General features: G+C 39.3%; 4 protein-coding genes across 16 annotated transcripts; 1 reads left to right on the forward strand and 3 right to left on the reverse strand.

The window, feature by feature from the left end:
• The first annotated feature begins 10,001 nt into the window (after positions 1-10,001).
• Positions 10,002-46,173, forward strand: abi3bpa (ABI family, member 3 (NESH) binding protein a). 11 transcript variants are annotated; one of them, XM_011489329.3, is made up of 21 exons: positions 10,010-10,282; positions 20,033-20,212; positions 20,289-20,357; positions 20,462-20,594; positions 22,739-22,929; positions 23,998-24,041; positions 24,383-24,431; positions 25,597-25,662; positions 25,825-25,902; positions 27,808-27,930; positions 30,796-30,864; positions 36,224-36,286; positions 36,914-37,036; positions 37,200-37,289; positions 37,376-37,588; positions 41,359-41,464; positions 42,007-42,086; positions 43,706-43,735; positions 43,811-43,969; positions 45,207-45,329; positions 45,408-46,173. In XM_011489329.3, exons 1-21 carry the CDS (start codon positions 10,207-10,209, stop codon positions 45,521-45,523), a joined length of 2,181 nt encoding a protein of 726 aa, XP_011487631.1. In that variant the 5' UTR covers positions 10,010-10,206; the 3' UTR covers positions 45,524-46,173. The 11 variants fall into 11 exon arrangements, with proteins under 11 accessions (XP_011487636.1, XP_011487631.1, XP_011487632.1 ...); XM_011489330.3 differs by having other exon boundaries at positions 27,877-27,930; XM_011489331.3 differs by lacking the exon at positions 30,796-30,864.
• Positions 46,174-48,583: 2,410 nt separating this feature from the next.
• tfg (trafficking from ER to golgi regulator) lies at positions 48,584-72,923 on the reverse strand. Of its 3 annotated transcripts, none has more exons than XM_020712911.3 (8): positions 72,726-72,923; positions 68,677-68,890; positions 68,493-68,576; positions 65,556-65,702; positions 62,291-62,455; positions 62,063-62,209; positions 49,801-49,887; positions 48,584-49,701 (listed from the first exon to the last, which is right to left on the reverse strand). In XM_020712911.3, the coding sequence occupies exons 2-8, from the start codon at positions 68,858-68,860 to the stop codon at positions 49,280-49,282; spliced, it is 1,236 nt and encodes a 411-aa protein (XP_020568570.2). In that variant the 5' UTR covers positions 68,861-68,890; positions 72,726-72,923; the 3' UTR covers positions 48,584-49,279. The 3 variants fall into 3 exon arrangements, with proteins under 3 accessions (XP_020568570.2, XP_023806514.1, XP_023806513.1); XM_023950746.2 differs by having other exon boundaries at positions 48,584-49,698; positions 72,726-72,922; XM_023950745.2 differs by having other exon boundaries at positions 72,704-72,842.
• Positions 72,924-74,621: 1,698 nt separating this feature from the next.
• On the reverse strand, positions 74,622-77,761 carry jagn1a (jagunal homolog 1a). Its single transcript, XM_004081467.4, has 3 exons — positions 77,652-77,761; positions 75,845-75,939; positions 74,622-75,746 (listed from the first exon to the last, which is right to left on the reverse strand). The coding sequence occupies exons 2-3, from the start codon at positions 75,925-75,927 to the stop codon at positions 75,284-75,286; spliced, it is 546 nt and encodes a 181-aa protein (XP_004081515.1). The 5' UTR covers positions 75,928-75,939; positions 77,652-77,761; the 3' UTR covers positions 74,622-75,283.
• Positions 77,762-78,469: 708 nt separating this feature from the next.
• On the reverse strand, positions 78,470-99,319 carry col8a1a (collagen, type VIII, alpha 1a). Its single transcript, XM_004081468.4, has 3 exons — positions 99,176-99,319; positions 82,115-82,418; positions 78,470-81,938 (listed from the first exon to the last, which is right to left on the reverse strand). Exons 2-3 carry the CDS (start codon positions 82,407-82,409, stop codon positions 80,011-80,013), a joined length of 2,223 nt encoding a protein of 740 aa, XP_004081516.1. The 5' UTR covers positions 82,410-82,418; positions 99,176-99,319; the 3' UTR covers positions 78,470-80,010.
• Between the last annotated feature and the right edge of the window lie 26,448 nt (positions 99,320-125,767).

Raw genomic sequence — 125,767 nt, forward strand, 5'->3', positions numbered from 1 at the left:
TGCCATATGTCAAAGTGTCCTTGGGCAAAACACTTAACCCCACATTCGTCCTGGTGTTTAAGCCTTGAGCTATCCTATGACCCCACCCTTACATTGATGTGTTATCCCTACCATGAAAAAGGTGGATAAAGGTGAAGAGGATTTCATGTAATCCATTAACACCAGTGAAGATCACAAATCATTAAATAAAAAAGGTTCAGCGCACTGTCTAGTGGGGTCTAGATCAGTGTTTTTCAGCCAGTGTGCCGCGCCACACTAGTGTGCCGTGGGAGATGGTCAGGTGTGCCGTGGGAAATTGCCCTCATTAAATTATCTAAAAACATTTTCCATCTCCACGATATCAGCTCTTTGTTCATCCAAACAGGCCCTGATAAAACACTGAGCAGTTTGGAATATGAAAAAATTTGTGTTTATTTGATTTTAATAAAGACATTTTGATAAGAATGACGGTACCGCGATTTGGCCCTAGCTTCAGACGTTTTCGGAAAAGTCCTGGCCCTTTAACTGTCTCCACCAATCATTCTTGGAGGCTTAATCACACGTCATCAGTCTGACCAAGAAGTGGTTAAAGTCTTCACTTCCCTTTTCTGACTCTGCTCATAAAGTCGCTCAGTTCTGACAAAGATACCAGCTAAAGCTGGCCTTTAGCGGTCTAGCTTTCCTCGGGATCCGGTGTCAGACCGTGGAACGAGTGAACAAAACCATGAAGCTCAGAGACGCTTGTCTGTCTGCGTTCGGCGGATTTTTGCACTACATCTCCCATGAAGCAATGGGTTAAAGTGACAGCGTCTTGGCGCACAATGAGTCTCTCCCCTTAACATCTTGAAACAACAACGAACACACATCAAACAGTTTTTTAATCTTCCAACTCAACTTTTATTACATCTTTTAGAAAAAAAACAGCTGCAACTTCCAGCTTTTTCTGCCACAATTATCACATAAATGCATGTGAATTTGCAGAGGGGCTGTAGATCAATACAGACTACGAGTTTCTCCTTTTTTTTTCAATTTTTGGATGCTGGTGTGCCGCAGAATTTTTGTCAAGGATAAGTATGCCGTGGCTCAAGAAAGGTTGAAAAAAACTGATCTAGATGACCCAACTCCCAATGTTAAAGTGCCTAGGATAGCACTCTGCCAGTCTTCAATGGTTATTAAATATCTAAGTTTCTGCTAGGGATGGGCACATGAAGCTTTGTGAAGCATTGAAGCCTTTCAATGCATTCAAGTAACATGGCAGTGAGCATTCGGATGTCATCGTTTTCAGCTCCAATATTAACCCTTGTGCTATCTTAGATGACCCCACCTCCCTACCATGACAAATGTGGATAAAGGTGGAAAGATTTCATGTAATCCATGGACACCAGTGAAGATCACAAATCATTGAAGAAAAAAGGTTCAGAGCACTGTCTAGTGGGTCTAGATGACCCAACTCCCAATGTTAAAGTGCCTAGGATAGCACAAGGGTTACATGAAGCAAGCCTCGATACAGTCATCACAGAATGCCCCCCCCTTCACACGCACACTACCTGGCACATGCCTCAAAACCTCGGCATAGAACGTCACACACTAGTTTGAGGGTCCTTCACCATCGGTTCTTGACATTTGGAGTTAATGGACTATAAAGACTATTGTCAATACACAATGCACTCAGATTTACATTGGGGACATTGGTTTTAAGACTCCTTAAAGTTTAAATTTTGTACTTGATTAGTTGAATGGACAGAGGTCCTTCGTTAATTTGGGTTACGTTTGAAAAATAACTTGCAGCAGATGAGCCAACTCTGTGGCCCTGTTAAAAAGTGTCTGTCCTGATACTGGAAGGTTTGAGTTCAAATCCCCTGTCTCATCGAACCAAATACTCTACAAATGAATCTCAGGTCCTTCCTGTTTGATAGTAAGCAGTAAGGGGGTCAAATTGGAGGATTAAATCACTTTATAGTTCCCTGGGTATGGCGGTATCTGCAGATCACCACTCACTAAGGAAATGGGTCAAATGCGGAAACGTAACTTTAAACTTTAAGCAGTTTTTTACAATTATTAAGGCTGTAAAACTCATCACTACACACTTTATACACTTTTTTCAGACATACCTGAGACATTTTTTACACTTGTCCAGTTTTATAGAATGAAACCAAGGATCTGTTAGTGACTGAAGATTTATGTCAATTTTACAAGAGACATAGCATGAAGGAAACTGATTAATAATGACTTGCAACCAATCAGGATGCCAACACATGTTGTTAAAAAAAAATGCACGCAAAATGAATTAGGAAAAGTAAGAGCTGTGAATATTTGTTTGAGTGCTACGTCCTTTACTAAGTGGCAAAAAAGTGGTGCATGTTGGCAGCACCGGCTGATGATATGGTGAAAAGATGTAAAATGATGCAAAGGGAGGACAGGACTGTGATGACAATACCAGAGAAAAGGACAGCGTGGCCAACCATGTCTGCAGTTCTTCCCTCACAAAGCCAGACTCAAGGAGAGTGGAGCCGTCATAGGATCGCAGCTGGAAAATTGGAATCGAGGACACTAGAGGAAGAGGGAATGATGGCACAGGAGTTGATGACAACCTTAAACCCTCCAAATGTGTTTGAAAATGTTCTAGCAAGCATTTCTGACTTTAATGCAAACCCCCTTCCCCCCGTTCCCTGGAAAGTTTGGATTCGAAAAAACCAAAGCAAAAAAAACACCACCAGGTACAACAAAGGGTTCAGTTTTTTGCCTAAGGACACTTTGACACATACGCCACTCCACCGTTGCACCATATTAGCCAAACAACCACGACACAAGGCCCTGGTCTGGTTATTAAAACTGTCATCGGTCTTGTTGACCTACAAAATGTTTATGTAAACACTCAAGGTTCTAAAAGGAGTGGAGGCAGGCAACTTTAGCAGACAAAGATGAGGAGCAACAAGAGTGGACAGCCTGTGAAGACTGGGAAGCCACATGGAGATGGTTTGTAGTGCTCATTCAGGAGACACTGTGAGGGTTGGAGGATGCTGATGTTAGAGCAGTCAGGTAGGAGGCCTAGAGACAGAACAGACAAGACGTTTGCTGATGTGGTGAAGGAACATTGTTGAAGAAGAAGGTGCACAGTGGGGTTAAATGGAGACTGATCATGTTCTTCTGAAGCAGCAACAAAAGATGAAGAGGGGAAAGATTTCCATGTCCATACACTCATAGTGAATCATTTGATCTTCCTTTGTATTTAGTGGCTAAAAGTGTTTACAGACCCATGTGTTTTTAACATGTTATGGTGGCATATTTCTGATGATGGAGGACATGTATTAAGAATAATTTCTTTATTGAAATCGTGAATTAGGAGCAGATGGCCCATGACTAAATACATTTCTAATAAACCTCTGCTGCTCTGCAGAAAATATGTTCTACATAACAGCACAGGTTATTTGATTTAGTCTAAAAATGGCATTATCGTAATCAAAAGACAACTGGGAACGCTTTTATTATATATCAAAAGATGATTGGAAAGGGACTTTAAGGCAGCTCTGTCATGCTGATGTCTTCAAAGCACTAATTCTTGTGCACAGAGGCAAACAGGAAATCAACCCCTTATTTGCTATGATAAATTACAGACTGGAGAATAAAGTGGCTGCTTCTCACCACCTATGTGCTCAACCCCCATGCATTTCTTCATGACAAAGCGTTCAGTTTTTTGCCAAAATAACAAATTACTCTCAGATGTCTTGTTCATAGACACAAACAGTAAACAGGCTGCTCCCCTGAGCGAGCTGACTGTTAACCAGCTTCGTCATCCATAATCAAATTCACAGACAACATCATTATAGTCCTTTTATGAGGAGATGAAAGATCATTCAGGGATGAGGTGAATTTCAGACAGAAACAAGCCCCAGACTCTCCTCTCCTCGTAAAAGGCAGCATGTGTGAAAGAGGGGCTACTGGCACTCTTCACCTCAGAGAATCTCTCTTGGGGGAACGTTATCTTAATAAATGTCAAAAATTACAACAAAGACTGTACTCTGGTCTGTCATTTGGCAACGGCAGAGAGAATCCACTGAGGCAACATTTGTAAAAAGGAAAAGCAGAAATGCTCCCATCATAAACAGTTTGTTAGAAAAAATGAGAGAAAATAACTTCTAAGTAGCTCCAACGCCTGGTGTCTTTTTGTCAAAAATTCCTTCAGTTGTGATGAAAAGTGGCCTGCTTTTACAGGGATAAAAGTTTAAGCTCTCATCAGGAAAAAGGCTATCAGTTGCCATTTCAAAGTCATTTTTCTGGTTCACACACTAATTCCCATCCTGATAAGAAAAATAAAACAAGCTTAAGGTCAAGACAGAACATAGACAGTGCTGGAGGAGTGAAATCAAAAGAGATTTAGTTTTTTTCTGTGTTGGCCTGTCCAGCAGCTGAGCAAACAGACAGAGGCTGAGAAACTCTTGTGTTGCACAGATCTTCCTTTTCACAATTGGGGTTCTAATATAAACTTTTTGGGAAAACCAGACATGTGTGTGTTAAAGTCCCACTCCGATCATCTTGAATCTGTTGTCAAAGTGTTTCGAGAGGTAATTTAGTTATGAATATGCTGTTTTTATCCAAAATTAAATAACTTGTGTCATTTCCTAGGACAAAGTTTCTGCAGGGCAACAGGAGTTTATTAGAAATTTGCCTCCAACTTGTGGGGCAGGACTGTTGGCGAGTAGCAAGCCTTCCCCCCTTCCCCTTCCCCCTACCGTGGCTGAGAGTTCTGTATTTACACCTATATGGATCTAGTTGTCTACAAGTGGATGCGTCAGAATGGAGCGAAAGAGGGGGCTTGTGGCCCACCCATTCTATTTTCTTCATCACACACAGGCTCTTTCAAAAACAGAAATTTTTCGTCTAATCCTAATTCCCAACTATTTGAATAAAGAAAAACTCAGAAATGCAATTTTGAGCTTAATTTTCTTTAAAAATGTCCTCCAGCATAAAAATAAATTCCACAAGAACATATTAACCCTTGTGCTATACAAGGCACTTTGACATTGGGAGTTGGGTCATCTAGACCCACTAAACAGTGCGCTGAGCCTTTTTTCTTCAATGATTTGTGATCTTCACTGGTGTCCATGGATTACATGAAATCTTTCCACCTTTATCCACCTTTGTCATGGTAGGGAGAACACGTCAATGCAAGGGTGGGGTCATCTAAGACAGCACAAGGGTTAAAAACGCTTAAAATAAAATACAACTTTCCTCAGAAAGGGTCTTTACACCCCTTTTTTAATTTGGACCTTCATTTTTTCTTTTTAAATTTTCCTCACACGAGACTTTTTTTTACTTAGTTATGAACTGTATGGAAAAGAGACACAGCATGAGAAATAGAGAAATAGGGAAAAGGACAGAAACACTTAAATTGTTGGTTGTAAAGAGAGAGAACATCAAAATAGACCAAGAAAACGGTGCTGCAAACCCACCTAACTAATCAATAAGTCATCAATAACCTTTTTCAAAAGGGCTACTTTTTGTTTGCTTAAAAATTGAGTTAGCTTGATAAATGAGAGGTCAACAAATGTGGTTCAGACTTACAGCTAAAATATGCTCAGGGAAATGAGAGACAAAGGTTTTGGAAACACCAAGCTGGAACAAAGAGGAAGAACAAAAGCCACAAAAAGCTTGGAATGTAGAGTATTTTTCCTAGATGAAATAACTGGGACACATTCTGGTCAATATAAAATAAGGAAACACTTCAAAACCCTCTTTTTTCACCATGTTTCCACACCAGCAGCTCATGAGCGTGAAGTTTTCCAACAGAACTGAAGAAGAATCTTGGATGACAGGTTCAAAAACCAACAAAAGAAGTACCCTGGCCTTCGATTTAAGGCTTTGGATCGTGTTTCCCCTCATCTCAGGGAAGCTGTGGCAACGTCAACAAATAATTCCAGTCCGCCAAGCGGTCAAAGTCGTCGCACCCCAGCCTTTTCATCACATTACACGTGTGCAGTCCATGATTCATCTGGGCTTAATGAGTTCAGGCATATTGCAGACTGCAGCAGTCTGCTCTGGCTTACTCAGGACCCTCCTTTGACAAGCAGTACTATTTCCTGTCTCGTGTGATGACATGTGGGTTACTGCTTTGAAGGGTGGAGACACACGCAGACATGTGAAGGCCGCACACACACACTTTATGTCCTTCTGGTCTGAATCTTATTAAAAAGACCTTAAAAAAACCCAGTTTCCTTGCAAAACAAACAGACGAAGAAAAACAAAATTTGCTGCTTTTTCATGGAGTTATTTCAGTCTCAATAATCAGAAATGGTTGACGGTGAATTTGACTTCAAAGACATCATCACGTGCAGCATGATGCCAGACACATGGCAACAAGTCTTTTTTTTGTCAGTCTGTATTTCATCTTTGCAACATGTGATTTAGTTATTCTTTAATTTGGACAACTACTGCATTTTCTGCACTAGAGTGCACGATGCATTACAAGGAGCATTAAGCGAGATAAAAGAACCAGAGATACGCCCGTCAGTCACTGAGACTTTACTTACTGGATTCACAGTAACCCTAGAACATGTTTGTAACATGCTACATCTTCATAACTTTAACCCTTGTGCTATCCCAGGCACTTTAGCATTGGGAGTTGGGTCATCTAGACCCACTAGACAGTGCTCTGAACCTTTTTTCTTCAATGATTTGTGATCTTCACTGATGTCCATGGATTACATGAAATCTTTCCACCTTTATCCACCTTTTTCATGGTAGGGAGAACATGTCAATGTAAGGGTGGGGTCATCTAAGATAGCACAAGGGTTAAAAGTGTTAGCTAGGTTAGCGCATTCACAAATCCCGCAACTCACAACCTTGTTTGCAAACGTAAAAAAGCAGACTGATACTGCTAAAGCAAACGTTACTGTGACTAGTCCAGGCTAACTCCACACCTTGTGAGAAACACGTAAAAATAACATAGTCAGACACTGCTACTAGTTAGCTACGTTGGCATATTCACCTTAACACCAAACCTAGTTTAACATAGAAACGTTGACTCAAAATGTCTCGGACAATTCACTGCTCATTAACATGATCTGGTTCCAACATGGCGACGTCCATATTATGGAAAAATGGAAACTTAATTGGCTTCATTTTGCGGGAGCCGTAAAGAAGGCATTTTCTATGGGTGACATTACAAGCGATCAGTCCAGTTCTCCTTGACAGTCAATGGTTGTAACCTGTAATCATCAGTAAGCAGTGGGTCTGAGTCAACCGTCAAATCGGAATTCATTTCCTACCCCTACGGCTTTTCTCTATCCCGACATTTATCCTTCCAAGCGGGGAGATATGAAAAAAAAAGTGTCTTCAATTGTGCATGATACTAGCACTCAATGACGTCATCAGTAGTCATTGAGTCAAAAAGTCATCACTTATAGTTAAATGTAAAGAGCACACCCACACAAAGAAAATAATTTCTCCTCCACGCCACAAGTGCAACATGGATTACCCTATCGGCAGAGGGATACCCAGCCCCAATTAGTACAGCTAGAGGGAGGGGTCACCTAGTCCAGTTCTCATATAAAGTACACCTTTGCTTGACCAAATCTGACAACGAAAAACACATGTGAGGATGTTGCAAATCATGTATTAGTTTCAAAATGCCAAATATGTGTTGTTTATTTCAGAGAGCCAAGAAATGTTGCATTTCTTTGGTCTTTGGATTTTCCAAGTCAAACAGTTGTCTTAACAGTGATGATGAGAAACAATTTGGGTTGGACTCATGCCAGTTGTTATATGGAAGTTTTTCTAAGGTATCTTTTTGCGTGATCAAGTGAAAAGCTTTTGAAACTGTTCTGTAAATGAGCAAAGCAGACATGAAGCTCTCCAAACTTAGCCTAAAACAAGTATCATCAAATAAAAACTTCAAACCAATGTTTCATTCAAACTTCAAACTCAGAACTCCTGCTCGGGACCCCTATTTAAGTTGTGCCTGCTCTAGTATTCATCACCATTTTTTTCCCCACTATGGTAAAGTACTTTGTCTCACGATAATCTAGTACTGCATGAAATTATCCCTAGTTCTTCGTCCTACCCTCTCCTACTTTCTCACGTCTACGTCCTTGTCTACGATCTACCACCATTTGTGCAGACCTGGGTCCACACCTCAACTCACTGTCTGGTTTCGCCTGAGGACTCGACCTCCAGCCACGCCACGACTTCTCACCATGCAGCCGCTAATATCACACCACAGGACAAGCATAACTGGTTCGCTCCACCTGTGGACTGCCCATCACAACAGGACAAGGAATACGCCACTGACCGTCTTGGACTGCATCTTGCACTTGGACTCGTTTTTTTCCCGTCATCTCAAGACGCCATCACATTTTCCTCCTCTAGCCATAGAACACATCTCCTGAATACCAGTTTCCTCCTGGACAATAAACGGACTATAATGCATTCAAGTGTCCATGATCTTTCCGGGTTGCTAGCATCTCGGTCTGTTTTCTTTTCACCGCAAACATGATATATCATACAATAAATGCTTTACTTTACCCTCAACTTTATCTTTAAATGAAACTTTGATGAACCAAAGAATTTATAAACTTCTTTTGAGTTGCACCACAGGTAGAATCAAAGCTATTAAACAGTAGAAATTTGATAATACACAAACAAAACACTGTAGAGTATACACCATGTGGTCAAAATCCCTCATTTTCCATTTTGTTTCATCAAAGTTTCATTTGAAGAAAAAGTTGAGGGTAAAGTAAAGCATTTATTGTACGATATATCATGTTAGGGGAGAAAATAAAACAGACCGAGATGCTAGCAACCCGGAAAGATCACGGACACTTGAATGCATTATAGTCCGTTTATTGTCCAGGAGGAAACTGGTATTCAGGAGATGTGTTCTGTAGCTAGAAGAGGAAAATGTGATGGCGTCTTGGGATGACAAAGAATTTATAAACTTATTTTGAGTTGCACCACAGGTAGAATCAAAGCTATTAAACAGTAGAAATTTGATACTGCACAAACAAAACACTGTAGAGTATACACCATGTGGTCAAATCCTTCATTTTCCAGTAGAATTAAAAAACTAAGGGAAAATGTTTAGTCTGGTGAGGGAGCTCGTTCCATAGTCTTAAACCAACAGCAGAAAATGTGTAGTCATCCCTGAGTCTGCGGAGGGTCCTCAGCATAAAGCAGGAGTTCTTTCCCAAACTTGAGGATTGGGAAAGGGTGTGATGATGGGGAAGATCAGATAGATAATATGGGACAAGGCTGGCCAAACAATGATTTCAAAACAGAATCTTGAAACAAAGTCTAAATATATGGAGAACTAATGAAGAAAAGATAAAGCTGGAGCAGTGGACTTTGTGTGTGTGTGTGGATATTCTGCTGTACCAGCTGAAGTCGACAGACGGATACCTGATTCACTGCAATATAGAGTCAGCTATAGTTGTAGTGAAGAAGTAGAATGCCTTTTTTATGCAAAAGCAAAACAAACCTACTGTGCATCAATCCAAATGGTATTTTCTTACATGAAATGATTTTATAATGGTACAGGCTGATTGGGTTAACAACTTGCCTCAGACAGATCAATGTGGTTGGATCATTGGTAAATAATTTGATTAATTGATTAGGTTGATTAAGCGTTGCATCCCCACTAGATTGGTAAATACAGACTTCTGATCATCAGGAGGAAGAAAGCTAAGCCCTCATTTACAGTCAGGAAGTTATGTGACATTAAATCCTTGATTTACACCTCTGGCTTCCTATTTCATTATTCTATTTTTATATTAAAACTATGAACACAAAATGAGTGATCAAAGGTTTCTTAACTTCATATTGAAACAATTCCCTAAAGAAATCACAGTTATGGAAGGTTCCTAGGAAAGTTCTAGTAAAATGGAAAAGGAGAAGAAAGCCTGAACGGAGGGTTGCTTAGGAGGTAATGTGTAGACTTTTAGACAAAGAGTGTGTGAGTGAAAAAGAAACAGTTGGAAAATGGAAGAGAGTGAGTGAGCCTCTCTCTCTTTGTCTCCTCCCTCCATTGTGGAGGTCTAGATTGTGCTGGAGAAGACTGCAGCATCCACAAGTTCAGTCCAGAGAGAAGACCCAACAACTCAGAGGAGCATCTAGACAGATTTCAGCTTCTGCTGCACTTGTTTCTCCAACAGAAACAGCTTCTGCACCTAACCCCTTTTCTAGATTTCAATTATTTAAGACTGCAGAAAATCATTGCACCTTAGAGTAAAGAAGATGCAGCTCCAGCTTCTGGTCCTCCTGACTTTCGTGGTGGGAATAGCGTTGTCTGGTCCCTTAACTTCATATGGAGGTAGGTACATTTCACTTCTTACCGCTCTGGGTGACATGACATGAATTTGGTTTTGATGATGAAGCTCATGAGTGCTCGCCTCACGGGCGTCCAACAATTGTCCAAGACCAGTGCCAGAGGGTTTTATTGGACTGGGTTTTCCCTGGTTTCAGCTTTTCTTCAGCCACTTGCATGCTGGGACTTTTGTTTTTTGTTTTTTTTTAACCAAACTAAGAGTTCACAAAAAGCCAAAAATTATTTTAGGCTTTACAGTTGTTTATACATGTTGATTATTTTACACATAATTGTGGTATGTTTTCAGTACAACAAATGTAATGTTATGACATCTTCTTTGACAATTAGGCAAAATATGACAGTAAATATTGCAAAATATTGTTTCATATCCAATGTTCCTCCCAACATCTATCAATCACATGTCATAGTATCTTAATTAAAACTATGTGTGCTATTTCTTTAACAAGAACTTTGGTTTGTTCGTGTTTCCCTGAAATAAAGTGAAGAGGCTGTGAAATAATCCAGCTGCTGCTCAATGGTTTGAGTGAAAACTTTCCCCCTAAGAGGGTCAGGGGGTCAGTCTTGTAAGACAGCCTGTTAGGACAGCTTTCCTGGAACTATTCCCACCAGATGAGTTACAGTTTGATGCTTTGGTATGTCGCCTCAGCTCAAACATTTCTCACTTTCCTCTCACAGCTCACAAACATGGATTCACATCTTTCGCTCTTTTATTTAAAATGCCCAAAATGTTTGAAAGACTATTAAAGTATTTCCTTAAAAGAGCTTGCAAAATGCCCCAAAATTAGGCTCATATTTAATCTGTGCAACCATAAAGCATGGTGTTGTCACCCTATCACCCTGATAAAGCATTTGTTTCTGTTTTTAAAGAAATGAATGCTAAAGTTTGGCAGAGTATTTTATAAAATTGCAGTGTTTGGAAAAAAAACTGTGATAAAAAGTTTTAATTTGGTGTTTGAATGTTAAATTTTGTGAATTTAATAAACAAATGACATTTTTTGTTTATCTGTACATTTTTTGTACAGATAAACGTGTCTGATTGCTCATAAGTTATACCTCTTATGAAACAAGAAAATAAAAATCACCTTGACAACAATGCTTGACCTCCACATCACATGAGTTATAAACATAATTTAAGTTGCTTTTTGATAAATAAAAGACAAATTCAGCTGCAGAAGAAATGTGTTTTTTTTGGTTGTTTTTTTTGTTTTACCAAAGATACGTTTTCAGGACTGTAAAATTGAAAGCAGAATTATGGAACTTTGGCAGTCAATAATGTAAATAACAGATACTGAGCGAAGGGGATGAAGGACATGGTGGAACAGTGGAAAAAAGGAAACAGCTGCTGTTTGCAATCAAATCTGACAGTGGTATAGAGATCTTCATGGAAGAAAAGTAGGAGAATATCACCAGAAATAGCTGTTAGAATGTTAATAGTGTGTTGTTCCAGTTAAGGATGCAACTAAAGACACTTAAGCTGATATTTTACTCATTAAATTAGCCTAAAGTGGGTTATTTTAGCACAGAAAAAAAAACATTATTTAGTTGGCAGCTCAGAAAGTTTATTGCACTATTATCTTTGCTTTATAGCTACAGTTAGTACAATTAAAATAAACACTGTAAGCTAGTTTATTTTAAAACCAAAGTTGTCTCCTAATTCCTTCAGTGCTCACTATTCAGTGCACCATGGCTTTTCAACATTTTTGGGGGGTGTTCGCATTTACAATTTCAAAATCCAATGCCCTGGAAATTTCCCAGAAGTCTCTGCAAAAATCAGTGTGCATGGATGCCCACTAGATTGGCGAATATAGACCACAATGCATTGTGTTTGAAAGATTTTTGTGAAAACAATGTATTTCAATTTCTTTTTTTTTTAGAATCCCTCTACATCATAACACAGTGGATTCATAACTAATCTGTGTTAAATGTTCATATTTATTCGATTTTTATTTTGGGAAATCTGTGATGTCATATTTGCTGCTTGAAAAAATTGTAGTGAACATGTGTCTGACTTACATTAGTATCTAGGGCACTACATAGATTTTTAGAAATTAGGGAGTATGACGGGAATTTGGAGAGCCCTAGTGGGCATTGATGCTCATTAGATTGGAAATGATAGACCACAGTGCATTGTGTTTGAACAATTTGTCATTGAAAAAGACAAACTTTTTTTTAAAATAAATCCTCTAAGTTTTCTTCCTACACAGTGCACTAAGTCCCAGCGCTGTCCCGGTCTGGGTGGGCACTGTGTGCGATGCTCCTACGGCCGAGCTGGCTCCTGGTATGAAGAGATTCCCAAATATTGTTTCCTCACAGCAGAGCTACGCCATAAATTTCTTTTAGTAGTTACTTTTACCAGTATTCATTGTGTGTGGGGTCATGGGTCGTATGTTTTAACGGAGGGGATTGGGAAGGGTGAAGGGTGGGTTGGGTGTTTAATGTAATATTGTGGTTTTGTTTTTGTTTGTTCTAAATGTTAAAGAGCTTCGAGTTGCGCAATGTATGAGAAGTGCTTTTTTTAAATAAATAAAGTTTGATTTGATTTGAGTAGTGAAGGAATTCTGACACAGCCTTAGTTTAAAAAAAAGCTAGCTCACAGTGTTTATTCCAGTATTTTAAAATTGCTAACTGCAAATATAAAACTTGCATAAACTAACAAATTGTTTAGCTTGCAGGCTTATCAATAGATAGTGTACCCAACTGGATTAGCATGATTATTTCCTTTCTCTAGTCCAGTCCTTTTGTCTCACAAACCATTTTTTGTATTTGTGCATATTTCAAGGACTTCTATCATAACATGTAAGAGTTTCAGTTTTAGCCTATTAATGTACAAGCAGGCTTTTCTCCCACTGCCTATGTTGGCAGAAGACTTTGATAGTCTTTTGCACTTCATTGTTTTAAATGATCACTTTTCTATTAAGTGGTGCCACACATCTGTGTCTGTTTTCACAGTCAGGGAGGCCAAGACTTTTTCCTTGTGTTCAGGATAGAGGCCAGAATGTCAGACGTCAAAACACTTTAACTACTGTGAGTCTTTAAACTCAACAGCAGAGTAAGAAAGTGTGCATCTTACTAGTTTTAAAAGAGTAGGAACGTTTAAATGGTTTCAGAATACACACCTCAGTGCAACCCTTTTCATGTTAACACATGGAGACAGACAAGACTAACGGAAATCTATGCCAGTTGTTCAAAATGTTCCTCTGTGTGGACCACACTTTTGATTCTTAAGATTGGCTTCAAAACTCAGACTGCAGGACTGCAGCGAAGCTGAAAACATCAACTGACCGTTCAACCGTATTTCTGTTGTTTGGAGCTTCATCTATTCATGATGACGACTGAAAGTAGCTGCATGAAGGAATCCTGCCTGCTGATGTTTCTTTTTTCCAGCCCACTGGACTACGTTCTCCTGGACCAGAACGGCATGTCAGGGTGACTACAGCGAGGTCTGTTTAATAAAGGAGACGTTTCTTGCCAATTTGGCAACTTTACTGGCTGACTCCAGGGCCCGGATGAGCAATGCTCCCACACGTGTTTCTCTAAAGACAAGCTGCTTTGTGATGTGGAAATGTGTGCACCTCATGAATTCTTCAGAGCACACGTACACATGCTTGGTTTATTTATTTTTTTTGGCTCTTATTTGACAGATCTTTTTCTCCATAGTTTGAGAATTTTTAAATGTTGTTCACCTTTTGGCATATCTCTTCAGGGGTTGCCACAGTGATTTAGCTTTCACTGATTCTCTCAGGTGATTTGGCAGAGATTTCTATGCCGGATGTCCTTCCTGACACAACCCTGTATTTTATCTGGCCTGGGGACCAGCACAGGTGGACCCAGACATATTAGGTCCCCTTGAAGCTACTGTATATATATAGTGGTGTGAAGGGGTTTTGCCAGGGACCAACACTGGATAAAGCTCATCGTGGCCCTTGGGAAACCAACCCTGAGTTCCCATGAGCCAGTCCTACACGCAGCCATCAAGCTGCTCATTTTGGGAATTTTAAAAATATGTGGTTGAATTGATTCATTTGATTTGAGCTTAAATGCTTTCTTACTTTGTTGATATTTTCTGCATCTGGACATGAAGATTTAAGGTGTGTTTAGACTGGACACATTTGGTCTGCTTAAAGTGAACTAGAGTTTGTTTCAGCCAATTATCCGAAACAAAATTTCCGTCTGAAAACATTCAAACAAGCGGACCGGGAACCGCTCTTGGACCCATCTTTTGAGGTGGTCATGGTTTGTTTCCAATCGTACTGAGCTTCGATTCACTCTGAGATTCCTCAGTCTAAATGCAATCTGTTCCCGGAGCGGAGCAACTGAACCAAAATAGCCATCGTAACCATCATAAACAGAGTAGGAATGTAGCAACAGACGAGCTGCGGACAAATGTAAAGCAACGATTGTTGTGTGATCAAACAGAAAAATGGGTCAAATTGTTTATTTATAATAACGTTTATTTTAACACAGACGAAAACACTTCTTACCTGCTTTTCTGTGACTTGATACGCAGCATACACCTAACTGGTGTTGCTATGATGTCATCCTAAAAGCTACCTTGTAGTTCCTTAAGAGAATTCTCTTAAAAAATGCAATTAAACAACAACAGTGAGACACAGCAACTCATTAAAATGTGATCGGATGAATGCAGGCTCATTAACCCTTGTGCTATCTTAGATGACCCCACCCTTGCATTGACGTGTTCTCCCTACCATGACAAAAGTGGATAAAGGTGGAAAGATTTCATGTAATCCATGGACACCAGTGAGGTTCACAAATCATTAAAGAAAAAAGGTTCAGAGCACTGACTAGTGCAGGGGTGGGCAATTCCAGGTCTCGAGGGCCGGTGTGTCTGCATGATTTCCAGATAGTCTTGCCCTACTCATGGCTGATTACCTGGTTCAGGTGTGTCCAGCCAATTAGAACATGCCAGAGCAGGGTATGCTGGAAAACATGCAGGAATGCGGCCCTCAGTGCCCACCTCTGGTCTAGTGGGTCTAGATGACCCAACTCCCAAAGGTAAAGTGCCTAGGATAGCACAAGGGTTACAACAACTTTTAACATGACACACATTGGTTTTCACCCTTTTTTCCTGACAATCACTATGCCATAAACACTTATCAGCATACCTTCATATCCGATGTATCTTCATCACTGCAGTTGCAAACATCCTCTGAGTTAAAGAATACACAGCACGTCTCTTAGCCAGTAACCGCCTCGCAGCATGCCTCAGCCGTAAGAAAAAAGTTTATCTAGACGTTTAAAATTGGTTATCAACATGTAAAATTTAAAAAATGTAATTATCCTGATAAGAATAGTAAAGTCTGTCTTCCTCTTGTTGTTTTGACCCGCCCTTGTAATTCCTGGCCAATGACTGCAGAGATCTTCAGTCACGTGGTTTTGTTTTCAAGCTTAGGTCCAAAACAGAATGGTCTGCTTGATGCCAGACTGAATACATACCAAACGCAAGGTTCAGGACTCAATCCAGAACAAATTAAACTGACTCGATCCGGAACAAAGATTTTTTCCAATCTGAATACACACGAAAATAAAACTAAAGCCATGAAAAACATTGAATGGCCCAGAGGCACTACCCGCCCTTGCCACGCCTCTTTCAGCTGCCCTCACTGCTGCTCAATATGTCTTACCCTCCCCTATTCTTCATATAAAATTTCTTACTAGGTGTACCAGTGCAATAAGATTTCTTTGAATCTAAGGAGAAAATTAATATATTTAATGACACAAATTACTCAACTGTAGCTAGATCTATATATCTTCGTCAAAGCTTTCATTCAAATTATTAAGGAAATAACAAAACACAAGTTGTTTTTCATCCCTAAACATAGGTTTGAAGATGATTAGATGTGTCTATGTGATGTTGCGTGTCAGTTAATATCTTTTATGCTGTTTTTGATTGATTACCTGGACTCTGGGTTCACTTCTCAAAGTTATTGATTTATTTTGGAAATGCTGATAAAGTCCAAACAGCTGCTTGGTCATGGATGAGCCAGATGGCAGGACTGCTCACTGGTGTCACATGGTAGGGCTAGAGTTTACTTGTACTTGAAATAAAAAACGGTGAAGCCGGATTTTTTTCTTTAATGACTAAAACACTTTCCTTCCTCTTGAGATTTTTTCAGCAATATTTATGGGAGATGTGAAACAAATGCAGTTATCATAAGAATCACATCCCCGGGAACACGTGAGAGTGTTTTTCAAATCTAGGGCTTCCCCTTTTGTCAGTGTCTGCCTTGGCATCCAGTAGTTTCTGGCAGAGCTGTTCATGCAAAGTACCACTGTTTTAGTTGGAGCTGAAACATGAGCTGAGGACACTTTTTAAATAAAAATAAATTATTTGAGACTCTTCAATCTGTTTTTAAGGCCAACCACAGCACAGAGACTGCCTTGCTGAGAGTAATGAATGATCTTTTAATGGCTGCAGACTCAAGAAAACTATCGATTTTAGTTCTTTTAGATCTCAGTGCAGCATTTGATACAGTTGACCACTCAATTTTATTACAACGTCTAAAATCTTGGGTTGGTTTTTCTGGAACAGTTCTTAACTGGTTTTATTCTTATTTATCGGACAGGTTTTTTAATGTTTTCATCGGCAATTCTTGCTCATCTAAGGTGAAAATGACATGTGGCGTTCCCCAGGGTTCAGTACTGGGACCTCTGTTATTTTCAATTTACAGGCTACCACTGGGGGAGATAATACGCCTACATAACCTTAATTTTCATTTTTATGCCGATGATACTCAACTTTACCTATCCTTTAAACCTGGTGACCATGGTTTTTTAAAGAATCTCAAATATTGCATTGCTGATATTAAAACCTGGATGGCCCAAAATTTTCTGCAGTTGAATATGGACAAAACTGATGTAATTATTTTTGGCTCAGTTGAGGCCCGAAATGGTGTGGCTCAGAAATTGGAGTCCTTGTCTAACAATGTTTCTTCAAGCTGCAGAAATCTGGGAGTAATATTTGATACCAATTTGAATTTGGAGACCCATTTTAAATCGGTGGTCAAATCTTGTTTCTGGCAAATACATAGGTTATACAGGATAAGCCCTCTCCAATCAAAAAATGTCTTGAGATGGGGATTCATGCTTTTATTTTTTCCTTTCTGGACTATTGTAACACACTCTACACATGCCTTTCACTGCAGAGTGTGTATCAACTCCAGTTAGTCCAAAATGCTGCCGCCAGACTCCTAACCAAAACCAGAATGAGAGACCATATCACTCCAGTTTTAGCGTCTTTGAACTGGCACCCAGTACGTTTTAGAATAGATTTTAAGATTTCAATGATTGTATTTAAAGCACTCTGTGGTCTGGCCCCTAAATATATAGCAGATCTCCTCATTCCTTATGTATCTGGTCGCAATCTTAGATCTTCGGCAAAAGGCCTTCTAACAATCCCACAATCTAGATTGAAGACCAGGGGAGACAGGGCCTTTGCTGTAAGAGCCTCAACACTCTGGAACAGTCTCCCTGAAGAGATCAGGCTCCCTGAGCCCCTACCAGTATTTAAATCTCTTTAAAAAACCCACCTCAATAGGAGAGCTTTTTATGATTTTACTGGTTCTTACATTTAAACTCTGCTCTGACACCCCCCTCTGTTGCTGCACGCGCGCTCCTCTCCTCTTCTTTTTTCCGCTCCGCTCCGTCCTGTGTGTGCGTGTGTGTTGGGGACTGCACGTGCCTGTGTGAGAAGACGGAGGGAGGAGTGTGCGTTCATATTGTGTGTGTTTAGAGGAAGGAGAACCGTAGTAAAGACAAAGTTTCTAGCAACACTGCTGCTAGCTTCTCTTGTAGCAATAACATGCTCCCTCCACAGCTCACTGTGACATTACTTTCTGTTAGGTAGTTAGCTGCTCAGCCCAGTAGAAATTTCCGAATAAAAGCACTTCAATTGCTGCTTTACTTCCGTTGTGAGTTAATGTGTTGTGAGGTAAGTTAATGTGTTGTGTTGTGACCCTTCTGGGCCATGAGTTAATGTGTTGTGTTGTGAGTTAATGTGTTGTGTTGTGAGTTAATGTGTTGTGTTGTGAGTTATTGTGTTGTGTTGTGAGTTAATGTGTTGTGTTGTGAGTTAATGTGTTGTGTTGTGAGTTATTGTGTTGTGTTGTGAGTTAATGTGTTGTGTTGTGAGTTAATGTGTTGTGTTGTGAGTTATTGTGTTGTGTTGTGAGTTAATGTGTTGTGTTGTGAGTTATTGTGTTGTGTTGTGAGTTATTGTGTTGTGTTGTGAGTTAATGTGTTGTGTTGTGAGTTAATGTGTTGTGTTGTGAGTTAATGTGTTGTGTTGTGAGTTATTGTGTTGTGAGTTAATGTGTTGTGTTGTGAGTTAATGTGTTGTGAGCTATTGTGTTGTGTTGTGAATTAATGTGTTGTGTTGTGAGTTAATGTGTTGTGTTGTGAGTTAATGTGTTGTGTTGTGAGTTAATGTGTTGTGTTGTGAGCTATTGTGTTGTGTTGTGAGTTAATGTGTTGTGTTGTGAGTTAATGTGTTGTGAGCTATTGTGTTGTGTTGTGAGTTATTGTGTTGTGTGTTAAGTTAATGTGTTGTGTGTAAAGTTAATGTGTTGTGTGTAAAGTTAGTGTGTTGTGTATAAAGTTAATGTGTTGTGTGTAAAGTTAATGTGTTGTGTGTAAAGTTAGTGTGTTGTGTATAAAGTTAATGTGTTGTGTTGTGACCCTTCTGGGCCACCGTAGACATGTGCAGCACTCATCCCTTTAACTTAAACTTAGTCCCACTCATCTCGGTTATTTGAGGTGCCATAAAGGTTGTAAACTGACACAATGTTGGCGCCACGTTAGCAGAAAACATCAAAGCTCACATGCAGAGTAGTCTAGATCTATTCGAAGAAGTGGACTTGGATTTTTATCTCTACCAGCCTCCCACATTCTAGAGCGCCATCTGTCCTGCAGAACCCTTTCTAGAGCAGCAGCTGCCCCAAAACCGCACTCACTCCAGAACTGCCACTCATTAATGCATAAAGGAACATCAACATTATGATTAGTCATTTAACATCTAAATGTAAATATATTGTAAGAAATAAAATGTACATAACGATTATTTATCAGTAAATAAACCTTTGAACAGCCGGAAAGACTTGCTGAGAAGAAACCCATTGATGAACTGTTTACACTATAACCAATGCTAAAAAATGCATTAATACAAAATAAATGGAGCCAAATTCACAAATGTGTACTCAATAAGTCAGTTAAATGTTTACATGGTTTCTCAGTTGGTGTTTATTTAATATGACAATGAAAAATTCTGTTATGATCAACTATTTTACGAATGGAAATGGCATGTGCTTGTGTAGCGCTGTACTACCTTCATAGACGGCCCAAAGGGGTTTACAGTGAGAGTCCTATTCATCCATGTGCACACACATTCACACAGTGATGGCAGCTCCACTGCCAAACACTGGCAACAACCTGTAACCACCTGGACTAATGTGTGGTTCAGTGTTTTGCCCAATGGCACTTTGGCATATGGGCCGGCAGGGGGATAGCTGAACCTGGGATCTTCTGATCAGAGGCTGACCTCTATACCTTTTCACCACGGCCGCCCCTACCATAACAAGTTTAAATGTGTGCAATTAAAACAAGTTTTTTATCCTCTACTCTTTCAAACATTTTTATTCTCCATATAAAGATGGAAATCGCCAAATGTATAACAAAAATGATGAAAACTGAAGCTGTGTGTACTTTCTCCTGTCTCCTCAGTCCGGCGTCAGAACATCAAAGTCCGCATCAGCGCCACAGGAGACACTATTGTGATGAAATTTTTGCATCCCAGTGCTGACACCAAACTTGAGGGCTACATCTTGGGTTACGGCAGAAGCATGTTCCACAAGCAGTTTATCCAGCTGCCTGACAATGGACAACCTTATGAGACTGAGTTTGGTAAGATCAGTAACTTATGTGTACTTCCAAAGTCAAGCAGCGATTTACAATCATCTGCTTGTTGATTGGCTTGTAGATGCAGAGCCAAAGTACCTCATCGCTGTTCAGCCAATCCCTGCCAATGAAGTGAAAAAGACATGCACAGGTATATTTGTAAAAATGTTTTGTACTATGTTAATGCGGCAGAAGTCCTTCTTTGGCTTTGGACATTAGTCAATTTAATATCAAAGCAAAATTCTATGTTTGCAGGTAAAGTGCAGATGGAGAAGCCACTGCACTTGGTCATTGGATCAGTGACTCCAAACTCAGTTCTTCTGTCGTGGGGGATGCTGCTGAAAACCCCCTATGAGGGCAACATTATGAATGACTGTCTAGAAGATGGGTGAGCTGGAAATGTATCTGTCAACAACTTGATGTGCAGCAGAGATGGCTCTGATGGTGGGGCCATGGATCCCATGGATCCCCCTGGTTAAGGGTTGAATCCTGTCATTTAACCTGCATCGACACCAGCAGCTTTGATCTTCACAAGACTTAGAGAGTTCCTTTCATTTGAAAAGTGTGAAAGCTCACCTGAGCTCTGGTGTGGAGCAAAGAAGCCATGGTCTCAGTCTCAATTAACTTACAAGTGAACCCTGGTGCAGTTCACTTCAGTGTTGAACGCTTCATAGATGATCCAGAGAGGGGCAACTGCATAAGTGAAGCAAGGAGAATAAACAGAAAAAGTTATGTTTACTGCAAGTTGAAAAAACTCAGTACAAACCTAAAGACCTAACCTAACACTTAAATCATGGAAATGTTTTCAAACAGTTAATCCCACAGAGTGTGGAGATGAAGGTGTGTTAATAAATAGGCCGAGGACAAGCAACATCAGCGGTATTTTTCTCTGAAGGTGTACTTAACCGAAAAAAAAAGAGTAAAATTTAATAGCACAAACCAAAATCACGGGACTTTTCCAATGTACAAGCAACTTAGGTAGCATTAAAGCAGCATTACAGCAAAAACAAACAAACAACAACAACAAAAAAAGAGAAAATAAGACTTTGGCCCAATCCGAATTCTTCCCCTACCCATCCGGCTTCTCACCATCCCTCCAATTGTATGGAGCTGAATGGATGACCAATCATTGGCATTTAATCTGTTGAGAAGTTATTGTTACTTTTTGAAATATTGTAATCATATTTTAATTAATAACCTATAGGTCGACTAAAGGTTTCCATAGAGAGGTTTTAGCCAAAAGTGACCACCAGTTGAAATGAGATATGGCTTAGAAACAACAGGTGCTACCTAAAGTCTTTCACACATGTTTGTTGTAGTCCATTTAAAAGTTTCACTTAGCCCTGTGAAGCCCACTACATCGGATAATTGACAGAAAATTCAAATCCACAAATACAAAACATTGCAAATTATTATTTGTATGAGATGTGATCAGTTAAAACACGAGGGATTTGTTAGGTTTTTGTTCACAACAATGTTAGCTTAAGATGCAAAATTGTGTTCAGGAAATAGCAAAAACACCTCATGTCCCAAATTGGATCCACACATTTTCAACATGGTGTAACTGTATTTTTAAGAATTACTTATCAACACATTTAGCATTTCAATTTCAATACAGACATCAGTCATAAAAAATGTATAACAATAGATGTGTTAGTCTCACCATAATGTTTGGAAAATTAGCAAAACTTTTTCCCGCCAAGTGTTTTTGAGATTTCATGAGGGCAGCCATTTTGAAATGAAGGTAGTGAAAAACCCCTCCACTGCCTCTAGTGGAATGATGATGAGCTGCAGGGCAGAAAACATGAACCAAGTTTCAAACAATGCGTTTATTAGAAAAGGTTTGATCATTATAATGAGATAGGGGTTTCAGAAATGTGTGTATAAGATATGATATGAATGGAAATATTGGGTTAACTCTGAACTAAGGTAAAGCTAAAATGAGAGAGAGTCTTTTGATAAATGTCTTGCCAAAATTGCTGTATTTTAAATTATCTGGAGACCTTTGAGATACGTTTGTAAATGGCAGGGTAATATAAGAGTTATACGAATCCAGTCTTGGTGGAACAAATGTAAAGAGTACTATGTAAACATATCAGCAAGTTCCCTTCCCTTCAGGGTAATAATTGGGATCATAGATTTATAGCAATGCAAGTGTGAGACTGAAACCTGCAAATTTATTCTTCAGCCCTTGCTTTTCTCTGAGTCTGGCTGTAACAGTAAGTCTGGAAACAGCTGAAGGATTAGGTCACTGTGTCTGGATCCAATGCATCCACGCGTGTGTCTGCTGTGCATATACAGTCAAAGACTCCCCGGAGGCTCTCAGCTTACTGTCAGAACCACCCAAACCACAAACAGGTTCAATGAAAAATCCAACCAAGGGAAGGAAAAAACCCAGATTTTAATCACTATGAAATTCGAAATGGATTAGACAGCTTAAATCCAGATACGTTTCACATCTGGTAATTTCAGTGAAGCTGTCGCCGTTGCTCTCAGGATATACTTCCTTTGTTTTGCTCTGTTTGGGTTCAGGCACTATGTGGTTCGTTATCGTGAGAGGAACAGGAAGTGGAACTATCAGACGTGCCACACCAGTGACACGGTCATTGATAATCTGAAGCCAAACACGGTCTATGAGTTTGGCGTGCAGCCCAACTCCAAAGATGGCAGCGGGGTTTGGAGCAAGTCGGTCACTCACAACATCAGTGGCCTAAGCTTACAGGGTACGTTTGATTCTTCTGCATCAGGAGTCTAAGCCTTGTAATGGGTAGTTGTTTTGTCTTTCATCTACAGTATATGCTCATTTCTTATGCGTTGCTGTAATAGAGGAGGAATAGACGGATATTTGTTAATCATTCAGATTTGTGTCAAAATATAAAAATTTTTGACAACCAAAAAGGGGCAGATCTTCAACATTTTATATGGGGGCAGTAGCACAAATGACAACAGCAAAGTGGTAGGCCATTGTAAATGCAAGGATCAAAAGTACATATGAGAACAGTTTTATTAATAATCAAATGTACTGGGATTTGTTTTTCGGCCTAAATGCTTTTTGTCAGAATGTAGTAATTTTCTGTCTTCAATTCCTTTGTTTTTAGGTAAATAATAATCTTTGTTAGAGTATAAACATGTATGTGTAATATGTGGTGAGATGGGGAGATTAATACATTTTAACTTCTTTTTGTTAAAATGCCTTCTTTGAGCACTTTATTGTGTTATGTTTTTTTGCTGTGACTAACTATTTTACTCTTTAAAAATCAAATCAAAACTGAATTGAATCGATTCAAATCGAATCGAATCTAATCGAATCAAATTGAATCGAATAGGATCAAATCAAATCAAATTGGGTATGAAAATACTGATTTTCTGTGCAGATTTTGCTTAAGGCCAGGGTACTGACAGCCGAGATGGGCCGTTATACAAAATATTGGGGCGTAGCAAATCACAATGCTCAGAGATGTGTATTGATGTGTTTTTAACCTTTGTCATTGATGATGCTGATATTGACTTAAAAAATTGTGGTGTAATTCTTTTGCTGGGGGGGAGCTGCCCCCCTATAGCCTCCTCCCCTGCAACCAAACCAGTGATTCTGAATACTATCTAATGCTTTTTAATCAGTACTTTATTATTTGTTTGCAGAGAACGTAACCTGAAAAAACACATTTTAACTATTCGAACATAACGACAACAACGACAAAAAAGATATAGACCAATACTAATCTTGAAGACACAAATCCATGTTTTTTGGGGGGGTTTATCCTTTCAATGATGATTTTCTCTGATGATTACAGAAAGGGTTGTCACAAGGACCATACAGAGAACCATCAACTCTAAGGTATGTAGGTGATCATTCAAAACTTTATTTATAGGGATTTGTTTTACAAAAATGGTTTGGTCAGTGGATTGTAATCTTGAAAGCTGTGTGTTTATTTTTTAAAACAAACTGAGGAATGGAAAGAGCATCAGAGCAGCCAAACATACTCCGAACAAGAGAGCACTATAGAAACTGTCATCATAGAAATAGTTGGGAAAAAGTGGCTCATTTTCTATCACATGACTGGAAACAGTTTTGTCAAACATCCCTTTGAAGGAAAACCTTTTTTAAAGCAGAGGAGAGATTCACAGGATTGTGTTAGAATATTTACTTTTTCCTGTCTTTTTGTTTATGTTTTTCAGAAACCCTTGACCACTAGTTCAAACTCTGTTCCATTTTCTACACAACATGGTGAGTCCCTGAATGCACATGTCTATTTATAATTTGCCAAAAAAAATCAGAGGCTGATTTTTGCTTTATAAAGAGACATTTACGTCTAACTGACTTATGCAGTCCTTCTCAAGCACAACAGTTTTTAAACTGTTAGATCTAATTAATTTTATTACAGAAATAAGTGTCTTGTAGCAGCTGTTTTAGAAATTAGATTATTATTTCATCCATAAAAGACATGGCCAGAGAAAACAATTTGAAGTCAGTCAGCACAAGCAGAACTCAAACTATTTTTGAGGAAATTCAAGGGTTTTAAATGCGCCTTAAGGTAAAAGAAATATAGTAAGGGTTAATTAGCTCTGATCTCATTTTAGTTACCGGTAGTTTAATTTATTCATCTTTGCTGAGATGCACCACAAATGGCAATATGTGTTTTTTTTTGTCTCTGCTGGCATTACACTACCTACTACCTTTACTAAACCTTTTCCTATTTTGAAGAAAGTCTAATATCTCTTTATGTTTCCTTTATGTATCCCAACAAGAAAAAGACAATAGCTCATTCATTTTTATCATAATAGCAACTGTAACATGAATGCAAGTCAGGGTCTTGTTTTTTAAAGGGTGAAGTCAGACTTTGTGGCTCCTGCTGGGTTGTGGTTAGTGACCTGGATGGCTCTGTAAGTGTTGAAGGTTGCAGTCCCCTGCACTAGACAGTCTTGTGCAGAGTTTATGATGCTGCAGAGGGATTTTCTGATTGGTTGCAGAATTAATACCATCATCTGCAGCACCAGGTGTTTGCAAAATTAATACGGTTTTGCTAATAACAAAACAAGTAATACCATAGCAATGGATTTATGTTTCCTTAGTAATTCAACCTCGTTGATCAATATCTTGCAAATGATTTAATCAATATTCCTAAAATCAAAGTGGGAAAACAAATTTAACATACAAAGTTCAGCAGACTTAGCAGATGGTTATGAAATTCTTAAATAGTGATTTTTAACTTCCATAAAACACTTCCAAATATATGACATGATCTGTATGTGTGTACAGGGTTTAGGTTTAGGTATAATGTGCAAAAAACACTCTCACACACACTTGAATGTTGTGGAATTTAACAAAAATCCTTGTCATTTTCCCCTGCTGACACATTAATTTGATTTTAATATTTTCCTTTCCTTCTCAGTTTCACAAAACAGAAGCCGGAGTGGACAGCCTGTTTCTCCGAACATAGCTTCTTATACAACTCTTGGTAAAGTCTCTCCTGACTAAAAACCACAAAACTCTGGACTTTATTTCTACCTTTTCTTTTCAACATTATTGTCCTAAAGAAATCATTTTTCTCCTTCACCAGCTGGACAGAAAATGATAACCCTTTTCCAGGTCTACTAACGATGAATACTATGTTTCTCAGCTCCTGCCACAACTACTAAACAGGAAATTCTGCAGACCCCTGGACTCAGAGTGCCTGCGGCCACCAAACAGCTCTTCGGTAAAGAGAAAATCATGGTTGTTTAAAAAATTATACATGGAAAAGAAAATGGCAATTAAAAAGCTGTAATTCTTTTCTCATTTTTATGTTGCATGAACTATCACCATGCTGTGAGGGGTCAGTGTAGCTAAAACACAACCCCAGCTGGAAGTGATGCAGGTTCAGTTGCTGTTGCTTTTTAAGACAAACTTCAAAAAGGTTTAAATAAAGTCATGGTTTGAATTTTAAATAACACATTTACTTAAGATTGAAGGAGGCATTGCCATTTGTAAGTCAAGTTTTATTGAGCTTTAATTTATATCTACAGGTGTTTACACCAGAATTGACTGGGATAAATAATATTGTTGTGTTTTTATAAACCAAACACTACTCCCCACTTACGAATGAAAACCATTTTTAAAATTATTCCCAGTTTGCAATTCTTTCGCATAGCTCCTAGTTGCCCTACAGTCAATGCCTCCTAGCTGGCAGCATCGACTGTATGTGAGAACTGGACAGACTGAGTGTGACGTCATCCATAAAAAATGGTTTGCTTCAGGCTCCAACCAAATTAAGTCAATTCAGTCACAATTTTTTTTGCAACACGGATGTCGCCATGTTGAATAAAGAATTAAGAAGCAGTGGCTGCTACTGGTTTGTCAGAGAGGGGAAACTCATTTTCGGCCCACATCATAAAATTGTGTATTTATTTAAAAATAAAAAATCAAGCAACTTTGCCAAGCAAATATCAAAGAAATAGGTTGCAGCAGTTTTTGTTTCGACTGAACTTGAGAAATCTGCGATGGGACTGAACGCGAATAGCTTCAGTGATTCCTGAAGTGCAAAATCGCTGTCAGTCAAAAGGAGATGCAGTCTTTCGACAGACCCTCCAATCATCACGCAGAAGCTCGGAGTCCGGGCCAGCCCACTCCCCATTCACCCCCAGAGACGCTGAGCGTCCGTGGGCGGGATAATCACAGTGTTTATCAAATGACCGTCTAGTTTCGAAGCGCTGAAAAAAAACGTTCAAAGCAGCCCTATTGAAGTCAATGGACGCTGGGCTTCAATAGGGAAATGCACTTTGACGCTGCGGGACTGTATGAGAAGGAAGTCGAGTCAGCCGACCTGCTATATGTAACTGATTCTGAACGAACTCCTCTTTGAGATGAACGTTTTCTAACACATTTTTAGTCAATAAAATGTTAATACAATAGTACATATTTGACCATTAATTTTGTGACATTATGAGGGAAGCCGAGCTTCCCTTGCAGTTTTAAAGAAATCGCCACTGGTAAGAAGTGATTGGTCCGAGTTAGTCTTAGTCGATGTTTCTACGGCAACCATTCTCACCAATCAGGACTGAGCTTGTTGGAAGTCTGCGCCCCTACCACTTGAAAGTAAGCTTGGGAAAATCTGTCAATCAAAAGTTTTAAATGTGAGACCACGTATATTGAGGCGTCTGATTATAACTTGAATAACTTGCAATAAAGAAAAAATATTATCAAAAAAATTAGGATTTTCAAGGACATGTTAAAAAAAGCTAACAGAGCAAGAATGGTTATTCTGACAAGTACAATGACTGAGTAATAGCTTTTTAAATCTCTAGAGGCTCTATGGCGGAATTACTGTTTGGAAGGCCAGAAGGGAGGGGGGTCACTAAGTCCAGTTCTCATATATAGTCAATGGCTGGGGCATGTGTCCCATTACCTATTCAATGCTGTTCTTTCAAGCATCCGCAGTCTTTGTTTCTGTCCTGCCAATAAATACAATCAATTGTTGTGGCCTGTTGCCCCAAACATGGCAGCCTGGCTGACTTTCTTTTTCATCTGTCTCACTTTGAATGCAGTGTGTTATCCTTTGTTCCATCCAGGTTGCCCTTTCAGGCTGCTAAACAAACCCTCTCTAACTTCCTGTTTACTCATGTAGCCACAGATGTCGTGAGGTCACCCATCTCTGAAGTTCCTCGTTCTCCCACTAGCTCTTCTGTTTCTACAGCAGGAAGGAACAGCACACTGTCTCTCTCCAAGACTCCTCGTCTCACTAATCAAGGTGTCCGAAAATTATCTTCCTCCAAGACAGCCATCTTTTCTCAGTCTTCCACACTCGGTGGTAAAGCTTCCACCCACCCCTCCTCTAGCAGCTTCCTTGAGACATCTTCAACAGACTTTTTCTCCATCCCTTGCTGATTCTGACTTCCCTCTCCTCATACATAACACACACTCTCTCCTCAGTCAGCCACATGTGCCTCGAGTGCATTTTACACAAACATCATGAGCTGCAAAGGCCTAGATGCAGTTAGATTTTTATTTGATTTGATTTACAATCCCTCTTGTTGGCCTGTTGGGTAATCTGGCTACGGCAACTGGCCGGGGGACAGAAACTTTACAAACCAGCCATGCCAAGCCAAGAGGGTTGTGGATAATACAGCTGCCACATTCTCTGATAAACACGTGTATGTTCTAAAGAGAAAACAGCACGAAGTCTTTACAGACAAGAAAAACATACTTCACTCAGACCATAGTATCCCAACATAGTCTGTTTAAAAGCAATTTCATACTTTTATATGAGTATTAATCTCTATGTTATTGCAAAGTGATCTTTTTTTGCTACCATCATATTTTTCCCTTATTGAACACAAGCAGTTTTTGAGTTCAGATCTATTTTGATCAGAGTGAAACCTCACAAGATACGTTGACATTGCCCTCGGTATTGCGCGTTCAAGCGGCCGCTTCCAATGAAAAGTCTATGTAAATGACTTCTGTGTTCAAAACTCTAGTGTTCACGCATCACTACATAAGTTTCTAGGGCCGTCTTCGAGTGCTACGTACAAAACACATGGCCATTGAACACATGTTGTAAGTTAAACCAGGTCGAACGTTGACCAACTGGGGACTCGGATTTGGTGGTGATGAATGGATGATGACCCTTTTCATTCATGGAAGTGCCAACCGTTGGTAAATTGATCATGCAGGAGAAATTAATAATTGCAGTTTGTGCCTGGCAAGAATCGACCTAGTCTCATTTATCGAAATAGAGTTGTGAAAGAAAAAGCCTGAAGCGAGATTCACGAGATTTGCACCCAACCTCTTCCCAATGTAGGTGGAGGACGTGCACTAGTAAAGAGTAGAAAAAGAAGCCTTCCCTGCTTGTCTAGTGTGAACACCATGGAAAAAAATGAGTGTTTTGAAAACGTGTCACAGTATCAGTATCAGTCACTGCCTTTTAAGCCAATATGAAGCTGCTGTTGTCTTCTCCATGAGAAACCACTGGTGGTGAGGGGCAATTTGTGGACGGACATAGAAAATGTTGAGGCTGTCAGTTGTTGCAGCTTCAAGTACAATTTTTTCACCTTATTGTTTGTTACAAATCCCTGTAAAGTGTTTGTGTATATCTCCAATCAAACGTCCACACTGTTCAGCCATGACCCTGGTTTTCACAATCCCAGATGTGCATGCAGATTTACTTTTTGGCCAATGAGAACCCTTCCTGTTTAAAAAGAACAACGTTGAGGCAAATCCAGCTTTATAGTGTCTTTTTTTATGAAGCTGTCCTTTGTTAAGTAAGGCAAGTAAGCAAAATCTTCACAGCTGCATTGGTGGGAAAAATAAACTGCATCCACTCCTGGTGGGCAGAACAATTTATTTGATAACTGTTCTTGACTTGGTTCTCTTTCTCAGCAAAAAACAAACTTCATGACCACATTGATAAATCAGAAAATATGCTGTTACTTAATCAAAGCAGCACAGTGGACACATTTATGCTACAGTATGTATATTCAGGCATTTGACGTGCATTTGTGAACGCCTATAGTGTTCACATTGTACAAGCAGGGACGGGCTTCTTTATCTTTTTCTCTTTTTTTACTGTTTACTAGCGCATGTCCACCACCTACAGTTGGAAGAGGCTCGATGTAAGATGTCGAGGTGGTGCAAATCTAGCGATTTGGGCACGAAAAAGGAAATGTTCCTTGCTAACTTCCTTGCAATGGCGGATATGGATGACCATCGTGCCAGCAGAGTGGCCTTGGTTTATCTTTGGTTGGAACACAAATGCAGACGTCGTCAGGCGTGTTGCTGTGTCTGGGTTCACCAGATAAACCAAATACATACCATATCACTACCAAACCTGGGTCCTTGATTGGTCAAAGTTTAACCTGTTTTAACTTTCAATGCATGATCAATTCAATTCGATTGCATTTTATCTGTATAGCCCAAATTTACAACAACAGTCGTCTCAATGGGCTTCATATCGGTAATTGTAAAGTAAACATACAATCAAAAGGATCATAGATGCATAGAATTCAATAGGAGAATACTAAACTTGAACTAAACAGACTAAACTAAACTGGGCATCCCTGCCCTTAGACCCTCCTTCGCGGTGAGAAAATCTCCTAAAAAAAAACGGAATCCGGAAAAAACAAAGAAACCTCAGGGGTCTCCACGTTAAGGAGGGATCCTCCTCCAGGACGGACAGACGATACACCAGAACTCATGGAGAAGAATTAATGTATCTAACTCTACAACTAGATATCTAAAGTCCAGCAGACTGGACTTTTAAATATTACCATGTGTTTTGTACTTAGAGCATAAAAACGGTCGTAAAACTTGTGTAGCTATGTGTGAGTGTGAGAGTTTTGAACACGAATATCTGAAATACATAGATTTCTCAGTGGAAGTGGCTACTTGAAGGTGCATTTCGGTGTGATGGTAGCTTTAGGAAATTCCACAGAGTAAATGCTCAAAGTATCAGGGCTACAACGTGCCGTTTCCAGCAGCTTGACACATTTATTGTAAAATGAAAACATTTAAGCAAGAACTTTGGCACAAATTCACCATAGGTCTTCTCTTCATCAGAGTAAAGTCATAGACCTCTTTATTTCTAATGTCACTTACACTGAACTTCTTCTTCCTCCAGCCATCAATGGGATTTTTCTGAGGGGCAATGCTCCCTCTAAAGCGGTGGTGCGATCTGAAGCAAAACCCGGTAAAGACTGACCAAGTTAACTTGAAAACTTCTCATCTTGTCAATCATGGCTGCTCTGATCTGTGCTTTTGCTGTAGTCCTCTCATGTCTGATACATCAAATCATCATCATTTATACTTGACTGAGACTGAAGCGGCATATTATTGCAACTCTGGGGTACAGCATTTGGTTTTGTTTGGCCCATAGCATATACAGATCTGGAACCACTTGGCTTCAACCAGTGCTGAGGAGTCAGAGATCTGACTAGCCTCCCAGTTTGGCCCAGTCTGTTACTTTATTTCCATTCCTGCAGGCAGGTTTAGTCTATTGGAATAATTAAAACCATTTCAACTACCAGTGCTGCAAGGCATGCATTACTGCTGACGCCCAGCTGGACTCCTTTTTTACTTGGAGTTGTGAAGAGTGATTGTGCTTCAGTCCCATGTCACAGCTGGTGTATGTTATTGCTGGAAACTTGGAGAGTTTCAGAGGTCTTCAAGGAGTCGCAAGGTTCACTGGAAGCAACTCTACAGGAAAGAAAAGCTTTTTTTTTGCTTTCCATTCTGCACGTCCAAGCTGAAAAATACTTTTTTTATCCAGAGTCTGGGCCACGCTGGTCAAAATGCATGTTACAGTCGCAAAATATGAACACATTTCAATGACTTTTAAGGCTTAAGTTGAAACGGTTTCATGCAATACCACATTGTTATGCTTGGGCAATTGAAAAAAACGTGACCACACGTACATTTTGTTTGGTTGTTCATTTGCAAAGCTTGTCTCCTCTTTACGATTGAGTGGGACAGACTTCACAGTGAGACTGTGCTTTCCTAAATGAGAACAGTAACAGTTATTATGACTGGTGACGCCCAGACATCTGGTTTTTATTGTCTATTTTCATCTTAAAATGAATCAAATCAATCTAAGACAAAAGCTAGTGCACACTCTTAAAAGTCTTTGTGAAGTCGTAGTGGGTTTTAGTGTTGAGCAAATTCAGTTTTAGACAAACGGCAAGTGTGTTTTTAAACTATAGATATTTATACCTAAAAATAAAACAAACAGAAATAATGACGGCAATATGTAGCACTTTAAAACTAAATAGCTTCCAGATTAATTTTTAACTGCGCAGAATAAATAAGTCTCTGGCTATGTCTGAATTCCTATGCTACTCACTACATAACACAATATATAGTGTGTTTGCCATTTTGTAGTGCTGTCCGAATCTACAATTCCAAAATCGAGGAAATGGAAATTTCCAAAAGGTCCCTGTGAAAAGCCAGTGTACATTGATGCTCACTAGATTGGCGAATAAAGACTACAATGCAATGCAACAATTTTTGCCAAAATTTTTTATTTAAATGTATTTTTTTAATAAATCATCAATGTTTTCATCTTCAGAACACAGGGGATTCATAATGGTCATCGCAAAACGCTCATATCAATAAGATTTTCACTTTGTAAAATTGGTGGTGTCATATTTCCTGTAATATATAGTATTTTGGTAGTTAGGGATCAGTGAGGGAAATCAGACATAGCCTCTGACATGAATAAATTAACTTTTTACTTTTGTATACAAATTTCTCATTTAAAATTTTCCTGCTGTTCTGATGTGAATTGGTTGGCTTGTTTCAGGTTCCTGTTCTGCTGCATGATCTAGTGTTTATCTAACTTTAGCTGTCAAACAGACAACCCCTCCCCACATTCACTTTTAGAATTTTTGGCTAAGGAGCCAAACTATCACACTCCCACTACCATTCTTAACAATTAACATGGGGCTTTCCTGCTCAATTGGTGGACTGCGTGACGAATGGTGCTGGGTAACCAAGGCCAAATTATTTTAGTCTGGTTTGGTTTCTAGATGGGAAACTGTTAAAGTATCAGGGTTTGTTTAGTGTTTGAATCCCATTCATTCCTGCATAGTTATTTTCATGCCAAAAATCTGATTTCCCCCATAGTATTTGTTTTTGTTTGTCCCACAATGTTTAAAGACCCAATCCAATGGAAATTGTTTTGGGTGTTTTTTTACATGTTCTTTTGGAATATTTTTGATGATGTAGGACATACATGTATAAAAAACCAAGCTCAAAAATGCTTTTATGAGCATTTCTTTATTCAGATAATTATGAATGATGAAAAAATGCCTTTTGAAAGAGAGCTTATCAAAGTCAAAGTCAAAGTCAAAGTCAACTTTATTGTCAATTCTTCACATGTGCATCACATACAATGAATCGAAAATCCGTTTCTTACTCTCTCGTGTCTGTTAAGGGAAGAAAAATAAAAACAAAGTATACGTTTAAAATAAAATAAATAAGTAAAAAGAAGGAAAAAGATACAATTTACAATATACAACAAAGGCAATTTGCTATAAAAGTGCGAGTGCACTTAAGGCAGTGTCTCAAGGCAGCGGGGGGGGGGGGGGGGGGGGTCGTTTGAGCACTGTTCATGGGGGGATATGGGTGGTGGGTAGGTGGAGAGGGGAGAGGGTGTTTAGCATCCTGATGGCCTGGTGTGTGAAACTGTTTCTGAGTCTAGTGGTCCGGGAGCAGAGGCTCCTGTACCTCCTCCCTGAGGGCAGAAGGCTGAACAGGTTGTGTGCAGGGTGGTGTGCATCCTTGATTATTGTTAGTGTTTTGTGGGTGAGGCGGGTGGTGTATAAGTCCTGCAGGGAGAGGAGTGGTGTTCCAATGATTCTCCTGGCTGTGTTGACTATGCGCTGCAGGGCTTTCCTGTTGCTGTGTGTACAGCTGCCCCCCCACGTAGCTTATCTACGACTTTGAAAATACGCTGGGCGTGCCACAATCTCCCAACCATTTTGATGCGTCAGCTGGTAGACGACCAGATTTGACTCAAAACTGAAGAATTGAATAGCTCCAACAGTGCTCACCATTAACGTTAGGTTGGAGTTGTGAGATTGTGTAAACAGAGAGCTCTCAGCAGTGGAGAGGGGAAGTGGGGGCGGGATTTCTCTACGCCAACTGTCCCAACCACAACTCACCAACTCAGAGGCAAATTTCTACTGAACTATTGCAGAAACCAGAGAATGACACAGGTTTTTTTTTTTTCTTGGTTAAAAATGGCATGATCTTAAATAAAAGATCACTGGGAATGCTTTTACAATTGATCAAAAGGTGATCAGAATGGGTCTTTAATATACTTGGACATCATAAAGATTTAATGATCATCTTCTTGGTATAATAATAAAACAATTCCATAAACCTTTTCCTGACTGGTCAGCAGCAAATGCATCTGTAAAATCATTAAATGGAAGTATCCCTGTGAACATTGCTGAATGTTCCAGAGCAGCAAAGTGACTAACATCTGCTTTTAGAAGTGCCTGCACACCTGGTAAATTGCACAACTCAGTTGAAACTCAGCCTCTTCGGTCCTGTGGAAGCATTAAACTGGCTCCTGTGATTGGCCTCTTTTTTTTCCTTGGTTTGCTTTAGTGAAGAACCAGCAAATGTTAAATTTATGTGAAATTTGCTGACCCGGGGGTGTTAAATTTTTACTCCTTGATTGCAGTTTACATGGTACTTGAAAAAGTCTGTTTCTTTTCCTAAAATGTAAAAAAGATAGAAAAAAACGTCCTTACAAAGGTTGAACAAAGTCAAGTTTTAAAGCAAAAATCCAACATCCAGGAACTTTTTTGATTTATTTACCATTTCAGTGTTGCTCCATTCTCTCCAGGTGGCAACCATAGCTGTCATTGTTGTTCTTTAAAATCTCGTTTTCTTTTTTGCACGTCTGTGTCTTCCATTCCTTGTGTCTTTACAAGTGAGCACATGATTTCCATTAGTTGGCAGTTATATCTCGGATTGTAGTTTCTCTGGGATCATCAGGGATTCTTGCAAACATCCTTGACATTTTCACCAGCTTTGTCTCGGTGAGAAATGCCAGATACGCCTGATTAATGCCGAAAAGAAGCAGGTCAGCCCAGAAAAGTGGAAGCAGGTCCAAGAGAAATGAGCAATGGCCTCAGAACATCCACAAATATTCAATCTTGTCTCTCGAATGACCTTTAATTAGCCTTCAAGATATGAAATGACAAACTGAATTGAGAGGGAAGCCTTGGCAACAAACCTAAACTCTGAAATATTTTTCACTTAGCAACTTGGATCTGAAAACAAGCAGAGGAAACTTCATGTTCCAACGGGCCATCTCCAATTCTTTTTCTGCTGATTTAGAATAATATAGCAATGCATCACAGCTAACCAGTTTGACTGAGATGACTGAAGGTCAATTTATTACTTTGCTGCTTCAATATTATTTTAACTTTTTAGTGAGGAGCACTGACTGTTTATTTCTCTGTAGTTCCATAAGACCCAATCAGATGAAATTTTAGCATTTTTCTCATGGTGGAGGACATGCATAAAGAAAACAAGCTTAAAACTTCATTTCTGAGTATTTCTTTATTCAAATCATGAATCAGGCACGGATGAAAAAATTGTGTTATAAAAAGAGCATATGCCTTACGTAGAAAACACATTGGGTGGGCCACAAGCTCTTGCTCCGCCCCATTCTGATGCATCCACTTCAATCAGTCAATAAATACTTTAGTGTCCCGTGAGGGTAATTTGTCTTGGGCTTGTAGAAAACGTCTAGACAAATAGATCCATGTCCGTCTTTGTTTTTCTCGTCTGAGCTGGAATCTCTCGTCTCCAAACTGTACGGCTGCATAGCTCTGATATTGCTCGCCATTTTTGTTGCACTGGTAATGCTAGTTTAGTGGTGTGAGGGGCTGTAAGCTAGCGGGAGAGAGCGTAAACAGAGAGCTCTCAGCAACAGAGAGGGGAAGTGGGGGCGGGGTTTGTTAGCACACAACTCAAAGGTGAATTTCTAATGAATTGCTGCTGCTCTGCAGAAACTACGTCCTAGAAAACGACACAGGTAACTAGATTTTAGCTAAAAACCTCCTAATCATAATTAAAAGACCAGTGAGAATGCTTTTACAATAGATCAAAATATGACCAGAGTGGGACTTTAAATTCTGGTTTCTTCAACACTAAAGCATTCCTGCTTTTCTTTGGGTTTAGGATGGATTCGTCAAACATGTTGGATTTGTTTTCAGATTTCCACAAAGCAACCTTGACAAGACTCACATCACCTTTGCTTGCATTTTTCATTGCTTTTCATCAGCAAATATCATTTTGTCAACCATTCATCCTTTTAAATGTCTATATATATGTATACATATACATATGTATATATGTGTGTTTGTGTGTGTGGGAGGATGTATGTGTATTTCAGGTTTTCTCATTTTGTTGTCATCATGCTTTTTTCTTATTTTCAGCTTTGTATCTGTGTTCCAGTGCTGGCCAATTCTTACAGTTTTGTTTATTAATTTAACCTGAAAGAAACTCTCATTTCCCATGACTTCCTGCAGCCCTGCGTCCTTCTGTCCCCGGCAACAAGAGACCTAACCTGGTGGGGAAACTGTCCGACAGCGGTGAGGTTAACTGCAGTGGACGTACACAGACTACTGTGGTGCTTCATTCCAACTGCACTTGTTTGACAGTCAGAAAAAAAAAGGCTATAAGCTTAAAGGTAGTTTGCAGTCCCCCACCCAAGAGAAAACAAAGAGATAACTCATCACCCAAATTCCCACCCTATCTTTATGTACTGATATGTCTTCAGGAGTTCAAAAGACTCAATTAAAAATTCAAAGATTTTTTTTCTTGCAAGAAAAATAATCTTATCTATAACATTTTTAAATAGCCAAATAGTCCTAATTTGAGAGAACACGTCTTAGAGACCATAATTTTTTTCTTCAAGTTAGTATTCTTGGTAAGACAATTTTTTACCGTGTTGGCAGATTTTTTTGCTTATTTTTGGGAAATGTGCCAGTGGGGTTTGAATTTAAACACAGAGTCTGACTTTGACCAAACAGTTGCAGTTGTGAGCAAGAAGCAGCTGCTGCAACACACCTGAGTTTCTCTTCTCTCCACACTGAAGAGCTCCGAAGATCATTTTCACCGAGCTCTGTTTCTTCTGTCAGCAGTCAAGAAAAGATGAGAAAGTTGGATTACAGCTGTGTGTGACTGTGAGTCAGAGAATAACTGATCTCTCTGTGCAGATAAACCAATGGACCTGAAACGGGGAGAGAAAGAGTCCTTCCTGAAGCCCATCTCTTGGGACAGAACCAAACCAAAGCAGGAGGACAGGCAGCAGACGACCACAGTGGTGCCAGCAGTAAACAGTACGAGTACATTTATCACATTTTTGTGATGTTTATAGAGCCACAGCAGAGTGAGGGCTGGTCAGAGCAGGTGCTCTGAAAAATCAGCCAAAACTGTAAAAATAAGATAACAAAGTAAACTGCCCGAAACGTGCAGCTGAATTCTTCCAGCTGTCTTCTCCAGGCAGCCGTGTTGACACCAACCAAAACACCTCCATCTTCAGGCCCCTGCCTGCATCAGACGTGGACATCATGGGCAGGAAGCGATTTGTAGGTAGGACTTCCTCAGCGACGTTCCTGCACCTCTGAGAGTCTGATCTTCAAATGAAACAGTCCAGGTCTTTGTGTGATTTTCCAAAGCTCCTCATGTGATATACAAGACGGATAAGAAGCCGGATGAGCCGTGCTCCATCACCTCGTCCTTGTCCTACTTCCCTGACAACGATGAAGGTGGTGATCAGAACGTGACGGGGCCTCCCAGAGCGCCACCTTCCAACCTCACAGTGGTGACTGTGGAGGGCTGCCCGTCCTTCGTCATTCTTGACTGGGAGAAATCCGACAACGAAACCAGAGGTAAGGGACAGTGTCTGTGTTCAAAAATGTGTGTCCAGTCTCCCAGATGAAGGAACTGAATCAACTGCTTTGATATTTTGACATGTTAGTTTTAAGTCAACTAATATAAAATCTCCTACATGAAAAAAAATCCCTTTTTGTCATTAAACCATAAAATGTTTCAAATATACAGTCAATGCTGAAAGAAGGTTTTTGTGACCTTTATATCATTAAAAATTTGCAGCATTTTCTTGAAAAATTCCCTTAAAATGTGAAGTTCATCTTGTTCTCACCAAAACCAAAAACTCAAAATTTAAAAATTTGCTAGAGGAAAATTTGCATTTTGGCCATTGAATGTAGGTCGTAGTCACAACCCCCCTTATGGGTGGATACGGGCTGTCTGTGGCTGAAAAATGGTTTAACCTGTCGGGGCATGCACTGCTTGGTGAGCCTGTAGAGCTGTAGTTTTCTACTGGCATGTTGCAAGCGACAGGTCATAGAAAAAAGATACAACATGTAAGGGTTAGCAAGGTAGGTGAGACACAGGTGTTTCATATGGGCATACGTGCGTCTACCTGTAGAGAATTGCAGAGTTTGCGCACGATCAGTAAGTATTCACACCTTACTGATGACTGGAGTGCAGCATAAGGGCACTGCATGACAGCATCCCCCATACATCATAAGTGTGTATAACTAAGATTATCCTTATAAATACGTCACAATACACTTACCACGTGTACCACAATGGTAACTCCCCTTTTCATGACCTGCAGTCACCTTGAAGACCCACTCGAATGAAAATGGTGTTTTTAACAAGTTCTTTTTCTTTTTCATTGGAGGACTTATAATTTGAGATTAAAATAGTGATGGGATGATGGGAAATGAGGGAAGGCTTACTCTGTGCCAACATTCAAACATTCAAAGGTGAATTTTGATATGAACTCCTGCCGCTCTGCAAAATCTATGTTCTAGAAAACGACACACATTTTTAGATTATGGCAAAATCATAATTAAAAGACCACCAAGATTCAGCCACACCTGTTTATAACCCTCCAAAGCCCTGGACAACCCAAAAAACCCGTAGGGCCCGTGTTGGTCAATGGTGGTTGACCTGTATGGAACAACTACAGCATTGAGATTTTAGTTCCAATGAATAAAATCCAAAATGTTCATTCAATTTGCATCTTTCAATACCAAAGATGGTATTATGTCTCCAGGCATTGTAGGACTTTTAAGTTACTTTAGTGATTGAATTGGTATCAAATACATTAGTACATTTATTGTATAGAGGTGAGACTGATGTGAAACTATAGTGGTATAAATGTATGGAATCACTTAACGAAAACAAACCCTGTATGTTCAGTAGTTAGTAGGGCTGCACGGTATGAGGCAAACTCGTGATATGCGGCATTAGAGATTAAAATTGCGATAACGATATAATTTGCGGTACATAAACAAATAGCAAAATAACCATTCCCATTTCATTGCAACAGATTAAAAATTCTACTCCAAATGACATTCGTCGACATAGGTGACAAACATCTAACATAATAGGGCTCCATCAGATTGGTCAAATGCATAAAGGGATTTATTTGATTCGTTAAATGGTTCAAGCTGCCATTCGATTTTTTTTAACACATTTAAGGTTTGCGATTTATTGCGATATTTGCCGTCTTTTGCGATGTGCATAGTGCAGCGCTGAATTTTGCGATAACGATAAATTTGCGGTATATTGTGCAGGCCTAGTAGTTAGGTATAATGATTTGAATTGTGACAATCAGTCAAACTTTGAACAAAATCCTGATTTGTACCCACGTTCTGTAGGGATACACTATTATCTTCAGGTGGATAATCTTTAGTTATATCTATAAAGACGAATATTGGATTCAAATCAGAAAGTGAATTGGGACTTTTAATCAGCTGTGTGTTCTTTCTCTAAAGTCTATCCTGTGCTAAGTGCTCTAGATCCTTTCCTTCCTAATATCCTTCTAGATTTAACCAAAAGTAGCCTTGGTATACTTTTTCTTTTTTTACAGCCAGCTAAAAACATTGAAAACAACCAAATACGTTTGGAATATTATCCATTATGATATTTATCATTTCACTCGATTATTTGAAGACAAAATCCATCGTCCTCTCTTTCCTCAAAAACACTTTATCAAACTGTCATGTAGATTATTGCACTTCAGTTCCGTCAAGAAGTCCTTTTCTTTTGCCATCAAGGCCAGTGCTGAGAGCAGAGTCTGTCCAGTTGTGTTTCTGCGTAGGTTTAAATTCAGTTTAGAGCCCAAAATGTCCGCTCAACAGACGCAGTGGACGTGGGGGTGGTCAGTGCCAGACATACAAATCTGTACGGCTGCTTCACGATTCACTCAGATTTTTCTGATGAAAGAAATCAAGGAGATCAGTGGGAGATTTTCCTGCAAGATCCTCCATGGAGTGCATTACAGTCAGCTCTGTTTTTAACCGAGATGGATCAAAAAGTGCTCCGTGTCTCTGTGTCAAATTGGGCAAAGCCGCGTGTGACTTCCTGAAACTTCTGTCCAATCAGAAGGTCAGAATACTGTGACGTTGCCTAAGCCTGCTAGAAGGCCATGTTGACGCCAACTCAAAATCTGATTGGTTGAAAGAAATGAATGATCAACACTGATTTCTCATTAGGAGGCCTTCACAACTCATGGTGAAGGCCCTTACCCTGCTTGGCAACAGAGGACAGCTGAAATGCGATTGGTTAAATAGTCCAACGTGAAAATACGTCTGTCTGGAAGCAGCATAGCCATCATAAACACAATAAAAGAGAATGGACAGACCATTTGGAATGATTTAATGATTATGCATGGAAAAAATATAACTAACACATGACCACTGATGTATATATGATAATATATTATCTTTGGCACACTAAAGACTGATTTTTTAATGAAATGTAATTTTCGCAGCTCATTTTCCTACCTGAAAGTAAGAGAACTGGATCTCTGAGGCACCGTTTTTCTCTCCTCGGCAGCGTGTCTGCGTTTTGTCTGTGAAAACAAACAACATCTGAACTTTTGCAAAGATGGATGTGCATATCGTGCATTTTGTTACCCGGTTGGCAGAGCTGGCAGCACAGGCTCTTTCTGGAAGGGCCTGTTCCTCATTTTGTGTCGTCACAATATGAGGACCCTCTCGTTTTAGTGGATTGGGAGGAACTGGTGGTCAGAGCGCAGGTTTTTAGAGGAATGCTCAGAAATGCAGGAATGGTTCAAAATCCCATTTTGGAGTTTCTTTTCGTGAGAAATGAACATTAAAATACACTTAAAAGCTCAAAAAGTTGATTTTGTGATGTAGGCTTTTGAAATCAGAGCTTATAAAGTGGATCTTTAAATTTAATTCAGTAGTAGACAGTCCGCCTTACAATCCGGTGCGCTTTAAGTATGAATTCTGGTTGTGCTTACTGACTATTAAAATGTTTGACTTTGGTAAACTACAAAACTGTGCCGCTTAAGAATTTTCTGGTGCATTATGGGTACTGTAGTCAGAGTCTGTTGGAGTAAAACGTACTGTGCTTCAGATGTTTGTGAATATGTTGAATAAAGTTTGACCTATTTGACTGTCTTGTTTCACTAAATGCGCCGCACACTCCGATAAATAACATACTTTTTAAAATAAAAAACCTTTTATGTCTATACAACTATTGGAAATAATTTTATCCAGAAAAATATCTTAAATACTTTTTTACCTGCTGTATGTAGTATTTATTTAGACATTTTTGAAGTTCCCGGCTTCACTGAGATGTTTCTGTCTGGTTTCAGAGTATGAAGTTGTATCTACTACAACCGGACCAAATGGAAAGGAAGTGTCCATACTGACGACAAACCAGACCCACACAGCTGTGGAGAATCTCTCACCAGCAACCAAGTATGCATCCCAGACATTGTGGCAGAACACATTAACCTAACACCCAGCAACGCAGACCTCCTTAATCAATGTAGACAAAGGTGAAAGATGGAGCAGAGCTGTTGGAAACATTTACAAAAAGGGAGACTGGCGACTTGTGACAGTCCAGAAAATAAACCTCATCAGTTTTTCACACAGAAAACCTCCAGAAGAGATGGAGCTAAAGATGCAGAAGTTTTCTGAGGCTGTAATTAGATCCCAGCAGCTGGAGTCATGAGACTCACCACAGCCCTCTCCTGGGCCGGGTTTGCTGCACTGGATTCTGCTGGAACATTTGAACGCAGCACGTGGAATAACAATCAACTCTGCTGTGTGCATGCGTGTGTAAACGTTAGCCCTTACACAACAGTCAGGGGCCGTCCAGATTCAAGGTTTTCACACTCTAGAGATTAAGGCACTTCAGATAAGAATCTTATCAATGTTTGTTCTTTGTTTTTTTGCAATTAATTATGTACTTGAACATATTTGGTAAATGTTTACACTTACTTCTTTTGCTGTTTTAGTTATGAATTCAAAGTTACACCAAAGAATGAGCTTGGAAGTGGGCCCTCAAGTGATCCTGTCACATTCAGCACTGAGTCAGGCAAGTTTTCCAAAACATATGATCTAATCCTGGATGTCCTCGCTCCTAAAAAGGGGAAGGAAAGACGACTTCGTTATGGGTCGATGTTGTTTTACAGTCTTGCAAATGACAGTCAACACCTTTTTTTAAATTAATGTTTTCTGTAAAAATGTGAATTATTTGGATAATTTCAGACTAAAGAAAGAAAGAACTCATTTGAACATGCTTTTTATTGTTTTCAGACTGAAATGTGAGACTTAAATGTGTGTAATATGAAGATATGGATTCCATGGAAAACAAAACCTAAGGTTTCTCATGGACAATGTGGCTAGAGGCTGTAGAAAAAGTGTACGGTATCTAACAGAGTACAAGTCATCGTGTTTTGCATAGGGGTGCAACTTATACTCAGGTGCAACCTATTTGTGCAACAAACTCTAGAGGGCACTATAGGTGTCTGTTTCAGTATTTGCTACTGCGAGCAACGCGGAAGAAGAAGCACCGCTCAGGCTTATGCTGGGATCACACCAAACGCAAGTGTCCAGTTTCAATGTAATGCCAAGACGCAATCTGAGGTCCTGTGGCGCAATTTGAGCGTTGGATGCAATGCATTGATCTGTCAGCCGCACGATTTGTGCGATTTATGTACAAAAATTCTTAACTTTGGCGTAGAAGATGCATCGCATCAACCAATTGGGTACTCAACTGTGGGCACATGATGTTTTAAAAGACGCGATCAGTGGGTGGAGTCTGAAACCAACATGGGGGAGAAGCTGTTCATTCTTGTATTGAACTTTATGGTATTTTTCTTGTTTGCGTCGAAACAATAACAAAAAGATCACCTAGTTTTATTTGCATTTTTATATTTTCCTCCTTGGGCTAATGTGGGACAGCGCGTCGACTGGGTCACAGAGAGACGGATGTACTGCTGAAAGCAGCCGTCATTCAGGCGAAGCTCCTGCAATGGACGGTGAACATCACCGACCCGGGAGAGTCTCTGAATGATGAAATGAACCCAGACATGGAGACGTGATGACCGATGCTTTTGTAGAGCTTTGTAAAAATAAATTAACCTGATCTCTCAACATCATCCGTGTCTTCCAATGCATTGTAATGAGATGTACACAGACAGACACCGCTCCATGTAGCCATCAGGCTAAAAAAATTTGGCAGTAGCTCCTACCACAGTGAACACATTTTTAAACAAGCGTCCAGCAGCAAATTTGATGCACATCAAAAGAGAGGCATGTGATGCAAATTTTACACACGAATTGCGCTTGGTGTAAATGAGCTCAGCAGAATTGCTTCAAAGTGACACTGAGGATGAAAAATTCAACAGATTCAAGTGGTTTAAAGAGTTGACTTGTTAGCATGATCTTTATGGTTCTCTGAATAATTGTTCATATGTTGAGCCATCATACTAGAGTGCTCTGATGTTTCAAGAAGCTAAATAAGCATCAGTGTGTTACGGCATTGAAGTGTGCAAATATCACAATTTGCCTTTTAAGATACTTAGACTTGTCCCCTTTTTAAAAAAAATGTAACCTCTTCACGTAAAATTGAAATTCCCACTTGTAGTGTGAAAAGTATTATCAATAGAAGTCGAATAATTTGTGTTCATTTCAATGTATTTCTATTTGCAGCGGATCCCCGTGTGAGCGAGTATGCTTCAGGTAAACTATATCTCTCAACGGAAGAATTCAGCTTTTCTAAACTTTGCATCTCAAACAAAGGTTTTGTGTTAACAGGCAAAGACGCTATCTGGACTCAGTTTCCATTTAAGGCTGATGAATATTCTGAGTGCAACGGGAAGCAGTTTGTGAAGCGGACTTGGTACCGAAAGTTTGTGGGCATCCAGCTTTGCAACTCCTTGAGATACAAAATCTACCTGAGCGACTCGCTAATGGGTATTTACTCATCACCTGACTGAATTTGGACATTTTTGAAGATATATGCGTACTACTTATTACTACATGCTTCATATCTTAAGTGGTTAATCTAAATTGTCCCTAGGTGTGAATGTGAGTGTGCATGGGCGTGTGATTGTGGCCCTGTGACAGACTGGCGACCTGTCCAGAATGTCCCCTGCCTTCGCTGATGACAAGAGGCCAGGATAGGCTCCAGCAACCCTGTGACCCCGAAAGGGACAAAACAGTTTAGAAGATGAATGAACGAATGAATATGCGTACTACCACACAATAATGTTAAGAAACGTCATAAGAAAACCTACTCTGAAGAGTGAATTAATTTGTGATCAAAATCTGTCAAATATCTTATAGTTATTAGTTGGAAGTCTGAGATCTATTAGTTTTGCTTAACACTTTAACACCGGAGCTGCCGTCTTTGACATCTAAATAAAACATGCTGTTTGACATATAGTAAATCTTCGACCGTTTACGCGATCAACGTAAATCCGCTGATTCTGATACAGAGAAAAGTTCACAATGGAAGTGCAGGAAGGGGCTTCCTCTGTAGATCGCACGTCCGCAATCTACAGTTGGAAGAGTCTTGGTGCAAATTGTCGAAGCAGTGCAAATCTTTCTCCAGGTTTTTACTGTCACAGCTCTACTCTGATGTATGAAAGACTTGATCTCATATAATTCTAGCTGGGAACAAACTGCAATATTCAATTTCTCCTCCAACATCATTTCGCAAACAGTTGGCACTTCCGTGAATCAAAGAGAACACCATCCATATGTCACTAGCAAATCCAAGTCCCCTATTGGTCAAAGTCTGATGTGCTTTAACTTTCCACCTGCGTTCAATGGCCGCGTGTTTTGGACGTAGTTCCTGAAAAGGGTCGTAAATATGTACATGCTGACTAGTGAATGCAAGAGTTTTGCAGGTAAAAGCCTGAAACATTCATTTATGCGTATTTCCATAGACTTTTCATTGGACGTTTCCCCTTGAGTGCGTGTTGCAGAGATCGGTGTGGACGTAGCTTCATGCATCACTTTATTAATGTAATATGATTTACGTGGATTACGTAAGCACTTCTCTTCTGTGCAGTGTTGTTTATCAGCTGCTTTTACCGCTTAAGAGTCCACTGGAATTACATTAGTTTCATAAACGGTAGTCGAAAGAATATCAACACTGGATCTAAAGCTCTGGTTTTATAAAAAAAACTCTGTTTCTGCACTGCAGGAAAGTTTTACAACATAGGAGACCAGACGGGGTTTGGCGAGGACCACTGTCAGTTTGTGGACTCCTTCTTGGATGGAAAGACTGGAACTCAGATGTTGGCTGACCAGCTACCAAGCAGAACAGGTAAGAGCTGTTATCCACTGACTGATCGCCACTTTACAGAGAAAATGCTGATTTGTTTCTTTTTTTTTATTACGTCAGGGTTTTTCAGAGCTCTAAGACAAGAACCCGTTAACTTTGGAGAGATTGGAGGAAAGTCTCGCGTGACTTACGTTGGCTGGTATGAGTGTGGCACACCCATACCTGGAAAGTGGTAAAACCCCACAAGGCTCCAGGATAAGGACTTTTTCTGCAGGCAGGAGGAAGATAAGATGCCCTAGTGGGCCCCAAGACAGAGTCTTCCCTTTGTGTTACCATGGATACCATCGATACCTCTGTCTGAACTCTCAGTTTTCCGCACAGAAAGTTTTAAAGGATCGTTGGGGGTCAAAAAAACCCAACACTTTTTAACAACTTTTATATTTGTCAGAAATATCACAAAATCAGGGGTAAAAGATGGTTTGGGTAAAACAGAAGGCTCAAAATACTTTCATCACAAAGATGTCAGAGGGCAGCTGGCTTCCAAAAAGTTCTGCTCCTTTTTTATTTATCAACGGGCCTTTTAGAGATATTTTTGTGTGCACTTCGATACCAAAAGACATGCAGAATTGATCTTCGGCTGGACCCAAAAGATTTTTAGCAGTTGCAGTTTGCACAATACTTAGTATTAAACTTGTATTCATATGTAAATAGTGGGAAATACAGTTTGTTTTTTTTGTACTCAAATGTTTTCATGTGTGTCAGGTAACTTTGCGACATTGTCAATCTATTGTATATCTATTTTAAGAAAGGCAAACAATAAAGGAACTCAAATAATTTTGTATTGCATTATGGACATGTTTGAAATAAAGAACTGACTATTGCTTTACTCGTCATCCGAATGAATCATTTATGTTTTGATGCTACGAATAGAGTGCAAATGTTATCATTCTAGAGAACTTTAAGGTCTAAGGCTGACCACAGATCTTTGATTTTGGTTTATAGAGACACATCTATGTTTTTCCTAAAGGAGACTATTTTGAGGTTTTGCTTTTGTTCCCGAGGGTCCTGCAGGTTTGTTCCTTTAGCAGTGAGTTTCCCTTCTTACATATGCCTAAATGCATGATCAGTGTAAAGTTTGCATGTTAAATTCTTCAATATAATCTGCTGATCAGTCACGCAGACAAATAAATGAACACATTCATGATATCAGTAAGGAGAGATCTGGAAAGATTTCCTAGTGAAACAGGAATTTGAGCATGAAATAGTCCATAGTCTTTGGCGCTTAGGAGACATCTTGCATGTTTGTGACCTCTGACCGTGTGAGGAGAGCCCAGACGCTGATGGTGGTTAAGAGAAGAGCCAGGGGGAAAACGGGGCAGAGGTGGGCCGGCGAAATGTCTTGAAAAAAAAAAAACTTCCACCAATATAAAGATTGTGATTGGAGGTGAAAAAATAATGCACTTTAGCTATTGTGTGGAGTGAAGACGTGAAGATGAAGAAGATCTTCCTCATTGAAATGGCACCAAAGCTTCATAATGACTTTTTGCTTGGTTTTTAAAAAATATCAACAAAATGTATAGTTTGGTGTTAAGCCCACATTTTCTTTTTCAAAGAATCTTTAAAAAATAAGTGGATTTTATTTGTGTTGGGGTTAAAAAAAATAGAAATCAGCATTTTCCCCCTTGCCTACTATTGAATTTAAAAATGCACCCCAAGGATGTGTAAAGTTTTCACAAGCTGTAAGTTTTCTACTTGCTATAAACAGAACTCAGTGCTTTTATTTATGTGGGAGGCACTAGGAAACTGACAGTGGGGAACAGGTCAAAAAAGTACCCTTAAATGCTACCTTAAATAAAATAAAATAAAAACTATACATATGGCATGAATAATTTCCATTTGACTGGTTAATGTAGAAAAAAGTATTTAAGTGTACGACAAAGCATTGATGCAGTAGCTACACAAAAATGTTTTATTTTGCCCTTAAATTTAAAGTTCATTCAAGAAAAAGTAACCTCACATCATTTAACAGCACGTTCCAAATTTTTATGCAAATAATATTTTCCATATAGTCAATGCAAGTAACAGTCAGCATAATTTTCAAGTCACTAAGCGTTAGAATTTAAATTGGATTTAATTGAACAAACCTCCAAAAGATAACTATTTTTTTCAAAAATAAAAACCTTCAAATGCACGGTTCCACGTTATTACGCACAACAGAGTTACACAACATTTGATATTTCTATACAACTGAAAATTGTCTAAATTCACTGCACTAGGTGGTCATATTTCCTGAATTCCAAAGCTATTCCAATCAAAAACATATTCAAATGTCAAGTTACATTTGAACGCATGACCACTTCTTTGTAGCAGCTTCACAATTCTTGCTTGAACTTGTTAGTTTTTGGAGTTTCTGCTTAAATTTCTTTGCAGGAAGTCAGAAAAGCCTCCCAGAGCTGCTGTTTGGACGTGAACGGCCTCCCGCCCTCAGAGAAACTGTTGTCTTTAGGTTTGTTCAATAACATTTAATGTATACAGTAATGGTTAGTGACTTAAAAATTACGCAGACTGTCATTTGCATTGACTTTTTAGAAAAATCATAGAAAATGATCATTTGTATAATAATTTGGAACGCGCTGTAGTCACAAATGAAGGGTCACTGAAGGTTTCTTCAGTGACCTTCAAAGGGCAAAGTAAAACATTTTTGTGCAGCTGATGCATTAAGTTTGCTTCTGAAGCTGAACCAAACGTTTATTAAATCGCCTAACCTGCATTTAAGTCCATTTAGACTCATTTTAACATTACAAACATGCCAAACGGTTTTTTAAATGTGAAGTGTGATGCCATAAAATGTTGCTTAACCTTAGTGGATGACATTAAAATTGAATTTACTGTACAAAGACATGAAAGCAGGTTATTAAGCGTCCAGCAAACCGCTGATCAGACAGTCCATTAAGGCAGCCAAAGTGAACAGACTTTGGTTTGGCTCTCACTGCGTGGAACGCCGTTCCTCCCACTGGCTTCTTTAAACTGTCATTAAGAAGCATGTGTGCCTAATTCTTTACCTCAAGCAGTTTGACATTAAAGACCAAACAACTACTCCCATGACCAGCCAAGCACAACCCGCAGGCAGGAAAACGCAGGAGCATTCCCAGAATTACCGCCATTTTCCAGATCCGGGTGGAGTGGGAGAAGAAAGCCAAACTGAAGAGGTGACCTCACGGACCACAGATGAAGATTGTAGGAGAAATACGACGTAGGCGTGACACAGGAGAACAGAGACGGCAACATACTGCCACTGGGTTTCAATCATTTATTAGTTTCAAGAACAAAAATGTTACAGTTTATACATAAACAACTAATATCACTTCAAGGTGGAATTGGATTTGATATATTAGTAAAAACCGGTGATAGAGGAAAAACAACCTGCACTGAAAGTGAAACACAATAAGAAGCTGAGATTAAAATAAAGATTCTGCTTTCAAGACAAAACTACACCTCCCATAAGCCATCACTTAGTTAGTGTTCCCCGTCATCGGGCACTTTCATCAACAAAGAGGTGGTGAACTTGATCAAGGAGAGGAAACCAAACATAAAGGGGAAATTTGGACGTGACGGTGTGTTGTGGACGCTCCTCCACAGCTGTTCTGTAGCAGAGGTGGGACTTGGATGCTCATAATGAAACCCTACCATGAGGAGGACATTCAACTTCTTCCTCGTGTCTGCTTGCTGTGAGCTTACAGAACGACTAAAGTACACCAGAGAAGGGAGGGCTGGGGGAGGGGGGGCAGACACAACAGAGCGGCGGGCTGCAGAAACAGCAAACACTAACCATCAGACTGGGGGGAGATGCTTGTTTCATCTGCGGGCTTAATATTTGAATGAGGGGGTGTGGGGGGGCTGCCCGGGTAGGTCTCGTGTCTGCACCCACTCCAATCAGTTTGCGGCCACATACAGGGTGGGGGGGTTTAAGGGTGTGAAAGCTAAGCTCTTCTTTACCGGTAACCAGGGCCTGGTTGAGCATAGCCCTGAACGTACGGAGGACGATTACGGGCATAGGGGTTAGCACTTCCGGGTGGAGGGGTGCTTCCTGGGGGTGGGGTGTACCCCGGGCGGGGCTGGTACCCTGAGCCAGGCTGGGAGGTGGGCGGAATGCTGTAGTTGGCAGGCTGGGAGACCTGGGAGTTAAAATTTTGGGGAGCAAAGGCTCCTGGTGGATACTGCTGAGCTCCCTGTGATGGGTGGGGCTGCTGCTGCCCTGCCTGGAAGCCAGGGGTTGGGGCTGGAGCAGGAGCTGGAGCTTGGGAGGATGGGGGAGGGTAGTTCTGAAACTGCTGCTGCTGCTGTTGCTGCTGCTGCGGGGGGCCAGGCTGAGGAGGTCCTGGCTGGGGGGCTCCTGACTGAGGATTATATCCTGCTGACAAAAGAAGAAGGTCTTAATCACTCTAAAGAAGCAAAGAACACATCATCGAATAAAAAAAAACCACATCTTGTTTTCATTTCTCAGGACTCTTACCAGGATATTGCATCGCATACTGCGAGGGGCCGCCTGGCTGCTGGGGCGGGTACCCCCCAGGAGCCTGGTACTGTTGGTACACTTGCCCTGAAAGGCGAGATAAATGTCATCATCATCAAGATCAACCTGAATCAGCGGATTCTGACATGGAGAAAAGCAGCTTTCGTATCAGCTTTGCACCGATACATTCCTACCGGAAAGTGCTGCAAAAAGGCGGGAAGCTTATTTTCTCTGCTTCAAAACCTGGTTGAAGCGTTATATGTCAACACCGGAAGGTGCTCTTTGAACTATGGTAACTCTTCAACGGTTTATGCAATAAATGCAATTCTAATGGATTCTGAAGCTGAGACTCTTCCAGTTAGAATCATTTACATTAAATACACCACCACTGTATAGTGACGTACATCAGTGCAAAGCAGCTTTTATCATCTTCACAACCTGTTGGAATGACATTATTAGTGTAAAATTCAAAGAGCGTCAAGACTGAAGCGATGGCTCCGGTGTTAAAGGGTCTTTGACTAGCATGAGTAGCTTAGTGGCGGTATAGTGGATACCAAATCCAGAAAAGTTACACAAGTGGCATCGTGCCTTCTGGGAGTTTGTGGAATCAGACCAACCTTTGGAAAATGTTATACATTTTTACATTTTTTTTAAATGGAAGAAAAAAAAAAAAAGGAACTGAACAAGATGCTGGGAGACATCAGTGAACACATGATTCCATAAACCTGTAGCACATGTGAAAAAGAGAGGGGAGATGGAGTCTCTGGAAACACCTGAGCATCTGGACATTTCAGAAAACAGGTTTACCAGAAAATAAATGCATAAAAGTCAGAGCACTCAAAAAGCAGGCTCTAACTAGCTTTCAGGCTAGGCAGCACAAAACGGATGCAAACCATCAAATAAATCGAGGTTTGTCTTTATTAAAACAATGAGTCTGTATTTGCATCACCAGATCCTGCGTTTGCTCATATTTTGCTTTTGACGGCTTTAATGACCTCTGACCGCAACGCGCCACAAACCCTCGTGGACAGATGGAAGGAGTTGATCTCTGTGATGTGAGTTTTGCAGAAAAATTCTCAAAATGCTTCCAAATTTCCAGGAAAAGCTGTTGAGCTCCGGCAGCATCGTCTCACGGGCTTAACAGTAATGTCTAAAACGTTTGTGCGTGTTGCCTTTTATCAGGCGTTCATGGCATCCTCCCATTGACTGCTGAAGGATCCCGCAGACTTTGCACAAACTCCACCTTATTGAGACCTCATGGATGACAGTGTCGGGAGAAACTAAAATGAACCACCACGTATAGAAACCCTCAGGTAAACGCCAATAGGAACATTTTGTATAAATTGCATTTTTGTAGATAATTAACAAACAGAAGGAAATCTTTTGGATTTTTAAGTAAGACCTGAAAACTAAAGACTCAGAGGTGTAGTTTGTGAAATAATGCGGTGTTCATCTGTTATCTCTTTTAATCAGTGTGCTGCCATCTTCATTGAGAGGAGGTACGTGTGTGAAACTGGTTTCCTCCAATGTTCTCATCATCTGTCTTCCATCAGGAACGGGGGTGGGAGGCTGCTCGACATCTCTGCTTTTTGGGGTTTGCTCCACTTTAGTGCAGCACAGAGGTGAACCGTCTGGAACAACGTTGACGTTTTAGGTACGTTTATTTCCAAGGAAAAGAGGCTTTTTATACATGAAGCTCCTGGTCAGTGAATTGAATTAAAATTCCATTAAAAACTGCTCATTGGATGGTGTCGCCACTAGGGCTGGGTATCACCAATAAATTCTAGAATCGATTTGATTCAATTCACCAGAGCCTGCGTCGATTTGATTCATGATTATTTTCTATTCTTTCGATCCACTCGGTTCAATTTTTTATTTACACCGTTTACACCGTTTACACATGTTTGTATAGGAACACAACAATAATATATATATATATATATATATATATATATATATATATATATATATGTTTTGAAGATATTCATATTAGCGGCTTATTCAATGATGCGGCTAATTTGTGCATTTTTTCTAATTTTTTTTTTTTATGCATTTTTTTTCTAACGACGGCTAGGGGCGTTCGAGCAGAAAGGAAAGAGCGAGACAGGGGGAATATGGTAATATGGTATATGTGTCAAGGATGCATATGAACAGCTTTCAAGTTAAAAGCAGTGTAAAAAATCCACCATCAGGTTTGGAAAAGCCGGTCTGCTGCGTGACGGAGAGGACAGCACAAGCTCAGGAGAGAATTTGCCTCAGGATGAGAGTGACACTGACAGCAACAACGAAGAAGACACAGAGAGTGTGGCGAAGAATGTCTGATGCCATTCCAATCCGACACTGAGAGGAGGACTTCCATGGTTTCAGTGCACAAGAGGCGCGTGCCAAGTTACTGCTGCTCTCAGTGACTTTTACCGGTATGTTTTTTTTTTTAACCAGCCCTGTTAGTGCTGGTACTACCATATTGCTGCCGTGTTACAGGCACTGTTTGGAATAGAGTTGTGACAGTGTGGAATTTTTTTTTGATGAAGCAGCAGGAGTTGCGGTGTCGATACTCTTATCGATACTTTTTGAGGACGAAAAATAAACAAATAAATAACAAATTAAGACCATAAAGGGTTTTATTTCCTCATTATGCAACAGCATTGTTTTTTTAACAAAACATTTACTTTATACATGATAATGTTACAGTACAACCCTGGAATGCACGTGGATGTGCTAGACCAGGGGTCTGCAACCTGAACCTCTCAAAGAGCCATTTGGATCAGTTTCCCAATGAGATAAAAGCACAGGGAGCCGCAACACTAGGTGTGTTAGAAAAATGTTTTTGCCGATATATTGTGATAATTCATTTGGCAATACTTGTATTGATTCAAAATGCTGTCAGGATATTTACTTATTTGTTTAATTATTTGTATTCTTTATGAGCGTAATGTTTCCTTTGATCTTTTGTCCATTTTCCACAACCTTGAATAGACTTTTCTGTCTGTAAAACACCAGAGTTCAGATGATGAAGATGATGGAAACAAATTCACTTTGATGCAGACTGCTTTCTGTTTATTTTTCTTTAAATCCAGTAAACCCAATAAATTATATTAATTTTATGGATGACAACTATGTTTTATCAGGAAGCAGCTGTTAGTTTGTTGTGGGTCTGGAGTCATAAGTGGTGAGTCTTAGCCCCGCCCCCGCCTCTCTCCCGCATCATATGGTCATCGCAGCAGCAAGGTGACAGGATAGTGACGCAAATTTAATTCATTTTACGCGGAAATGGGTGGTCTTAGTCTAGGGGGATAAAATGATTTTTTTTTGGCGCTCATATGTCCCCTATGGGATCGCCACTGACTCTGCCGGCGTTCACGGCTGCAGACACGACCCCTCCGTGTGCTTATGCTGCTCTCTTCCTTCTACCTGCTTGGTACTACCCCGCCCCCCGTGCACAGTCAGATAGTCAGACAGACTTCCCCTCTTCAGCGAGAATAGCGAAATTAATATAATCAATAATTAAAGGAAAATTGACTGACTTGTATAGTTACATATGGCAGATAACGTTTATATCTTGTTGACATGACCCGTTAGATGTATCAGAGTATATTAGTACTGCTCCATGAACCTTCCAATTGCCTTTTGTAAAACGGTCTAGCAGTTTTACAATTGTATACAATGATTGTTTTAAAGCTTGATCTCACCAAATCTCACGAGTGTAGCGTCAGATCACCGGAAAAGGAAAGGCATAAAAGATTGATCACTACTTTTATGCACGGATTATTGATTTATAAAGCTTGGACTGATTAAGATCGATAAATCCATTTTTTTCAACCTAGCCCTAGTTGATAACAATGAAGGCACCAAAATTGTTGTGAATATGACAAAGGGAACTTTTAGGTCATCTGAGACTCAGGAAAAATGAAAGCCTGTTGGAAGCTTAAGGCATATTGTACGTGGATGGTAATAAATGCTCATTGAATCATTTTTTACTTAAAAAAGCCTGGCCTTAGACACGCAGTCTGGAGCCCTGTTAGTCTTAGGCCTGCACAATATACCGCATATTTATCGTTATCGCAATATCAAGCTGTGCAATATGCATATCGCAAAAGGCGGCGAAATTTGCAATAAATGGTTGCCTTAAATGTGCCAAAACAATCTTATTGGCACATTGACATCAGGCAATCTTAGAGCCTGATGTCTAATGCTCTAAACATTTGTGTTGCATAGAGACCATCAGCTTTGAGGAGGTCGCCTGCTTTGAATCCTAATAGAACTCTACACATTCTATACACTAAACTGCACTTAGACTGTTAACGTGGTCTCAAGACAGCTAACAAGCCGCAGGGGGCAAAGGGGGATATGATGATGGTGGGAGGTGGCTTTAATTAGCTTAATTGCTCCAGTAATGGTGAGCTACGAGAACTGCAACGGAAAATGAGTCAGCATCAAACAACAAGGTGAAATTGGTACCATCTCCCTGTAAATCCTGTCAGCAACATTCTAATGGTATAAAGCGACATAAACATGCATTTAACGGAAGCTTTTGGACACATTTCCAGGTAATATATGCTTAGGTTTTTTTTTTTACCTTTTTATTGACTGACTGGCCTTCATTGGCTTTAATTTAGCTTTAAGCAACCATAATAAAACAGAAATTCCTATGCAATAGCAGAAAATGGAAAAATATAGTTAAAGAGGAGATCAAACAGATAGAGTCCTAGTTTTAACAAAGGAGCTACTGCAATGATTTGTGGGTAATGACCAAGAAATTATTTTTCAACTATTGCTGTCAATTTACTGTAAAAAAAATCAAGAGAAACCAGAAACATGGCTTTTAGCCTGTACCAGCCTAAATTTCATTCTTAGTATCCTAACTTGTAATTTGCTTATTAGATGATGTAATGATTCCAACAGAGACCTACAGAGATGTTTAGCTGGTAGATGTTAAGTTCTTCTTTGTGTAACTTCCCTGGTTGTTGCAGTATATAGGCTGTTCCCCATTTAGCAGGAGCTGTCTGAATCTACATTTCCAAAAGTCAAAGGCCTTGGAATTTCCCTGAAGTCTCTGCGAAAAATCAGATTGGCAAATATAGACCACAATGCATTGCATTTGAACGATTTGTCATTTAAAAAAAAATTACGTACATTTATTTTATATAAATATCCTAATTTTCGTCATCAGAACACAGTGGGAGGAGCTATTGTGAGAAATAAGCTTTTAGACTAATTAGGGCTGCACGATGTGAGGAAAACTTGCGATATGCGATATTAAAGATTAATAACGCGATAATGATATACCGTAAATTCCGGACTACAAAGCGCACCCGATTTTTAGCCGCACCCACCCATTTTCACGTGTTTAACTAATTTTAGACATACACAAGCCGCGTCGGGGTACAAGCCGCATGAATTAGGCAACATTGTCATCCTGACGGATCACTTCCTGACTCAGAGTGTAAGTGTGATTTATTAGCACACAGTGGGTGGAGTCATTTTTGCCTCAGGCTCATGTCTTTGAGTCTATCTGCATCTGCCAAACAGTATGCACCTCTATTCTGTTCACAAGTTCCTCAGTTATGGTTTTTATTTTTATTATTTTTTTTTAACTTATTGACAATCTCGGTATCACACATAAAATTACAAACAGTAACCATATAATCAACATTACATCCCTCAGTTATGATGAGGAAATTTACATCCCCGATCCCCCATTTCCCATGAGTCTTAGGGGCTAAAGGCGGGGCCAACGCCCGGCTCGCCATACTGTTGTACGTGTTTAAGAATGAGCAGCAGTGCATGGAGGGGTGAACGGGTAAAGCTCTCCTTCCGCTTGTGTCGCGGCAGCGTTATGGGAGTAACAGGGCTGTTTAAAAAACACACTAGTAAAATAAAGCAGCGACGACTGAAAAGCGCGCGCCTCAGCGCGATACGCGCGCCTCCTCGCGGCGCGTGGGTCAGAAGTTTCCTTCCACAACAAACACTTGCTCCGCGGACGCCTCGAGTAAGCCCTGGCTGCAGCCTGCAGAATGGCTCGACGCCTCCGCGCTCCCGCGCGCTCCTTGTCTCCCCTTCCTATCTACTCCGACAGCTCTGGCCAGCGCGGCTACAGGGAGGAGCGCTTCGTCCCCATTGCGCCGGTGAACGGAGCAAATCGTGTCTGTGCAGAGCAATCGGACTTAATACTGTACGTTTTGTGTATGAGGAGCGGATGCGTTGTTACGTGTGGGAGCCTTCAGACTGCCATCGGCCCCGCAGCTCACACGACACGCAGTCTCCAGCTCACACGGAGGCTGTGAGCGTTTCAATGCAAATCTCTGCTCAGTCCTTAGAAACCGTTAACACGACCACGTCAATTTGTGTTTCCAGTCGTGTCCCGACAAAATAAAGGCTGATATTATTGCCACATATTTACGTGCAGCCAGCCGAGTCACTATGACTCAGAGGTAAATGCACTCCTGAGCATGCGCTGTTCTCTCCGTCACGCAGCTGACCGGCTTTTCCAAACCCGTTGGTGATTTTTTCACGCTGCTTTTAACGATTGCTTTTAACTTGAAAGCTTCATCATATTGTAGCGGCGATCACGTGCACGTTGGGTCTAATGGCACCAAAGGATTCTGGGATGCGGCTGGACATGCGTGTTTCGTTTTGTTGAACCATGACTGAAGTGTCTAAGACCTGAAGTCAAGTCCATGCTGTTTGGCTGCTTAGAGGTGTGTTGAAAAACAAATGACTTGTGTTTGATGTTAGAGAATTCAAACTATTCACTGTGTCCAAAAATACGTACACGGCGGCCGCCAATAAAATCCAATAATTAGCCGCGTCACTGAATAAGCCGCAGGACTGTAAGCGCAGGAAAAAAGTAGCGGCTTGTAGTCCGGAAATTACGGTAACTTGCGGTATAAGAAAACAAAGAGCAAAACAACCAAAAACAACATTACCATTACATTGCAACAGTTTAAATGACCCTCGTCAACATAGGAGGCAAACATTTAACATAATAGGGCTCCATCTGATTGGTCAACAACGTAAAGGGCTCCATCCCATTGGTGAAAGGGATTTATATGATTTATTTAATGCCTCAAGTTGCCATAAGATTGTTTTGGCACATTTAAGGCAACCATTTATTGCAAATTTCGCCGTCTTTTGCGATATGCATATTGCACAGCTTGATATTGCGATAACGATAAATTACGTGGTATATTGTGCAAGCCTAAGACTAACAGGGCTCCAGACTGCGAGCAATTGGTCGCATTTTGTGACCAAAATTTTAGAGTGTGCGACTGAATTTTACATCCAGTCGCACATGTGCGACCAGTAAATTTGCCTCCCCCACCCTCCGTATTTTTATACATCAAACGTGGAAGGGGCACGTCAATGATCAATGAAATAATCAATGAGACGCGAGCGCACACGCACGCAGGCAGACACACACACTCGCGCACATATTCATGAAACGCGAGCACACTTGCGTGATGCCCGTCTGTGTGTGCCCACTGCGTGTGAGAAGAATAGGGAAAGCCACTGTGAGTGGCTAAAATGCGTGAAGGGGGAGGGGCCTAGAGATAATCGAGCGCACGTAAACATCTGTGGGAAGGAAATGGAGACAAATATCACAACCTGATATGTGCGTCTGAGCTATGAGCAAGCGAACTATTGATTCGACCTGCGGCTAGTGTACCAGTGCCAGAGTGTACAGCAGGGGTCTCAAACTCGCGGCCCGCAGGCTATTTGCGGCCCCCAAGATGATATTTTGCGGTCCCCGCCTTAATATGAAGGTTCAATGTTACTGCAGCCCGCCAGTTTGTATGAAAGACACTTTTTCCTTGTCGTGTGCGAAGCTGTTTGTAACTTAACCATGTTACAAACACTGACGTTTTTTTAAAGGAAATGAACTGAAGCAGGGGTCTCCCTTCACAGTGGGGTAAATGACTCTTGGGGGGCGTGACAATGACAGGGTTTGAAAGCAGGAAACCTGACAGCCCCCTCCCCGGACCACATTAAGGAGTTCCTTACTTTCCTTTAGAACGTATTTATTCGCTCGTAATTTTCTAAATACATGCAGTCCGTGCTGAACTTTTCTCTGGGTCACACAGAACCGGAGGAAGGTTTAGGTTTTGGTTACGGTTACGGCGGCGCATCAAAGGCTTTTTGCACGGCTGTTAGGGCAGCTCACCGCTCCCGCGGGAGTCGGGTCAGCTGAGGAGAATAAATGTCCCACACCTACATGCGTGACAGCTAACGGGGCTTGAACTTTAAACACGCTCGAGCAAAAACAACATTAGTTTTAGACTCACTGAAAATACGTGGGGAAAATGCAACGATAGACGTGTTTGAGATGAACCAGCACCTCGCCTGGATCGTTGGGGACAATAGGCGGGGGGGCTGTGAGATGAAAGCAAATCTGCAGCAAGACTGAAGGAGAACAGGAAATTGGAGTTGTCCTTAACATTCAATTTAGTTTTAATATTCTTCTCCCCCTTAGTATGATCTGTGTTATTATATATTTGGTTGAATGCTGTATAGCATTCAACCCTTTGTTTTCCTGTTTCTCTTTATTTATTATTATCGTATCTTATAGTATCTTCCGCCGTTTTTTGGCGTTTAACTACTTCTACAATTTTCAACCGTTTGTAACCATTCAACTTTTAAAATGTTCAGCTCTTTTACCTTTTTTCTGCTATGACTTTTGGTTTTTCAAATCCTTTTACTTTTTAAGATATTCCAGTTTTTCCGGGAATTTTTGTTCCATTATAATACATGGAGAATTTTTCGTTCAGAAGTTCACAGTTAAACTCCTTCTACAATTTTTCACCTATTTTAACCGTTCGACTATGAAAATGTTCAGCTCTTTCATCTTATTCTAGCTATGACATTTTGGTCCTTCAAATCTTTGAACTTTTCCAGATATTCCCGGATATTCCCAGATTTTCCAATGTTTTTGCTCCATTGGCCACACCTTTGCTTCTTTAAACAATTGTAACTTTAACATTCTTTTGGCTAGAGACACCGTTCAAATATTGAAATGTTCACAAGGTTTTGGACTTCAACATAAGGTTTAAAAATTATTATAGGATGGCAACACTACCTACAGTTTGGCGGCCATTTTGTGCCAAAATGTGAGGCAATTTTAAACTTCTTCAAACTTTCACCTATTTTTACCATTCTACTATTACAATGTTCAACCCTTTCATCTTATTCCTTTCAGCTATGACTTTTGGTCCTTCAAATCTTTGAACTTTTCCAGATATTCCCGGATATTCCCAGATTTTCCAATGTTTTTGCTCCATTGGCCACACCTTTGCTTCTTTAAACAATTGTAACTTTAACATTCTTTTGGCTAGAGACACCGTTCAAATATTGAAATGTTCACAAGGTTTTGGACTTCAACATAAAGTTCAAAATTATTATGGGATGGCAACACCACCTACAGTTTGGCGGCCATTTTGTGCCAAAATGTGAGGCAATTTTAAACTTCTTCAAACTTTCACGTATTTTAATCCTTCTACTATTACAATGTTCAACCCTTTCATCTTATTCCTTTCAGCTACGACTTTTAGTCTTTCAAATCTTTGAACTTTTCAAGATATTCCAAGATTTTCCAGGATTTTCCAAGATTTTTTCTTCATTTAAATACATGGAGAATCCTTGAAAACCTTTGTTGCTTTCAAGCATTACAACTTTAACATGCTTTCAGCTAGAGGCACCGTTCAGACATTGAAATGCTCACAAGGCTTTGGACTTCAACATACGTTTTGAAATTATTATGGGATGGCAACACAACCTACTGTTTGGTGGGCATTTTTTGACAAAATCTGAAGCAAATGTTGCAATAAATTTCATCCATGGCTGGAACTGAACATATTGAAATTCACTGGATCTGGACATATAAGGAATGTGGGCGTGGTTAGCAAACAAACCTCGTTGCTAAGGACGTCCAAAAATTTACTTTTTCCGATTCATCTGAAACCGACGTTGATTTGTTCCTCATCTCCAGGCGACCCAAACATAAAATGGTTGCTATGGAGATAAAATCAATAGAAAAGCCGCCATTTTGAAAAAAGTGGATTTTCTATCAACTTATAACATGTAGCTTTTACCAATATAATACTCTCAAACAATGTGTTTTTTGGATTCAGTTGATGATGCTGATTCCAATGCTAGTACTTTTAGCCATTTTAGCAACATCTTCAAATTTTCAACAATTCAGCCATTTTTTCAACAATTTCAGCTTTCATGCTTAAGTCCTACAAATTTTGACCTATTTCAGCCATTCTACTATTACAATGTTCAACTTTTTCAGCTTATTCCTGCTAGGACTTTTGCACCTTTAACTTTTCATGGTTCTTCCAGTACAGTTCAGTTATTTCTTCAGCTAATTCAGCTTTCATTCAGCAGTACAGCATTCAACCCTGCATTTTCTTCTGGAAATGCAGCTCCTTCTAGTTTATGATTATTTTAATGTTTTGTGATCTATATAGCCTTTTTTAATGAATTGGTATTTTAAATTATTTTAATTAATCACTCCACTACAAAAACCATCAGGACACATGTCCCATAATGCATTGTTTTGTAGTCTGTAGGGCAGCTTTCAGTCAGTTCAGTTTTCAGCTGTGTCCGGGTAGGTTTGCCCCTTGCTCCCACCCCTTTCTCGCAATATTTTGTGATGATTGACAGTTGATGTTGGAGCAAAAACAAAAATATATGTCACACACCAGGTGATCTGCGCAGCGTTGAGTTCACCTGGGTGATCTCAAACACACTTATTGTGCATCTTGGCTGTACCTATTTGGTGTCACAAAGATGCTGCTGTCAGTTTACCTTCTTGTTGCATCTTCAAAAGAATGCAGAATAAAATGTGACACTGAATTTGAAACAGCACATTGTAATTTCTGCATCTATTATTAAAGTATTTATTAGTAATACAGTGGAAATTAGTAGATTTGGTTAGAATGTTGATTTACGGTATGCGCCCCTACATTTTCTGGTTGTGCCCCTAAAATTTTCAGTTAGGGGCCACTGTGCTCCTAGTGAAAAAAGTTAGTCTGGAGCCCTGACTAATTATAAGCCAAAGTTACAACACACTAAATACATGTTGCTATGCGAGAAGCACTGAACTCTGTGCAGGTTTTTAGCTGTTCACGTCATTTGGCATCAGAGTTTAGAATTGCATTGCTTCTTCAGATACTAATGCCAGTTTAACCCTGAAGATGGCTCAGGTATTTTTTACTGCATTGACCCTTTAACACTGGAGATGTTGCAGGCAGCATCTAAATAACAAACAAGTTAATCCAAATGGATTCTGTAGCAGAAAAAAGCGGCTTTGCGCCGATATGCTACACTTTATAAACAACACTTTATGAAGTAATGCATAACAGCCCAAAGCTGTTTTTATCTACAACAGAATCAGACGATTTATTTTGATTGTGTAAACACTTCACTGCTATAAAGTATTGCTAATCAGCACAAGTAGAGCTGTGACGGTGTCGAATTTTTCATCACCGCGGTGATGAACCACCAGGGGGCGCGGTGTCGCGGTTAACTGCTCCGCCTTTGTTTATACAGAAACGTCTGCAAAAAATAGTTCCCAAACAAAACATGTGGTGATTTTCATGGAAATCTAACAGTGCGCGTTCTTGTTTGGTGTTACGGATTGAAGGAGGACAGTTACACCCCCCCCAAACACAGAATCCTCCGGTGGGCGGCCGTGTCGCGCACTTAGGAACGCACGCAGCTTGTAATGGAAATGAATACAATGAAAATTAATAATTAGAAAGCAGTAAATTTATCGTATTTCCTCACGAGACGGAAACTTCTGGTGTAAAATAAGGATGTGTGCTTCTGAAATTGCGCGCCTGTTTGGGTAAACGGAGCCGCGTGCCACCTGCAGCGCGAAGGCAGACACTGAGAGCACGCGCGGTGGGAGAAAAGGAGACAACAGTCTGAAAGAAAGAAAGAAAGTCTGAACACAGGACTAGCATAAAAAGGAAATTATCAGCAAAGATGAATGTGTTTATTATAGTTCCAAACGCACCATATGCAAAACGTAAAAAAAAAAAAAAAGTGCGGTGATGCGGTGATGAGGTCATCACCGCGGTGATGAGGTCATCACCGCGGTGATGCGGTGATGCGGTTATTGTCACAGCCCTAAGCACAAGTCCACTTTCCTTTTCTTTAGAAATGGGTTAATTGTGTTGAAGAGTAGCCGAGAGAATGTAACCTGGAGCTAAAGCCCTGGTGTTACTGGGTTAAGCAGGTTTAGGTTGCACCAGCTCACCATCCATCCCAGAAGGCGGTCCCTGCTGTACTCCAGCATAGGCAGGCTGTGGCTGGGGGGGGACTCCCGGCTGAGGTGCAGCAGATGAGGATGAGGCGATGCTGTCAGGGGTTGCAGAGCGCTCCTCTGGTGCAACAGCAGGGGGAGCTGTGGGTGACAGGTGAACAGCAGAACATGATCGCTGTAGCCTGTGCGTTTGTGCATTTGTGATGGTGAAGCTCCCAGTACCTGGAGCCTGGTCCTCACTCAGGCCGAAAGCAGAGATGACATTCTTGCTGACCTCATCTTGGTTTTTCAATGGGTCAAAGGCCGACATGCTGGCTGCACTGACGGGGGGGCCTTTCACTGAGGGGTCGGCCGCCATGACTTTACCTTCACGCCCATCTACTGACTCTACAAACAAGACAAATGGGACACAAACAGATCAAAAAAACTGCAGTAAAGACTTCCAAAATGTTCAATGGGTTACCATCAAACAATTCATTAGACTTCTGAGATGCAAAGGAGTAAAAGTAAACATTTTGATAAAAGTAAAACCAACTCAAAAGGCCAAATACAATGACTTTAACCCCAAACTAAAACTATTCTTCTCTGACTGGCTCCAGCATGTGGGTGTGACCGTTTCATCAATTTTACTGCTGAAATGAAGGCTCAAACAAGCATGACATTCTCATTCTAATTGGCATCACCGACTGTAAATGAGAGCTGGACTGAGCAACCCCTCCCCCCGGCATTCTAAACAGGAAGTACCGAGTGGGTACAAGAAGCCAAAATCCCATAATTTCTGTATAGAAATTAACAGCTGTCACTCTGTCATTTTGTTCGTCAGAATAACCATTCTTGCTCTGCTACCTTTAATTTTTTAACGTTCTTCCTAATCCTAATAATTTTCATGGGATTTTTTCCATAATGCGTAATGATTGATGAGATGGTTGGCATTTAAATACTGACTCAACCAACTTGGACCGATCGCTGCTTATCGACAAATCACAAAAAGAAAGGCAACTGAATTAACTTTATTTGGTTGGAACCTGAACTAAGTCATGTTCTATTGCACTAACTCGGTCCAGTTCTCACATACAGTCAGTGATCTGTGGCTGAGAAAAAAATATATATTGCCAGAATAGAATCCAGCAACAATAACTATTTTTCTTTAAAAATGGTCAAAATTCTTTGAAATAGGTTCTGGTCTTTGATATTTGGGTCTATGATGAGGGAGTTTTGCCTGCCGTGAAATGAATTGGGCGAGTCCGACCACAGCTGAACTGGACTGAAGTGGTGTGTAACAAAGTTAGTGCATCTTTGCAGACAAATATTCTTTTTACATCCATTTAATTCCTTTTTGCTCTTATAAATTGTCTCGTTGTGCTGCCAGAGTCCATATGGGATTCAGCTTTTACAGTTGTGGCTGTTTTTTTCCCCCTTGTTCTGTTTTTATTGAGCAAACTAAAAACTAGCAGAGGATCTTATGAGTTTTTCTTCACAATTTTGGTTCTTAAGGCAAAAACCAAGTGCAGCACTAATGCAAGAGTTGAAATGCAAGCAGAGAGGACGTGTTCTGCTGATTCATATCCTAGAAATGCTGCCCACTTTGGAGGCAGATGATGGACTTCAATGTTGTCAAAATAATTCAAGTGTTTATCACAGGAGTTTCGTTCTAAAAATAATCAGTGAATGGGGAAATCCGCAAAGTAGGATTATGGAACTGTAAAACTTCTCACAACACCATATACGCTTTTCTCAGACAGACGTGAACATTTTCACTTTTCTGTCTTGTTTAAACTCAAAGTTCAAGCCTTCATGGAAAAATATGTCCAGTTCTATAGAAAAAAGCAAAGATCTGCTTGTGATAAAAGATTAATATAAATGTGCATTCTGTACAGGCGGCACGCCGTGGAGGAGATTGACAAGGTCAACATCCAATCAGGACGCAGAAGACTGCTTTTGAAAAAGTATTACATGCAAAAATTGCGGTAAAAATGTGCCAAACCTTGAGACCTTGAAAGGTGAACAGCGATATATCATGTGAACACAGTACAGCAAACCCTTGTTTTTCGCGGGGGTTAGGTTCCAAAAAGAACCCGTGATAGGCAAAATCCGTGAAGTAGAAACCTCTATTTTTTTAACAAGTATTATACAATTATAAACTCTATTATACATTGAAAAGAAAGAACAAACCATTTTACAGGCTCAAGCATTTGTTTCTCAAATAAAAGTACTTTAGAAACATTTTTTTCAACAAATAACTTCTGTACTGTACTGTCAAATAATAATTTTAATCATCAATGTGAACAGAAGGCTTCAAATCGCGGAGATTAGCCCCGCCCACCGCGACCCGAGAGTAATTGAATTAAACGGGAGAAAAATTAAAATGAAATTTAAAAAAAATACAAAGTACAGTTGGACAAATAGTGACTCAGGTGTATTTCACTGATCTTCAGACTGAGCCGCTGCATCCTGACTCCGCTCTGCAGTGTTTTCTTCTTTTGAAGCCCGCGGTGCAGCTGTGTTTGTTCAGGAGAAGAACATAGTGATTGACAGTTGTTGTTGCTCTTTTTTCTATGGGTTTGAGAGAAACTCGAAATTGCAAGAGAGTTTGCACGTACGTGTTGTAAATTTGGCAAGCTGATTTACGTACGTGTACATATTAAACTGCAACGTTATTGACGCACAGGTAGAGAAGAAGCGGAGTGACTTTTTAGCCAATCAGAATGCAGAACACAATGCAGGATGCAAATCCGTGAAGTAGCAAAACCGTGAAAAGTAAACCGTGTTATAGCGAGGGATCACTGTATAGCAAAGCATTTATCCAAACCAGATTTTTATCATGAGATCAGTGTGAAACGTCACAACTGAGGCCAACTCTGGTTCACCTTAAAATGAGGCTGTCAGTTTACCTTCAAGTGAACCCTGATTGGTTAACCACAATCTAGCCAGTCAGAGAGAGGAAGTGGCTCTCCTGCGGCGTGCATTTGGAGAAGAATGAAAAAGAAAAAAAAACATAATCTAAAGGAGTGAGGAATCCAGAAAAAGGAAAATGTCTGAGGCTAAGACAGAAAGACGATTTGAATGTTTGGCTACTTGTGCATTAGTGTCTTGCAAGGGTTAAAGGGAGAATCTGCCAACTTTTGCTTCTAATGCCATCAATGTCACTGCAGAGAAAGTTCCTCAGTTTAAGAATCTTAAGGGAGGTATGCATTAACCAAAATCATTAGCAGTATAGTAGCAGATGTTGATGCTCTAATACCCATTAGTGAAACGCATTTGTGGGATGCTAACGTACAAGTACCGATGATTGTTTAAAGGACCACAAGCTAAGACTACTAGCCTTGTTTATTCTTCTATTTCCTGTTCGTCTTTCTCCTGGTAAAGCTTCATTTTGGAGAAAGAAACAAGCCAAGCATCTGTCGTCTTTGGATGCGATTGGTTTGATCTCAGAACTGCAGAGTAAAAGTACTCTGACTGTTGGCGTCATCAGAGAAGAGATGCTTACCGGCGTTTGGTGCAGTAGCAGCTAGACCAGGCTCTGTGGGGGGTTCCAAGCTGTCAAGGAGATAGTTGACTTTATTTCGGAGCTCGATGAGCTCTCTGCGGAGGTACTTGACTTGACTCGATTCCAGAGGCCTTGGCTGACCGTTCACTGCAGATTAAAGAGGAAATGACAACCAGATAAGAAACTTCAAATACATTTAAATAAAAAAAACTGTCTATATGGTTTGTAGGCATCTTAAACAACCATTTCTGCATCCATCTTTTTGGCTTTACGGTCATTACAATAAACCGGAAACGGTTGAGTTTGCTTTTTTTCTCCCTCAACTCTCAGTCAGATGTTATGTGGCTTGTTTGGTCACGCAAACAATCTATTGATTACATTAAACAGTCAATCAGCACATGTGCTTTGTCAAGTTTGCTGCTCTCTAATTTGGATTAAATTTGATTAATCACTGCTCCTGAACATTCCTGAAATGAGGAAATGCTGCAGAAAAAGACACATCTAAGCAGTTTAACATTTAAAGCAACATGTCCATATTTGATCTTCCCAGGCAGATGACTCCCAAAGACTCCAGACTCAAAGTTCGTGCGCTTTTAAACTCCGATCATTCCTCATTTCCATTGAACAGGTAAACAGATGACATTTTATCCTCTTTGAAGTTTCTTACTTCATTGTAAAACATGAGGATGTAAGGGTTTTCAGAAAAACAAAGTAACATTTAAACAAGTTGAAGCCCCTTTAACTTAAATAGCCTGAAGAAAAGCTTAGGAACAATGAAAATTATTTGATGCTTGCAAAGATTTAAAACTTTGTTTTTAGACATTTAAGAAATTTGACAGGTTGTTTCAACTTCTCTTTGCTCTACAGCTTTACAAAGTTTTCTCAAAATCAGCAATTTTTTGTCTGATTGACATCAACAATCAAGAAATAATTGTATTATTATTAAAATTAATCCAAATCCTTTAGCTCCAAACTCTTAACAGAAAAACTTGCTGTAAGTCCCCAAAAATAACTGCAATTGTGCTGTATTCTTTGGTTTAAATTATTATTTTAAAGTTCAATTAATGTTGACATATTAGAGTGGTATTAATTTCCATTATTTGGGGGGAAAATAGTTTGTAAGTTTAAAAACAAGTGTTAGTTTTAGGTTTTATAAAACAGGGCCAACTTGTGCTAAGATGGTTTTCTCATTTTGTTCACATTTAGTTCTAAAATGAGTCGATTCCACTTATTACACTCATATTTTGACACTGTAGTCAAAATAAACTGCAATTAGGTACATGGAAAAATACAAACCATGTGCTTAGAACTGGCAAAGAAATGCTTATGACATGTATGACATTCACTTTGAAGTAATTCTATTTAACAGTTAACTATTTTCCCTTTATGAACGCTTGTGGAACTCCTCTTTTCTACACTTTGATATTTTATAGATTTCTTGTAAAGTACAATTTTCAGATCATTTTAACATTTTCTAGATTTTCCTCTTAATATATATTCTTTTTTGCAGTGAATGGAGACCTGTGAAAGCTCACTTTAGGAGAAAGTGTTGATCAACTTTACCAACTATTATGCTGATAAAGTCTTCAGGTCATTCATTACGTTGGTGTGATTACTGTGTATTCCCATTTTTAATTGTCATTTTATAGATGATTGACATTTCTTTTAAGTTTTAATGCCTAATGTTTGAAGTTTTCCAACAATTTATACCCACATTTATGTGTAGAATTTAAACAATAAACAAACCAGTCGTAGCATATTTTGCTCATTAATGGATTTCAGACGATTCTTATCATCCGTTTATATTTTTGGAATAAATCTACTCCTTGGAAAAAGCTAAAGCAGATTGTTGGAGTTCTTGAGGAGCAAATAAAAAAGCTCTCTGACAGGATTCTGTGTCATTTTTGGCACCCTGGAGTCTGTCCCACAATAGAGAGTAAATCACTCCAAACCATCTGTATACAAAGTACTTTTTCAGAGACACAGAACTTTTTGCCAGCAGTTTTTTTCTATCCGACCTCAGGACGCAGAACAAAGGAAGGCTGGTAAATGCAGGCAGAGTTGTGCGTTTGAGGCCATCATGACATCCTGCATGCCTTTAAATCTCAGCATATATTGGACATCATAATCTCCATAAAGTCTTAGCATGTGATGCTGAGCCAAAACTCTTGATTGATTCATCTCTCTTCTGCATCTTTCTTTTTATGTTCTTATTTTATTCTGTTTTTAGAAAAAGACCAAGCCAGTTCAGATCTGAGACAGAGTTTAGAAAAAAATGATAATTTATTTTGTCAGAGCTTAAGATTTGTACTAAATGTGTCCTGGAAGCAACGACAAACTCTTCAAGATGTCCTAGCTTGAATACCAAATCGAGTTTATGGTTTTTAAAGATTATTTTTCCACACGGATGACAAAGATTCGTCAATTGGAATGACTTACAAACTACAAGTCTTTTTTCCAAAAGATACTTATAAAATCACACAACCTCAGCAGTGTTTGAAAATGTTAGAAATGTTGCATTTGATTGTTAATTTTCCTAGGAGCTACATCTGAACCCCACTGCCTTTGCTAATAGCCTAAATCAAGTTAAAATACTTTATTTTGAACAAATGATTTTGTTAAAATATGCCAAGAACCGTCATTATTTGCTTATTCAGCTGATCCAAGGTGACATTAAAAATGGATCCTGTATTGGTCAGTGGAAGTGAGAAAAACCTTTATTATGAGTGGAGATGAGAAGTTTGCTCTAATAAACACTGCCCTCTAGTGACCAGCCACTGGAACAGCTGGAATAAAAGGCTAAAATTCAGCTTCATAGCTGTAACATCACTCAAATGTTTTGTCAAAAAAGATTTTTATTAATATGTTTGAGTTTTAAGAGTAGAAAAAAAAATGTTATAAGGCTTTGGCAGGAGCAAGAGACAGATGTCATCTTACCAAATAAAGTCAGTTTGAGTATTCTACTGCACTGGATGGCAAAAGACAGGTCGGAGCTGTCAAAGATGGTGATGAGATCTTCATCTGGAGACATGCAAAAAGTAAAAGCAGATGATTTATTTCATAGTTACCACACTTTTCTGCATTAAGACAAAAGCAAAGCTCGGCTGGGGTTTTGACCGACCTTCATCTTTGTATTTGATGGTAACTTCGTCGCTGCTCTGCAGTTTGCCCCTAAAGACGCGTTGCATCATCAACACCAGCTCGTCGTATGTGATGTCTTCATTATGGATAGGGATGCGTCTTATGTCGTCGCCCAGCTGGGCTTTGATGATGAGCTTCCCGCTCAGGTCCAGCTGGCCGTTCATGGTGCCGTCTGACCTCTTCTGCTCCCACTGCTGAGAAGACAAAGAACCCAGAAAAAGTTCTGAATAACAGCTTTGTTTCTCTTTCTTCATCTACAGCAGTTTAAAGCTTAGCCTAGAAGGAAAAGAAACAGACAAATATGACCACCACGGCTTATTTACATCAAACAACTTAAAGACGATTGAACTGAAACACAACTTAAGCTCTAGAAATATAATCAGATGTTTTATGACTTCTCCAAGTTAGTCTTTTTTAAATCATGGCATTAAAGAATACAAGCTCACTTGTGTAAATAAATCCGTCTAATTTGGATCAGCTTAAGAGAATGAAAAAAAAAGATTGTGAATTTGAGGGAGAAAATTAAAAATGGGAAAACAAGACATTGTAAATTTAAAAAAAAAGTATTAGAGTTGACTTGAAATAATTATTGAAAATAGGAAAAATACATTTGTACTTTTGAAAAAACAATATTTTAAACTTAAAAGAAATATTGAAAAATTGAAAAAAAATTGAAAATTTAAAACTTGACAAAAAAGAAAAATCTAAAACCTAAAACTGTTACCAGAAATTATTTTTTATTTTATTTTCAACTTTTTTTCCCATCTGTCCCTGATCTGAACTGAGTCAGAAAACAGAAAACTGAAAGTAAAGAGGAAGAAACAAACAGAAAGAGTTGAAAAAACATATAAACTTTTTTGTAACAGTCTTAGGTTTAAATCTTTTAATAATTTATAATTATTTTTTTATATATTTCTTTCAAGTTTACATAAAGTTTAAAACTGTTTATTTTCTTCAAATTTACATTCTAGTTTTTTATGAACTTTAAGCTGATCCTAATTTGACTCTATATCTGTCTTAAATCTTAAATTATAACTTAAAATAAAAAATCTCCTTTAAAAATCCTAGTTAAATGAAGGTATACTAAGTCTACTACTTAGTAAAACACAGAAAACAAAAATAATTCTATAATTCAAAAACTTGAAGGTGGAACATGTAGTGATGTTTTGGGCAAGCAGCCTTTATTTTTCTTACTTTTTATTTCATTTATTCTCTTCATAAAAAAATAAAATAAAAAACACAAATACAACCATGTGCATCTCTCCAAAAGCTGCACAAATCCCAAAAGTACCCATAATGCATCTCACACAAATTACAAAGCACCCATGATTAAACAGGGGGAAAAAATTCTCTTCTTTTGATTAATTTTAGTTAAAAAAACAACAACTTTAGATTGGCTCTGCTACAGTTTACTACAAATTTAAGTACCATAATTTAACAGTCAATGAGACAGCCAGAAAACACCACTTCTAATTTTTTTAATCATTCATTTAATTTTTCAGTCATTTAAATGTTTCTATTCTGAACATTATTTTTTTTATAAACATGTAAAAAAAATCCAAAGTTTTACAGCAATAACAACAGAACATTTGCTTCAAAGTTATTTGAGCAAGTTAATGTTTAAAGTTAAGTTTGTTTCTACGATTGAAGATTGAAGACAAAGAACTTTTGCAAACCCTCTGGCACTGCTTTTGTTTTACATCGTTTATAAAAAGTGCATTTTAATTAGGCCTGCACAATATACCGCAAATTTATCGTTATCGCAATATCCAGCTCTGCAATATGCATATCGCAAAAGACTGCGAATATCGCAATAAATCGCAAACCCAAAATGTGTTAAAACAATCTTCTAGCAGCTTGAAGCATTTAACGAATCAAATAAATCCCTTTATGCTTTGACCAATCAGATGGACGCCTTCCCATTGTTCACCAATCAGATGGAGGCCTATTATGTTAACCCTGGTCCTGAAGAGCCTCAACCCTGCCTGTTTTCCGGCTCTCCTTAACCAGCTTGCTGTTGATTGGCTGACTCAAGTGATTTCACATCCTGATTGACTGAACACACCTGATTTTGGTTATCATTATCGAGCAGTCTAGGGAGAATTGGAAAACAGACAGGGTTGAGGCTCTTGAGGACCAGGGTTAGCCACCCTGACGTTTGTCCCCCATGTCGATGAAGGTCAATTGGAGTATAATTTTTAAACTGTTGCAATGAAATGGGAATGATGTTTTTGTTTATTTTTCTATTTGTTTATTTACCGCAAATTTATCGTTATCGCAATATTGATCACTAATATCGCATATCGCAAGTTTTCCTCATATCGTGCAGCCCTAATTTTAATGTAGCCTTTAAAGTTAAAATGTAACAAAATAGACCATTGATTGAAAGAGATTAAAAAAACAAATGCATGCTTCATTTTGAAATATTACAGTTTGGGATTTTGTCCATTTTAAAGAACTCAGATCTTCTTTTGACCTATTTCCACAGTGTTCCCATTGGTCTTTTAACTATGATTGTGCTGTTTTTAGCCAAATACTGTTTTTAGCCAAATAAAAGACAAAATCATGTGGTTTTCCATGACATAGTTTCTATAGAGCGGCGGGAGTTCTTTCGAAATTCACCTGCGAATTGGCGTGGCCCGCTTCCTGTAACCCATCTATTTACATGCTCTCCCACTAGCTTACAGCCCCTCACAACCCCAAAATATTATTACTGGTGCACCAAAAATGGTGAGCAATATTGGAGCCATGCAGCTGTTCAGTTTAGATCCAGATTCCAGCTCAGACGAGGAAAACAAAGACTCTATGTCAAAGACACTAGAGCATGTTGAAAACACAATTTTGATCAGAGTTGGTCTTCGAGAAAAAACAGAATAAATGAATAAAAGCTAAAGCAGTCGGCTGGTATAGAACATAGGATAGCAGATGGCAGGTGCGGAGACAGCCATTTAAGTTCCAAATAAAATGATCTTCAAGAAAAAAAAGTTTGTCGATCATAGGTTCTATGAACTGTAGCTCTCTACGTTCCAAGTGACCCACATTGAAAGATTAAAATTAAATGCAGCTCCAAAGTATTCAGGTCATATCTAACCCCATGATGTGGTTGACTGTAGTCTACAGTTAGATCTACTAGTAGACTATGACCAAACATAAACAATAAGATAATAAGAGTGCTTGTTCAGCTTCATTTAGCAGTCATTGTTAAAAGCATTTAATCACTGCCTCCTTTTGCATTTTGCTGTGGCATCACCACTTGATGCCCTAAGCTGAACAATACACAGCTATGAATGCCGGGAATTCTTCGTGCTTGGCTGTCCTGAACAGATGCATAATTAGCCAGATGCTAAGGATTGTGTGGTAGCTAATGTTTAGCTCAGTCACCGAGAAATTGAGGGCAATAGACACTTTCTTTCCCAGCGGGAATGGCTGCGCCAAACCAATTCAAGCGGCCCAAAAATCAAACTGTTGATGATGTTTACTGCGGCTTTGCTGTGCGGTTATTGTAAATTAGTAAACAACCTGTGGTTAGCATGTTAACGGTCCAGGAGGGTGGTTGGGTGTTTCACAACGAAACTCTCAGAAATTATGCAATTAGCCTTGCAAGTTCAGAGGAAAACTGTACATGGATTATAGCTTTTTAAAATATGAATTTAGTTTAAGCGTAGCATAAAAATGACTGGGTTAAGTTAACTAATAGTCCAATACTAGACTTTGTTCTGTGGGTCAACTATGCTGACCCCGCACATTATGACCATTTAGGTGAGTTTTTTTTAAGGTTAGAAATATTCAAATTTATCTCTACTAGTTAAATGTTAAAAAGCCGTATTGTGTTTTCCAAATCGTAACTTTTCATCGAATTGACCTGTAAACCTGTTTTGATGCATAAACGTAGCGTTAGCTTCAGCACTTACTGGGCTGGTGCACTGACTGTTAGCCATTAAGTTTCATTTTTGGCAACCAAACTAGCAGACAGACATACCGGCGTGCTTTCAAGATATTGATATTACCTAACAAAAGAGCGTATTTTACCTATCACCAGACGTTTCACCACGCTGTGTTTCCAAGGTTTCGCCAGGCCGCGAAAGCCAAATCTTTCAGCTAACCTAGCTAGACCGGGGGAGCAGCATCAGGAAGTGGCCTCCAGACTGTCAACGTCAACCAGTACGTGGCACTCCTGACGCGCAGGCGCAGATGGGCGGAACAAAGTCCTGCGTTTGAGTTTATCAAACATCAGCACTGGGTCAATTGTAAAAATGAGTACATAGCTGGCTAAATTTCATAAACACAAAAGAAAATTTTCCAATAAAATACCTGATTTCTTTGTGTTCAAACTGGAACTGCAGCGTTAGTTAAAATTAATTTCTGCTTCAAAAAATACAAAAGCTCAAAAAACATTTAGCATCTGTAATTCTTTTGGACTGCTGACATAGATTTACTCTCGCATTTTCTCTTTTCTCTTTATTTTTTTGTTTCTTTTTATTTCTTATTCCCTTTTGTGTTTGTTATTAATAATTAGTATTTTTTAATGAATGCAACACGTTTGTTCTGTATTCAGAATTCTATTGTACATTATATGTGCATAATTGTTGTATTTTCTTGTTTTGTATGTTGCAATTGTTCAATAAAAAAAAAAAAAAAAAAGAGTACATAGGTACCTTTTAACGCAGTTATTTGATTATATATTCATAAATATAGTTAAGAGCAAATTTCCCCCTCCATCGTCTTTTGTGAAATTATTTTATAATAATAATAATTTTATTTATAAGGGGCCTTTCTGGGCACTCAAAATAAACATATTATGCGTTTTTTCTCCATTTATAGTGTAAATCCTGTTCAATTCTTCATTTTTACAACTAGCCAAGGAGGTTTACCGTAAAAAAAAAAACATCAAATTGTCTCTTTTTAAACATGACATAATTTCTCGACCGTGTTTGCATTTTACTAATTCAAAACACAGCCATAAGTATGCATGTTAGTTACAGTCACTTTGCTATGTTTGGCTCCTAATTTATTTTTAATAATACCATGTAAGCTTTAACAACATGTTCTCACTGTCAATTGCTGTAGACCTAAGAATAAATACAAACACCTCTCCAATAATATGCATATCTTGAATGCAACTTTTGGTTTTTACAATTTATTGATGTCCCACAGAAGTCCTGGCTTGCAAAGCCTGTATTTTTGCAATTTTTCTATCTTACTGCGCCTTTAAGCGAAAAAGTTGTCCCAGCCACATTCTCAAAAACCTGCACACACCTAGTACTTAGTGAAAATGAATTTTTGACATAGCGAAACCATCCACCCTTCCCCGGGGAAAAATGGCATCACAGCAGGAGAAACCGTAAAACAAAAAAAGATGGCTTGGTGGCCATCTTGTAGAAAATTGTGAAATTTGACAAATTTCACATTTTCCCACAAAGTTGGAAAAGAAAACTTGTTTGAAGAGCCCCCAGACACATCACCAGGATAAGACCACGACCAAAGTTTGGTGACCTTTGGCCTCAATAAGAGGCCCCCCCATCTTGAATTTTTCTCAAAAAAAAATCACCTTTACTACAAGCTACAAATTTAAGCTCCTTCTAAGGATTTCAATCTATCCTTTTAAACCACTTGAGCTGTGGGGTGCAACTGATCTGAGAGTCAAAAATGATGCCTTTACTAAAACACACCCAGTGTTACCTTGAGTACCTCAAATATGTATTTAATTGATGTTCAGATCTACTGAATTAAACCTCCAGAAATCTTTATTGTAGCTAGGATAAAACTCAAGAAATGAATAAAAAAACTAGGATTAACATGAGTCAGAAACTTCTTATTAAACTGTCTTTTAATTTAAAATGGTCATATATGAGAAGCAGATATAATCATGACAACATAAAAAACCCTGCCTTTCATCAAACAGTTAGGGGACTAGTAATCACACCATTGTTTTTCTGTTGACACATTTATTCGGTTGACACCACAAATAAATGCAGTTTTTTTAAATTGTCAATCGTCATCTTGGACCTGATTCCGCTTTTAAATGTACAAATAAAAACAGATACCTGACATGTATGTATGTGACAGTGTGCTTAATTGCATCGTCACCTCAAAGCTACTTTTGTCTTTGCAAGAAATGACTGTTTTCACTGATTTAAAGACCCACTCCAATGAACATCTTGTGTCATTTTTTTGATGATGAAGGACATGGATAAAGAAAAGGAAGATCAAAATAGCATTTCTGAGTATTTCTTTTTACAAATGGAGGGGGGGTGGGTCAACAGTCCTACCCACAACTCAGAGGGGAATTTCTAATGAACTACTGCCGCTCTGCAGAAACTATGTCCTAGAAATCAACACAGGTTTTAGGATTTTGGCCAAAAACAGCATAATTATAATTCAAAGACCACTGGGAAATGCTTTTATATTACATCAAAATGCTATCATTTTAAGCCTTTGAAAAATAATTAGCCTACCCATTTTTATTCAAACCTGTTAAAAATCACTAGATGCCAAGGTATTGCATTATACTAAACACAAAATAAAAATGATCTAAATAATATTTATGATAGTGTTACATTTGTTTTCATGTCTAGTCCAGCAAATTATTACTTTTTCTTTTTTTCCTGAGTGGCATCAAACCACGAGTCCAAAAGTTTTTTCATGTAATATAGCTGCCATGCATGCACTTGAACAGCAACCACCATGATGATGTACATGACAGTCACTGCAGAGAAGCCGAAGATGAACCGATAGGCTTTGCCATGGCGGTACAGCTGCTGCGCCACAGGGAACATCTCCATGCCTCCGTAGATCAGCGGCGCCACGGAGAACAGCCCTGCGCTGATCATGGATATGACCAGGTAACTGATATTGTTCTTGGGGAGAGACAGGCTGCTGCACAGCAGAGGGAGGGCGCTAAGCAGGTACGGATACTCCCACTGGTATGGCGTGGACACGGTGTCATGTGACACCAGGCGGAAATGACTAACAGTCACTTGAGCGGCCACGAGCAGCCAGATCAGGAGATGCACCAAGTTCAGTTTCCGTACCTCGGATTTCAGCGAAGCACTGCAGAGTGTGAAAAATAGATAAATGAATAAATAAATGCAGCTTAGTATTTAAGGAGGAAGATCAAGTTTTTAAAATCAGCCAGTTAAGAAACTTGCCTCATCTGATAAAGCGGAGCCACCTTCTCTTTGGGTTTGAAGCCGCCTCCATTGGTTCCAGCGGTTCTGACACGCGATGCCATGATGACAGAATACTACAAACGCACAAAAGCAATGGCAACACAACACAAGCACTTCAGCCACTGTTCCTAGTATTTCATCCATTATGTACACCAGTAAATGGAGCCGAACAACCACATTATTGATCATTTTGCTTTTGTGTAACATTATTATAATGCTGTTTTTTTTGTAACTCTTGAAGCTCCAGCTCCAGTATTGACATTCTTTCAACTCTTCAACCGTTTGCGCAATTAATGTCCTGCCAGCGGATTCTGAAGTAGAGAAAAACAACTTTTCGCTGATATGCAACACTTTGGGTAAAGAATATGTTGTGAAAAGCCGCTTTTCCCAGCTTCAGAATCCGCTGATTCCCATTGATCGCATGAACGGTTGAGGAGTTACAGTGGGTGAAAAACCGTCTGTTAAGTATTAAACACCCACTCCAATGAAAATGGTGTTTTTTAACATTGTTCTTGTGGCATTTTTCTGATGATGGAGACCATATATAAAGTAAATTAAGATGAAAATTGCATTTCTGAGTATTTCTTTATTCTGATGTATCCACTTGCAGACAGATAGATCCATGTACGTCTTTGCTTTCCTCATCTGAGCTGGAATCTGGATCTAAACCAGGCTTGCTAATTCCTGGTCCTCGAGATCTACCACCCTGATTGTTTTCCAGATCCCCACCCAAGCCCTGCTAGCTGCTGATTGGCTCCATCAGATGTCTCCACATTCTGATTGAATGAGCACACCTGGTCCAGGTATCCAGCAGCAAGTTGTGCAGGAAGAGCTGACAAAAAGACAGGGTGGTAGATCTCGAGGACCAGGAATAAGCAGCCCTGCTCTAAACTGTACGGGTGGACAGCTCCAATATTGCTCACTGCTTTTGCTGTGATGGGCTGTAAGCTAGCGAAAAAGTGTATAAACCGAGAGTGCTTAGAGACAGGAAGGGGATAAAGGGATTGACTTGCTCCTTGCCAATAAGTCTGCGCATACAGTAACTCAGAGGAGAATTTCTACTGAACTCATGGCGCTCTGCAGAAACTATGTCCTAGAAAACGACACAGATTTCTTGATTTTGGCTAAAAATGGCCTAATCATAATTAAAAGACCACTGGGAACACTTTTAAAATAGATAAAATGATGATCAGAGAATTTTTAACTATTTGTAAGGTATTTTGATATTGACGTTTTTATAATGAGTTATGACATTCTATTTTCTTTCATTTTCTTTTCAATTTTATAAATATCCACCATGTCACAATTTTTTGTTCTGTTTATTGAAGGAAAAGGCAAAATTATATGAAATTTGGTGAAAAACACTGATGTGATTTGATTGAGTTTTTTTCAGGACCATTTATTTTATTTTATATATAGTATTTGTTTGGATGAAATGCTAAACTATTTAACCAGGTTTAATTTAGCAATAGACAAACAGGACACTTTGAAAAGTATGAATTTCAATATTTTCAATAGAAAATAAAGATAGAATAAATGAAGTTGGAAACCATAGTACAATTTTAACGAGTTTAAGCAAATCCCGGTTCTTATCTAAATGTAAACGCCCTAATAAAAAACACATATAGAATTCACGGTGGTTAGCTAGGCTGTAAGCTAGTAACTCAGCCTCTGACTGATGCTAGCTTTATTTACACATTTCGAGCGAACATGTTAATAAAACGTCTTTACAGCATTACAGATGACGTTGAAGAACCGTAATATTACAGAGAATAATTTGGCTCACCGGCGATGTTACCTCCGCGTCCTCCCTGCTGCCCGGAAATGCTCAAGGCTGCTTGTTTGAACAGAACAAGAAAGAAAATAGGGATGACTGCAGCTCTGCGCATGCGCGCTGTTGACCGCAGCATCAGCATCTCTGGGCCAAACCATCTGCAGACTGGATATGTTTACTACAGCAATTTCAATTGACTGGGTTCAAACTGTCATTGATCTCATTCTGTCACTTCAATTTTTTATTTTAACTTGAGTAGTCTTATTTTAGGTAATCAATTATGTCACAATGAAGGAAACCGTTTATCTGCATGTGTTTCCATTGTCTTTTAAATGTCTTTATGCAAGAATCTTTTTTAGAAATAAAGGACCTGACTCATAATACTGTATAATTACGAGTGGGGTAGATGCACTGACAGGAACAGGAAGAGGGTTGACAAACTGGGTGGAGATCCGGCTTTGTTCTGGTCACACACACTGGTCTTGAGTCTGTGACAGCGGTGAGTGAGAGGAGGGTGTTACAGAAACTGGAATCCATCATCATCTTCTGCATGAGACCATGGGTGCACTGAGGAGCTCCTCCAATCAGAGACCTGAACAGCTCGCTGTAAAGAAGTCACACTAATCTTTCTTCCTGTCAGCTATTATACTACAACACCTCATGGACACATTCTGAATTGTATCTGTAGTGTAAATTTATTTCTATCTGCTATTTTTAATAGAGTGATGGTAACAAGATCATTTCCCCATTGTGGGATCTGTAACGTATTACTCTATTCTATTCAGTAATACTTTCAATCATGCAAATTGTGCAATAATAATCCAGGATAATCTCATTAAATAAACAACTTTATTTAGAAAACAAACAAACAGACAAACATAAAACATTTTACACATATTATCTGATTACAAATACATTTTCAGGACCATGGTCACTCCCCCTTATGGTTTCATTCTTTACAGTTTTCTCTTTTTGTATTTGTGTAAGAAAACAGTCAAATATGTGAATTTTAAACATTATTGACATAAATGTTCTTGTGAAATGTGGCTTTAAGACAGCAACATCTTGAACATCAGGTACTTTCAAACAAATACCACCCTAAAACATGCATACTGTAGTCCAACTAAAGTGAATTGCACTTGCTTTTATTTTGAAATCACATTCTGACTTTTTGCACCTTCTATATTTAATTAGTAAATAAAAACGTTATCCAATTATGGATTTTTTAAAAATGATTTTGTGATAAAAGAAATAGCAGGATAGTCATTAGTTAATATTTACCCAAAAAAAGTGTGCAGCTGAACAAAAATAAACAGAAACACAAAGTTTTTAAACTCTAAGTTTTAATATGTGAGCAGGGGTTTGGACATGCATGCTGGATTTCATTTAAAAGATAGTTGCTTTTTTGTGTTTTAACTCTGATAACTACAGACATTTTAATTTTGTGCACTGTTTTGGGTTTTATATTGTGAAGAATACCCACAAATTCCTCGGCTCTAAAAATTCTAAAACTTAAAAATAACCAGTTCAGTTTTTTTTTAAATGTAAAAAATGTGTATAAGATTATTTTAAATTTCAAAACAGTACATTTATACTGAAAGGGACAACTAAAAATGTTTAATTAAAACACCACATGAGCACAGTGTAAAATAATTATAGTCACTCACCAATGTAATCCCAATTACAAGCACTTTCTCAAACATATTTAGATTTAATTGCATCCACTGTTGGTGATCTAATTATGGTAGCAGTCAATTGAGTGAATTCTGTCAGCTGAAAGAAGGTAAGAAAACAACTTTGAATGTCTATTTACTACTAAGTGACATTTCAAGCATGTCTATGCTTCTTTAATTTATATTAACTTTTTAATGTCTATGCAGTTCTTGTAATCAGCGCTGTCACTTTCAGGTGGTAAATCTATGCTTGTTATCTGTGCAAAGGTTTGTGGACAAGAGCACATTTTGCATTTACTTCTTTATTTGTACTTGATTTTTGTATCATACATTTTTCATGGTGTTTTTGCATGACTTAAATTAGCTGCCAACTTTTAACTTGTAAAAAAACTAGAGATTTAATTTGTTGCAGCAACGGTTGCATATTTGCGCAATTGTATTTTCAAATATGCTCTTTTTGCAATTGCTTAGGTTCATTGAGATGTTCTTTCCATGTATTTGTATTGTTTAGATTGCAAGAAAAACTGCATCATTCTTTGCTGTGCCATTTAAAATGGCTACAAGGTTTCAGAGTGTTGATGTTTTCTTGTACCTTTGTTAACCATATTGTTATTTACTGACTATGTCTAAGAATAATTCTTGTTTATGTACTGTACAACATATTCCCTAAGTTTTTCCTGTGATAAGCCTGAAATGTGTTACATTGGATACAACAAATACCCAGTAAAGGATGAATGCACATACTGCCCAGCATAGAGTCCTGAAGCCTGATCTGAGGGTAGCATGATGTGCACCGTGTCCCCAGCCTGCAAAGGTAATACTGCACTTCCCGAAGCTTGATCTAAGAAACCTTTCTTGTATTCATCATAGGTATACATCACTGGTTCATTGTTTCGAATCAACGCCACCCACACGTTGGTTCCTTTGCAGTGAATGTGGTAGGCAAAGTAGTAAATACCAGGCACGTCACAGGTGAAGATTCCTGTTTGGGGGTCATAGTTTTGGCGGCCATTGTACAAGAGTTTGTCAAATATGACGGGACTTCCGACAGGTGGAAAAGGAGTGGTCACTATGGCTGTGAAAGCGGGCATCTCCAGACCGCTGACACCCATCACTTCTGCTCCATTTTCACCATACTTACTCTTTTTAGCATAACTTCCAGCCTTGACACCATCCAGACCTGGACCCATTTCAGAGAGAACTCCAGCCAATTCAGGAGAGAAGCCAGGTACTCCTGGTGGCCCCGGTGGACCTGGAGGGCCAGGTTGACCTGGTTGTCCAGCTGTCCCAGGAGAACCCTCTCTTCCTGGAGCTCCAATGGGACCAGGTACACCCGGACTTCCATTTTCTGCTATGCCAGGTGGACCAGGGGGGCCCGTATCACCCTTAGGTCCTTGAGAACCTGGGGGACCAATTGGTCCTGTTGCACCATTTCGACCTGGGATTCCTTTTGGACCTTGAGGCCCAACTTCACCAGGTAATCCACTTTGACCTTTTGGACCAGGAGCCCCAGGCGGACCTGACATACCAAGTGAACCCTTAGGCCCTACTTCCCCTTTGGGACCAATTACTCCTGGTGAACCTCTTGGTCCTGGTTCTCCTGGATCCCCAGGCAAACCATTGTCTCCAGGTAGTCCTGGAAGACCTTGGTCACCCTTGGCCCCATCAAGACCTCTTGGTCCTGCATCTCCATCTTCTCCTTTAGAACCGGGTGGACCAATGCTTCCTGGGGGTCCCATAAGGCCTGGAGGACCTGGTGGACCATTTAGTCCAGGGGATCCAAGCATGCCAGGTAATCCACCATGACCTTTATCTCCTTTAGGTCCTGGAAGTCCTGGTGGCCCAATAATCCCTTTGTCACCCTTTGGACCAGGTAATCCTGGTTTACCTAATCCTGGTAACCCTGGTTTTCCTGGCAAACCAGTTGGTCCTGGGTGACCTTTCCCACCTGGCATACCTGGCTGCCCTGGCAGGCCATTTTGACCTGGTTTTCCCAGACCAGGAATCCCTGGTGGACCAGGCTGACCGTCTTCTCCAGGCTGCCCTGGCTGTCCTGTCTCACCAGGATATCCTTTATCCCCCTTTGGACCTTGTGGACCTGGAGCTCCATTTAGACCTGGTTTCCCAAAACCAGGCAACCCTCGTGGACCAGCAATTCCAGGTGGCCCTGGAAGTCCTTTGTGCCCAGGTTGTCCTGGCAGCCCAATCCCTTTGTCTCCTTTGGGTCCTTGTAACCCAGGTAATCCAGGAAAGCCCTTGTGACCAGGCTCTCCTTTGGGTCCCAGTTGACCTGGTAATCCTTGTGCTCCAGGTCTGCCTAATCCTGGAAGTCCTGGTGGTCCTGGGGGTCCCTGAGGCCCTGGTTGTCCTGTCGGACCTTCGTCACCCCTAGGGCCCATTCCTCCTTGAGGCCCAGCCTCACCATTTACTCCTGGCTTCCCTGGCAAGCCTGGCAAACCCAGCTTTCCTACTCCAGGTATTCCTGGCGGTCCTGGAGGTCCAGGTTGACCTGAAGGACCTGGTTGTCCATGCCCCGGAGGTCCAGGAGGTCCTGCCGGTCCAGGTGGTCCAGCTGGACATGGTTCTCCTTGCAAACCACCCTCAACTCCACTAGGGATTGTCTGACCTGTCCGGAAATAACATTATTTAAAATTCAAGTGGGAAAAATGGTAAAAACTCACACCACTGAGGTGGGAAATGGTCAAGCACGCAGAGTACAGCAACTAATTTAGTGCATTTTCTTAAAATAAGGAAATGTCATCATGCATTAGCAGATCCTTACTTAAAATATGACTTTCTCACCTTTGTCTTGTCCACCTAGATAGGCACCCCCATCTCGAATGTTTTGTTTGCCCTTGAGTGTTGGCATCTGGGGGACCTCCTTCCTATAATGGGGATACTGCATATAGGGCACTTCCTTGCCGAGGTACTGTTGTTGGGGGAAGCCACCATTGCCTTTGCCCAAGTGCTGATGGTGCTGCTTTGGTTGGTATGGCTGAGGGTGTTGCTTGTGTCCGTAGAACGCTCCACCATTTATGTGTGTCAGAACGACAAAGTGGAACAGACTCAGGAAGAGCAGGACAGGTAGGGAAGACATGGCCAAAGCCTGTGGGACATAAAAAAATAAGAAAATGATTTGAGTGATGCTGCAGATATGTTTGACTGATGCTTTAGCCCACATGTGGCCCGCCATGTCATTTTATGTGGCCCACGAGAGCATAAAAGTTTTCAATATCTTAAAATAAAATTTAAAAATCTTTGTGTATTTATTCATATCTAGGGGGAATCGGACTAGAAATATCGGATTAGGCAACTATACATTAGGACTTAAACACTATCTATATAACCTAACCTGTCAGAATCAAATGTAAAAAGATTTATGTTAGAGTGACAAGCAAACATATGTTTTCTATGCAACTGTATAGAATAATAAATAATAATATAGAATAATAAATAGCGGGGTAATTTAACACTAAGGAGTAGTTACATTTATTTTTCATTACATTTAGTTTCATGTATAAGTTATATCTGGCCCTTTGAGGAAAACCACTATGCTGATGTGGCCCTCGGTGAAAATGAGTTTGACACCCCTGTCTTAGCCTATGTGCACCTCTACTTCCAGACAGCTGTGAGATCAATCTTTGTCTCTCCCTGCTGGCTAAAAATTGTAAATGGACAACTGATTTTGTAAGCTGTTGTTCTTTTGTTGCAATTTCATCCAATAGATTTAGTCTTAAAAGTTGTTATATTTTCTTTTTGTGTTAAACAACAGTTGAAGTTATACTTTAGAGCCAACATTTAGGTTTCTAAAACTGGTAAACGTTTCAGTTTTTGTCATTTGGTAGATTTTCAGAGATAATATGTTTTCAACAGTAAATACAGTCATTCATGAATTCATCTTCAAAGCTGTTTAGTCGCTTTTGGCGACAAAACTGGAGCCTATCCTGGCCACTTGTGGGCAATGGTGGGGGACATCTTGGACAGGTCGCCAGTCTGTTGCAGGGCCACAAATCAAACACCCATGCACGCTCACAATTCAGAATCAGAATCAGAATTACTTCATTGATCCCACACGTGGGAAATTTGTTCGTTACCATTGCAAATGACAGCATTGTAAACATAAGAGGGAAAAAAGAATAAGAATAATATAAAAAACAAAAAAAATGTAACATAAATGTAAAGAATAAGGTGGTAAAATTTAAACAGCTATTTACAAACAGTTCAGGTAAAAAAAAAATGTGCAAAGGTTATTTGTTGCATTGTGAGTTATTGTTCAGGGTTATTGTATTTGTTAGGAAGGATTTCCGGTATCTGGCCGTTTTGAAGCGGAGCTGTCTGAGCCTCCTGGAGAAGGAGCTCCGCTGTTTGTCCGGAACAGGGTGGAGAGGATGGTCTGGGTTGTCCATAATGGATACAATCTTGTTCAGTGACCTCCTCTCCATGACTGCTTCAAACATTTCCTGTTTGCAGCCAATGACAGAACCCGCCTTTCTGATCAGGTTGTTCAGTCTGTTGACGTCACTGACTGCTATGCTGCTTCCCCAGGAGACCACAGAGGAGAACAAGGTGCTGGCCACCACAGACTGGTAGAAGATCTCCAGATCTCCAGATCACCTAGGGACAATTTAAAGTAACCAATAAACCAATGAACCATGTTTTTTGGATGGTGGGGAGATGCCAGAGTCCCCGGAGAAAATCTATGCATTACAGGTACAGCTGGGACTTGAGCTGGGGGCCTTCTTGCTGTGAGGCAAGAGTGCTTACCACTGTACCACAGCCCAGCCACAGTAAATACAATATACTTCCAAAACAGAATTACAATGTTTTTCTAAAGGGTTTTGGAAAATCCCCAGATATTCTGTTATTAATATCACTTAGAAGTAAATAGACATAAACAAATGTTCAATAAACTTGTTCGGTAAATATAGACGGTGGACCATCAGCAGAAACAATGGATCAAATCCACAAACACTGGACCCAAAAACCCCTTTTTTGCACAAACAGAACCCCATACAGGACATTATTTTAATTCCCAAAGCATACTTTAATGGATACCTTTGCAGGGCTCCAGACTAACTTTTTTCACTAGGAGCACAGTGGCCCCTAACTGAAAATTTTAGGGGCGCAACCAGAAAATTTAGGGGCGCATACCGTAAATCAACATTCTAACCAAATCTACTAATTTCCACTGTATTACTAATAAATACTTTAATAATAGATGCAGAAATTACAATGTGCTGTTTCAAATTCAGTGTCACATTTTATTCTGCACTTTTGAAGATGCAACAAAACAAAAGCATCGCTGTCATGACAGTACAAATTTATCTTTGTGACACCAAATAGGTGCAGCCAAGATGCACAATAAGCGTGTTTGAGATCACCCAGGTGAACTCAACGCTGCGCAGATCACCTGGTGTGTGACATATATTTTTGTTTTTGCTCCAACATCAACTGTCAATCATCACAAAATATCGCGAGAAAGGGGTGGGAGCAAGGGGCAAACCTACCCGGACACAGCTGGAAACTGAACTGACTGAAAGCTGCCCTACAGACTACAAAACAATGCATTATGGGACATGTGTCCTGATGGTTTTTGTAGTGGAGTGATTAATTAAAATAATTTAAAATACCAATTCATTAAAAAAAGGCTACATACATCACAAAACATTAAAATAATCATAAAATATATAATAACACAGATCATACTAAGGGGGAGAAGAATATTAAAACTAAATTGAATGTTAAGGACAACTCCAACTTCCTGTACTCCTTCAGTCTTGCTGCAGATTCGCTTTCATCTCACAGCCCCCCCCCCCCCCCCCCGGTCTCCCCAACGATCTAGGCGAGCCGCTGGTTCATCTCAAACACGTCGATCGTTGCATTTTCCCCACGTATTTTCAGTGTGTCTAAAACTAATGTTGTTTTTGCTCGCACGTGTTTAAAGTTCAAGCCCCGTTAGCTGTCACGCATGTAGGTGTGGGACATTTATTCTCCTCAGCTGACCCGACACCCGCGGGACGGGAGCGGTGTGCTGCCGTAACAACCGCGCAGGACTGTTTTATGCGCCGCCGTAACCGTAACCAAAACCTAAACCTTCCTCCGGTTCTGTGTGGCCCAGAGAAAAGTTCGGCACGGACTGCATGTATTTAGAAAATTACGAGCGAATAGATACGTTCTAAAGGAAAGTAAGGAACTCCTTAATGTGGTCCGGGGAGGGAGCTTTTTTTTTTTTTTTTTTTTTTTTTTTTTTATTTATTTATTTATTTTTTTTTGGTCCGGGGAGGGAGCTGTCAGGTTTCCTGCTTTCAAGCCCTGTCATTGTCCCGCCCCCAAGAGTCATATACCCCACTGTGATTGGTTGGTCAGCTTCGCGCACGACAATGAAAAAGTGTCATTCATTAAAACTGGCGGGCTGCAGTAACATTAAACCTTCATATTAAGGCGGGGACCGCAAAATATCATCTTGGGGGCCGCAAATAGCCTGCGGGCCGCGAGTTTGAGACCCCTGCTGTACACTCTGGCACTGGTACACTAGCCGCAGGTGGGAAGAACGAATCAATAGTTTGCTTGCTCATAGCTCAGACGCACATATCAGGTTTTGATATTTGTCTCTCCGTTTCCTTCCCACAGATGTTTACGCGCACTCGATTATCTCTAGGCCCCTCCCCCTACACGCATTTTAGCCACTCACAGTGGCTGTCCCTATTCTTCTCACACGCAGTGGCCGCCTCGCACACAGGCATCACGCGAGAGTGTACGTGCTCGCGTTTCATGAGTATGTGCGCGAGTGTGTGTGTCTGCCTGCGTCCGTGTGCGCTTGCGTCTCATTAATTATTTCATTGATCATTGACGTGCCCCTTCCACGTTTAATGTATAAGAAATACGAAGGGTGGGGGAAGCAAATTTACTGGTCGCGCATGTGCGACTGGATGTAAAATTCAGTCGCACACTCTCAAATTTTGGTCGCAAAATGCGACCAATTGCTCGCAGTCTGGAGCCCTGCTTTGTAATAGGTAATAAATCAGACAAACTTTCCATACTGTCAATATTCAATAAACATTTAAGACCAGGAAAAAAGGAATGCAAAATTCACAAAGTACCTATTTGTTTCTAGAAGTTTGCAGATCTAGAGGTAGCAGCGGAACCAAAAAAAGTCACATTTTATCCCAGTTTCATTTTCTCTTCAATGTCTTCAAATCATATTATTTTAATGGTATTACTCCATTTTGAATTTTTTCTTCTGTTATAAAGCCCTTTTTACAGGGTTGTTTTTCAAAGCCTTGGTTGATCCCCTTCTTGACATTTTCCTGCAGTATTGCTGTTGTGTCTGGCTACAATTAACCAAGTTGACAACTACAGACAGAGATTTGTTCCTCTGATTTACAAATCAGTATCCGACATCATTGTGGGTTGGCAATTCAATTTGACATAGTTTCCTGTGAGGTATTCAGATTTATTTGAATTAAATCCTGGATTTAAGATTTAACTGGTGGATCAGATTTAATTCAATTAAAGCTGAATCCTTATGTCTCTATAATTATAATTTATTGTAATCTGTAGACAGAAAAGTCTTTTCACAGTCAACTACTATATGCCTTTCTACAATACCACTGATAATGTATTGTTGTAGGTTGATTTGTCTATTTGTAGTTGTTCACATTTCAGCATATCCTTGGGATTTGCACGGGTGGTTTTATGTCGGATGCCCCTCCAGTGACCGGCACACACTTTTGGCTACATAGTTAAGCAGTGGCGCGAGGGGTCTTGCTCTGGATGATGCATCGTGTCTTCTGGGAATCGAACCCTGGTTTCCCATGTGCCAGTCCTTCCTTTAACATTGTTTAAGAGTTAACAAGATAACTGTACAGAGATTGTAAGTGCAGTCACTCCACTGGAGTATTTTAAGGCCGCAGGGGGAGATGCGTTTTCATGAGCCACATTAAGATGACCGCCACACCCCGATTAGCTGTGAGATCGATTCTATCAGCTTCTATATGGATGAAATAATTACAAAAGGAGTACATTGATATTTTCGCAGGGCTATCCCAGGTTTAACCAAAGAAACACATTTTATTTTAAAGTCGTCAGAAATAGGAAAAGAAAAACAAGGAATTACATGCACACAGCAGAAATCTGAAACAGGAAAAGGAGATATGATTCAATAAAAATATGGTCCGGATCAGAGGAGCTGCTAAAGAGGAAGCTTGGGCTGGGCTCTTTCTCCTCTGCTCTACATCATTCAGAGCTGAAATCTTCTCTGGACTTCTCTGGATCTTATTTGCAATATTTATTCAGACCTGTGGACCTGAATCAAGGCTTTAAAGCACAATCTCTCCATTTTTGAAACTAAGGATCACCTCTGGAGTTTTTATTTATTCTTTCTATCACTGATAATAATGGAAATAAGGAACTTGAGAGAAAAAGATAAACGGCTCTGCTGGTCAGAATTATTCAAAGTCTTAATTAAACAGACAAATAGGTCTGTGGTATCTTTGTGACACCAGTCGGAAAACAGTGCTACATCTCGCCTGTTGATTTCCCTAAAACGTCTGAATACCAGTAAATTTGTGTCATCCTTCATCTTAAGAAACCTGCAAAATGATTGACATGCATGTTCTTTATTGACCTGCATGTACTGTATGTCATGTGTTTATGTTCTTTATATTTATCAGTTCTCTCTTTCACAGAACAGGCATCTTTGCCATGTTCAGAATTTGGCTTTTTCCAGCAAAGGTTTTATGAGCTCTCTTTCTTTTTTCCATTAGAAGCCACCATTTATAGGCTTTTGGATGCTTTTACAACCACCTGAAATTTTGATTGACCCATTCTCAGGGTTTGTTCTTTTCTCTAGAATTTGCCCATTCCACCTTAAATCATGGGTTTCACAGGTACCTTCCCCAGCCCCCTTAACACACACAAACAAGGGCTTTGTTGAGCAAAGGCTGTTTTCCATACCTCAACTGATTATTGATTGTGCATTAGAACTGGACTGAGTGACCCTTCCCCCATGGGGTTCCAAATAGGAAGAAGGCAAAAAGCCAATATCCCAAAATGACTTATATTGAGAAACAGCTATTACTCAGCCATCATGTTTGGGATTTCTGATAGCCTTTTAGATTATGACCTTGATAATCCTCTTTTTTTGTGCAATCTATACTATAAAACTATATACTTAAAACTATAAGTTTTAAACTGACTAATCAGATGCCTCTATAAATGTATGTGGTGTCACATCAAACCTTCAGAACGTTTGATTAACAGATTTTGTGAATTGACAAATTTTGTTCAGCCCACTTATAAAGTGGTAGGGTGTTGACTTCCAACAACCTTTTAAAAACACAATCACTCATGCCTGATCAACTCGGACCAATCACTTCTAACTAATATCGTCTGGCACCGACGTGTTGGCATCCATATGACAAAAAAATGGCGACTTAATTGACTTCAGTTTGTTGAACCATAAGCGAGTTGTTTTCTATTGGTGACATTACACTCATTTGGTCCAGTTCTCTTGTACAGTCAATAGTGATGATACTTCTTATGACTTTGAGTTCTGCAAGTCAAACTATAGAAAGATACACGTCAATATAACAAGATGGGGAAGATTGCGGAAAGAATGAAGAGTTCAGGCTCCAGGTCACGGCAGACATGACAGGACAAAGAGAGCACAATCTCTTTTTGCAATTTATATCTTTAAAAACTTTAAAACTGTTCATTTAGAGGAATTCTGATTGCACACTAGTGTATTCTTTTCCTTAAACCATCCATCCATCCACCTGCATATCTTCTCAACTTGCTCATTCCTGTACTGGGTCATAGGGTTGATGAAGGCTACCCAGGTTCTGAAAAGCAAAGGTGGGGTACACCCTGGACAGGTCACCAGTCCATCACAGGGCCACACATAGATAGACAAGCATATACACTATGAAGCATGTTTTTGGACGGGAAGAAACCAGAGTGCTCGAAGAAAACCAACACATGGATGAGGAGAACATGCAAATTCCACATAAAGTCCCAGCTGGGATTTGAACCACTTACAAAAGAGAAAAACTTCTTCTTCTTATGGGTTTTCATGAGCAGTTCCTCATCTGTTTCTTCAACAAACACAGGAAGCCCCTTATAAACACAGACCACAGCGGAGTATGAGCCCAGGAGGTGGTCACTAGGATCACTGAACCCATAATCAAGGGCTGACCTGATTTAGGTTGTCAGCATCAAGCAGGCCAGGTAAAGCTAGAAAACAGGCAGGGTTGTGGCTCTTGAGGACCAGGGTTAACCAGCCCTGCCATAATCTATCACACACCTATAGCTTTCTGAACACTAAAAGGAAGCCTGATGGGGGAATGGAGACATTTATCAGGGTTTTCTCCACACACCAAACAATGTTATAATGGGCTAGTTGGGTGGGACAAAGTATTTGAAAGTTTTGTTAAATCCATTCATGGGATAAAAAAAAAAAAAACCTCAACAAGCTATATTGTAAACAAATTATTAAAATGCACCCCCAACCGTTTTTCTGTCGAAAGCAGTACCTATTAAAATTTTTGGCACCAGGCTGTAGATACATTTATATTTTTTGTAAAACAGATGTTTTTTATAACATAGGACTCAATAGGAAATGATTCCCTTAAGACACCAGCCTCTAGTGGTCATTTGAGAAACTGCAGCATTTGGTACTTTCTTGGCCTTAAAACAGTTACTAAACATGTAGTGGAGCCGGTTAGGTTGATATTTTAAATAAATTGTGCATTTTGTGGTACAAGCTCCAAATTCGGCATGGACGTCCCTAAGGATTCCCTGTTTCAGAAAAGAACATTGGCATCGAGAAAAATCCAAAGTGGCTGCTATTTGTAAAAATGGTGGCCATATCCTCAATTTTTACAAAAATATTCAATGTCTATTTGCTACTTCTCAAGTAATCCTACTCAGAGAGGTTACATGCAGAGAATGTGGTGAATGGATGCTTGAAACCCACAATGAAGGCTAACTGCCAAGCAACTGGTAGCTCAATGCTCTAACAACCACAAACGGCAAGTCCTATAGAAATGGGTCCACCATCTGTCACCTCCTCTAACATGGATGACATCAAGCTATATGCTAAGTGTGACATTGACTCCCTGATCCACACCACCAGGATCTACAGTACTGACATTGGGATGTCATTCTGGCTCGAGAAATGCAGCCGGATGGTGACAAAGGGAGGCAAGGTAGTCCACACAGGAGGGATCTCACTCCCAGAAGGAACAATAGCAGACATTCACCTTGGAATTCCACAGGCAAATGACAACCTGGAGCAGGCAACAAGGAAAGCTGCAACAGCTAAATACCTCCAACGAATAAGGCAAGTCCTGAGAAGCAAGCTCAATGGCAACAACAAAACCCTGGCAATAAACAGCTACGCACTGCCATTTATCAGATACCCTGAAGGAATAATAAGATGGCCAAAGGAAGAGATACAGACCACGGATGTTAACCCTTGTGCTATTCTATGACCTCACCCTCACATTGAAATGTTATCCCAACCATGACAAAGGTGGATAAAGGTGAAGAGGATTTCATGTAATCCATGGACACCTGTGAAGATAACAAATCATTGAAGAAACCAGATGACTCAACTCCCAATGTCAAAGTGCCTGGGATAGCACAAGGGTTAAGACACGAAAGCTCCTCACCATGCATGGAGGGTTCCATCCCAAATCCAGCACCCTGAGACTGTATGCAAGTTGCAAGGAAGGAGGCCGAGGACTAGTGAGCGTGGAAGCCACTATCCAGGATGAAACATCCAAGATGCATGAATACATCAAGCTCAAGGCCCCAACTGACAGTTTGCTCAGTGAATGTCTCAGACAATGTAGAGCAGAGGATGCAGTGCTGGAGGACAGATCCTCATGGGAGGCACCAGAGCAAATGCTCAGATCTACCACACCACACCAGACAAGACCCAAGGTGTAGGCTGTACAAAGAGGTGCCTGAAACAATCCAGCACATAACTGAAGGGTGTAAGATGCTGGCAGGTAAAGCATATATGGAGCGCAACAATCAAGTGGCTAGAATAATATACATAAACGTGTGCAGAATATGGACTGGAAACCCCTAGGTCAAAATGGAAAACAACTCTGAAAGTGGTGGAGAATGAGAGAGCAAAGATCCTATGGGACTTCCAGATCCAAACTGATGGGATGGTACAGACTAACCAACCAGACATTGTAGTGGTGGATAAAGAACAGAGGAAAGCCGTTACGGTGGATGTGGCAGTGCCAAGCGATGGGAACATCAGGAAGATGGAACATGACAAACGAGAAATACCAGGGACTCAGAGAGGAACTGGAGAAAGTCTGGAAAGTGAAGGTGACAGTGGTGCCTGTGGTAATTGGAGCACTCGGGGCAGTAACCCCCAAGCTGGAGGAGTGGCTACAACAGATCCCTACATTTTTTTTTTCATCCAGGATTTTCTTGTGGCTAACATGCTTTCCTGAAAGATGGGATCCTAAGGTACATCCATGCCAAAATTAGTGCTTGGACTGTGTTTTAACACCACGGCAATTTTCACAGCAAGACTAACCCTTGAACACCGGATCGGTCGTCTGCGACACGTAATTACCACACACTCTTTGATATACTGGAACTCCTTGATCGTTAACGCAATTGTCGTGAATCAGCTTATTCTAACATGGACAAAAGCGACTTTTGTAGTGCAAAGCGTTTTTTTTCATGACAGAATCAGTTGATTTACATTGATTGCATAAATGGTTGAAGAGTTAAGGTAGTTGTAGATTATAGCAGGAGCCAACCAACATCCTTATGCAACAAATGTATCGGAATATTTAGAATCAAAATGTTTATCTTCTTCATTTCCTTTCAGCATTTGTCCTTCAGGGTTTGGCACAGCAAATCAGCTTCCTCCATCTAACTATGTCTTAAATCTAGTTGTTTATTTATAGTAATATTTTTTTATTTATATTGTTTTCCAGCTAAATGCCATTCACTGATATGCTTACACATTCTAGGCACATCCATCCAGTAAGTCCAAAATGCTCTTTTTATGTTTTAATGTGATAGATTAGGTTGTAAATTGCTTATTATTTTATTAGTGTTTGTTCATGTGGACTTTATTTAACCTTGTTTTAAACATCATTATCAATCCTTTCAAGAAACTTTTGATCCTTAATCTGATTTGCTCATTGTTTTGAATGATTAAAACCATGTGGGTTCATTTTCAAAGAACCTTGGTGAGGCTCTGCGCTCTTTACCACCTCTGGTCTCCATCTCCATCAAACTGAGGTGGACTTCCTTCAAAGACGACTCTTATGGGACAGACAGTGGCACAGTCCTGTCAAAATCACCAGAGGCCCGAGAAAAGGTCAAAGGGTGGAATGATCCAAAAAGCTTCTAATGGACGGGGACAACAAAAAGGCATTTGAAGATTTAAAACAAGAGTGTGAGGAGGTTAAAATGAATCTGCTGCATCATAAACAAATGAAGCAAAACCTGCAACTGCTGAATAACTTCTTGAGACTTTTTCCTCTTCTTTTGACAGTAAAAATCAAAAAGCCATGGATGGGAAATTTGTAGACTGTCTAGAACTGTGCTACAGGAAATGGTTTTTTGACCAAAAATGGACATAAAAACAGACTAATATTTCCTCAGAGAAACGTTAAAAAAAATATTTTAAATACTTTTTCACATGTTTGCGAGTGGAATTTTTTTCACCCACACTGAGAATGTCTCTATTTCTTTGTTTCGTTATTTCAGAGTCAGTGGCTCCAGGAAGGATCAGAACACTTCTTTAATGCTCACTTGAGGAGTGCACACACCAGAGAATTAGCTTTAGGGTGTCAAAGATATTTTGCAGACGTTAGAGGAAAAACTCACAGAAACTTAACAGTCAATTATTCAGGATTCTCTCATTTCCAGCCAATTTACATTTTACTGTTTTATGAGCTTTGAGGCACGCTTTGATTAGAATTCAGCATACGTGTTCTCTAGGGTGAGTTTTTGCATGTTTAAATATTATGAAGATCCTGCAGCTGCACACATCTCTGAGCGTTAAGTCTTTTGTTAACTCCAGAAAGATGGAAAAACCTTTGCTCTGTTTGGTACAGTGGCCCTGAAGAACAAATCATGTCAACGTATGACAACACAAAACCATATAAAATATCACAGTGACAGTGGAAAAGCAAAACCAAATAATTAAAAACAGTATTTTATTTTAGAAATCAAAACAAAAGTAGAGAAGACAAAAATGTAATTACAAAAAAAAAAAAAGAATTCCAGACAAAGCGCTAAAAAAAATAAAACGTTTCGGAAAACAAAAGTACGGTAATTTCCAGAGATGGGATGTCACTGAATGGATGATGATGTTTGTTCACCTTTTCATTTGGTTTCATCCGACAGAAGATATTCCTTCAAGCTTCCAGCCACGCTCACTGGAAAGGTTCAGTGATCAATCAATCAATCAATCAATCAATCAATCAATCAATCAATCAATCAATCAATCAATCAATCAATCAATCAACTCTCTACCACAGTTTGGGTAAAACACGCTTCTTCAGAACTTTAACGTCATCATCCAATCAGTGGCGTCCCATAGTACGTATTTTTTCCATTTTTTTCTTTTGTTCATTTTTTAACATTTCCATTTGATTTCTGGAAATTACTTTTGTTTTGATTTTTAATATGTAATGCTTTTTTTATTATTTGTTTTACTTTTTAAATTACCTTTAAAATGTTTCTGCGTTGAGTGATTTGTTGATGTGATTTGAACTTTAGGGCTACTGTAGTTAGGCCTTTTTTTTTAGCATTGAACAGAACAGTGACGTTTCAATTGTCCAGTAATTTTGCATTCAAAATTACTGAAGGTTGAGTTTTTAAGAGATTAAAAACGCTGTGCGCTGATGGCTGATGTTTTTGTCCACACACATCTCCACTCAAAGTGGACGATTCAGCCTTTTTCAAGAAGAAGAAAATGTCTAATGTCTAGAATGTCTAGAAACGTCTAAAACTTAAATTTTTGCCAAAGTAAAAAAGTGCAAAGAAAAAGTCGCAGGTTAATGCGCTTCCAAGCAGAGGTGCCATTAAATAAACACCTTTTATGATGTTGTGACTCAACGATAGGGGATTCACGTAGCCAACAAAGCTAACATCTTTAACTTCTGTAAACTAAAAAAAAACTCTAAATTATTTTAAGATCACATCTATTAATCCAGAAACTGAATTTTTATGTTATCAATCAAACGTGCCAACATGAGTTCAAACTAACCCACCAGTGTCTGAGACAGGCTCCAGCATCCTTGTGATGCCAAAAATGATCAAACGGTTTAGACGAAGAAGAGAGGATTTTTCATTTTGGACCAATCATTTTTGAGTTTTTAGCTTTTTAGAAGTAATTGTTTTTTAGTATAAAGAAAAGATAAAAACACTTTTATTCATTATTATAATAATTACTGCAAATCACACCTTCCTTTAGCTTCATGTCAAATTCCTTCTTATGAAAGGAGGATGTATGACCTCTATAATTAAGAGTAAAAAATGTGAAACAATCATTGGTTGTTGTCAAAGCATTTAGAGAAGAATTTCCATATAAGTTCAGAAATTCTATAATCATATTCTTTCCTTCTCCAGATTTGAGTCTGTCAGCTGTCTCTCTCAACCATCCATAATTTATTCTCACCCAATCCGGATTAGGGCATTTATGAATCAATAAAACTTTATCCTCAAATCAGAACTAGACGCCTATAGCTCGTCACAGGATTTTAAAAACGCATTTGTTTAATAAGGACTAAAAGGCAAAAAACATATTTAGACAGAACTATCTCCAACAAATACACTGTAAAAACTGAATCTTAAGAAAGTAAAAATATCCTTGTTGCAAGAAACCTTAGTTTGAGAAAACACGTCTAAATGAATAACAATTGTTATTGAAATAAGAATAGATGGTAAAACCAATTTTTCTAACCCCATTTAAAGAAAATGTTTCAAATGTTTCAACTGAACCTTTTTTACTTATTTCTAAGGGGGCTGTTTTTGCAGTGTATAAGACTTCCTGCCTGGAGACGCCTCATCAGATTAACTATGAGGGAAAAACACAATCAGGAGGATCATTTTTGAACCAATGTCATTTTGGTTGACCATGTATCCCCAACTTCCCAGGATTGCTGGTTCCTCAAAGTGAGAAAGTCATTCCAGGTTAAGGTGGACTGCAGCATGACATTCAAAGCACACATTCTTTGAATGTTCTTAGGCTTACTCATCTTTTTGTGTTTTTTCTTTCTGATAGTTCTTGTTCTTTCAACCTTTTACGCCTTACATGTCTTTAAAGAATTCCTTCTTTGTATTTTTATTTTATTAGCTCTTGTTTATATTTACTGTTTTAACTTAAGTGTTGTAAAGCGTTTTTATGTGCATTTTGAAGCGCTACACAGATTTTGTTTTTATTATTATTTATTATTATTAGAGGGAAAAAGCTCTGCAACCATCAAAGTTCCACTCTGATAATCTTAGGATATATTTTTATGATTGTGTGCTGTTTGTTTTTAGCCATAAACAAAAAAACTATCATTTTCTAGGACACATGTAGTTTCTGAAGGATGTCAGTAGTTCATTAAAAATTCACCTCTGAGTTGTGGGTGGGACCATTGGCGTGGAGCAACCCCGCCTACCTGAGCTTGCAGCCCCCCCAGTGTACTTTCAGCGCCACAAATAAGCTCTTTTTCCAATGACATTTTTTATTCTGCTCCAGATTCACTACGATTTGAATAAAGAAATACTCAGCTGAACCTATTTTTATATGTCCTCCATCGTTAGAAAAATGCCTCAACAATTTCTTTTAAAACAGCATTCATTTATGCTGCAAAAAATAAAAAATACGTTTTACAACACCCAAAAAGTGGTCTTCGGTGCAAATAAAAAGCTACAATCATGTGCATCTTAATGCAGATCTTGATGAAGTATCACAACCCGCGGATTCTTCACTCATGAAAACACCTGTGTTTGGTGTCCTGGCTTTCTATTGCGCACACACAAATGCTCACAGTGGCAGATCCCAGCTGATGGATGTGACAGTCGAGTACACAAAGCTCAGCGGTGACAAATTCCTCCTCTTCCCTCGCATCAGACCGAGACGGACGTCTTAGCACCCCCTCCTCACGTCTCCTCTCTTGATCTGGCAGTCTCTCCTCCTTCCTGTGGCTGCGGAGCTGCAGCCGGTTTGCCCCATTCCTTTCCTCCGTGTCTCCTGTCTGGGGGATTTGCCCTTTCTCTACGCTTTCCTGAGTTTGGAGACACACTGCTTCGGTGACCCGTGGGCGCTTGCAGGCCGCATTGGAAGTCAAAGGTCAAGACTGTGAGCCACCATGCAAACACACATGGGGGGGGGGTTGTAAGACGTGACAGCTGAGGGGGATTCTCATGGGAATCCATGCTGCCCTCTTCAAACCTCATATACAACCTAATCGGAATTCATGTCTGCAAATTTTTCGCAAATCTGCTCTGCCGCACAGACGCACTCAATTCCAACTGCTGTTTCCTTGTGGTTTCTCAGCAAAAGGAAACAAAAATGCTGCTCCTCGCCTCCCCAAACACAGCTTTTCTAAAGCACACCTTGTAAAATTAACACCTCTTTTGGTCACGCTACAAACGCCCTCCGCCAAACAAACCCTGTCCACATACCATGGAACACAGCTACTTCACGCATACACGGGCACAGCTGTGCAGCTTAAATGACCAAACTGTTTGCCTCACTTTCGCTCTCCTTTACCCGACCATAACTCTTGGTTTTCGTGGCATTCTTTTGGCCTTTTGTCCCGTTCATTCCTCCTGTTTGCTGACTGGCACACACAAGGGGGTGCAATGTTGAATGAGCACACACTCCTCTGGAAAGGTTGCAGGGACCCAGCAGAAGATGAAGTTCTCATCTTTTCCAACACCTCTTCTTTTTTATTATTAGATTGTTTTGGTTTCTTCCAAACCCCTGAAAACATCATGAGAAATACTGCAAAAATAAAAAACGGAATCTCAAGTAAAAAGACCCTTATTTTAAGAAAAAAATTCTTATTTTCTGTCTCGCTTGAAAAATATTCCTAATAAGAAAGTTTTGAAATAAAAAAAAAACATTTTATTATTTTTCTTACCCCGTTTGCAGCTTTTTGGCTTGGAAACTTTTGACACCCATGTTTTTGCAGTGTTTAAAGGACACAATGTAAAATGATAGAACTTAACAGGTTTGCCACAAACAGTGGAGAAAACAAAAACAAATTGCTTCTCAGCCTAAATTAAACAAGAGATTCGGGACATGACCGGCCCAGGGTGAACAATGTCTTCGCCCAACAATGGTCCAGTTAGACTCCAGCAGTCCTGGGTTCCCATTAGGCATAAAACGGGGTCAGAAAATGGATGGATGGTTTTTTCTCATCAAAATTTAGAGATTTTTATGAGAAAAACTTTTTTTTCAAGTTGTTTTGAGTTCCTTTAATAAGTAAGTGATTGAGTAAATGCCCACTTTGAAAGATTAGACTAGTATATCTTTCTGAAATCAATATCTTGTCATTAATTTTGTTAATTTCCCTACACCGTAAACATGTAAAGAGCAGTATTAAAACACACAGACAAGTGCAGTTTGTTAAACACAAAAACATCTGAAAAAAGAACAAAAAATTGCACAATAATCACAACATGGAAGACCTAACAAAACAGTTTACAGCACCCCCTTTGATACAGGTTTTAAAATGTCTAAGGGAGGCATAGAAGAAGATCCCATATTCATTATTAATTTAAATTATCAAAATATGTTTTTTTTGTATAATCTTAAACAGAAAAAAATAAATAAACATATGGTTAATTATTTTTTAGTACATGCACTCAAACATAGAAAATGATGCAAGCACACTGCAAAAATCCTCAGAAATGAGTCAGGAATTCGTACCCCGTTGGTAGATGTTCTTCAGATAAGCAAAATAATAATAATAATAATAATAATAATAAGTTAATACATTATAAATAATTTAAAAAAAATTCTAGTCACTACAACATGTTTTCTCAAACTTTATTTTGCTTTTGAAATACTTTTTTGATAAGATTATTTTTCTTGCATGACAGAAAATAAGACAACTTTTTTTTGAAACAATAGGCTTTTTAAGTTCTTCATATTCAGCTTTCACAATGCAGCTTTGTTCTCTCATTTATAATTATGTGGCTCCTGTGACTTAATTTCTTCCTTTCTTTCAACCGGGATTTTTAAAAAAATATCTATTTTCATACTTTTTAAGGAATCAAGTTAGGGTGGCTCAAAATAAACCTTCAACAAACTTTAACAGCTGGTCTGATAGTGAAGAAGTTCAAGCAATTAATCCTCAAATTTGAAACGTGAAGGATTCAAGGTAAAATAGGGATTAAAGTCACGGAAAGAAAGCCTCCTTAGGTTGATTAAACGACAGATTTACTCTTGGAAAAGCTGCTGTTTGCTCGGCTGGCGCTTCTCACCAAACTGCTGCTCCCCTCCCTAGTGGTCTGTTGGCTCAGCCTGAACTCTCTGCACATGCCTGCAGACGGAGTCTTTGAATGAGCGTTTGCCTCAAGCACAATATCTGTCTCGCAATCGCATGCATAACTCACAGTGGCAGGGATGCTATGCAGGCAGCAGCTTGACAAGCAGATTTATTTGGGTTAATATGATAAGTTTAACCCTTAACGTGAAGGAATCATTCTTTTTTTTAAACATTTGTCAAAAATAGACATGAGTGAATACATTTCAGATTAAGACAAAACAAAGCCCTGTATCTAATTATGCACAAGTTAGATAAAAGAAAGAAAAAAACTAAGTAAAAAAATAAACATCAACATCAACTGCACAGTGGAGCAGCGGCTTACCTTTTCCTGAGGCCGTTTGTGAGGGAATGGTCACTGCAGGACCAAAGGAAAGAGAAACGGCAGGCGACAGGACAACCACGAAAAGCGCTGGCACACATGCATGTAACAAACGCGCATCTTTTGGACCCGGCTTTTATCTGCTTCAAGGTGGAGTCAGTTGGGTGGGTGGGAGAGGCGGACGTATGGAGGAAGGAGGGATGAATGATGAATAAGAGGGATGGGGTGTACACCACCTTCAAGAGAGGATATTCCGAAACTCGCTCATGTCACTCAAATTCCAGCGGCTGCAATAATGGACATGAGTTTTGGGAAACATTACTGAGATTAACAGCTGCATGCAGAAAAAAAAGCTCATCTACATTTATTACATTTTATTTAGACTTTTTAAGATTACATTAAAGAAAAAATAATAATAATGTAGTCCCAGCAAAATCATATTCAGCTGTATTTATCAATAATGACAGGCACTCCATGCTTTTACCTGCCACCAAATATTCGGAGGTTATCATGTATATTTTTACAGTTTTTGCCCAGATATTATTTTTTGACAAAATAAGGCATCTAAGTTCATTGGAAAAAGACGAATAAATACAGTGGAAAAAATTTGCTTCTCAAAACAAATTAAAAAAATAGACGTTTTTTCCTTGTTATAATTGAACAAATCTGCCAATGGAACTAGTAGATTTAAGATTTCATCAAATAAAATTCTATGTTCTGCCTTTTTAGACAAAATAGAATCTTGAAATTAGTTATGAAAATTACATTTACATGAAGGTAATTGGAAATAATGTCTTAAAGGCCGTGTCACTCAGCCACGACGTACATTTTGCACATATTGCAAGGATGAAAATTGGTCAGACATGAATATCCGTGGAAAAAGTGAGAAAAGTTGTGGTCTTTTTATGTTAAGTTTTCACAGATGTGTCACGAATGAGCCACGTTAAAACCACGGAAGAATTACGAATAAACCACGCAAAACACACATAAATAAACGTAAACAACGAACCGTGCAAGATTATTGTACAGTTTATATGCAATTCTTTAGTAATTTGTGTGTCAATTATGTAATTTGAGTGTGATGTCTGTACACGTGATATAAAAGTTCTACATTGGTAGGACATGAATGTAGAACAATCGTGGAAAGCCACAAATTTGCGTATGTCTCTCACTAAAATCACCCACAATTGCATAAGATTTATGAAGTAATTGCATAAAGTAAATAGTAAATGAAGTAAATATGCGTAAACTGAGTAATTCTTAACCGACCATAATTTGGAACAGCTCAAAACTGAATACACGTAGAGACACATTGGCCAAAACCCTCAATGGACATCTGCGCACAAATGACGAACGCAAGAAACACTTATGAATTGCGTAGACCCACGCATGTAGCAGGACAGACTGAAATTTCATACGTGCAAAATGCGCAAAATGTACTGTGTGACACGGCTTTAAAATACATTTCTTGCTCAAAAGAGAGCTAAATCATTTCAGAGTAAGCATTGGGAAATGATTCAGTACAATATTTACGTGAACTTTAAGTAAATTCAGTTGTGTAAACTTTGCATAAAATTTAATCTGATGTTTTCTTAATTCTTTTAAAATAATTTAAGTTTTCAGAGCTTTCTATAATCATGTTTTTTTGCTTTTACGGTTGGGTAGTTTTGGTGCAAAAAGTAAACCTTTTGAGCTTTTTTTTTTTTCAAATACTTCACAATTTACTTTGATAATTTAGCTTTAAAACAGTTTTGTGGCAATGCATTTACAACCCAAGCTTCTTCTTTTTTTTTTACAGATATTTTTCATTTTATTTTCTACAATAATTCCACAGTGAACCTGAAACTTTCCAAAAAACGCAATTCTGAGAAGTAAATTTGGTTTTGTTTTTTATACTGCAAGAATTGGGATTAAGCTGTTTTTTTATGTTTTAAAACAAAGATCAAACATATAGAGACAACAAAATTGTGTACATCCAAAAACAAAGCAAAGATAAAGTCAAAACCGTGAATTATGTCTAAATAACCAGGTGAAGCTCCACTGCACTACATATGATAGATTTATTTCAACTCTAGTTATGTTTGTTTGAAACCAAATATTTCTAAGCTACAAACGTCTTAAATGTTAAAACTTTGACTGCAAACCATACTAATGGGGTAGGGTGGGGTGGGTTGGTGTCATTCCTGATTTCATGTGTTCTTTTAACAAGGTGAAAGTCTTCCTCATCACTAACTTTAGTGATTGCAGGGTGTTCTCCCACAGGCGAAAAGTGCAGTTTTTCCTAAAGGTCCTTGGTTGGTGTGTGACGACAAACACTTTCCAGGGCAGTTAGGAGATCTGCGTAGAAAGCACGGAGGTGCCAGACCACCTCAGAAAACGCTGGTTTCTATGCAGCACAGGTCTACTCTTCATCCACTGCATGGGCTCTGTCTCATGTCAAACAGCAAACTGCTTCATTTTTACTCTTTGGTTGTAAGATACAGGAAACATCTCTGAGCGCTGAACGTTAATGTCGCAGTGTGTGTGTGTGTGTGTGTGTGTGTGAGAGACAGTGTGTTGCTCCACATTTGCACAGTTGTGTGAGGCGTGGATATTTCCCTGCATCTCCAACATGCAAGTGTCAACTTTTAGTCATCTTACAGGCTTAGATTCTGCACTGCCGAATGTGGGATTATTCTTTTACTCTAAAAATATAGTAATTAAAAACAAAATCATTAAACTAATTGCAATAACATAAAGGCTTAATGACTGATGTGTGCTTAGTTAAATAAATTAAAGTTCTACTTAGTTCACTCACATTAAATCCTCCCATTACAGTTGTTTTACTGTGATCAGGTCAAATTAAAGGACTTTCCCAATACTTTGCTGAGCTTCCCCATAAATGTTTTATTGGCTATTGCATATTGCAAAAATATTTATTTAATTCTTCCCATATTTCATTCTTATATTTTGGCAGTAATGAGCTAAAATGAAGCAGTATTGTAAGAAAAAGACGTTTAGCCCACTTGAGTTTAGGCAGATGCAAACCCTAAAAATTCCACCTTTAAATTTCCTGATTTTTTTATTTCTTTATTTTTTCAAAGTCTTTCAGCATCTATATGCTTATGTTTTTACAGATTATTCATTGGATCAATGCAATTTGTTCTGAAAACGGTATTTATGTGTTTTCAGTGTTTAGCAACAAGCTTTTTTTTTCAAGTTTCTGAGTATGTAAGATTAAAGTTAAGGTTTCATCTGAATTTGATCATTTTAACAGTAATTTGGGGTTCCACAGTGCTCAATTTTAGGACGGCTTGTTTTTCTTCTTCTCCTTCTTCCTCATTTCTCCATTCTGAGAAAACACATTCAGATTGTCAGTGCTGAAGAAAATCAGATGCATGTTCACATAAAATAGAAAGGTATCTCTGTTACACCAATGTTGACATGTTCACATGAAATCAAAGATTGGAGGGCCTTGAATTTATTTTATTTTTAAAACCCACTCTGATGAAAATCATGTTTTGAGTGTTTTTAATGTGTTCTTCTGGCATTAATCTAATAAAGAAGTACATTTGTAAGGACAATTAAGCTCTCTTTCTTAAAGTATTTCTTTATTTAAATTGTTGGGAAACAGGAGCAGATAAAAAATGCAGTTTTTATAAGGTTGTATTAGTGACATAAAAAATAGGCTGGTCAGGCCACAAATTCCTCTTCATTTTGATGCATCCACTTGCAAACAAACAGATGCATGTACATCTCTATTTTCTTTTTCTGAGTTGGAATCTGGAAAAAACTGTACGGTTTGATAGCTTCAATGTTGCTCACTATTTTTGTTGCACCTGTAATGTTAGGTTGGGTTTCTCAGGGAAGGGTCGACACATTTCTAATGTGTCTCTGCAGAAACTATGTTCCGGAAAACAACAGGTTTTTTTGGGGGGGGGTGGCAGAATCATAATTAATAGATCAATGGAGACCCTTTTAAAATAGATCAAAAGATGATCGGAGTGGGTCCTTAATGATGAAGTGCAGCGTTTGGTCAGAGTATAGCAGTTGACTGGACGCAGTTTGTGTCAAATCTGGGTTTAAAAATGGACAGTTGTTTGTCAAATTAGTTCTTTGGTCCAGCTTCTTTTACTGAAGACAATTAGTGAAGGCGAAACCAATTTGATCAAAACTGTACTTTGAGTCAACAGAGCTGATGTCAAGTATCAGAATATTTTTACTTGGATATTTAATTTGACCTCATATGGGAACTAACTGTAAAAGAAATGGACCAATCTAAAGCCAGCTTCAGCTTATTTTAGCTTCAGGGTCATTGCCAAATTAGCCAAACGTGATGACACCTAACTGTCATTTGTAACTTTTTCTGGCTTCATTGGAACCAGCCACCCTCCAAAGGTGCTGTAATGATGGGATATGTCTAGTTTTTTTATTTGGGTCTTTTTAAATCAAACGATCACACCACTAATTTCATACGGTGGAGGCTGTGTGTTGGCCTTGGTTTCATTTTTGAATGACAATATGGTTTTGCTACTTAGTAAGACTGGTAACATTCCTCTACCCTTCCTTTTTCAGCATGAGGCAATCCTGGAGTTTGCATTGCAAACAGAAGTAAACATCTAAAACAATCTAGGTCACCTCATCCACAGACGCAGAGGGCTGTGGAATTTGGACGTGTTGGAAGAACCCCCCCATCATTGATGATGTGCTGGCCCTGCCAGCTTGCATCACTATGTCAACAATGTTTATTTACTTATAACTAAACTACATTGTTCCTTTCTTTAAAACACAAAAAATAAAAACTTTCAAAATAAAAGTCTCTTGGCCTGGTTTGATTTCTCAATCAGATTTATTTTTTCATGATGTTGCCATGGTTGAGGGGAGGAAAAGTAAATTATAGCCACACAACGCTTTTCAACAACTTTGGGATCTGCTTTTTCCCTTTTAGATTTTAAACTCTTCCCTGATTCTGACTAGCTTCTCTTCTTTGACACCATTGACCCAAGGCTGCTGTCCTTTGCTTCGGAATCTACTGGATTTACGTTTCTTGAATGAACGGTTGAAGAGTTATGATAGTCAAAAGAATATCAACACTGGAGCTAAAGCTCTAGTTAAATGCTAAAACAGAAGGTTAGAACTTGCTTAAAGATGAGACAAGCTACAACCTTTTGAACACAGAGGACATTAGTAACTACTGAGCACCACGACAAATGACCATTAATCACCTGATCAAGGCTACATCTATAGGGCTTACAACGTTAGTGTTTCATGAACCCTGCAATCAACTTACCGTAATAGTAGAAATAATCTGAAAACTTCTTAAAAACGCTGCTTTCCTTCTCCAAATAATGGTGTCATTTGGAGAAGGAGAGACATTGGGACTGGAGACACTGTCAAGGAATCCACCTGCCACTATAATCCAGTTAATACACATAATAAATATAAAATGGGCGGTCAAGATATATTCATGGACAATTTCTGAAATTTAACCCTAATGAGAACACATTTTTGGTCCGTCTATTTCTACAAGGTGCCAACAATGTGCAGTGTTGCACTTTAACCTCACACCTGCAGCCATCTGGGGAGGGGCCTTTCTGTTTCTGAAACTGTACATTTTAGAGTCCTCTAGTGGCACGAAAAACACTTTTTTAAAAACAAGGTCAAAAGTTTTTCATTTGTTTTAGCTTTTAGAAAAGCAATCTTGTTACCGTTTATGTCTTAGTCATATGCACCTGTAGGAGTTGAGCCAAATGAGTGAAGTGGGTTTTTGGGCTACATTCACATATCCCTCAGCAAACACACGTTCAAGCGACCACTTACAATGAAAAGTCTATGTAAATGTGCATATATGCGCATTTCAGGCGCGTGGCTATGCACATTTTTCAGACTTTTTTCAGGCTCTACGTACAAAATGCATGGACATGAAACCAGTTAAACCAGGTCAAACTTTGACCAATCAGAGACTTGGATATAATGGGGATGTATGGATGGTCTCCCTTTTAATGCACATAGACACCTGCATCTCATCTAATTCACCCTTATGTACCAATACGTGTTGTATAAGTGCTTACTATGACGTGCAGCCAACAGCATGCCCCTCCCCCCAAAAATACACATGAAAATTTTCACTCTATGAGTTAACCAAGTGGTTTATGATCTTGAAATTTCATATGCAGGTCACCTACCTGCCGCGTAAAGGCTTCCCTATTTTTCGCCCACAGAAAGCCCCTATCCATCCATAAGTGGAGTTGTGACAAAGGTATGAGCTTACAAGATTGAATGACTTCCTTTCTTTTTCAATTCTGTTGGTGGTGATCATCAAACTCCTATTAATTTACTATCAATGATTAGAAATATACCATATTTGTTCGAATCTCTTAACTCAATTTACCACCAAATAAGATACGTATGTTTTCAAGTTTCAGGCTCCAATGGTTTCACTCCCATAATAGAATAACTTGTAATGAGGACCTGAAACAGCACGGGCTCCTCTTAGTCTGCGGCGTATGTCAGCAGAGGCGACACAGGCTGTCTGGTAACAATCCTACTGTACATGCATGTCGGCCCCTCAGGGTGTAAAGGTCTTGTTTGGCTTTAGGAGTTTGCTGTGAAGGCACAGGTGGTCCACGCACACCTCCACGCAGTGCTGACCCAGACAAGTCTTCACACAGGGGTGTCGCAGCCTGAAACCCCCCCATACTTTCACATGCAAGGCAGTACACAGGCTCATGAACAGTCTGTCCTCCATGGGCTTTCCATGTGTTAAAAAGAAAACATCTGCAAGCGCCACCTACCTCACAGTCTGCCGCCTCACTCAACGGGTCGGTTGTCTCGCCCAAAGTTATCCGGGGATGACGTCACTGCACTCAGACAGATGGGTCAGCAAGATGTAACATGGTGTCAAAATAAGCAAACTTCTCAGTTTGTGTTTTAAGACAGACATGACTGCAAATGGCCTGAGCCCAGCAAACAGAAGTAACTTCATTTTTGACTCGAGTCATGGTGAGAATTCACATGTTTGTGCCACGTTTTAGCATCTTTGCTGTAATGAGAGTAACATTTCCAAACATTTAAAGCACGTTTTTCTTAAACATCTTTCCCTTTTTCCTTCATTGGTGTTTAATAAGTTACGTATTTGTTGTTGTGATTCTTCTTAACAATAAATGTCCTTCATTTTAATAGTTATTCATGTGTTTTTCTGTTTATCATAGATTCCTTCTGGAATCTGGGAGTGAAGAAGGTGGAACAGCCTTTTGCAGTCCTGTTCTCATTAACCCCACTGCACAATGATGGGATCAGCCCACCAGTGCTATTTGTGACGCTGTGTCATTGTTCAACCACAAGGCTGATTGAGTAATGAGATGTCATCTCACAGGTGTGTGTGACCAAACTCGTGAGGCTCCATTGTTTGTATGTCGAATTAATACATTTTAAAGAGGTCTTGTGAATTGTCTTAGGTCTCAGTCACACGCAACCACACAGGTGCTGCTGGTTTTTGGGTTGTTCAGACCCCTAGAGGGTCGTAGAAAAGAGTGGCCACATCTTAGGGGGAGCACAGGTGGGTCTTGTAGTTCCCTTGAGGCTCATTGAAAATGGAAAAAGGAACTTTTGATTGTCATCCGTGTGGTAAGCGTATATTGAAGTATTAGTAAGGCTAATATAAGTTGAATGCATTTATGATGCAAGGATGATGCTGGCCAATGATGCCCTTACACCACAGTCATTAGTAAGGTGGGAGTACCGACTCCTTACTGACTTCTAGCAAATTCTGCATGCACAAGGCCACATGCATAAGGCCATATGCACAAGGCCGCATGCATAAGGCCATATGCACAAGGCCGCATGCATAAGGCCATATGCACAAGGCCACATGCATAAGGCCATATGCACAAGGCCACATGCATAAGGCCATATGCACAAGGCCGCATGCACAAGTGCACGTGAGATGCTCACAGTATGCAAAGAAGCAAAACCAATTATTTTAGCTTCTTTGCATCTTGATAAATCCAGGAAATTGTGACGTCACAGCAGATATACTTATGAATTTCCCCAGACTGAAGCCAACACATCCAAACCTGATGTATACTGTTATGGCTTCTCTGTAGTCTCCTTGGCTTGTCTCGGTTTAAGTTTCTGACATTAGGGAATCACAAGATTCAAACCTATACAAGCTTGTTTCAGGGAGGGGAAGAGCAGCTTTACCTAAAGACAAAACAAACTCAAATTTGGACTTTTGGACCATGTTCATAGCAAAGATTTAACATTTAATAAAGACAATTAACTTGCATTTTCAGAATTCAAACTTTAAATCTGCAAAAAAATAAAATAAAATAATTGAAATATGATAGGGTGTCATTGACAGGAAACATTCAACACCTTCTTATTGAGCACAACCAAAATATTTGCTGTTGGTCATTTTCCATTTATGAGGGAAATGGAGTGGCTGTCCAACTGGCTCATGCTACATTTTTTGCTTTACAAAAAAGAAACAATCCACCAAATAAATGGTTACAATCCTTTTGATTTTAAATTGCAAAAAATGATTTTTTTTAAAAGAAAAGTTGGTTTGGAAAAAAAGTGAAAATAAGTGCTGATGTGAGTATTTAACAACAAATAGCAAAAACTTCAAGAACTTTATGTGTTAATGGCAACACATATCTTGCTCATTATTCTCAGGACTCATCAGTCAAAGTTATTAATGTCCCATGTACTCTCTCCTCACACAGTAGTGCTACTGTCTTACGAACAGCATCCCATGAGTAATTTGCCATGTCCGTTGGAGACGGGCAGTCTGTGGGTTCGCGTTGTGGAATTTTATTGTCATATTTTAGCTGAGTGGGAGCAACATGTGAGTGATAAATGACAGAGGTCAGACAGTAAGGTAAACACAACGTTCTGGTCTTAAGTTTTGTTACAGTCTGGCCTGATTTTTTTCTGCCTTCTTTTCATGATGTAGACAGGGGCGTCAGCACATCCTGGTTCCACCCTTTTAGTAAAGGTTGAAGGAATATAAATGATTGAATGATTTAAGAAATCTGCACTAAATATCTAACCTTAGGCCTGTTTGTCCCTATAAACATAATATTAAATTTGTGGTTTTATGTACTTATTAGACTTAATTTCCTTTATTCTGCCCTAATATCCCTGTCTAAATACCCATGAATTCACACAAATGGACTTCACAAGTGACGTTGTTGCTCTGGACTTATGTGAATGATAGCTTTTGTTGCTTTGTGCCACTTTTTGCACATTATTTTTAGCTCCTAAACCACACATGCTGGTTTATTGACTGTTGAGAGATTTTTTTTCTTCCTTTTTTTTAAATTTAAAGGTTAGGAAGAAGCTGTATGTTGAAAAAGTATCCAAATATGTTTTTTTACTTTTTGTGTTTAAAGGAAGAAACAAATGCAAGTTGTGCACACATTGTAAATCAAAAGTTCTTCAACTCAAATGAGGAGTCAACTGAGTGACTTTTCATTCTGCCAGTGGTATTGTGTAGTTTCCTCATGGCCTGTTTTTTACCTGATTAAAGACCCACTCCAAAAAAAATGTGTTTTTGATGTTTTAACATGTTCTTGTAGCATTTTTTCTGATGATTGAGGACATGTATAAAGAAAATTACGATTTAAATTGCATTTAAGAGTACTTCTTTATTCAAAACCATCCATAATGAAAACCCACTTTCCAGACAATTGCTTGAGCAAACAAAATGTTTTAGGAAAATCAACCTGGTTAGAAACCTTTTCAGAAAAGTAAATAATCATTTGGTAATCAGGTAGGCCTCTCAGGTTTTGTTTGCTTTACTACTATATTACAGATTAACAATTTTTTGTAAGAATGGATAGATGCTCCCCAGGAATCCATGAAATCAAGTGTGGAGTTTTCCATGGATCTTTTTTAAACCCAATCATTCTTAAAGTCCCACTCAGATGAAAATTGTGTTTTTTTCTGGCTCAAAACTGGACAGCTCCAATATTGCTCCCCATTTTTGTGTCACTTGTAATGTCAGGTCGGGGTTGAGAGGGGCTGAAGCTAGTTGCTGGGAATGGGGAGGGCGTACTCCAGGCCAACAGTCCCCCCCACAACAAATTTCTAATGAACTATAGCTGCTCTGCAGAATCTATGTCCTATAAAACAACACTGTTTTTTTCTTTAGGCTAAAAATGGCATAATTATAATTAAAGGACCACTGGGAACACCTTTACAGTAGATCCAAAGATGATTGGACTGGGACTTTAAAGAACTGCACTCTGGGTGTCCAGTGGAATCCTGGATGCAGTTCATAGAGTTTGTTCTCTGCAGACAAAACCAAAGTTTCTGAGACTCTGAAAAACATCCCGTTTACAGCTGAACCGAGACGCTTAAAGGTCAGAGCTGAGCACGAGCTGCATTCTGTGACACATTATAATTCTGTACTTGTTACAGGCACCTACAGGTTAGGTGGCGTGATAGAAAGCATAAACAGCAGTGCTTGCTGAGGTGCATTGTGGATAGGGGATTCTGCAAAGAGGTGATGATATGTGAGGAATGTTCACAACTCTCGTTGTTGAACTAGGACAAACAGATTACATTCTGGGATACATTATCTCTGGCAAAGATGAAAGCCTGAAGACCAGATTTTCAAATATAGCAGGATTACTATCAATAGTAAAATGAAAATACAAGACACAAATACCCAATTCTCCTCATGCTGAACAAAACTGCTGTCAACGTTTGACCCCCTCCAGAACTTTGGTGTTGTGTCTCACTTAAGTTACATCTCACAAATGAAGAGTGAGAAAGACTAACTCAAATGGAAACACCATGTGTGTTGCACTGCAGTGGGGTGGTCGACACTGCTGCTTCACAGCAGGGTCACCCTTCCTCAGATCCCAGGCTGAGCTATGTGAGGAGCTTACATGTTTAGGGGGGATTGCTGAAAACAAATTGTCCATAAGAGAGCGTGTCTGTCTCTGTGTGGCCCTGTGATGGACTGGCAACCTGTCTAGGACCTGGATCCCTCGTGCGCAGTCACCTCTGAGGTCTAACACACACCCTGAACAGGGATTTAGGAAGAAATGAATGGAGAATTTAAACTGATGGTTGACTGAAACCTGTCGCGTTTCATTAATGAAAATAGCTGGTTTTGGAGCATACGCTCCAAAGATCGTTTTTTAAAACTGAATATTGAGAGGATCTGCAGGATGCTAGTGTATGTACAACATTTATGTACATTACACTAGACTGTCAAAAGGGTTTTGACTATGGACATAAAAGATACAGATACTTATGGAAAAAGTCGATTGACCACTAGGAGCAGTATCAGTTCAAAACCACAAAAAACTGATACTGTATACAATCGATCAGGAAGAAAATAATCGATTTCATGTCTCCTTTTGTTGTCTTTGCCTTTTTATGTTCATGTGATGAAAGCTTCCATCCTGGTCGTGGAACAGTGGACCAGCTCTACACCCTCTTTAGGGTGCAGGAGGGTTTGTGGGAGTTCGCTCATCCAGTCCAAATGTTTTTTGTGGATGTGGAGAAAGTGTTCGACCGCGTCCCCCGAGGTATCCAGTGGAGGGTGATCTGGGAGTATGGGGTCTGGGGAGCCTTACTGAGGGTGACCGGAGTAAGAGCTTGGTTCGCATAGCCGGCAGTAAGTCAGACCTGTTCTCGGTACACGTTGGACTCCGGCAGGACTGCCCTTTTATCATCGGTTCTATTCATAGCTTTTATGGACAGAATTTCTCGACTCAGCCAGGGGCCGGAGGGGGTCTGGTTTGGGGACCACAGGATTTCCTCTCTGCTTTTTGCAGATGATGTTGCCCTGTTGGTTTAATTCAGCCGGGACCTCCAGTGTGCATTGGGGCGGTTTGCGGCAGAGTGTGAAGCGGCTGGGAAGAGATTCAGCTCCACTAAATCTGAGGCCATGGTTCTCAACCGGAGAAAGGTAGTTTTCCATCTCTCGGTTGGTGGAGGAGTTTAAATATCTTGGGGTCTTGTTAACGAGTGAGGGAAGACCGGAGCATGAGATTGACAGGCAGATTGGAGCGGCATCCATAGTTATGCGGTCGCTGTATCGGTCCATTGTGGTGAAGAGAGAGCTGAGCCATAAAGCAAAGCTCTCAATTTACCGGTCGATCTTCGTTCCAATACTCACCTATGGTCAGGAGCTCTGGGTCATGACCAAAAGAACGAGGTCCTGAATACAAGCAGCTGAAATGAGCTTCCTCCGTAGGGTGACTAAGCGCCCCCTTAGAGATGGCATGAGAAGCTCGGTCACCCGCGAAGAGCTTGGAGTAGAACCGCTTCTCCTCCACATAGAAAGAAGCCAGTTGAGGTGGCTCGGGCATCTAGTACGGATGCCTCCTGGATGCCTCCCTGGGGAGGTGTTCCGGGCATGTCCCGGAGGCACCGGAGGGGGACCCAGGACACGTTGGAGATACTATGTCTGTCAGCTGGCCTCCAGAGGAGCTGGAGGAAGTTCGGGGTGAGAGAAGTCTGGGCATCTTTGCTTAGACTGCTGCCCCCGTGACCCGGTCCCGGATAAGCGGAGGAAGATGGATGGATGGTGATGAAAGCAAAAAGAAGCCCAATCACCGGCTTGCTTTGATCAAGTCAGTACAATTACAACTAGCTGAAAGTGAACAATAGTGAGGATTGTGTGTTGTGTTCACTAAACATATGATGCCAGTTCAGACGAGGAAAACAAGACGTACATGGATCTATTTGTCTGCATATGGGTGCATCAGAATGCAGCGGAGCAGGAAGCTAGTGGCCCAGTCAGCATATTTTCTGCATCACAAACACAGCATTTTTTCTTCTGAATCGCTATTAGAATAAATACTTAGAAGTGCAATGTAAGTCTAATTTTCTTTATGTATGTCCTCCATCATCAGAAAAATGCCACAGGAACATGTTAAAAAACACCAAAAACATGATTTTTCACTGGAGTGGGTCTTTAACCCTTGTGCTATCCTAGGCACTTTAACATTGGGAGTTGGGTGATCTAGACCCACTAGACAGTGCTCTGAACCTTTTTTCTTTAATGATTTGTGATCTTCACTGGTGTCCATGGATTACATGAAATCTTTCCACCTTTATCCACCTTTGTCATGGTAGGGAGAACATGTCAATGTAAGGGTGGGGTCATCTAAGATAGCACAAGGGTTAAGGTGGGAAAAAGACATTCACCTCGTCAAATACAACAAGACATCAAGCAGGTCAGGCAGTGCAGCATCATTAACCATTTATGCACTGATCATCAAAACTTTATGGTTAGTTCAAAGTCATTCTCTGCGGTTCTCCTCAGGGATGAAAGTATGGAGTGTAAAATAAAATCCATTGATAAACAAGCTTAAGAAAGAAAGAATATTCCACTTTGGAAAAACATGTCCTGCTATCTTGAACAGTGATGTTGCTTTTTCTGACGCAAACAAGGCTTGAAAAATCACAATAACAGAACTGCTGCACCAGTACTTTCCGAGTGGTAGACTCACTTTTCTGTCATCAATCAAATCAAACTTTATTTGTAAAATAATCATAAAATGTTTTACAGTATAGTACGTAGCAAAAACATTTTTCAATTTAAAAACCAAAAGCAAAAACAAAGACCTTCACACACACACTCACACATTGTTAAACACACATCTGTACCGAAATTTCAGTAAAAGCCTGATTTTGGTGCCCACAAGAAAATGTGCCTTCAGAATTCACAATGTGACCTGCTCAATATTGAGGCAGCTTACCCTTTTAGAAACACAACCCCAGATATGAAGAACCATTGTAAAGATGATTGAACCCTGTAAGAAGGAAATCAGGTCTGCATGTATGATCAAAATGAATCACTCTTTGTTTGGTGCCATCTGCCCGCCAATCTGCTTTTTGCTTTTCTTTATGGGATGTTGCGTCTGTCTGCTCACACATGAAGTAAATGTTACCTGCTAACTTGTAGTTTTTATTTGTCTTTGAATGCACTAACCTTTGATGTATTGGTCAATTCCTTTTTGATGCCATCTCCCATCATTCCCTAGAAAAAGGAAGCTGAAAATTTGCTAAAAATAAGCATGGCAGCTAACACTGGTAATTTTTCATAACGTCTTTGTGATGTTGCTTTACAAATAAAGAAAGGCATTGTCTTCCAGTGTTAAATCATTAGACATTTTAACAGGTCAATACAAAATATTTATGCCAAAATAATGTTCTAAACTGGTACTGCACACTCTCAGCTGTTGGTTTAACTAAGCTAATAGTATGTGCAAGAATACATTTAATTACATTTAATTACATTTGCCAAATTGTACAAAAGTAGATAAAAAGTAGATAATAAAAAGTCAGTATCATTCATATAAACATTTTTTCAGAGTATAGTCAGAGATATGTTGTGTTTTACTTTATTGAAACTTTCAATGACTTGTGCCAAAAGGACTTACTCAAGTGGACATGCTAACACGGCCCATATACAGTTCAAGGGACGCCACAGGGACCTCCTACGAGTTGACCTCTGAACCTCAGAGAAGACAGATATTAGAGTTTATTTGCTCTGTCTTGGAACATGGAGCCCCCATGAAATATGCTTCCTTCCCCCCCATTAAAAACTAGCACCAGAACAACCGACACGCAGTAAAAATGTCAGAGTTTAAATAAAGTACAGGCTCCTGCTGTTGAAGGAGAAAAGAGGGATCTGTTTGGGCTTTTTCAGATTCAGTGTATTCTTCCTCAGATTCTAGTTTAACTTCAAAATGGTTTGAATGGAAGCATTTAAAGGTCTAGCTTATGAATTTGTCACTCGAAAGATCGAAGTGTGTGCTGGTGGGCTGAAATAATGAATGAAATTCATTTCGGAACGTTTACATGGGTGGCACACGCAGAGTGAAAAGAAAACACCCAACACCTGGACAAGGAATGTGAGCGCAGTCTGGAAGAGGATTCTGGGTAGCGAAGCAGCCACAGCTCAGTTCATGTTCAAGTAGCTCAGCCACAAACGAAGTGCGCGGGCCTTCAACTGAGACATGATGTTCCCGAACACTTTATAGGCCGAGTCAGTGCCAGGTCTGAACCTGAACCACAGAATGCAAAACTTCTGGATGCCAAAAGTCCAGAAAATGTAAATCAAACTACCTGATGGCGACGCATAAAGAATACCTTTTTCCCAGTAATAAACAGACAATATATTTTAGAAAAATATCAGTCAGTTTTACACCAGGACAGACCCACTTCAGAATTATGAATGACCTTAGATTTAACTTGGAAACAGGCAAATTTTCTGACTTGGCGCTGTTGAATCTAAGTGTTATGGCTTGACGCCTTTACTTTATGACGCAGACTCAGTGGCTTTACTCATTTACTCATTGACTCGACATGAGAACTGGACCAAGTACGTGTGATGTCACCCCTAGACAATGGCTTACTTTCGACTGACAAAACAAAGTCAATTCAGTGGCCATATTGCAGCCAGAAGATATCAGTAAGTAGTGATTGTTCCCAGTCGGTCTGAGTCTGCATTTCTATGGCAACCACTTTCACCAATCAGGAGTGAGCCTGTTAAAAGTCCACACACCTACTACATGAATGCGGGCTCCGGAGAATCTGTCAGTCTAACATTTCAAATGTTCAACGTGAGACCACATACTTTTATTGAGGCATTTGAAAAAATATCCAAAAACAGTTTTTAGAAAATGAAAGGAGGTTACAAGGGGGTATAGGAACTTATATATCAAAATATCCATACATTTAAGATAACGTACAAGGAAACTCTAGTTTCACTTTACAAAGATAAGAGGAATTAAAAATGCCATTTGATCTCATTCCAAATGTGTGAACTTGAACATTGTGAAATAATGAATCAGTTCTACATTTGTGACGTGTGATAATGTTTTCTGAATGGATGTGATCATGTCTTCTCATGATAATCAACAAGTATCACATTTCTGCTACATGACATGCAATGCATGATATTGTTTGAGGAAATTCTGAAAGAATATTTGCTGAGGATAACCAATAAGCACTCGGTTTTCTTACTTGACAAAAAAATCTCACTTGATCTGATCAGAACTGGATTATGAAAACTAGACAAAAATGTGAAATAAAATAACTCAGTAGGGTTGGGATTATATAAATTAGTTTCTTACCATTTCTTTTCAATCAATAAATTAAACCATACTTGACTTTAGCTAATAATCATATTTAAATAATCTAATGTGGCCTAATTGTCCATTTTATGCCTAACTGCAAAAAACTCTTTTTACTATTATGAGTAATAATACAGTTATTTCTTTCTTACATTTTTATTATGTTTACTTTATTTTTCAGTCAATTGCTTCAGTCAGGCATTGCTTTGTTTCTAAAAATGAGTTTGATAATATCTGTTTGTTTTTTTGTTGCACTGTTTACAATTATTCATATTCATAGAAAACATTCCTTTAAACTAATAAATCAAATCAAATAAAAAAAAGAGGATTAGCAAGAACATGTTAAAACAGGTATCAGATCAAGAACGGTTATTCTGACAAAAGACACTGACTGGGAAATGGCTCTTGATTTCACTGTAAAAATCTGGAATTTTTGGCTTTTTGGAGTCAGTGGCTCTTTCCTGTTTGGAATGCCAGGAGAGAGAGGTCACTCACTGCAGTCTCATATACAGTCAACGGTTTAACCCTGTATTACGGATTTTAGGTAAGAAGAGATAAATGCTCCCCAGAAATTCATGAAATTGGGTGTGGAGTTCCCCATGGATCAGTATTAGGCCCAATACATTTGAATCTACAGATGTGGCTACTTGGGAGATGATCAGGAGACATGGAAATAAATGTCACAACTTTACATCACTGTGTCCTAATGACCCAGAAACTGTAATTTTTTTAGGGTATCCTGGATATAAAGTCACTGACAGTAAACAAGGGTTAGAGAGCTCTGAACCCTCGCCGTGTGTCAAAAAACATGGTTGTTCTTGTCTGAGCTGAATTTTATCACCCACATTCGGAATGCTGTAAAACAGGTTTTTATCATCTTAAAAATTCCCAAAGTCTGCCAACTTCTTTCTCTCTGCAGCGTGGAGGTGTTGATGCATGTTTTCTTTCCACCAGATTGTCATGCACTGTTCAGTTCTCTGCTCTTCCCCAAAATTCTATTTCAAACCAACGAGTACCTCAGAACTCCATTCGGAGTGGGAACACATCATACCAGCTTTAAAAATGCTGCATTGACACCCCCTCCCCCTCCTTCTCCTATGCTTGGATGGATAGATTACAGTATAAAAAAGTCTGTTTTTTTGTAATGCGTTTTAATTATGAGACCTTGCAGAGTCTGAGTTTGTCCAGTTCTGATGGTTTTTGATTTATCCCAAACAATGATGACTAAAACTCTGCTGGAATATCTCAAGGCTGAAGAAACTGCTTTTTATTCGACCTTAGCTATTACTTGTGTTTCATTTATTTATTAATTCACTTTTTTGGTGTGATTTAAATTCTCTTTTCCTTTGTTTATTTAAGCCTATTATTTTAATAGCATATTCTTATTGTTGCTTTAAAGTATTTAACCCATTTTTTTTTACAGATTGTTTTGGCTTTTTAACCGTGCTTTTGCCTTTGTGTGTGTGTGTGTGTGTGTGTGTGTGTGTGTGTGTGTGTGGGTGTGTGTGCGTGTGTGTGTGTGTGGGGGGGGGGTCCCTGAGTCTTTTCTAGTTGAGGATCTCTCACTGGAGCGGGACTTTAATATTTCTACATTTTCACAACCCCTTTACAAAATTCATTGTCATTCATTTAGTTGATTGTGTCGAATCAGTCACACTGAAATGTGCTGGACTTAAAATGTTTGATGTTTTTTTTTTTTAAACGACTATAAGAAAAGCAGAAACTTGACGGGCCTTTTTCTGGACTCTATACTGACTCCAAGTGGACACATTCATAGACATCACAGATATTCAAATGTGATTTTTTTTTTGGTCAAATTGGCAAATATTTCTCTTTTTTGAAAGCTACATGATTAAATTCTTGCTTAGGTAAAACCGACAACCGTTTTTTAGTGTTTTAGCCAAAAACGTCTTTTGATTATGAATTGTTTCAAAAACAAGAAAAAAAGAAAAAGATAAAAAAAACAAAGAAAGGTAAAAAAAATAAAAAATAAAACTCCATATAACAAAATGCAATGGCAAATAAGAAAACTAACATCGAATTGAAAAAAATCTTTGACTCCAAAGTACATTTTATGAAGATTTTAGTTAGTAAAATAAACATTCTTAAAATGCCGTATAGGTCGCATGACATGTAACCTATTTTTTAAGGAATCAAAAAACATAACATCCACTAAGAAAATGTCTTCGAAATGTCTTTGAAAGGGTGTGAAAGTTTATAGAACATCAAAGTCTTAAAACTTGGTGATCTAAGAAAAAAAAGAGCTAGGTGTTTTTTACTCAAATGTTCTACCGATACTTTGTAATCTACGATTCTTTATTTTTAATTAATTAAATGTTTTGTTTTGTTGCTTTTTTTTAAATCTCTCCTCTTTCTTCTTTCATATCTTTCTAAATTAAATCAGTGATATTAAAGAAAAACCCTTAACTGAATTTGTTTTTAAGAATATTTTGCATAGAATCTTTAAAAAATAAAACAGTTACTTTATTTAGAAGATATTAAAAAACCATCTCGCTACAAAGTCCTTTGTGATTTTACCTATTAATGTTGTGACTAGTTGTATAGCATAGTGTTAAGTATATCTACCATAAAGCCACTAAAACAGTTTTTAGTGGCTTTATGTGCCGTTTCACTCATTTTGAGCAGTTTGATTTTTCTGATGCCCTAACAGTACATTCAAAATAAGATACATTTTTACAATATTTGATATTTAGTTATCAATTTCAATATTATCCAATACAGAATTACTTGGAAAGGCAATCAAAATTTGTTTTTGTTTTTTTCAATGCTGCCACTTTACTGAGGAAAATGCATAAATGGAAGGAGAGTGTGTGAGCTGCACAAACATCCAAAGAAGTGAACGACAAATCTTTTCAGGAACTAACCAGAATTGGCCACAAGAGGACAGCATTCAATCACTTAGTTGAACGTCTGCTAACTCAGGTTCTCGAGATACTCTGTGTTTCAACAATGACAGGTGATTCCTGGTTCTTTTATTTAGAGGCAGAAAAGTCAGAGATGGCTGGAAAAAAAGGGTGTTTACGGCATAAATTACAGCAAAGTCATTCTGATTTTTTTTTAAATTGGGTAAAAACATTTCTGTATATTACCCCCCCCCCCCCAAAAAAAAGACATTGTTTATTGATTATTTGGATATGTGGATATAATGTATTGCCACCTCTTTTCTTCCTTTTTTTTTTTTTTACCAACACTGATCTCTTGTTGCTTCAGCTTCCTGTCCTTTTTTACTTTCTAACAAAATATTTTATAAATCTAAAACTGAAATTTGGGAATGTGCACATATAATTCCATTTTAACCTCTTGACATCTATTGACGTAAATAAGGATCAAAGCAGTTTGACTTCAAAATGACCTTAATTTACCTTCTACCTGAAAGCAAAAGCATACGTGATTTGTTTTTTCTTCAATGGATGGAAATAAATTCTGGTGTCAAGGGTTTCAATTTCCACCATGTATGGATTTATGTGCTTCTCTTTTCATTTTTGGAAAATTCAAAGTTTAATATGTTCGGCTGCGTTTTGCAGATGAACATTTTCCTCCATTTACACAAACAACTTTAGCAAAACAAAAGCTCCAAAATAAAATACAAATAGTAATAAATACTTAACAAAATTAAAATTCTTCCCTCTGTTTTTTAATCTGAGCCAACACCAGCAACAATGTCTTTTAGTTCATATAGTTAAAGTTATATAATATAGTTAAATAGTAGTATATGTTTATATAATAGATTATTTATATTATATAATAGTATATATTATGTAGTTATAGTACATATAGTTAGTCCAGTTATGCTTTAGTAACAAGCAAACACATGTTTTCTATGCAACTGTAATTGTCACTGTAAAAAGATATTATAAATAAATAAATGAGTTATTTAACATTAAGGAGTAGTTACATTTGTTTTTCATTAAAATTCAGTTACATGTATAAGTTATATCTGGCCCTTTGAGGACAACCACTATGCTGATGTGGCCCTCGGTGAAAATGAGTTTGACACCCCTGTGCTAAATCAATGAACGACTATGTTGACCCAAACAGCTTCTTTTATACAAAACTACAGTTTTAATCCACTATTTATGCAATTATCATCAATGTATTGTTACGAATGTGATGTGACACAAAGAGCAACGTGTGCTATTTCTACATAAACCCACTCGCACTTTTGGAAATGAGTTCTGAAGGCCGTTTTGTTAAAAAGAAGTCCTTCAGCTGATCCAGTCATCTCTGAATCATCTGTAAAAACAAAAACCTCCCTCAAAACCACACATTTTTCTCAACTCCAGCCTGATTCTCTTATGTGTACCTCTAAGTGTCAGTGATACATTCTTGTCTCCTCCTGTTTTCTCTGGTTCTTCATTCTATATGTAAATCCTAAGGTCTGTTTTCAGGTAAATTGTGGACTCACCTGAACTTATGCACTCGTGTGCATACACTGATCCAGTAAATACGATGGTTTCCTAACATTTTTGCTTATTTAGCTGGCCCACTGACTGCAAATGAGAACTGGACTGAGTGACCCCTCCCTCTTGGCATTCCAAACAGGAAGCACCCGCTGGTTCCAAGAAGCCAAAATTCCATAGACTTCTTTAGAGAGATAAACAGCTGTTACTCAGTCCTTATTTCTGTCAGAATAACCATTCTGTATCTGATACATTTTGTTTCCACGTTCTTGATAATCCAATTTTTTTTATATTTTTGTCCGTAGTGCAACTTAAAAGTAGGTCACGTCAAACATTCAAAATGTTCAATTGACACATTTCTTGTAGCCCACTTTCAGTGGTAGGAGTGTGGCCTTCTAAAAAAAAACCACACCTGACATACAAGAGTGGTTGCCATAGAGACATTGACTAAGACCGATTTGGACCAATCACTGCTTGCTTCCGTCGTCTGACTTGAACAAGTCAACGTCCATATCATGAAAAAAATTGCCACTGAATTGACTAAATTTGGTTGGAGCTGGAAGTAGGTCATTTTCTATGGGTGACGTCACACTCACTCACTCCAGTTCTCACATACAGTCAATGGGCTGGTTTTGGTCAATGAGCACTGAGATTTAGCTAACTCAAGGCCCCTTAACACTGTTTTGTATGTTAAAGGACTAGAATTGTTTGTAGCTTCACATGCCTTTCTAGTGCCTTAAGAGTTTAGCACAAGTGAGTGACTTTTTGCTTGGAAAGAAGAATCCTCAGATCAATCAGTTCTATAAAATCCAGCCGCTTTTCTGCATTTTTCTACGTTGCCTGACTGAACTAATTGACTCTTTCGGGCCTGATTATAGTTTTGTTAGGACTTGTCATGGACATTACATTGGGTTATATTACCAGAGTAGTTATTTCTGTGTTGAGGGTTAGCTCAAATAACAGCTCGGGTCTAAGAAGGTTAAAGACCCACTCCAAAGAAAATTGTGTTTTTGGTGTTTTTAACGTGTCCTTGGGGCCTTTTTTATAGATGATAGAGGACACATAGAAGGAAAATTATGCTCAAAATTTCATTTCTGAGTATTTCTTTATTCAACTCATTGTGAATCAACAGCAGATGGAAAAATGCAGTTTGAAAAAGATTGTATTTGTGACGTAGACAATATGCTGGGCGGGCCACAAACTCCCTTCTAGGAGTTCTCGCCAACAGGGAGGGGAAAGGGGGCGGGGTTGCTCCATTGCAGTGGTCCTGCCCACAACTCAGAAACACTGCCTGTCCACGGAAACTATGTTTGGTTTTTTTTGCTCAAAACAACACAATCATAATAAAAACACCACTGGGAATGCTATGTAAAGAGCTCAAAAGACATTTATGCCACTCTAATTAACCTAATATGAAAATATAGTTTGTAAATTTTCTTATCAGTTGTTGGTGGATGACACTACTGGGTCAAATTAGAAGGCATTTTTTTGTAGTATTACTTGGAAGTTAAGCAGGACATTTGTGAGAATGTCTCTCTGACTGTTATCATGATAGTGGAATCCCCCCTTCTGTAACCAGAAAAGAATAGATGGAAAATGTAAGTGTGAAATAAGAGTTGAGGGGTGTGCATGGGGGAAAAATGGAAAATATCCTTGTAGTCATGCTGGCTTGCTCTCACAGTCTGCACTGACAGGCCTGTGCATTCAGAGGGGGGACAAAACCACTCTCCAGTCACCCAGAATATTACTCAGAAGCTTGCAGGCTCAAAACTGTTTGGTGTTGCGTGTGTTACCATTGGTTACATCCACTGTGACGGTTACATCAGTTTGGAGCTTTCCGCCAAGAGAGGGTGTATTGCAGAGCGATTTGCATGAATGATTCCAGAACATTCACTCAGAAATGTGCAACAAAAAGCCTTTATGCATGTCCTTCTGTTTAGTCTTTCCTGACCAAAATCAACAAAAGGCATTGCTTTCTCACGTTTGGGGTAACATCCAGGATAGCAGGCAGGTAAGGAGACACTGTACAACAACAGTCTTATGAAATCTCAGAAAGGCATTTGGTTGAATTATCAGTTCCATAAATGGGGGAACTCCTTAAACTCCAACTCCAATCATCTTTTGATCTTTTTTAAAGTGTTCCTAGTGGAACTTAATTATGATCATACCATTTTTAGCCAAAATAAAAAGAAAAATGTGTTGTTTTCTAGGACACAGTTTCTGCAAAGCGGCAGCAGATAATTAGAATTTCACCTCTGAGTTGTAGGCGGGATCATTAGCGCAGAGCAACCCCACTCTTCTTTCCCGTCACCCATGACTGAGAGCTCTCTGTTTACAGGATTTACACCTATCTTACAGCCCCTCACACCCCCAACCTAACATTACCTGTACAAGTCAAGAACTTGAAGCTACCGAGCTATGTCAGATTGACCTGGCTGACCCACTAAGCAGACTAAACCGTTGGTTTCCTGTATGACGAACAAAATGAAAGTCTTTGCACTCTGATCAAGTTTAATTTTTTTTTAAATTATTATTTACATATTCAAAAATGGAATTAATTTTCATCTCCCCCCCCTTTTATTTAACCATAATTGCAGTCAAAAACTGCCTTTGCCCACCTGTCTGAGGTCAGCTAATCGACCTCCATTTATAATTGACATCAAAGATGACATAGCGACACCCACAGGACAAATCACTCAATGTGACTCCTACAACCAGTGCAATAACAATGGTGCGCAAGATGTCAGCCCGGGCAAGGAAAACAAAGATGTTCATAGTTCTATTTGTATACAAGTGGATGCATCAGAATGGAGCGTTGTGATTTGAATAAATACTCAGAAATACAATTCTGAGTTTAATTTTCTTTATATATGTCCTTCATCATCAGAAAAAATGCCACAAGAACATGTTAAAAACAGATTATAATTTTTGTGGGGAACGTTGTAGGTGGTCACCCTCCCTTCTGGCTGGAGGCTGTGCTCCATCAGCACCACACCTTGGTGGGGGGTCAAAGGGCTATTCTGGAGCCTGTTCATTTATGGGTGTTAGTGTCTCATTAGATTGTACGGCGCTACATTACATTACACAGCAGTTAATGGTGCTGAGAAAATGAATTCTGCTGACTTTGACATATACACGACTCCATTACAGCTAGAGGAATTACTGAAGCTTTTAGTTCTCTGAAGGCAGTAAATAGATCATAAACCAAATTACATTTAGTCATTTTAGATTGTAAAAGCAAAGCAAACACAACATTTTAGTTCCTGAATTACCTATTTTAGTAAGATTACTTGTAATGTTTTGCATTTGAATACAAACTGCTCTTATGTTCTATGCATATGAATATTTAATGTCCTGGATTATCTTCCTTTTCTTTTGGGTCTCCTTCAACTGCTCTTTGGTGTATCATGTTGAGTAGTTCCCAGTGCGGACTGAGCAGTCTGCTGGTGTCTCCGCCCATGTGCGGAAGATCAATGTCCTCCTGAAGTCGGAGATCAGCTCTTTTATGTGTTTGGGGTGAGGTCATCCACCCTGCGCCACAGCCACCATGTCTCTGTATGAGTGTGGAAACAGGATCGCACACAGAGGCATGGATGTAGAGGAAGAGGAGGAGGAGAAGAAGGCCGATGAAAAGATCTTCTTCTGTGCTTCTTAGCTTATAGTAGATAAAAAATGAGTGGAATAACATTTCTCTTTGAGTTTGGACTTTAATATTCAGATCTGTGCGTTTGTTTGTATTTTAATCTAGGTGACCAATAAACTCCATATCCTCTACTGGCTGTTTGCGTTTAACCAAAGGTGGAATCTGTGAAGATGCTGAAGGTTTGATGCATTAACGTGGAAGACTATAACTTAGGACAGATCTTTCCATCCATAACAAGCATCTGCTTGATGGGTTGTTTACCTTGAAGTGCCCATTGCTTTAAAGAAGTGAATAAATACTTGAGGACAACAACTACAACAATAATGATCGATCTGGAGAGTATTCCAGAAAGCTAGATTAAATATCCCGACTTTAATCAGCCACTGCCTCCAACAGATCAGTGCGTGGATGCAAAACAACTTTCTCCAGCTAAACTCAAACAAGACCGAAGTTATTATTTTTGGCCCACAGAAACAAAGAGAAAGTGTCAGCAGCTACCTTCATTCTCTGTCTCTTAAACCCTCAAATCAAGTCAGAAATCTAGGGGTAATCATGGACTCTGACCTGAACTTTAACAGCCATATCAAGTCAGTAACATCAGCGGCATTTTATCATCTGAAAAACATTGCCAAAATAAAAAAACATAGTGTCAAAGCCAGACCTGGAGATACTTATTCATGCATTTGTCTCCAGTAGGTTAGACTACTGTAACGGCCTGCTCACCGGCCTCTCCAAACGAGCTGTAAGACAGCTTCAGTACATCCAGAATGCTGCTGCTCGAGTCCTGACCAGAACCAGGAAGTATGATCACATTAGTCCTGTGCTCAGGTCTCTGCACTGGCTCCCTGTACCTCAAAGAATAGACTTCAAAGCAGCTCTGCTTGTGTACAAGTCTCTCCATGGCCGAGCACCAAAGTACATCTCTGACATGTTAGTGCCATATGAACCATCTTGTACTCTGAGGACCTCAGGGACCGGCCTCCTGTTGATTCCCAGAGTCAGATCTAAACAAGGGGAATCAGCGTTTCAATATTCTGCAGCTAAAATCTGGAACAGCCTCCCTGAAGTCGTAAGACAGGCCTCTTCTGTGTTCATGTTCAAATCTAGACTTAAAACATTTCTGTTTAGCCGTGTATATGACGTTGATTATTTCTATGATGTATTGTGATTTTAATACGTTTTTCTGTTTTGTGAAGCACCTTGAATTACTTTGTGTACGAATTGTGCTATACAAATAAACTTGCCTTGCCTTGCCTAATCCTGAACCTTGGCTAAAACCGGATACGAGTTGGCGTAATTACGCTCGACTTGGTAACCCTGGGTCAATGCGCGTGCACAGCAAGTACATAAAGGCATTCTCAATGGATCGCCGATATCCCAAGTCACCATGGAAACGCGTGGAGAACAAAAGAGAGCGCTATACTTCAGTGAGACGGAGTCGGAGATTTTGATGATGGCGTACGAAGATTATACGCCCATCAAAAAAGTAATACGGCTGCATCATCAAAAAAAAAAAAAGAGTTTCTGCTTGGAGAAAAATAACGGACAGAGTTACGCACAAGTTTCTGATCTTATTTCAAATTAAATTATAACTTATAAAACTTGAACTGATCCAATTGGTAACAAGTAAATGAGTTAAATTTATTCAGCCTAATTTCTTATGTCTGTCCAACTCAATAGTTGTTTATACAACTCAAATTTACATATTGATCTTACTAAATGTCATTTTACTCCAATTAAATTAAACGTTTTTCCATATTAATTTCTTTTACATCTTGAACTCTCATATGTCCAAGTTAGAGGCTGCAGATTTTCTCATTTTTACAAAATTAAAATAAATGATCCAGTGTGGATTTACAATATATACCAAGCATTCAATCATCATTCCTGATGTGCCTTACCAAAGAGCTCCAGTTTTGTTTCATCTGTCCAAAGGACATTTTCCCAGAAGCTTTGTGGCTTGTCAACATGCATTTTTGCAAATTCCCGTCTGGCTTTTTTATGATTACCTTTCAACAGTGGTGCCCTCCTTGGTCGTCTCCCATAAAGTCCACTCTGGCTCAAACAACGACGAATGGTGCGATCTGACACTGATGCACATTGATCTAAGAGTTCCCCTTTAATGTCTTTGGAGGTTGTTCTGGGCTCTTTGGATACAGTTCCAACTATCCGTCTCCTCAATTTGTCATCAATTTTCCTCTGCCGGCCACATCCAGGGAGGTTGGCTACTGTCTCGTGGGTCTTAAACTTCTGAATAATATGTGCCACTGTTGTCACAGGAACTTCAAGCTGCTTAGAGATGGTTTTATAACCTTTACTTTAAAGTAACAATTTTTGTCTATAATTTTGTTTCTAATGTCCTGGGACAATTCTCTCCTTGGCTTTCTGTTGTCCATGTTCAGTGTGGTTCACACCTTTTCACCAAACAGCAACGTAACTATTT

This window comes from Oryzias latipes, chromosome 21 (genome assembly GCF_053564925.1).
Source record: "Oryzias latipes strain Hd-rR chromosome 21, Olatipes_Hd-rR_3.1".
Taxonomy (NCBI): Eukaryota; Metazoa; Chordata; class Actinopteri; order Beloniformes; family Adrianichthyidae; genus Oryzias; species Oryzias latipes.

Excerpts from the sequence above, each read along its gene's own strand:
- abi3bpa (XM_011489329.3), top strand. The coding sequence starts at position 10,207 with ATGCAGCTCCAGCTTCTGGTCCTCCTGACTTTCGTGGTGGGAATAGCG. Across the intron at positions 20,595-22,738 it reads AATGACTGTCTAGAAGATGG|GCACTATGTGGTTCGTTATC; the intron begins GTGAGCTGGAAA and ends GTTTGGGTTCAG. Across the intron at positions 22,930-23,997 it reads CAGTGGCCTAAGCTTACAGG|AAAGGGTTGTCACAAGGACC; the intron begins GTACGTTTGATT and ends TGATGATTACAG.
- col8a1a (XM_004081468.4), bottom strand. The coding sequence starts at position 82,409 with ATGTCTTCCCTACCTGTCCTGCTCTTCCTGAGTCTGTTCCACTTTGTC. Across the intron at positions 81,939-82,114 it reads TCTAGGTGGACAAGACAAAG|GTCAGACAATCCCTAGTGGA; the intron begins GTGAGAAAGTCA and ends ATTTCCGGACAG.
- jagn1a (XM_004081467.4), bottom strand. The coding sequence starts at position 75,927 with ATGGCATCGCGTGTCAGAACCGCTGGAACCAATGGAGGCGGCTTCAAA. Across the intron at positions 75,747-75,844 it reads GCTCCGCTTTATCAGATGAG|TGCTTCGCTGAAATCCGAGG; the intron begins GCAAGTTTCTTA and ends CACACTCTGCAG.
- tfg (XM_020712911.3), bottom strand. The coding sequence starts at position 68,860 with ATGAACGGCCAGCTGGACCTGAGCGGGAAGCTCATCATCAAAGCCCAG. Across the intron at positions 62,456-65,555 it reads TGCTACTGCACCAAACGCCG|AGTCAGTAGATGGGCGTGAA; the intron begins GTAAGCATCTCT and ends TCTTGTTTGTAG. Across the intron at positions 49,702-49,800 it reads GTATGCGATGCAATATCCTG|CAGGATATAATCCTCAGTCA; the intron begins GTAAGAGTCCTG and ends TTCTTTTGTCAG.